We start from the raw sequence: 144,179 nt of genomic DNA, 5'->3' as shown, positions 1-144,179 counted from the left end.
TACTTCACCAGGAAGATATCATTGCTGTAAACGGACATATTCCTAACACTGGAGTAAACAAATATATAAAGCAAACATCAAGAGAGCTAAAGGGAGAGATAGACAGCAATATCGTGATAAGGAACTCCTCCACTCCATGTTCAACTATAGATAGGACAACCAGACCAAAAGTCAATGTGAAAACAAGGACTTGAAGCATAAGACAAACCCAGCAGACATATACAGAAGACACATTTTTTTTTCAAGTGCACAGAAAGCATTCTTTGACACAAACCAGTTGTTGACTCATAAAATAAGTCTCAACAAACTGAAAAAGATTGAAGATGTACATCCTCTCTGTCTATAATAGAATGAGACTAGAAATAAATAGAAGGGAAACAGAAAGTTCACAAACAGTAGAAATTAAACAATGTACTCATTAAACTATTAAAAAGTCAAAAAAGAAATCACAAGATAATTTAGAAAATATATGGGAATAAAGAAAAGCAAAAAAAAAAAAAAGCACCAAAACTTACAGGCTCAAGATAAAGTAATAATAGCACATTTAAATTTTTAAAAACGAAGATGTTGAATCAATAGTGTACATTAAGGAACTATGCAATGAACTAAATCTAAACTCGAGAGGAAATAATAAGACTTGAGTCCCTCTGCCTTATGTCATCTAAAGTGGAAAAAGTGAATGCTTGCTAAAATATATATATATATATATATATATATATATCAACTATATATATACAGTGAACGCACCACCTAAAGCTCCAGAGAAGAAAGATCAGCCAAAGGCCCAGGTAATCTAGCTGTGTAGCACGCTGGCTAAAGGAGAAGAAATAAAGAATGCCAGCAGCAGAGGTGCTGGCATAGGCAGCTGTTAATGATAATGTATCTCACTGTATCTGGGGCTTCACTGCCATCTGGTCACCAAGACCACTTCTTTTTTTTTTTTTTCCTTCAATAAACAGGATACTGAGTTTGGAGTTTAATTCTTGAAACATTTTTCTATAGGACCAAATTTATAATAACATCCCCACAAAGATACATTCCAGTTTATATTCAGACTGTTCCTGCCCAGGTTTTTTTTAATTAATTTATTTATTTATTAAAGATTTCTGCCTCCTCCCCGCCACCGCCTCCCATTTCCCTCCCCCTCCCCCATCAAGTCCCCCTCCCTCATCAGCTCGAAGAGCAATCAGGGTTCCCTGCCCTGTGGGAAGACCAAGGACCACCCACCTCCATCCAGGTCTAGTAAGGTGAGCATCCAAACTGCTTAGGCTCCCACAAAGCCAGTACGTGCAGTAGGATCAGAAACCCATTGCCATTGTTCTTGAGTTCTCAGTAGTCCTCATTGTTCGCTATGTTCAGCAAGTCCGGTTTTATCCCAGGCTTTTCCAGACCCAGGCCAGCTGGCCTTGGTGAGTTCCCGATAGAACATCCCCATTGTCTCAGTGTGTGGGTGCACCCCTCGCGGTCCTGAGTTCCTTGCTCGTGCTCTCTCTCCTTCTGCTCCTGATTTGGACCTTGAGATTTCAGTCCGGTGCTCCAATGTGGGTCTCTGTCTCCTTTCATCACCTGATGAAGGTTAATATTCAGGAGGATGCGTATATGTTTGACCAAGACCACTTCTGAGAGACCTGCCTTGTTTACAGCCAAAACAGTCCCACTGTTGGTTCTCTGCCCTGTACCTGGGACAGTCTAGACTAGCTCTGTTCTCAGTTGTCGCCGAGTGTAACATATGTACAAGAAATCATGTCATTTGCTGTCTCAGAGGAAAGTTTTTTTTTAAGTTCTTAAAGTCAATGAAAGCAAGAGTTGTGTTGTTTTGCTTTTTAAGAGCAACAAAATTAACAAATGCTTTTTATGATTTAAATGTGCAATGTCCCGCACAGGCTCATGTTTCAATGACTGTTCCTAAGCTAGTAGTATTATTTTGGGAGGGTCAGAACCTCGAGGAGGTAGGTACTAGCCTGCATAAACAGGTCAGTAAAGTAGGCCATTGAAGGTTACACTTACTGTTGGTACTAGCCTCAGCCCTTATGTGAATGACTCTGTCACACACTCTGTAATCTTCCCTGCTACAGGAGACTGAAATTCCTTGAAACCATGAACCAAAATAAGTCTCCTACTTGAAGTTGTTTGCCAGGTATTTAGGTCATAGCAATGTAAAAGTAACTAATTTAAAAAACTGGTAACAAAGAAGCAGTAATTGCTATGCCTAAATCTGAAGTTGGTTTAGTTCTTTGGAACTGGTTTATGGGAGCAAATTGCAAGAGGCTTGATATGTGAACAGAAAAATCCCAAAATGCTCTAAGCAGAGTTAATGGGCACTTCTAGTAGGAGTTGGAAACGATCAGAATAACAACAGACAGTGAAGCCTGAAACCAAGGTTTCAAGTGCCAACAAGGACTCTATTGGGAATAGGCTAGAAACCATTTCTGTACATTTGGCAATGAATTTCTGCATATTTTGCTGTACCCTGGAAATCGGAATGAGGATGAATTTAATATACTAATAATTTAGCAGAGGAAATTTAAAGAAAGCAGAAAAACTTGGGATGTGGCATAGTTATTGGCCAGGCTAGCAGAGCATGGGGGTGGGGGTTGTTTGGGCCAGAAAAAGAGCATTAGCGGAACGAGAGGCCATGACAGTCAAAAAGAGATCAGAACTGTTCCAATGAAGCTAAACAATTTACACACTAGGACAACAACAAAAGGACTTTAAACCATTTAAGAATTGTTGGCAAGGGTCTTGGATAGGTGGCTCAGAGGTTAAGATCACTGACTGCTCTTCCAGGGGTCCTGAGTTCAATTCCCAGCAACCACATGGTGACTCACAACCATCTATAATGAGATCTGGTGGCATACATGGAGGCTGAATGTTGTATACACAATAAATAAATCTTTAAAAAAAAAAAAGAATTGTTGGCAAAACTTCACCCACCATAGACTCCAGAATATAAAACTACAAAGTCATTTAAAAGACTTCCCTTAAAATAAAATAAAATAAAATAAAGGGTGCTCTGGCCACTCGGGCCATCTAAGAATTGTTTCTCAGGTACAGCTGTCCAGGGACTCAAAGGCCACTGAAGTTATGGTCCAAAAGGCACAGTTTATGTCTAAAATTATCACAAGAGCTTAGCATTAACAGAATGATTCTGGTTTTGCAGATATTCAGAACTCAGGAATTACAAAAATCACAAAATATTCCACAAAGAATTTGAGAAAAGCCTATGGGACCAGGCAGTGTCTGACAGGGTTGGATTCCCTGCAGGAGATAACCCATAGAGGACTATCAAAACTGTGACATTATTGTTTCACTTGAAATAGAGACCCCAAGAAAAACTACAGGTACTAAGTAACCCATGTGGGCTTCAAATGGCTAGGACATAAGGGTAGGTCCACTCAAGTCCACGGAGCTTACATCACGCAACTACAGGCCCGTGCTGCTATATGTGGGGCTCCAAGACTCAGCATTTGTCCTGTGGACCTGTGCTGATAGGTTTGGCCTTTTCTTAGTACTCCTTTGTTCTTCATTTTTGGAACAGTAATATCAACTGTGTGCTAACGTATATTGATGTTGGTAATATTTTTGTCTTATAAGGGGTCAAAAAGATTGACTTGTGTCTAAGTAGAGACTCAACTAGGCTTTTGATAAATGTTAGAAGATGGATTGAGTACACTTTGCTTTGTAAGATGGCCATGAATCTAAGAAAACCAGGGGTTTTGCCATGGTTTGAATGTGAAATGCCCCCCACAGGCTCAAGTTTGAATGCTTGGTAGTATTAGTTTGGAAAGCAATGGGACCTTTATGTGATGAAGTCTAGCTGGAGAAATCTGATCACTAAGGTTGTGTCTTTGAAAGATCCCTGGGCCCAGTTCCTACCTCACTCTGCTTCCTGCGCTACCACCACCATGTGAGCAGTCACCACTACAAGCTCTGTCACTGCACCTTCTCCACCGTAACACTGAAATCCTGGAACTATGAGCTAGTAGATCTGTCCTCTCGATTTTCATCAGGCATCCCAACACAGCAGCACAAAGGAACAAATATACTTTAGCTAAACTGAGTTGTTTCCAAAAGGGTGTGACTGAAACTAAAACAAGGAACATCACAATTTATGCCACAGGAAGGTCTTCTAAGGGACAGCTAAAATTATATGCCAACCATTAGATAACCTAGAATCAACTGCTGAATTTGGGGGAAAAACTTAAGTCATGCTTGATCATACAGAAAAAAAAAAAGAATCTAACAAGGGGGAGAGATACCTAAGCAGTTAAGAAAATGTGCTACAGAGAACATGGCCTACCAAATCAACTAAGCAGAGCTCACACAGGCTCAGAGACTGAAGCAGTAAGCACAGGGCCTGCATGGGTCCGCACCAGAACCCTCTGCATATGTTAGAGCTGTTAGATTGGTATTTTTGTGAGACTCCTAACAGTGGGAGTGGGGGTATCTTTCACTCTTTTGCTTACTTTGAGACTTTTTCCTATTGGGTTGCCTTGTCCAACCTCGATATGAGGATTTTTGCCTTATTTTATTGTATCACGTTTTGTCCTGTTTGGTTGCCATTTCTTGGAGACCTGCTCTTTTCTGGAGAGGAAACGGAAGGGGGGGGGTGAAGAAGAGAGGTGGGAGAGAGCTGGGAGGAGTAGAGGGAGGAAAAACTGTGGTCAAGATATATTGTATGAGAGAAGAAACTATTTTAAATGAATAAATAAATATGAGAAAGAAACAAAAAGAATATGCGCTACTCTTTAAAGGGACCCAAGTTGAGCTTCCATATCAGGTGCGTCATAACCACCTGAAACTCCAGCTTCAAGGGATCTTTTTTTTTTTTTTTTTTTTGGTTTTTCAGGACAGGGTTTCTCTGTGGTTTTGGAGCCTGTCCTGGAACTAGCTCTTGTAGACCAGGCTGGCCTTGAACTCACAGAGATCCGCCTACCTCGCCTCCTAAGTGCTGGGATTAAAGGCGTGCGCCACCACCGCCCGGCTTCAAGGGATCTGACACCATCGCCTAGCCTCTACAGCAGCAGTTCTCAACCTATGGGTCGGGACCCCCTTGGGGATCGAGCAACCCTTTCAATGGTATTGCATATCAAATATTTACAATTCATAACAGTAGGAGAATTAAAGTTATGAAGTAACAATGAAAATGATTTTATGGTTGGGGGTTCCCACAAAGTGAAAAAGCGTATTACAGGGTCATGATGTTAGGAAGATTAAGAACCACTTACTGCGTTACAGACGGCCGTATACTGTGTTACTCAGCACAGTCATATACATGTAAATAAAACAAAATCTTAAAATGAAACTTCTATCACTATGGACATCACATAAATTTAAGATAACTGAGCATTTTTAAGTTGCTTAATGGATTATCTAACTACACTATTAAGTTGAGCATGATGGTATACACCTGAATTCATAGCACTTAGGAGCCAGAAGCAGGAGGATTGCCACAAATTTAAGGCCAGCCTGGGATACAAAGCAAGTTCCAGGGTTAGATGGCAGAACTGGTTAAGAAGAATTACTGTTCTTACAAAGGACCTAGGTCCAGCTCTCAGCACCCATATCATAACCATCTGTAACTCTAGGGCCAGGGGTCTGAGAACCTCAGTCTCCTAGGCACTGCAACCACACGTATGCATAAAGGCACCGACACATTCACATAAAAACAACTATAATGTTTGTTGAGCAAAGTTACAAAAGAATAAGAGTCTATTTTGTCAGAAAAATCATACAAATACATACATGCATAACAGAGACTATGGACATATACCCAACAGAATGCCAAGAAAATTTATCTATAGAAAGTATAAATGTGGGTCATTTTATTTTTACTTTTGATATATTTTCTAATTCTCTCCAATTAATTCAGAAGTGTTAAAAGCTTATTAATTCATGCATGTGAAAATAAAATTAAACTAGAGGCACTGTTTATACTAGTTATCATGTCTGCAGCCGAAACTTTCTCGTTATGATGTGGATAAAAGTAAGTAAAAAATAAAAATACAAATAACACTGGCAGTCTTGGCAAAGGAGAAAGCAGAAAGTAACATTTCAGTCAACTTGCCTTTTATGTTCCCGTTTTCAGCAATGTATGAGCAGTACCCATTGATTCACAAGCCTCAACACTGGAGGTTCCCACCAAACATCTACAAGCTTTTCTAATAGGAATCTCCAAGAAAAGCCTCATTTAGTTCCTGGAGACTAGCAGAAACTTAACTCTTGAGATTACTGGTCAGGCCACTAAAAATCAAAATCTAGAGGCTTGGAGAAAGAAATAGCCCCTCAGTTAATTAATGGGATGATCCTATGCCCACAAGAAGATGTAAGTACAAATCCCCTTGGCTGAGCAGAGAGTAGCTACAGGAGAGATAAGGCTTTCTCCCCTGGTTATCAACACTACCTCTATCTCTAGAAGGAGATGTGCCCAGCAGCTTAACCAGTTTTAACACTGTTGCTGAAGACATGAAGAACAAGAAATTAGCTTCAACAAACACACATTTGCAAACTCCTATCTACACATTTCCTTCAGAAACACCCTCCCAAACCAAAGGGCAAACTAAGCTTTCACCATGATAAAAGGCAGGAAGACACTTATCACAGGGTTAGAGATGTATGTTCACTCATGTGTTGTGCACCAGCATGATGGGAGGTATCTGGGACATTCCAATACTTTCATAAAAGCTCCACCAAGTAGATGCTGCCGTTATGATTCCCAGCCCACAACTGCCTCTGTCACGTGCCTATCAGCTTCTGACCCATTCTCTATTCTTGTTTCCTTCTTGACAAACAAGAATAACAGCTTTTCTTTAAAATGGGGGTCTGTTTGTAGTCAGGTTTTAAAAAGATACACAAAAGGCTTGCTTTTAAAAATTACACTTAGTAGAATATAACTCTCAGCATCAACATTTAACAGACCTGAAACTACAGGAGACCAATCTTACTTCTCCTTACATTACAAGAAGGACTTCTAAATACTGTGAAGTTACCACTACTCGGGAATTGGATGAGGAACATTGCTACCTACAAGTTATGTATGAATGATAGATTCAGGAAGGTATCCTATGAATAGCCATTTCATCAACAATAACTGAAGGTAGATATGTATGCAGACCTTTGCTACACATGACAAAGGATATAAACAAGGTCTCTGAATTTAGAAGTGTATGTTATTGTTAAGATAAAATTATCATACATGAACATCCCCTAAAAACTTATGTTTTATGATAAAGTAACAAAAGTTCAACTTTTTAAGTATAAATTAAAACTATTTTAAAAAGCATGAACTGAAAAATAAGTTTGATGAGACTCTAAACTAGCCTTAAAGAGCAATTAAGATTTAGACTACCAGCCAGAGGATGGCAGTGGTGCACACCTTTCATCCCAGCACTAGATCTTGCAGAGGCAAGCGGATCTCTGTGAGTTCGAGGCCAGTCAGATCTATAGAGCTAGTTCTAAGAAAGCCAAGGCTACCAAAGCAACCCTGTCTTGAAAAAATAAAATAAAAAAATAAAAAGTAAAAGATTGAGACTGCTAGTGAAAAGGAAAACAGGCATTCCCGACGAGATGAAACGTCAATGTGTAAAGGGAACGGTAGAAAACTAACCTCAATGGATAGGACACACAGAATATGAACATAGACTTGCATTAATGACCCAGTAAAGTTCTTTTTTTTTTTTATTTATTATTATACAATATTCTGTCTGTGTGTATGCCTGAAGGCCAGAAGAGGGCACCAGACCTCTTTACAGATGGTTGTGAGCCACCATGTGGTTGCTGGGAATTGAACTCAGGACCTTTGGAAGAACAGGCAATGCTCTTAACCGCTGAGCCATCTCTCCAGCTCCCCCAGTAAAGTTCTTAAAGCAAAATTTTAAACTGTTTAAATCTAGTGATGTTTCTTTAATTAGCAATCCATAATATGGACCAGCAAGATAGTCAGTGGTTAAAAAGTTTGATCCCAGGATTCACATGGTAGAAGGAAAAAAACCAACTCCCAAAGGCTGTCCTCTGACTTCCACACAGGCGCTGTGGTATGTGTACCCATGCACATATATACACAATCAATTGATAAATACAATCTTTTAAAGAAATAGCCACAGACAGAAAACCACAACTGATCAAAATGCAGAGTTGTGGAGCTCAATCCCAACTGATTCATCTGCAACACAACTCCTGCATCTAAGGCTCAGGGATACTGAAGGACAGACAGCAGAAAGATTGTTAAGAGCCAAAGAAACAGGAAGCTTACTGTGATATGTCTCCTGGGACTCTCAGAAGCTATCTCAATGAAGTCTCACCAACAAGGCTGCCTAAACATGACCAGAACAAAGCTGACATGTACAGGCATGTTAACTAACATGAAAGGGGATAAACTCTGGAGGCCTCAACCCCAGACAACAAAACTACAGACAATGAAAGTATGCTGAGATGGTAGAAACAATCTTCCCAAAAGAACACATCAACTAGCTGGTTATCCAACACCAAACAGACCTGAAAACATACATACAAGAAACATTATATGGATTGAGCAGACTGTATTTATATATTCAGGAATATACACATATCCATACATACACACATATATATGTAACAATTAAAGAAAAAAAGGCTAGGAATTTGAAACCGAGCAAGGGGAGGTACATGTAAAAGCTTGGCAGGAGGAAAGGAAAAAAAGAAATGATGTAATTATAATCTTAAAAAGTGTACTTTTAAGACGGGCGGTGGTGGCGCACGCCTTTAATCCCAGCACTCGAGAGGCAGAGGCAGGCAGATCTCTGTGAGTTCGAGACCAGCCAGGTCTACAGAGCTAGTTCCAGGACAGGCTCCAAAGCCACAGAGAAACCCTGTCTCGAAAAAACAAAAACAAACAAAAAAAAGTGTATTTTTAAAAATAGCTACAGTAAAAATGTATGTGATATATGTCATCATCTTTTACTGCATCATAAGATAGGAATACCTCAGTCTCTGGTGTTTAGCGGTGGTCCTAAGTTTTAATTTCTTATTTACCTATTTATCAAAATCATATATTAACAAAGGCATTATAATAAAATGTCTTATAAGAATGGGGTTTTTTGATCATGCAAGGGAGAGCTGGAGGTTCCAATCAAACAGATATATTTTATATATTTTTAAAGAAACTATGTTGTAGCTATATTTAAAAAAAAACAAACAACTTTCACAGATAAACATAAAGTTTATAGATAAATTATTGTAGTTCTAGGATTTGTTATTTCAAAGTAATGAGGAGAAAGGTGGGTGACTCTGAGTTGAATTTTACTGAAGCCTGATGATACATGCATAGTATACTATTATATACAGAATATTATTCTATTCTGCTTACCACATTTTTATATATTTTGTCACTTTATCTATTATAACATTTTTATTTTATTTTTAATTAAAATAAAATTACATTCTTTCCTTTTTTCTTCCCTCCCCCCAAGCCCTTCCATGTTCCCTCATTATATTGTTCAATCTATCAAGCTAGAATATTCATTGAAAAGATATAGTAGTCATAAATTTATATTCTGGTATTTTCACAAGCATTTGCTATAACCTGATATAAAGATTATCAGAATGAAAGACTAGCATGCTCTATTAATCAAGTTTTGCAGCTAAAAGTTCAAGAAACTTGACTGATTGCTTTAGATTAAAAAATAAAATTAAAAAAAAACTTTCACGATCTGTCTATTTTAACTTCAAATAGTTATAACATTTTTTAAATTATTAAAATTTCAGCTAACTGTAAACCAAAATCAAATCAAATGAACTATTATAAGTAGAAATTAATGAGTGTTAAACGCCACTCTGTTGTGTTGTTTCTGACTCTGAAAGGCAATCTTTCATCACAAGACAGTTCACATCATGACACACTGTCCTAAGGCTACACAGCAACTCCTTGCTCAGCAGAATATAGTGGATTAACTCCATTTTTGTATTATTCACAAACAGGTGGCAACATAAGACTAGCTTCACTAAGGTGAGCACATGCCACTGCAATAAGCCTCCAAACTCCTATAATGGAAATTTAATTTTTCACCTAGCTAAAATATCTCATGTAAAGTCAACAGTAAACTATTATTCCTGAATGTGACTTTCTTAAACTGTGCCAGTAACAAACATTAATTCATCACTGTGAATTCTCAATGCACTGCTAAGGAAATGGAGATAGAAAGATTAAGTTCCCTGAAAGTCTCACCTACAATATGTATTGTAGACAGGCTCTGAACCTCTATCAAAGCCCTTATCAACTCACTGCATCCTCCCCCAGTGAAGAAAACCAGCCAGGCCCGGAGGGACACTGACTGTGTGATTTCAGCAGGCAGGAAGCTCAGGAAAGAGGATCACAAGTTCAAAGCCCTTCTAGGTAGGTGAGTGGGAATATATACTCTCCTCTCTCTTATACACACACAAGAAATTAAAGCAGCCTACAAGGTTTATTACAGACATAAAAGATGCTCACATTACAAACATAAAGCAAGCACCAAACCTGAAAGAGGACTTCTAATGTGATTGTCTTTTCAACTAATTCAACAAAAATATACTTTATAAGACCAAATTTGTATTTTACTGCAATCCCATAATCTATTTTATAGTAAATTTAACCAATAAGTCTATTTTAATTTCAAATAATTTTTTCTAATTTTGAATGAAACTACACAAGGTTTGTTCTACTTCTTATGAAAATTAAAGTTTTTCCATTGAGCATTAAGGAAAAAGTGTACCATTATTATAAAGCTAATAATAGCCAAATTAAAATATTGCTACCATAAGCAATAAAAACAAACAATCTAACTGTGGCGCAAAATGTTTGCCATAGTGACAGAATTTAACATTGGCTGCTCTCCCAGAGGACCTGGGTTCCAGAGGTCCAGGGTGGCTTACAACCATCTGTAGCTGCAGTCCCTGAATATTGATGCCCTCTTCTGGCTTCTCTAGGCACCAGGCATGCAAGTGGTGCACAGACATACAAGCAGGCAAAAAAACACCCATACACACAAAACAAAGTAAAAACACTTGTCACTGTGGAACCAAATCACAGACCAGCCCACTCAGATCTCAGTGCTTCCACTATTACGGGGGACATTAGCACATGATCACGCTTCGTGTTCATCTGTTTGGTTTTAGTAACAGAGGCAAGGGGGAGTCACTTCAATCTTTCTTCCTATGAACACATTCCCACTAAGTTATTAACTTTCCTTCTCCAGTCATACTCTCATGCCTCCTTATCTAGTAGTAATGCACATATTTCCAGAGTTTTGCAGATAAATTAATCTGCAAAAAAACCTTGGCCACAGTAATGCAAATAGTTAAGTGGTCCTGCTGCCCATTAGAACACCCTTTTTACAAGCAATACTCAACAGCAGGCAAGACGGCTACTCAAGGCTCATCTAAACCTCAGCCAAACAAAGAAAACAAGGAACAAAAATGCCAACCAATACTAAAGTTCCTTGGTGTATTCAAAAGGCGGGCAACTGGGATCTTCGGGAAGGAGTGTGTTAAAGTCTCTAAAATCTGTCAATTTTCTGTCCCGGCTACCCCCCCCCCCCAACTGGGCTAAGCGCGGCGTCTTGTTTGGGACATGACCCTAGTCTGAACTCAGTGCTGAGTAAGTGAAAGGCTGGAGTTATCGATCTGTCGTGGGAACCCTGCTCTAACTGTTCCTGCTGCACTTGCTGCTCCCCCTTCCCACCGGGAACCGAGCTCCTCCCGCAATCCTCCAAGTTCAGGCTCCAGCACCCCTTCGCCTCTTGGGGACATCCCTCGGCCCCCACACGTTGTACTCGCAAAGCTGACGTAAGTAAAGCTCTTCTTTTAGTAATCCCCACCGGCAGATGGACCAGCTGCGGTCTCTAACCTGCTGTCAAAGTCATCCCAAATACCCTCTCGGCTGTGGAATGAGGCTGTCCTCGGGGAGGCGCGCGCCGCGGTGACCATTGAAGTTCACGTCCCTCCGGGACAGGCCTCCGGAAGCGGCAGCATTTGGCACTCGCACAGGGCCCAGGTTCTGCACTATTTTCTGGTGCTGTGCTTATATGGAGGCCCGCGCGATCGGGGGGTCCCCCACGTCTCGGTGTGCACCCTGAAGTTTCAGGCGAGCCTTCTCCAACAGCCTGGGGCCCCCGGTGGAGACCAGAAGCAGAGAGAAAAAGGCAGGCAGGGCCCGCCAGGGCGCCCGCCGCGCTCTCAACCCCCGCCCCGCAGCTCCCGCGGCCCACGAACAATGCGCCCGCCTGCGCCCGCTGCACTCACCACCCAGGTCAGCGCCCCATCAGCACCCGCGAGGCTGGTCTTGGCCATGGCAGCACCTCCCGCGCAGGCCAGGGGCTGCTGCTCGCGCTCCGGGGCCACCCGGGCCCGCCGCTCGCACCGACCGCTGCGCGCCGCGCTCCGCGCTCCTAGCCGCGCCCCATGGCGGGCCGGAGCCGCTAAGGAGGCCGCGCCGTCCGCCGCCCTCAAACTCGAGCGCGGCGCCCGGGCCTAGAGCGCAGCCGACGGAGGGAGAAGAGGGGCTGGCGGGGCGGGGCGGCCTCCCGGTGTCCAGGCGGAGGGGATGGCGACCGAGGAGGAGGTGGCGAGGGTCTGCAGCGGCCGGCGCGGGCCGCCCGGGAGGCGCGAGCCGGAGGAGCCCCCGGACGCGACGGAGGCGCAGCTTCTCCTCACGCCAACCGAGGCCGCGGAGTCCTCGCTGCGCTCGCCGCCGCCACCGCCTCGGAGGCCGCCACCGCCTCGAAGGCCGTCCAAGCGGCGCCCGACCCCGGTCCTCTGGAGCGCAGGCCGAGAGGGACAATAAACAGAGCCGCCGGAGTCGCCTCCCTCTAGTCCGGCATAACACCGCACACACAGGCGCGCTCCGGGAGGGGGAGGGCGCGGCGGCCACCCGGCTGTCAGTCAGCCGGAGGCCGTCCAATCACGGCCTTGGAACGGCAGCCCGTCAGCCAATCCAAAAATCCCAGGCCCCCAGAGGGGCGGGACCCGAGGGGGAAACGTCATTGCGGGTAGCAACTGCGAGGCAGACTTGGGTTTTTTTGTTTGCGTGTGAGAGAGTGTGTGTGTGAAAAAGAGAAAGAGCGAATGGGGTTTCCGTCTGAAGGGAGAGCGGGCGGCTGTCAAGGGTCATTCCGGGCGGCCACCGGAGCCGGCAGTCCTGCGCCGAGGGCTGGGGAACCCTCCGGGCTGTGTCCTGCAGACCTGCCGGGAAGCCACCGAGGGTGGGGGCAGGGAGGCAGGAAGCCTTAGGCGTCCCTAGGGACTGCACCCCCCCCCCCCCCCCGTAAGCTTACAAACTGCAGATGGGACTGGCAACGCTCCTTGCAGCCGGACCAGGCCCCCAGGTCCCAGATTGCTGTTGTGCAAAGCATCACCCACCAGACAGCCCCCTCTGTCCTTCATCTGCCCGTCCACAAACACGACAGTCTGTCCTCAGAGCCGGCATTTAGAGAACTTGAGAGATAAGGGTGCCCGGTCCAGGGAAGGAACGCGAGCAGGTCAGGGTTCCCTTTCCGGGCTACTACTGACCTTCCTGTGAACAATGCAAACAGGTCCCTGTCACTTTCATCTGTCAAGAACTGCACCATCACCACCCCTAAGAGGGTACGCATATCCTTTAGAACTTCAGAGACATTTTCAGATACACCCTGGGGAATACATTGATTGGTGTGGAAGCTTTCTAAGAACAAAATGAGCTGCACCAAAGCCTTTGGCAGATGGAGGAGCGCTTGACTTCACCCAGCCTGTAGATGGAATCGCATTCAACAAGTTGTCCTTGGGTGCTCCGCTGTGCCAGGCGTGACAATGGGTTTAAAGTGACGACAGCCTCAGAGGTCAGTCTTCCAAGAATGACTACGAGAGACGCGGAGGATTTACAGCTTTGCGTGCTGGTGTTTCTGTGAGTCTCTCTGGGAGAACAAAAATGTCTGGGGTCGCACCTCTCAGACACATTCTCAAACCAAATGGGGTGAACTCTGCAACACGGGAATAATTTAAATTAAATATTAAATTAAATTATGTATGCTTTATATAGAAGCCAAGATATATAAAGCATACATAATATATAGTCTCTTTCTCTGATTTTTGAAAGAAAGTCTCTATGTAGCTTAGGTTGACCTTGAACGCTTGATCCTTTTGTCCGAGCCTCTCAAAAGCTGGGATTACATGTTACATGTATTATCACCATACCCAGTAGCTGTCTCTTTTTCAAAATACATCAGATTTTGAACTCAAAATCCAAATAGTTAATTAGTAAAAATTTATGTCCATCTTCCAGTTTCCCTGACCTGAGGCACTACTAAACCCATTAGCCTTCTAAGAGTAAATAAACTTCTTTAATGTTAGTTTATTCTTTAAAAACACTAACGTAGAGGCTGGAGAGATGGCTCAAAGGTTAAGAGCATATGCTCCTCCTGCAGAGGATCCTGAGTCAGTTCCCAGTATCCACATGATAGTTCAAGACAATCAGTAAGAGCCAATGCCCTCTTCTGGCCTTCTTGGGCACCAGGCATCCAAGTGGTACACAGATATACATGCACATAAACGGTCATATACATAAAAATTTTTAAAAATGAAAACGCTGACCAAAAAGAACTATGTTAGTTAATACACAGTGTTAAATGAGGACATGAGCATTTTAAAGCAGAGATTTGGAACAAATGGCTGAACCCCAAAGCTAAAAGACTGTGTGTCTAACAGACTTGCATTTATAATAAAATTGGTTGCTCACAACTCGACCACAGAGTTTCCTTGAAGAATTAATACCAAGTAATGTCAAGTAATGTATGGATAGGGATAGGAGTGTGGAGGCTTCCAATCCAGCAACAGCCTGTTTAAGGATGGTGATGATGATGGTGCTTCGTTCATGCTGAGTTAAATGGACCTGCCCCAGAGCTATAGTCCTCGCCTTTTTCCTTTTGTTTCATTGTTTTTACTTTTTACTCTGAGACAGTCTTCCTAAGTGTCCCAAGTTGATCTTGAACTTTCCATTCTCCTACGTCAGAGCCCCACATTAAGTGGGGTTACAGGCCTGTGCTACCACACCGGATTGATTTGTCCTTTTGTTTCACTACTATGTCGTTCTTGCATATGTACACACACTATGTTTAGAGACAACTTAAATTCAGTAGTGACCCATGTGTCATAGTGATAAACTTTAGAAGTCAAAGTTGTGTTCATAACTGTAAAAATAAAGAGCTTTATCGAATGACCTTTCTCAGCAACCATGGATTTGCAACTTTAAATGTTATTTGGGTTTATGTGGCTTTTGTTTTGGTACAGTGTCTCGCTCTGTAAGCTGATCTTACACTTAGGATCCTCCTGCCTCCGCTAGACTTCTAGGCATGCTCTGCTATGCCCAGCCTATTGAGTGCCTGCTCTGTTAAGTACTTGGGACATTGAAAGTTAAGCAATAAAGATAGTTCCCCCATTGGGTTTATATAATTTTATTATATATATTTTTGACTGGGTTTTATAATTTTGACCCAATAATTTTAGATCCAAAGGCAATTTTATACTTGCTTATTTGCTGATCTATCCCCATAAAGCCACACCTATCACTAAACCTTATACACAGTGGTTAATTTAATCAATCCATAAAATATAGAAAATAGTTTTTGAAAACTATAAGGGCCTATAGGACAGAGTTCTACTGAAACCATGTATTGCTCCAGTGTTGAGATTCCATGCAAGTCCTAATGTTTCAGGCAGCAAGTGTTTAGAGCTGCTACAGCTTCCCCAAACCCCATGCTGTCCCCATTGTGTTAATTGTTGGAATTGTTGGATACTGAGTATGTACAAAGTTGCTGGAGTTGATGCAAGAAGAAAAGTTACAATGTCTGGCATGCTGTATTCGGTTACAATGCAACCTTTAAATGTAACTAGTTTGGTGGACTTCCGTTTTCTTCAAAAGTGGGATGCAGAGAGGGAAGAAAGGTTCTCTAAATGTAGCCTTTTATTTTTGTAGTCTGTCCATAAGGAACTATTGTAGATTAACTCTGATTGTCAGACTATTTAACTTCTCCGTGTGTGTGTGTGTGTGTGTGTGTGTGTGTGTGTGTGTGTTGTGGACAACTGAAGACACATTTCTGAGTATCATCACCACTATAAAGTAAAAAAAAGAAAAACAAACAAAAAAATCTAAATGTCTTTAGGTTTCTACCTGTAATGAATACCAGATGTTTATTTTTGTTTTGAAGGAATTTGGCTTTATTGGTTTGAGTCCAGTAAACTGTTCTGATCCCCTGGTAAGGTTCTAATTACTTGTATAGACAGAAGGAACATCTTCATTTAATTTTCCTTGATATAAATCAATAATAATTAAGGGCTCTTAACTGCTCTCCTGAATTAAATAATGTAGAAAATGCAATTAGCTCATGCCTGACTTAAAGCTGTTCTGTTCTTTGCAATGGAGTCTAATAGACTGGACTTTCTCAGAACAACCACTTTGTCCTGAAAAGACCCGTTGAGAACACCGAGGTACCATCATCAGCCTGCATTTCACAGACTGATGCCCACCACTGGCATGCCTGCAGCTCGGCTACATTTGAAGTTCTACAACATCGGCCCCTCCCAGGTACTCTAAAAGTTATATCTGAATCAAACAAGGTAGCCACAACCTCCCCGCTTGTCTGTTCCCATTTCTGGAGTAAGAAATTCCATAGCTGGAGCTGCAATGTTGCTTTTATTCTGCAATATGTTACGATGGTGAAGCCCAGGATGGGTTAGAAACACCTATACTAGAAAATGTCCAGGTGGAAAGCCTCGAAGTCAGAGGACTTCTTAAATAAACCAGGGAGGAGAACTTGAAAGTCATTGGTGGTGTTAATTGATTATCAAAGCGCTGACGCACACCATCTTCCGGGGCATCAATTAGCAACAACAAAAGCAAGCTCTCCTTCTTTTCAAAACTGGTAGATTAGCCCTGATATTTCAGATATGAGTATTATGCTGTCTAGCAGCTTTCCTCTTTGCTTTGAGAAGCTTGTCAGAAAGCAAGATGATGCAGAAGTCTAAAGAAGAGTGGTTCTCTAAGGAACACATTCCTGTTTTAAGTGTTTGGGACAAACAGAAAAACAAAGCCAGCCTGCCTAGTAAATCCCCCTCTCGATGTTGCTGCATCACCAACCAAGCGTCTGGTACATTGTCAGTGTTCAGTAAGTGTGTGGTCAAGCTGCACAATGAAGCATTGGTTTCCTTCATGCCTATGCCTGTATTCACAGTCAACCATTTGACATTTGCTCTTCAGCATCTGAAGTCTTTGGTATTTGGGGAGCATTCTTTGTTGAATACTAGAGAGGGTAACAATTCCTTAAACTGTTGATTAACACACTACCAAGAATCCATTAAATGGGCCAGGCATGGTGGCACACACCTGCAATCCCAGCTCTCAGTAGGCAGAGAAGAAGATCACTGCAAGTTTGAGGACAGCCTGGTCAACATAGCAGGTTCCAGACAGCCCAGCCATGGTGGGGTTAGGGGGCAGCATTGGTTTCTTTTGGGGAATGAGAAATAGGATTTTGTGAGCAATGAAAGAAGAAGAAAGATCCCAGTACCAGGAAAGAGACTAGAGCATAGAAAGGGGAGACCCTGCCATGGCAACAACATAGTGCTCACCCTTCACTTTTGTGAGGTGCTCCTCAGCCCCCAGATGGTGCAGTATGGGCCAGCTTCTTTCATACGGATCAGCCAAAGATACAGATGGTATAATCAGTGTTACCGTAGTCAAGAAATGAGAGGTAGGAAGTCCCAGAACTGTTTAAGTAATGGGTATGAAAATTCAAACCTGAGTCTCTCCCACGCCAAGTCATACCCTTCTGCCACAAAGCCTGGTTGGCCAGCATACTTAGCAATAGAGAAAATTTGCCAGCATGCTGGGAACTTGGAATCCTAGGAAATCATCCTCAATCTTTACCATTGGCCCTCTGCAAAGCCCCTATGTTGCCTATTGATAAACTCTGGTGACAAGGAGGTACAGTTTGTTTCACTGACGGATCATCTTTGAAACCAACATGTATCTACTTTGTTTTGCCTTATAATAAAATATAATAATTGCCTTCTGAAGTCCAAAACGTGAAAGAGAACCTGAGGATCAAGGTTCAATGTTCTGTAACAGGTGATTATCATGCAAACCCTATATACTTATTCTAAAGATACAGGTTTCTTCAGAAGTTGCTTTCAAACACTGCAGGGAAAGGCAGTCGAATGATGGGACAGCACATATACGCACATTTCAGATGGCTCCCAATGAACAGAAGCTATTTAAAGCAGCATAAAATATTTCCAACGTGTTTAGTCACCCAGAGATGACTGGCTTATAAACTACTTTATCCCATCCATTTTTGCTTCTTCCTTTCCAGCATTTTGCAAATGATGTTTCAGTTCACTAGCTATCCAAGATGTATCCCTGTGCATTTTAAAATTTTTGCTGCAGAAACCTGCACACTGCTCCATAGTTCTCATGGGTAAGGATCCAGAAAGCCTGGTTGTGTTTTAAGTTTCTTAGGAATCCTGCAGGGTACAAGTTCTTCTTGAACACAGTGTTCAGTACTAACTGCACAAACTTCGCAGTGACGCTCGCTCCAGAAGTATCTACTAACATCCTGAAATATCTCTTAGAGAAAAGACTTGCGGAACCAGTGCTATTGTGTATTTTATCTGCTATCAGACCATGCTTGGTTTATACGTTTAGAACATGCACACATCCTGTAAACCAGAAGCTCCACTCTTATATGTATACAAAGAAAAATACCTCCTTACACGTACCAGAAGACACACTCTAGATCACACAAGCTGCAGAATTCTCAGGGGCCCCAACCTAGAAACCAACCCCAGTGGACACTGCTAACAAAATAGACTCATTGTCTGTGCATGCAGTAGAGTCTTGCCCCATGCTAGCAATGGCTGGTGGCTAAACACACTGTGAATCTCAAACAGCATCCTAAGGAAGAGAAACAGAAAGGGGCACACACTGTAAGATGCCACCTACACAAACTTTAAAGAATGCAAAATTAATGTACACTAATAGAAGTCAGCTACGGGCACCTGTGGATGTAGGCTTGACCGTGGCTGTACTGATACTTCATTTGTATTTTAATAAGTAAAGCTTGCCTGAAGATCAGAGAGTAAAACAGCTGGACTGGTCAACCTTACCAATAAGGCAGTGGTAGCACACACCTTTAATGCCAGTAGCTACACTAGCTTGCCGTAGAAAACAGGCAGTGAATGCCTTTAATCACAGCACTAGGGGGGGAATCTAAAACGGGAGGAGACAGCTTTAAGATAGTCTCATTCTGAGGATTCCTGGAGGCAGGATTGCCATTTTCGGACTGAGGTAGAGGTAAGAGCCAGTGGCTGGCTGCTTTGCTTTTCTGGTCTTCAGGTTGAATTCCAATGTCTGTCTCTGGGTTTTATTAATCGTGCTACATGTAGTCATTTTTATTTGCCAGACTGGGAGGTGACATGAGTGTGCATACCCTAAATCATCCCGATGAACACTCCTACATTCTATATTTCTGTATGTAACTGCTACTTTTTTTTAATATGCTGGCGCTGACTCGAGCCTCCCGCCTCCCCTCCTCCCCCTCAGTTAGCAATAGAGAAATGTTTTAGGGACTGGATAACTGGCTTAGCTATTTCTCCAGAGGACCTGGGTTTGATTCTCAGAACCCACATGGCAGCTCACAACTGTAAATCTAGTTTCAGGGGATCCAATGCCTTCTTCTGGCCTCCCCGGGCACCAGACACACATGTGGTGCACAGACATACATGCAGACAAAATATCCATTCACCTAAGACAAATAATATTCTTTAAAAAGAAAAGAAAATGTTTATTTTAAAAATGTTGTCTCAGAAATCAGTCATGATGACCTGCACCTACAATCTCAGCACTCTGGAGATAAAGGCAGGGGGATCAGAACTTCAAGGTCATCCTTGGTGGCTACCTAGCAAGTTTACGTTTGGGAAACAGGAGACCCTATCTTAAAAGAAACAAACACAAATCACTGGTTCACAACCACTTGCCAAGAGAGTGAGGAAAATGGAGCTTCCCAAGCTCCAATTAGAAGAGTCAAGCAGAATCAGGTGGCAGAAAGCTCTCTTTCAGTTGTTTTCCTTTTGATGAGTTCAGAATGATGCGAGCAGAGACCTTGAGTAAGCACAGCCTACAACTGTAGGACCCCTGAGAGCTCCCACATCCCTCCGTGGGAGAGCCATGATAGAGTTATCTGCTATGTTTAGCAACATACCTTTCCTTCCTAAATATCAAATATCAAAAGGAAAAATAGTGAAATATATGGAGTTTCAATGGTCAAAACTGTTATGATTTCTTGGCATGGTGTCAGCACCTTTCCTGCTGATGGACTTTAATCCCTACAGAGAGCGATTTGAACAGGACGCTGGCTGGGTTTGAGGTGATCTGTTAGAGGGTTGTTCAGCGGCAGCGGTAGTTATTGTGACATCATCTCTCTACGAGGCCCAAGCTGATCTGGGACTCACTACAGAGTGCAGACTGAGAGGGACCTGACAAAAGCCCCTCTTGTCTCAGCATGTTAGACATGTGCCGCTAAGGCCAGCTTGGATTAGGAATTTGTTTCTCAAAGTTCTCAAAATTGCATCATGACTTCTGGTTATAAAAACCTTCAAAAGAGGATTGTGTCAGGTAAGACCTACAAATGGTCCTTCACATGCATTTCCCCGCTGCTCTCCTGCCATAGGGCTTAAGTCTTTCCAGGGTATTACAAGTATGGAAGCATGCACGCACACACACATGTGCACACAGACACACACACACACACACACACACACAGCAGGAGCCAGTCATCAATAGAATCTTAACTTCTGCTCAGACAGTTCCTTTACTTGTTTTAGCCACAACCTCTGAGGTCTTGCCCAGTCAACACATCTGCCCTTGGCTTATTGGCAGTGACCATAGGGGCACGATAACCACTTGGCTCTGAGCCAGCTTCTCAGTCCAGGAGCAAGCAGACTCCCAGGCAGGAAGACAGCTAGGCTTGGAGATGGATGCTTCATTACACACGTGTGTGCATTTCGAGAAGCTATTGGCATGCTTGCTCTCTACCTGCCAGGAGTCAGTATCATAGCAACGGCTTCCACGGGCACGCTCCTCCTGTGCAAACAGTGACTTCAGGCATGCTGCCCCTTACAAGACAAAGCGTCTTCCCTCCCGTCACCAGAGAGAGTCACCGCTGTTTTCAACCCTGTAAAAGGATTCGATGAAGGCCTTGTCACTCTAATAATGGACTTCAGAGACAAGAAAACTGAGGCTGGAAGGGTGACCTGCCCAGTGTTCCAGCCAGGTGCACTGTAGTTTCAGCAGACATGTCTCTTTTTAATTTCCTTTTCATTTGTTTCCCAAGTTAATACAAAGAGGCATTAGCGACCACCTTAAGGAGATCATATGGGACAGTGAATGCCAATAGTTTTGCTAAGAATAAAAGTAAACAAACACTACAACCATTCTAACGTCCTTCAGTTGCTTCTAACAGAGTGAAGACAAAGAGTTAGTTCAGGTTTTCAAAGGGGCCACATCAGAAAAAGGCCTTTATGATAACCGCTTGGGCCAAACAGAAAATGCTAAGGAATTTTGAAACAACCCACAGATAACGTTAGCCTCATCAATGAATACACAGCTCTACTGAATGAAGGGGCTCACTGCTGGCCCCTCATGCTCTGTATTTAATGCCTAATGCAGGGTAGACATTCGGCCAGATACACAGATAAACACCAGAGGGAGCGAAGCACAATTATAGAACTGCTTCTATTATGTTCTGCATGTCAGGTATTTAACATACATAAATCCTTTGGCATCTGCTGTCACATGTAACTCATTCGACCAATATTTATTAAACACCTTCTGTGTCAGATGGGTTAGCAGGTGCTACAGAGAATTAACTACAGAGAGAGCACACCTCTTCAGAAGCACATGGAAGGGAAGAAAGGAAATAGCCAGCTGCTGAAATGTATAATTGCATCTGGGGAAAGCGGAGGAGGTGGCATTGGGAGAGGCATTAGTTCTGAGGATGGAATGCATCAACACACCAAAACTATGAGACAGCACACACGAGGCCGAGCCGGAGGGAACACAGAACTGAGGGACAGGACTGCCACGGCAAAAGAATCTCTGCCAGATCAAGCAGGGTTGGACGACCTTAAGGATTCTTTTCTTTGTCTATCAAAACCAAACAAGAACAAAAGAAAAATGGGGGAAACAACTGAAGAATTTGTAAGTACTGCCATGTCTCAGTTGCATCTGGAGTTCCCCATGGTATTTCTTATTAATATATGCTATATTATCTAATAGATATCATATATATGTATATATATATATATATAAATATAAACTAACACATAACATATACCATCTCCTGCCAATAAGATCAGGTACCAGTTCTTAGAAAGTAAGCCAGGCTGGCTACCATGTGTCTTTTATCATTGGAAAAATGAGACATCTGGTCAATTACTAGCTCCTTCTTATTAGCAGTAAATAAGTCTTTCACAAAACTGTACTTAAAAGTAGTTGCTCCTTATCATCTGATTAAAAAGTAATGTCTAGAATTTATTAAAAAAACACAAAAGAAAACAAAAATTAAACATAAAAAAAAAGAACTGGAGAAAGTGAGTTAGAGTTCATTTAGATCAGGGTTTCTCCGTTGTCCAGATCATCTATAGCTTGTTTTTTCTAAATAGCGTTTGTTCTGAGTGGAGTGAAAGGGCATTACAGTGTGGTTTTGTCATTTCTCGGAAGTCCAAGCTTCTTGTAATTTCAACATTCAAAAGCAGACCCTGTCTCAAAAAGGGGGGGGGGAGAATGAGTAGGAATACATGAAGGAGGACTACGTGTGGAGGAGGAACACGTGGAGGAGGAGGACTATGTAGAGGATGGCTATGTGGAGAAGAAAAGTTATGTCATTTGCAGGAAAATGGATGAGACTGGAGATTTGTGTTGAGTGAAATAAACTAGACCCAGAAAGGCAAACATTGCAGCTTGTCCTCACACACGAAATCTGCGCTGTGAAATTCTACATATGTGACATGAAATTAGAAGGAATTATGGGGAAAGAGAAAGACTAAAAGGGAGGGGAACAAGAGAACAAGAGAGGGTTGTGGTGAGGAGAAGAGACAGATAGTGCCTGTTTCCCCTCCATATGTAAAGTTTAAATTTTATGTATATGTACATACTCCTATACCCAGTGAGAGTCAAACGATCTGGGAGGAACAAGGAGACCAGCAGTAAGCGGAAGAAGTCAGACTCTGCAGTAACTGAGGCACGCCTTCCGCAGGCCTCGAGGGAGTGGCAAGAACTCAGATGCTGGGTTCCCTAGACGTGGCTTTCACTAGGGAATTCTTAGCACGGGGCTCTCAATTCTCAATGCAGCCACCTCCCATTTTATTTACTCATGTTGTATTTTCTCTCTCTCTCTCTATTTCTCTTTTTTTTTTTAAAAAAAAAAAAACAAAACAAAAAAACAAGGACTTACTACATAGCCACAGCTGGCGTGGAACTCACTATGTAGACCAGGCTAGCCTCAGATTCACAGAATTCTGCCTGTCTGTTTCCCAAGTACTGGCATTAAATGCTAATTTTCACAGATATTTTTAATTTCTCAGCCCCAACAAGTTTGAGAATTAATCCTTGCAACAGGTATAATTTCTCCAGGTCTCTAGTTCCTTCCTCTGGGTACAATTGATGTTTTGTTCCAGCCAAGTAGCTTAATGATGTCTTGACTTCCACCATTATTCGAAGGTAAGATTGACAATTTGAGAAATACGACTGGAATGAGTGACTTGCCTTTTCATAACCTATTCTGGGAATCTCTTCTATGATTTTACAACAAACATTTCATATTTTACCCACATTGCCAGCTTCTAAAGGCAGAGCCACCACCATGCTCTTTCAACAGAGGGAAAGAGAGCAGCCCAGCTATTGTTTACCAGAAAGGGAGGGAAGAGAAAAACGGAGGGTGGGGGAGAGGAAGGGAAAAAAGAGGAGGGGGTGGGGGAGAGAGGAAGGGAAGAAAAAGAGAAGGGAGGGTGGGGGAGAGAGGAAGAGAATGACTAGATCCCCCCCTTGTTTGCCTTTAGACATTTCAAAATTGCCTTTGGCTGCTTAAAAAGTCATTTTGGTATGAGAGGTCATAGAACAAAAGTCAAACTTAGGGAATCACTTTCCAGTGTGTCCCTCCCTTGGAGGGAGCCAGAGCTTAGCAACCCCTGTGCAGGAGGAGTCAGCTGGAGCACCCCCACACCCCCCACAGAGAGAGAGAAGGGGGGAGAGAAAAGAGGGGGAGGAGAGAGAGAGAGAGAGAGAGAGAGAGAGAGAGAGAGAGAGAGAGAGAGAGAGAGAGAGAGAGGCTGAGACTGTGGTGGATTTGTATCAAGTTGATTTGGTTTCTTTTCTGCCGCTCCCTGGTTCTACCCATTGGCTGGAATGAATATATATAATTTTCATGAGTTTAAAGCAGGTCATCAAATCATTAGCTAATACTCTCAAATCATGAGATAGTCAAGAATAAAAATAGCAATGCCACAACCCCTAATATAATATTTTCACATAAACAGTTACTGGAAAGTTACTCCAATCAGAAAGAAAGATTTCTGGAATTCAAATGATGAAGACAAACAGCCCTGCTGCCCGACCAGAATGTACTGTTGTTCTCCAGGTGTCCCTGTAAAAACTTTCTTTTCTTACCCCCTCCCCCAACTTCCTACCACCCCAGCAAAGGAAACACCAAAATAGACAAGTAGAAAAAATAACAAGACTGGTGCTGTGCCTGCTCAAAAGTGGCACTTTAGGATCCTGTGCAGGGAGTGAAATAGAGTTCAGGGGAAAGTCACCCGGAAAGTCACCGAGTGGCAACTGAATTCCACACCTTCTCCCTGGGTCGCCACAAAGTCCCAAACTTTCTGTAGCTACAAGCTCTTCTGTCTGTTCATGGGTATAATAAATACATTACACAGCGTTTTCTAAAATTCTTTAACCACAGAACATTCTTCTCTACATAGACTCTCAAGAAATATATTGGTAGAAATGCAGGCTCACAAGCCAGAGGTGGCACACACCTTGAACGCCAGCAATCAGGAGGCAGGGGCAGACGGAGTTCTGTGAGTTCGAGGCCAGCCTGGTCTACAGGGCAAGTTCCAGGACAGCTAGGGCTGTTACACAAAGAAACCCTATCTTGGCTGCATATCTTAGAAGCACAGAAAACCTGAAAATATCCTTACAGGTACTGTTGGACCAATGCTAGGTCTCAAACCCGGGACAAGTGGCTAGCTGATACGTCCATGAACATATCAAAGTGGACCTGGCTGCCAGGTTCTTTCTGCAGCCTTCAGTCCCTACTTGTTACAGAGTATGACGGGCCTACCCTGCCCCCTACTCTAAACTTTTCCAGTCCAGGCGCTAGGCTTCCCTCCCCCCAGTTCCTGTGACCCTATAGAACTGGACAGCTTTGACTGTGACAATCTTCTCCAGCCTTGACTCCTAGCGGCAGTCAAGTCCTTCCTTGCTTGCTTTTTCTCGTGTAATATACTACTTCCAGAAAGGTGGCTTTGCCAGCTGTTCCGTGTTTGAGACGGGAGCCAGGGTGAGCCCTGTGGAGCAGAGATGATACGGAGCACCAGCGGAAAGAAATTCCTTTGGTTGTTGGAGCTGGTTTGAGGGATAGCTCCGACTGGCATGACCATGTTCTCCAGCCCACTCCATACTGTGAGCTGACTTCAGAGTCCAAACACAGCTCTCAGGGACACAGGGAGACTATGAAACAAGGAGATGTAGGTGCTGTGTTCCTGTACTTACACCTGAGCTATGCACATACTACACTGTATAGTTTATAAAGTGACGATGCTATAAGGACCATTGGATGTTATGAGGACCACTGGATGCTATGAAGACTACCGGATGCTATAAGGACCATCGGATGCTATGAAGACTACCGGATGCTATGAGGACCATTGGATGTTATGAGGACCACTGGATGCTATGAGGACCATCGGATGCTATGAAGACTACCGGATGTTATGAGGACCATCGGATGCTATGAGGACTACCGGATGCTATGAGGACCATCGGATGCTATGAGGACCACCGGATGCTATGAGGACCACCGGATGCTATGAGGACCATCGGATGCTATGAGGACCACCGGATGCTATGAGGACCACCGGATGCTATGAGGACCACCGGATGCTATGAGGACCACCGGATGCTATGAGGACCACCGGATGCTATGAGGACCACCGGATGCTATGAGGACCACCGGATGCTATGAGGACTACCGGATGCTATGAGGACCATCGGATGCTATGAGGACCACCGGATGCTATGAGGACCATCGGATGCTATGAGGACTACCGGATGCTATGAGGACCACCGGATGCTATGAGGACTACCGGATGCTATGAGGACCATCGGATGCTATGAGGACCACCGGATGCTATGAGGACCACCGGATGCTATGAGGACCACCGGATGCTATGAGGACCACCGGATGCTATGAGGACCACCGGATGCTATGAGGACCACCGGATGCTATGAGGACCACCGGATGCTATGAGGACCACCGGATGCTATGAGGACCACTGGATGCTATGAGGACCACTGGATGCTATGAGGACCACTGGATGCTATGAAGACTACCGGATGCTATGAGGACCACTGGATGCTATGAGGACCACTGGATGCTATGAGGACCACTGGATGCTATGAGGACTACCGAATGCTATGAGGACTACCGGATTCTATGAGGACCACTGGATGCTATGAAGACTACCGGATGTTATGAGGACCATCGGATGCTATGAGGACTACAGGATGCTATGAGGACCATTGGATGCTATGAGGACTACGGGATGCTATGAGGACCACCGGATTCTATGAAGACTACAGGATGCTATGAAGACTACCGGATGTTATGAGGACTACCGGATGTTATGAGGACCACTGGATGTTATGAGGACCACTGGATGCTATGAGGACTACCGGATGTTATGAGGACCATCGGATGCTATGAGGACCACCGGATGCTATGAGGACTACCGGATGCTATGAGGACTACCGGATGCTATGAGGACCATCGGATGCTATGAGGACCACTGGATGCTATGAGGACCACCGGATGCTATGAGGACCACTGGATGCTATGAGGACTACCGGATGCTATGAGGACCACCGGATGCTATGAGGACCACTGGATGCTATGAGGACCACTGGATGCTATGAGGACCACCGGATGCTATGAGGACCACTGGATGCTATGAGGACCACTGGATGCTATGAGGACTACCGGATGCTATGAGGACCACTGGATGCTATGAGGACCACTGGATGCTATGAGGACCACTGGATGCTATGAGGACCACTGGATGCTATGAGGACCATTGGATGCTATGAGGACCACTGGATGCTATGAGGACCACTGGATGCTATGAGGACCATTGGATGCTATGAGGACCACTGGATGCTATGAGGACTACCGAATGCTATGAGGACCACTGGATGCTATGAGGACCACTGGATGCTATGAGGACCATTGGATGCTATGAGGACCATCGGATGCTATGAGGACTACCGGATTCTATGAGGACCACTGGATGCTATGAGGACCACTGGATGCTATGAAGACTACCGGATGCTATGAGGACCATTGGATGCTATGAGGACCACTGGATGCTATGAGGACTACCGGATGCTATGAGGACCACCGGATGCTATGAGGACTACCGGATGCTATGAGGACCACTGGATGCTATGAGGACCACTGGATGCTATGAGGACCACTGGATGCTATGAAGGCCATTGGATGCTATGAGGACCACCGGATGCTATGAGGACTACCGGATGCTATGAGGACCACTGGATGCTATGAGGACTACCGGATGCTATGAGGACCATTGGATGCTATGAGGACCACTGGATGCTATGAGGACTACCGGATGCTATGAGGACCACCGGATGCTATGAGGACAACCAGATACTGTGAAGACCATCGGACGCTGTAAAGATCATCGGATGCATCTCCTCTTACTCAGGTAAGAGCCATTTTTAATAGAGGTGTGACTACTTTCATTGGTGATGTTCCTTTCTTTAACCTTAAGTTTACTGTGCACTTTGTCTTCTAATGGATCCCCCCAAACCCATTTCCTTTACTTCTAAATATTTGACTTCTACTATTATAGAATATTGTTAAAATATTTAGTTAGGAAAATCCCATTTAAGACACTTGACTTTTTATTGAAAAACTTCTATAAAAAGTAGTGTTTTACTGGTTCAACTTGAATGTTATAAAATAAAATTTTACTGGTATTTAGTGCATATTTAATGACAGATATTATGACCAGCCATAAACATCTACTCCAGGAAGAACGTGATGAGACCTCGGCCTCATAAACTGTGTATCTCGTCATATCTTAAGAAGGATCTTATGCTCATCTGCATTCAGGACTAAGCATTCTGAAACACTTGGAGGCCTGGATTTTACCTGGATTTCAACCTCCAAAGTCCTGCCTGCCTTCTAAGCTCTTCTGTCTGTTCATGGGTATAATAAATATATTACATAGCGTTTTCTAAAATTCTTTAACCACAGAACATTCTTCTCTACATAGACTCTCAAGAAATATATTGGTAGAAATGCAGGCTCACAAGGCAGAGGTGGCACACACCTCGAACGCCAGCACTCAGGAGGCAGGGGCAGACGGAGTTCTGTGAGTTCGAGGCCAGCCTGGTCTACAGGGCAAGTTCCAGGACAGCTAGGGCTGTTACACAAAGAAACCCTATCTTGGAAACCAAACCAAAACAAAGCAAACAAACAAACAAAGCAGCCCTGGAGCCCCCAAGGTGAAGTAGAAAACTGGAGCAAGAAATATAAAGCAAGATGTGCGTGGTTTCTGCATGTAATGCTTGGGGGAAAATGACTCTGGAACCCACAGGAAGGAGACTCTTAAAATTGAGGCCAGGAATATTACTAGGGTTGGAGACGTGATAACACGTCCCCCTGTTACAGCAGAGAGTCTGAGTTCTCAGCACCAACACTAAGTGGCTTACAACTCTGGTTCCAGGCAATCTGTTGCCATCTTCTGGCCTCCAAGGGCACCTGCATCCATGTGCACATACCCACACATGAGACACTATACACGGTATTTAAAATAAAATAAATCTAAATAAAAGAAAGAGAAACTAGGATTGGCTATTTTACAATAAAAATATGACTCATTCTAACTGGAAAATCTGAACTTTAAGCAATCTTCTTCCCATCTTTAATTCAAACACTGAACATGGGAACTATATAATAAAATTTGTTGAGGTCTGATGAAAGGCCACATCCAAAATTACTTTAGCTTCTCAGAAGGGTATCAAGATCATGCTAGAAGGTAACCCCCACTAGGCTAAATATAAAACCAGAGTAAGTGGAGCCAAGGGCCAGGGGTCAAGCTTAAAGAGAAGGATGGAGAGACTTGGCCGAGAGAGACAAAAAAGATCGACCAGTCTACTAGTATTCACTGACACAAGTCACGTAACCATATTCGTAGTGGCACCCTGGGAAAGAAGTCAGACTTAATGCTTTGTCCTTGACTCCAAGGACATTTTTAAAATGTATTTAAAAATAAATGAGAATCATTTATTCATTCAACAAACATTGACTGAGCACCCGCTAGGCTGAAGTCTGGTGAATATGAAGGAATTGTTCTAGATTGATTGTATTATCTATCCTGCATGCCTTTCATGTTCAAAATACTTTCAAAAAAATTATTTTAAGCAGTAACTAAACTGTTCAGTTTCAGTGTTGGTTGGTAGTAAATGTTAATACTATTGATTTTAGCAGTTTTCTACATAGATTTGGGTTTTTAAATTGATTTTTATTGAGCTCTACATTTTTCTCTGCTCCCCTCCCTGCCTCTCCCCTCCCCTTCAACCCTCTCCCAAGGGTCCCCATGCTCCCAATTTACTCAGGAGATCTTGTCTTTTTCTACTTCCTGATTTTTTTTTAAACATTTATCTATTGTGTGTGCACTTGTGCCAAGCGTGTGTGGTCATCAGAGGCCAACTTTGTGGAGTTGATTCTCCCTTTCCATCATGTGGTTTCTGGGGCTTGAATTCAGGTTCTCGGGCTTCAAGTGCCCTTACCCGCTGAATCATCTCATCTACACCAGGTTTTAATAAGTAAATAAATATGTATACATACATACTTACATATATATGTTCTCAAGGCAGAACTAGAATTAACATTAAGTGAAAATTAAATTTCCAATTGATCCTAAATTTTAAAACTCTGAAAACAAAGGTTTGGAGGGGGGGGTGGAGTGAAAAGGCATTTGGTTACTTTTGTACCGCTCTTTCAAAGCGCCTGGAGTTTGAACCCTAGCTCATGCAGGAAGTAGTCAGTGAGCACACTGCTGCTGAGTGGTCTAAAAGACTTAGCATGCCACAGGACTGAGCCGTGGGCAAAGTTCTTAACCCGTATGCATGGGGCCCCGGTATTGAAAACAGAAGGTGAGTTTTTGCTCTCATTGTTCTCTAAACAGAGTCCCAGTCACATCTGCTCTGCACCCAGTCACCCGGAGCTACTTTTAGGAAGTTGTAAATAGCGACCCACCGAGAAGCAGGGTGAGGTGTTATTAGATGCTGCATACTCTGAGTTCCTCCTACACTGGGCCACTTCTAAAGTGGGGGATGCCCAGTTCCAAAGGAAAACATCCGAGAGATGATGGATGGGCTTCCTATGGGCTTCCTTTGCTGCGCAGAGGGCTACAGCGGCAGCCTTTCTGGATAACGCCCGTGGTTATGTCGCTCAGCCATGCAGTCGGGGCTGTCCAAATCCCAATACAAACTATCTGGTTAAAGTCAAGAAGAAAGGAGAGGGAGGAGTTTGGATGCTCCTCTTTCCCGTGTTTCTCATCAAGGAGCTCTGACCACCCCGACCTAGCTAGGCCCTAGACTCCATCCTGCTAAGACTGAGAGCCTTGCCTCCGCTGTTCCTCTAAGCATTCTCTCTTTTTTTCAAATTTAAGTTGAACATCTGTCCAAATTCCAGATCTGACTCCATCCCAGGCCTTTGGGGAAAAAAAAAAAACGGCAAAGACTCCCCAGCTTCAGCTTCGCAGTGTGCCCCAGAGAGGAAACAACTGACAGGCAGAGGAACTGTCAGCTCAGGCCTGGAGTCAGAAGCTGCCCTTAACCAGTTTTGCAGGTGATTCCCCTGCAGGTTGAAACCAGTTGACACTAGCAGCAAACACACAGGAACAGGGTCTCCAGGTGCAGCCAAGAGGCACCTGTTAGCACTCACTGGAGGCAGACCCCTAGGCATTACATAACTTCATATGACTTGCTTCTTAGAATGCCCTGGTCACCTACTGCTCCTTGTGCATCCCCTCTCCCCTGCCTCTCTGTACTAGAAAACAAATTAATGTAAAATCATTAAAGACTTCCAGCAAGGGGTGTCACGACAGTTTCTTCTACCCATGCCCACTTTGCCCCGGATTCTCAGCAACAGCAAAGATGATTGCTCTGATGCTCATGGTCCATCCATCTTGGTCCCCCTCAGCTTTAGTTCTATCAGGAAATGCATATTTTCCTTTTCATTTGAATATACCTCTGCTATGGCCTCAGCTAATTCTGCCCCCTAGACAGCCTCTCTCTCTCTCTCTCTCTCTCTCTCTCTCTCTCTCTCTCTCTTTCTCTCTCTCTCTCATCTTTAGTCAGCCTCCTAGGTTTTTCGTTCTCTATTCCAGGGCCTCTGTCACATTTGACCAACACTGGCTGCCACTCTCTCCGTCAGTCTTCTCTGTCATTCACCTCAAGATGCTTTCCTAGTCTCTTGCTGTTCCTCAAGATGCTTTCCTAGTCTCTTGCTGTTCCTCAGGATGCTTTCCTAGTCTCTTGCTGTTCCTCAGGATGCTTTCCTAGTCTCTTGCTGTTCCTTCCATGTCTCCATCACAAGACCATTTCTTCTTTCTGAGTGTCTCGAGGCTACCTTGCCTCCTGGTTCACCCCTCACTCCCTGACCTCCTCTGTTCTGCTGCAGATCAAGAGGATTCCCAGATCCTGCCTAGCTTCTTGGATGCACCCACATGACCAAGGAGCTTGCATGCGGCTCCTCTCACTACCAGGTGTCCCAGACTGACGTCTGGATTTCTTCGTTTACCAGCAAGCACCTGATGGGTGCTTGTTCTAGGTGCTGGAGATGCAGGAGTAATTGACTTCCGGGGGGGGGGGGGCGGGGAGGACACAATAACTAACAAATTGTATCTGGTGGTTGTAAGAAAGTAGTGGAATCTAGAAAGCGAGGAGGTGTACTCTTTTATGGGGGGGGGGGAGAGAAGCCCCCATTTTGAAAGCTGCCACTTGGGTAGAGACCTGGAGGAGAAGGAGGCACAGTGTGGGGGTGGGGAGGCAGGGGTTCCAGGTTGAGGAAAGATCAAGCAAGGCCAACGCAGGGGGCTGCAGGGATGGCCCCAGAAATGTGAGGAGCAGCCAGAGATGATGGAGGGCAAGGCCTAGGAGGCAGGAGATGCCAGGTGCAAAGGCTCCAGTATTCTCTGAGGAACTGGTTCTACAGCTCCTGGTGCCTGAGTTTTGAGCAAGGGGCAAGCTCTGACCTGGTGCTCCTGGGTAAGCTCCGACATAACCCAAAGGCCAAAGATTGGAAAATCTGTGACCCTGGAAACTCTTGTTATCTTTTTTTTTTAAAATAGTATCTAAATATAGCTTAATGACAAAATTGATTTTCTATTGGGATTTTTATATTTTGTGCTTGTTGTTTTGTTTTGAGAGAAGCTCTCACTTTGTGGCCCAGGCTGGCCTTGAACTTGAGTCCTACTTTACCCTGCACTGTTGGGTCCAGAGTTGTACAATGATGGGGGACAGACCACCAAAGTCTATTAAACCAAGCCAGGCGGTGGTGGCACACGCCTTTAATCCCAGCACTCGGGAGGCAGAGACAGGCAGATCTCTGTGAGTTCGAGACCAGACTGGTCTACAAGAGCTAGTTCCAGGACAGGCTCCAAAACCACAGAGAAACCCTGTCTCGAAAAACCAAAAAAAAAAAAAAAAAACAGAAGCAAGCTTTATTCCAGAAAAAGGAAAAAAAATCCCCATGGGGCACACAAAGCTTATCAGCTATAGCTGTAGCCACAGCCAGAGATCAGGCTTCTATGGTAGTGGGAACTGGGGCTGGGCCTCCTCTTATGGTAAAATCAAGCACCAGGTGTGAGTCAAAGAGCTTTTACATCCTTGAGGTCAGGCTTAAAGTCACATTACATCTTAAGGTTTACAGCTTTTGGTCATAGGACGTTAGATTGTTAGTCTAGGGTGTTTACGAAAGCCTAGGGTGTTCGCGAAAGCCTAGGGCTGTCACTGTCCCTGGAAGAATGCAAGGCAGAGAGAGGAGAATCACATAGGGGGACAGTTAAAAATGAAGGGAATACAAACAGAGGGTCCCACAGAGGCAAGAGTTAGAAGCTAGTCTTTGTCTGCAGTACCTGCCTAGCTGGGAAGCTGGGAGGTGGGAGACAATGGTTAAAAGTTTACCTCTGTACACAGCGGCCTCCAGAATGTCTGCTCTTAAGGCAGAAAGTGTTCGCAAAAGGTTAACAGTGGTTTCCAGCTTTATTTTTTCTCCCAAAATGTGTTTGAGTTTACAGCTTTTTATTTCTATATTTCTGGGCTGGACCATTTATTTATTTATTTTGGTTTTTCAAGACAGGATTTCTCTGTAGCTTTATGGAACCTGTCCTAGAACTAGCTCTTGTATACCACGCTGGCCTTGAACTCACAGAGATCTGCCTGCCTCTGCCTCCTGAGTGCTGGGATTAAAGGTATGCACCACCACCACCCGGCTGAACACTTTATTTCTATATTGTATTCCTAGACTCTTCAGCATCACCGTGCTGGCCCAATACCATTATTCTTAAAGTCCTAGTTAGCAATCACTGACTATCTATAGTGCTATAATTGTAAAATAAAATTTCCAAATACAGAAAATAATGCAATATTTAAAATTTGATTAGAATCCAAGTCACTAAGGTCTTAAGGTAAAATTGGCAATAGCTGTGGGCCAGGAGTCTTCTAGTTCCAAGGCTGCGGCAGGTGTGCCTATGGTTTCTGAAGATGTCCCCGAGGACAAAAACCACACCACCACTGTCACTTTATAGAGGGAGTGGCAAGACTTGCAAGTTGACCAGGACTGGGCCCTGTGTGCTCCAAAGCCCTGTGACGTGTATAAGGGCAAGTCCCAGAGAGGACAGAGCTAGTTCCCCAGCTCGAAGGCCCTTCTGCTGCCTGCCTCACCACATAACCCTGAGAAGTGCACAGTTGTGTTCCTACACAAACACAACTTCAACACAACGTGTTCCTGTTTGAACACATTTCTTTTGTATCAATTGGAAAAGAAATCAATTTCTTAGAGATTCCTTTCCAAAGGTATACATCCTGATAATTAATGCCTTAACTAATAGCTAGAACTGTTCACCTGCTGTGGGGGGGGGGGTGAGGTGGAAAGTTTGGGAAGTTTAGGCCTGCCAATCCTCCAGGAAAACTGGTTATTCCTCAGACTTCACAAATACCCCAGTGCATATAAAGGAAAGAGCACACCCAGGCATTATCTATCTAAAGAACTGTTTATCCGCGGCCCAGGGCTGGAATGTTAATGTTGCCTAATAACCAAAGAACGTGTTCCATCCTGAAACCTTTCTTTGTACATCCAGCTGGGAAGTGCAAGAAGTTCCTGGCCGCCAAAGCACAAGGCACAGGGACACGGCCTGGAACCCTTGTGGCTCTGGCTCTGGCAAACCCGGATGCTAGGAAGAGACAAAAACAAGCAAACAAACAAGCAAAAAACAAACAAAAAAAACAAACCTGTCTGGTCTCCGTTTTTGAGTTCCTGCCACAAGGATCCTGGGTTCTTGACTGTGTGAGGAAACAGGGACTTGAGAAAGACCTAGACAAATTCCACCCTGGGGCATATGATTGCGGGACTACTTTTAATGGCAGGAGATGGATATGGAATTCAGGGCGGCAAGGACTGTTGTGGAGGTGGGGAGAGGGCTGCTTGCAACGCCGGCTGGGGCTTCTAGCTAACACACAGGAAAGCAGACCTCCAGGAGAGAGGGACCCTGGGAGATTTGCGAGTCCAGGCCGAGAAGTCGGGCTGTGACTGAACCGAGAGACCTGCAGAGAAGGAAGAAGATGCGGTACAGTTGCAGGTCCCAGTAGTGTCCCCTCCATGTTATCTGAAATCCCATTCAAAGGGTACATCCTAGGGAAACCCTGCCTGGGTCTCCCGCTTCTGCCTTTTGAGACGACAACGGAAACTGCCGGGTAGGTGTGTTAACAACGATGGAAAAATACATCCTACACCTAAGCTGAAACTCAAGCGGGGTGGGAGCTGGGGGCTAGGCCTCTGGGAACCAACGGCGAGGAAAGAAATGAAAGGTATTCCAAGAAAGGGGTTGTCTTTGTAACTCCCTCTAAACAAAATAAGGTCCCTCCACAAGTCCAGCTTCGATGGACTCTCTTGAGAACCACCTAGCGACACATTGCACCTAAGCCTATACAGACCCCTACCTAGTGTGGGGCACAGGCTTCGGACACCCTCAGCTAGCAGGCAAAGCCCCTCCTCCCACAAGCCACATTCCTTTTCCAGCTGCGCGCCAGAACGGCCAGAGCCAAGCTGGAGCACTCCCTAGGGACCAGCAGGAATGCAAAACAGAGCGGAACTGAGCTCCGGGAAGATTCCTATCCAAGCGAGTTTTTATGAGGCTCACAAAGGACGTCAGAACAACCAAGACCCACTGGAACACGGCCCCGTCTGGAAATCGCTGAGGGTGAATGAAACGCTCCAGTTAATTAGAATTTCTCTTTGGAGGGAAGAGAACACTGTTCAACACAGCTATTAGCTGTTTGAATATTGGGAGAGAAACCCAGTAATTTATTAACTTTTGAGGAAAAGTAATAAGATTCATTTATGAGCTGAGCTCTTAAAACCTCAACTTCATTTTTATGCATTCGGGGCCTCTGTTCTTTGGTTCCTCCTCTTCCTCTCTCCCTTCTCTCTCTTCCCTCTTCCCCCCTTCCTTCACCTCCCTCATTTTCCCCCTCCTCCATTGAATAAAATCTCATATTGGGGCCCAGGTCAGTCTTGAACTTGTACCAATCCTCCTGCCTCAGCCTCCAGAGTGTGGGGATTTCATGTGTTGCATCACCATGTCCAGCTCAAGGCTCCGTTCTTCACAACACGGTGAATGCTGTAAAATAAAAAGAAAGAAAAATGAGCGCAGATGAAGCTGTGCTTCCTGATCCTAAACCCTAAGCACCGGTTCATGCTGTCAATGAAAGGCACAGTTCTTGGAGGGGGGCAGGTGAGAGAGGGTTCAATCTGGAGCCTGATAGGAGTAACCATGGCCCAGGAACACAGATTGCAGCTCACCCCAAACATGTTCCAATGGAGAAACAGTTACGTAAGCTTTTACTGTTACAGGCTCTTTCCAAGAAGATGTATGGGAATATCAGGTCAGGGCTGCCACAGCACAGAGGGTTGTTTCGGATGTTCTCTGATGACACCCTAAGCTTTGGATGGGTGAAAATCAGTGGCCTAAGCTAACACCATAGGACAGTCACAAGGGTAGATCAGACCAGAAGGGAAGAATGGTGAACTGCTAGTTTAGATTCCCCCTGGACCTGCAATGATCCAGCCCTCCATGTGATATCACCATGCTCTCAATGCCTTGCTTGCACGTTGCTTCAGTTGTGCTAGCTTGAGCCTTTCAGACCTAGGCTGCCAAGCTTGTTTGCTGGACCTTCAAGACCATAATCATGCAGGAGAGCAGTCACCACGACTGTCACTGAACCCTGGCAAGATACTTTAGCTTCTGTCATACCGAGGCTACCAGGGTGACAGTATCTGTGTCAGCATTCAACTGAGATTCTAAGATGGCTGTGTGAGGAAATCCAACTTTCTGGGGGAATCTCAGAGGCCCTTCTTTGGTATCAAAGAGAATCCTCCTGGATCTAGAAACTTCTAGGAGGTCCTGGTGGGCAGGAAGAGAACCCATAGCCCTACACAAGCAGCCTCTTGCTGAATGGCGGAGAGTAACTGAACATGTGTTCACAGGCAGATACAGCAGGGCAACACTCAGCTCTGGGTTGCCAAGGAGCCCGGTCCCCATTGGCACAGCAGAGAGGATATCTTAAATCCTTGCACAGAGGCGTTTTCTATGTGTGGCGTTGGCAGGTGGGGGTGGTGGCCTGGTGCTTAGCTTCAAACCCCAGGATTGGTATGGACTCAGCAGATGCTTCCATAAACTAAATGAACTAATTTCAGTTCCCATCCTGCTGAGAGCTTATGTAACACTAGGCCCGTGGTTCGGCTTTTCCTTCTGTTTGGTAGGTAGGGGCCCCAAGAGAAAGCCCATAAAAAAGGTTCTGAAGAATTTAGAGTTGCCTCTGCGTTGTTTGATCTAAATTATGGGCAGATGTCAAACCGTCATTGTGACAATTGCACCATTCTCTTCACCGTCTTTCTTCTGACCAGAGGCTTCTCTAGCTTGACACCATGGCTCACACCTACAATCCTAGCACTCCCAGAGGCTGAGGCAGGAGGACTGCCGGGAATTCAATGCCAACGCCAGCCTGAGCTACAGAGCGAGACCCTGTCTTAATTTCTCTTCCTGATGCCATGATAGACTACCAGGATAAAAGCAACTCAAGGGAGAAAGGAAACATTTACCTTAGCTCACAGTTCAAGGCTATAGCTCCTGGTGACCGGGAGGTCCAGACTACAGTCAGTCATGTGGTGTCCGCAGTCTGGAAGCTGAGAGCAAGCAAAGCTACTGCACAACCCCTCCTCTGCTTAACCAGTGAAGGATCGGCAACATTGGAGCTTCAGCCAGGGAACGGTGGCACTCAAGACACTCATGGTGCAGGGTTTCCCACATTAAAGTAATCAAGAGAGTCCCGCACAGGCGTGTCTCCCAGGTGGCTACAGATTTTATCAAGCACACAATTAACATTAACTGCCACAGACTCAGAAAAACTCCAAGCCAACCGTTTCTCCAGCTTGCGAAAACCTTTTCTTCCTAAGTCAAAGCTACTTTCATTGTGATATTTGACATTTTGGAACTCGATTGGGCTGATTTCCAAGAACTGAACATTAAAAATGTTTGTTCTCTGTTTTAAATAAGACGGCTTTCCTATGCTACTCCACAGCAATTCATTTCAGTTGCTAACACAGTAACCCTTTCTCTGGTTTTAAATTTAGATTCTGCTAGCAACTACAGCTTTACCCATGACTGCCTGAAAGCTTTTGCACACTAAAGCCCTGTGATTTTATCTTATATTTCTATTTAATCTTCCTAACAACTCAATAGGTACTACATTATTCCTTTTCTATGTCTTTACAAACAGACATTAACCCAACGAGGACGTGACAGAACCAATCTTTGACCAAATCTGCACTTCCCAACCCTCCCCTTTTAATTCTGTCAATGATCTGACTATAAAATAGACTTAAGAGACCAGCCGAATGGGCAAAGGCATTCGCCACACAAGCCTGATTACTTAACTTTGATCCCTGGAACCAGAGAAAGATGGACAAAGAGAACCAGTTCCACACAGTTATTCTCTAACCTCAGTGCATTCACGATGGCCAGTGTGTCCCTCTCGATCAAATAAAATAATAAAAATAATTTTAAAAGAAAACTTTTTTAGATTAATTTTTTTTTACCCATGTGTGTATGGATGCCTGAGGAAGTCAGAAGAGGGCTTGGAATCTCCTGGAGCTGGGCTTACAAGTGGTTGGGATCACCAAAGGTCTTGGTGTGGCGCCTGCACCATGGACCAGTTCGCAAGTTGGGCAAGGGGCTGGAGAGAGGGGGGAAGGGGGGAGGGAGGGAGAGAAAGGGAGGGGGAGGGAGAAAGAGGGGAGGAAGGGGAAGAGAGGGGAGAGAGAGAGAGAGAGAGAGAGAGAGAGAGAGAGAGAGAGAGAGATCATCATTGAAACAAGAATGCCCATTTTATTGTGTTCCAGGGCAGTTTATATAGAGCTCTCCCTGACTAATGGCCACACCCTAGCTCTCAGGATTTTTCAGCTGCAAGCTCACCAGAAACCTCCCCTGCCATCAGGAACTCATGAGGGTCTCGTGCTCAGTGCAGCTGCAAACATAGGAAAACAAGTTGCTTACTCTGGCAGGCAAGGGGTCATAGAAAGTCAGGGTCTGAGGGTCTGCAGTCCCCAACATTTTGGGAACTTGGGTCTTCTGAAAGAACAGCAAGTGCTCTTAACCACTGAGACATCTCTCTTGCCCCGCAGCAGAATTATGAAGCAAGAATCATCAACAAACTCGAGTGTATGAATGTCAGAGCTACTCATTTTTCTTTTTAAAAAGTTTTTAAAATTTATATATACACGTGCATTTTTCCTACCTGAATGCCAGTGATCCACATGTACGCATGCAGTGCCCTTGGAGGCCAGAGCAAGTATTGGAGCTCTTAGAACTGGAGTTATGGACGCCTGTGAGCCCCACTGTGGACACTGGGAACACAACAGAGCCTCTACAGGAATAGTCAATGACTGAACCATTTTCCCCCAAACCTTTTGAGACACTGTCTTAGCGTGTGTGTGTGTGTGTGTGTGTGTGTGTGTGTGTGTGTGTGTATGCAGACAGGCAGGTAAACAGACTTATGAAGCAAGAATCATCAACAAACTAGGGTGTGTATTTGTGAACGTCAGAATACTCATTGTTTTCCTTTTTTAAAATTTTAAAAATTTTTATGTATATGCAATTGCCTGCCTGCCTGTGGGGCAAGAGAGATGGCTCAGCATATAATATCTAAAACCTTGGCCAGACTTGTAGCAATCTTCTGGCCTCTTCTGAGTGCTGGAATTATAGGCATGTAATCACCATGCAAGGTTCTAATTAGCTTAGAATAAGAACCCCCAAAATGATTGTCAATCCTCCAAAAGCCACTGCTGCCTCTACCTCAGATGACCCCATTTAATGTTCTTCACTATTTGGGACAAACTGAATCAGATGAACATAGACACACAAGTTTCTGACATTCTCTAAGCCAAATAGCAGCCGCTAATAAGACTGAAATAAAGCAGAAAAGAATATTGCATGACAGTGCTTGTCATGTAAAGATAATTCTTAAAATATTTTAAATATTAGCCAAGCATGATAACATACATATACCTCTAACCCCTGCACTTGCAAGGCTGAGGCCAGTCTGGGCTACCCAGGGAGTGTGAAACCAAACTGGGCTGCATTTAAGATGTCTTTTAAAGATAATTCCCACTGTCGGGCATCAAAAGTCCCTGCATCAGCTCTCTTGCCTCACCCGATCTGCTGATTGCACTGGGGCATGAAAAACTTGTTCTGTGGCTACTGTGGGCCCTGGCAGGCTCCACCACAGGTATTGTCTTGTACCTGAGAGTGAGAACTGTTTAGTATCATCACGCTGGCTGGAGGCAAAACTCTTGAGAAACCAGTCGGCTTTGGCTGGCAACCATCTACACATATAATTAGTCTCCAGTGTTCCAACAGCAGAAGGGGAGTTTATCCAGTAGCAGCGCCACTCTAGAACGGTGAGAGAAATATTACACTTAGCTTGTAGGCCCAAATCGCCGGCCATTGCTCAAAAGAATTAAGAGTGTTTTAAATAACTTTGAAGCAGAAGCTGACTTCCCACATCTCCCTCAGTACTTGGCATATGGGCAGTTTGACACTCACCCTACAATTAGGAAAGACAGCGTATGAAATCAGAAAAGCGGAGAGATTTCTGAGCTAGGGGTCAAAGGAATATGCATATAGAGCCAGTTACCTAGAGCCATCTAATACTAGCCAGAATCACTGAATCAACTTCATTTCCCGTGTTTTCAGTGACTGGTCAGTGTCATCCGGGAGGACATAAAAACAGAGCTGTGTTGTCAGCTGACAGTTAGGGTTCTGATCCCTACCCTGTCGACATCTTAGCAGAGTGATCCGGATATCAGCCAGGGTTGTGAGCGGACTCTATACATGGGATCCGCAGGGGCCGTTTCAATCAATTCACAGATTTTACACAACTTGCAAGCTTTCGTGATGTGTACCATTTTTATCTGGATCAAATGATTATTCTAAGATTCTTTGATGCTTTGCTTAAGGTTAAATTGTCTCAGCTTTGAAAACCACTAAAGGGCCCGTGGAAGGCAGCCCCCAACCCCAGTGCAAACTTCAATGCTGGATCTAGATTTCTTTTTAGGCAAAAGTGGTTATGATGTGTCTTGAGTTACTTTTATACTGTTATGATAAGACACCATGACTAAGGCCACTTACAGAAGAAAGGTTTATTTGGCGCTTATGATTTCAGAGGATCAGAGTCCGTGAGCATTATGACGGGAGCATGATGTCTGGAAGGCAGCCATGGCCCTGGAGCAGTAGCTGAGAGCTCATTTACCTACCCACAAAATCAGGCAGAGAGTGTTTGCTAACTGTATGGGCTTTTGAAGCTCCAAAGTCCGCCTCCGATGACATACCTCCTTCCACAAAGTCACAGCCCCAAATCCTTTCCAAATGGTCTCACCCACTGAGGACCAAATATTCAAACATTTGAGCCTATGGAAGCTATTCTCAGTAAGGCCACCATACGACAGCTAATTTTCATTGCCATTTATCCTCTGCGCATGTCTGTAAGAGAACCTGAATGTGGGAGGTGCTACTTTATAGGTTATGATCCACATTGAGTAAAAAGGAAAATATCCAAAGGCCACCTGAGCATGGGCATTCATACCCATCATTCAAATTGTGTACACAATGTCACCAGCCACCTCATGCTCCTGTCCCCAGATCTTCCCTGTCATGAAAAACTGAGTCCCCAGATAGTCAGCCCAAAGGAACCCTTTCCCTTCTTCAATTATTGTTGTCAGGTATTTTTGGCACATCAGCAGTAACTATTACAATGGCTGAAATCCACATGCTCACATACTCAGCTGATTTGCAAACATCCATCCAGTAATCCCAAGCCCAATATTATAATCCTTTATGTGTGACAGAAGACAGGCACATTGGATGAACCTAAACAATAAATCAGTAAGGCAGGTTGAGTTTGCACAGAGAAGTAGAAAATATGGCTTTCAAGTGAGGATTGTTGAAATTCGCACCTCCACTTGAACCATACTGGTGCAGTGATCAAGGCTTCAATGAGGTCCAAGTGGTGATTCCAAATTCTTCACTAGAGAGAAATGTAGCTTCAGTGTTAATTTCTTTAGCTATTTCATTGTCAACACCATATAGGCCCTGGTCCTTTAAATGATCGTCAGTTTCCATGACTAAGAGTTTACCATTAGGAATCACCGGTACAACCTGAAATGAACTGGAAAGTTGTCTGAGCTGGTCCATCCAACATTCACTGGTTGGTAACAACTATGTGCCAAGAATGGAATTAGGACTTGAGCTGTGAAGAGCAGTGGATGTACTTGAGCGGAGGACTTAGATATGATTCAGCAGACTCTTGAAAAGATGAAGCACTTTGCAGTGCTCTGGAGAATGTTCTGGAAGCTACAGAAGCCAATGTCTTTGCTGTGGGATTGGAAAGGAAAGGGTGAAGACACTGATGTTTTGAGAATGAACAGGAGGGAATGGAGAAGGTTTCAGGGCCAACGTGAATGAAGGCAAGGAAGGTGGAAAGGGACTCACTGCAGCTTAGCCTTGGCATTGGCGTGGGATGCCTTCCTGACGGTCACTCATCTGCTGTGTGATTTTCCCCCTCACAGTGTCTACTAATCATTAGATAAGGCTTGCTGGAAACAGGCAATCTCTTAATCGACACAGTTACCTTCTGCTAATTATGAATAGCAAGGTATATTGTCTATGACAGAAAGCTGGGGTTTAGCCATGTCTTTAATACCTAGGCAATGCCATCTATATCTGTACAGTTGATACAGGTAAATGCTGCCTCCATTGCCAAGTGACAGGAGATAGGGGCCCACCCATGCCTTGCACGGGGCTGAGTTAATCATCATCTGCCACAGTCTCTGGTGGCTCTCTGAGCTCTGGGGACTGAAGTCTCTATAGCTACATTTTTGTGCATCAGCCGGCAGCGCTGGGGCACCGCTGCACTTAGCCATGAGACGTACAGTCCCACGTCCCTGAAAACTCACAGCCACCCTGCAATGCCGAACATGTCTGTCATGGACAATGGAAGGCCTTTCCAATCAAGGTATTTCATTCATCCATGGAATAAGCAAACAATGCTAGGAGGAGAGCCAGATGTCATTCATTGGATGTTTAGATGAGATGTAAAGGGCATCCCTGCATCCCTGCATCCTCTGCACTAGACTTGAAATTCTAATGCAAAGGGCATCCCTGCATCCCCTGCGCATGGATCACAAGCCCCAGCGGCTTTCACTTCAAACTGTAAAACTCAGTTAAGCAGCCCAGACCTTCTGTTTACACAGTTCCCACCCCGTCTATCTTAGCGCTGCCCTGAGAGGGAGCGGCCCTTACAGTGTAGGGTCCTACACAGGACATGTAGGAGGTGTCCAGGCCTGACAGGAGAGAGGAAGGCTTTCAGCACCCTGCTGACAGTAAAACATGGTGGTGACATCTCCAGGTGTCACTAGTGCAGGAAACTGGGCTGTAAGCAACATCGTCTGGGGATTGTTTTGGGTAGTCTCAATTTCTCAGAAAGTATTTTCTTCTCTTGCCATTTGTTCTGTCGCAGAAAATCTGGCACAAACAAAGCAGCAAACTGGCCACATAATCACATTATCGAGGTGGCTAGCCGACATGGGACTGTGTCTTGGCCAGGTACGATAGCTTCAAGCTTCTGCACAATAGCTTCAGAGTGAATGCACAAATCGGACAAACAAAAGAGAAGTGGGCCGTGATTCAAGAACAGCCCTTATTTTCCCCATATTCTCTGTAAGCTTGGTCCTAGAGAAGAAACTAGAGAAAGCTGAAATCACTCCTTTTTCATTAGAACCAACATACAAGCAAAGGCCTCCATAATATCATGGGGAATTCTAAGGGCAAAACACATTGGTAAAATAAGAAATGTAATCACCGTAACCATTGTAATATCCCAAATATTAGCTCTGAGTCTAGAAATGGCTAGCTTGTTTATGGCCTGGCTTCTTCCTTAAAAAAAAGGAGAGCACTAGAGTCAGAGCATCGTAGCTCACATCTGGAACCCCAGCACTTGAAGGCCAACGCAGGAGAATGGGCACATGCAGAGCTCCAGGGTAGCCTGGGCTACAGAATGAGAGCCTGCCAGGAAAAAAAGTAACAAGAGGCTAGAAGATGCTAAGTGTGAGAACCTGAGTGTGAATATCCAGAGCACACTTAAAACTGTGTGCAAAACCACATGTGCAAAACCAGTATTTCTGTGGCAAGATGGGAGGAGGAGACAGAGCTTCTGGAAGCTTGCAGGTCACGTAGCCTGGTGTATGCAGTGCCTCACAGAGGAGATCCTATTTCAGGAAAGGTGGAAGAAGTCTACGAATTTTGACGTAAAATCACCTGTGTGGCCCAGAGGTCTACCATGGAGTGCCTCCTTCTTCTGGTGAGATGCAATCCTCATTCTATGGCGAGAGCAGTCCTGGCCCTATGGTGGGATGCAGTCCTCATCCTAAATCTGATATGCTGAAAGCTCCCAGGCTCTAAGCTTCAGGAAAAAGAAATGCTAAGTAGCAGAGATATCAAACGCACATTTTGTAATTTCTTTCCTTCCTGATTCTATTTAGGAACTCTTATTGTAAAACATTCACCAACAGTTCACGGAAGGAATTATTTCATAAATAGAAGTATAATTTAATCTTTATGCAACTCATTCTGCAATGGGTGGAACAAAAATTATGCTTTTATCAGAAAACAAGGCTTAAACCCAACTCTGCATTCAATCTGAGAAAAAATTAACTTACACTCATAAAGCAAAAATGAAGTTTCCATAAATAATAAACTTTTTAAACCTCATGATTTATCATATGAAGAGTTTGAGAAATCAGATGTTTCCAGTTATAAGAATCATGCTTCCTTTGTATGACCCTGTGAGCACAGCACCGCAGGATTCTCTGGAACATGGAGGGAGAGAGGGTAAAGGGTGCGGCTCACCTAACTGGGGGCTCAGTTGCTCCAACCTATCTGGAGAGCAGAAGCCTGGTTGGAAGTCTGATGCAGGAGAATTGTGAGTGTCAGGTGGACAAGGCTACAGAGCAAGATGCCCACAACCTGCCCCTAAAGGAGGGCAGACTTTAGGCTCTCAACGTGTCTTAGGGCAGCTCGTCTGCGACTTGGTATATCCAGAAAACAATATTTTATTAAGGAAATGCTGGAGCCACGGACCACAGCTCCAGTCAGTACGAACGCCTCTGGTGCCGTGAGATGGTCTGGATCCAAGGGAAAGTGTGGCTTCATTTCCTCAGCCGTAAAGCTCTGGAGTTCAGCTACCTCGCCATTCATGTTCCAAAGCCCTGCCATCATTCTGCTTCAGCATTTAATATTTCAAATCTGAGTTTACAAGACTTGTAAGCTCTTTGCTGGCTGTGTTTACTAAAGGAGGATCAAAGCCCCTTTTGCTTTTTGAGTCTTTTACATCTGCAAGCGACACTATAACATTTCAGACGACAGTGTCTCTCCACTCAAGCATTCAGTATGAGAAAAATGCCTTCCTTTCCAAACATTTACTTCCCCGAAGCCTAAACATTTCCCAAACTGTAAGATCTCTGCAGTCACACGCATTGCCCTCTCTTGGTCATCTTCAAGATCAGCCTTCAGCACACTGTTCTTCATGTCTCCCCAGCGACTTTGCTTTCTTCCTGCTAAGGCCCTCTCCGGTAGGCATGACTTTAGCAATTAGAAAGTAGTATAAGATGGTCATCTTCCTGAACACACCTTACAGAGAGGATGGCTTCCAGTGTGTGGTGTTTTCTGATGAACACATCAGGGTGCCAAGGAAGAAACAAGGCGGGTACCCTTACATGATAGGATGATGCGTGATGATGAGGGACAAACTGTGTCCAGAACTCACCAATGACTGGGACAGCGGCTTTGCAGAGCACCATGTGTGATGCTTCCTGCCATTTACACAGACTTGCAGATGTTCACATCTGTAGTGTGTTAGCAGTTGCGGTGCACAGCAAGAGACTGCAGAGTAAACAAACTAAATTTCTGAAGGCAGGTGCTTTTGGAGAAGGGAGAACCGAGCTACCTGGGTACCAAAGAGACACTGAGAAGCACCTCTGGAGAAGGGAAGATGGGAACAAGAGGGTCCAAAGAGGCTTTGGTACTGTTGTTTTTAATTAGATGATAAGGAGATGAATGACAGGGTTTATGTTACTTAATGATTTATTATTTATTTATGTGGGGGGTGGATATTGCTTTGCCTGCACGGACTCATGGAAGACAGAAGAGGGTGTCAGGTGCCTTGGAGCTGGAGTGACGAGTATTTGCGAGCTCAGCATGTTAATATGGTTGCCAGGAGCTAAAGCCAGGTTCTGTAAAAGAACAGGATGAGCTCTTAACCATAGAGTTGTCTCTCCAGCTCCAAGGTCCATCCACTCTTGAGAAGAGAGTACATTGTTTCACACTTTGCTGTCCTTAGTTTTATTACTTGTACTTTCTTGTGTTGGTTCTTAATAGTAGGCTACTAAATAATAGCAGGGGTATCTAAGATTAACATCTAAGGATAATAACGAGTTCCTTTTAAAAATAGGGTCTTTCTATGGAGCTAGACTAGCCTGATGCCTCGGTCCTGTTACAGTCTCCCGCGTTCCTGGGTACTGGAATTACAAGTATGTGTCACCATGGCCAGCTTCTAATGATGATTTGGATGGCCAACTCTGCAGAGAGCCTTTCCCAAAATGCACTGGGGATATTACTTACAAAACATGCTGAGAGCCACTCCCAGTATGAATTTGGAGACGGCAAAAAGAACGGAGTCCATTTGTTTCATGGGCGATTGCGAGGAGTTGAGGAAAGGTGTGTGCTATGGAGACAGTTATTCCCACACAGCCTACACTCCGGGCTTGGTAAGAATAATGATTACCAGAAGCTAAAGCAACCTATTCACGGATCCTAACCACATGTAATGAGCTTGCTGCCTCTTCATAGGTTACTCAGCATGTCAAATCATCTTGCTTTAAGCAACTCATAATATAGGGCAGTTATATTAAATGTCTAAAATATAAACACATCCATATACAGGGAACATTCCTGTACGTCACTCCTAGGCAAGTAACTTTTATATAGGACTTTACACACACACACACACACACACACACACACAAATCAATGAATTAATGATCAAAAAATGTGAAATGTATTTTTGATTTAGCTTTGATTTTTTCACTTGATCTACACAGAATCAGAATATTTAAAAACATGGGTTCTTAAAACATGTTAGTGAGGAGTGATTGGCAGGAGACTTCACTGCAATGGGGGATGTATGGGAACTGGGGCCTCCAGACACCCCGCTCTAGAGAGGCTTTGCTGGCTGCACCTGCACAGGAAGTATGAGTCTGTACAGACACAGTGGGCACCCCACCTCATTTCTCAATATACACCCCAAATCCAGATTTCCTGTTAAAGTCTCTGTTGAAAAAGACTGGAGACAAAGCCCCGCTGTGAACCACTGTCCACCACTGTAGAAAACAGGAAGAAGCTCTTCAAGAGTAAGTTGGGGGGAAATATGAATGGAGGAGATGTCGAACAGATGTACAGAAAGTAAACTCCTGCAACTTTGGGAGATTAGGCAGAAGGGGTCAGAGTTCAAGGCTAGCTAGGGCTACCACTGAGACCCAGTCTTAAACCCCAACAAAGCAAAACAGAAAGGCAAGGTAAGACCCTTACAGTATTTTATAATAGCTGTAGTGAATCAAGGAGAGGTGGGTTTTGCTTACATTTTCAAAGGAGAGAAGAAAAAGAAAAAAGACATTCAAAGGAATACATATGGTTACCCATGGTGAGAAGGCAAATTCTGGACATTCCTCTGGACATTTTTGGAATTATGTAAATATTTTATGTAAGAAAGGACTCCAGGGGAAGAAAGAAAATCCTTGTGACAAAGGAACGTTCACGCAGGTGAGTGAGGTAAAGTCTTCCAAGTGGTCTCTGCCCACGGAAAGCAGCTGCAGCCTGTGGGCAAAGCTCAAGCTGAATGCCATGCCCTCCCCTGCTTACACTGTCCTGCAGCCCACCATCCCCAGGGAAGCGGTGCTAAGGAAAGCTGCAAAGGTGTTCTGAAGCCCAGGCTGGCTGCTGACAGGATCAGCTTGCTCCCTAACCGTAAATACAGCAAACATTTAAAGAAAAGTCACGAACATGGGAGAGAATTGAGACGAATAAGGCACCAGGATGCAGAAACAAGAGGTTGCTCTCTCTGCAGAGAGAGCACAAGAAAGCTCCAGTATTTTCAAGGGCAAAGCGGGCATTGCCATCACCAGGTTGTCCACAAGAGGACAAGCAGGAAGGGAACTGTGAGGAGCCCCGATGTTAAACACAAAATATCTGAATAATGAACTCATGCACCAGAACAGGTGACGATGTTAGTGTGTGCACCTGAGTCCACATGTTATTAAAAACACCAGCGTACTCTTTTTATTGTTGTTGTTTTGTTTTGTTTTTGTTTTTTTTTTTTTTTTTTTTGGTTTTTCGAGACAGGGTTTCTCTGTGGCTTTGGAGCCTGTCCTGGAACTAGCTCTGTAGACCAGGCTGGTCTCGAACTCACAGAGATCCGCCTACCTCTGCCTCCCGAGTGCTGGGATTAAAGGCGTGCGCCACCATCACCCGGCTTGTTTTGTTTTTTTGAGCAAGGTTTCTCTGTGCAGCTTTGGAGCCCATCCTGGGAAGTCTCTCTGTAGATCAGGTTGGCTCAAATGCACAGAGATCTGCCTACTTCTGCCTCTCAAGTGCTGGGATTAAAGGTGTGCACCACCACTGCCTGACTTCACTGTATTCTTAATATTGGCATGAAATTTTATTAAGAAACATAAGTAAACAGAAAGTTAAGCAGTAAGCAAAAATAGCTAAGCAAAGTGGTATCTGAAAAACAAACTTCATAGTAAACGTAGAAATGGAAATTAAAACTAGATATTTTTCCATCCTTCAAAAACGTAAAAATAGCACTGCTATTTTCGCTATATATTTCTGCAAAACAAAATCACTCCATGTGCCTTAAGGTCACTGATGCTTGAGGCACACACCAGGAATGTAGCAGTCCTGGTCCTGAGTGAGCCGGCTCTGATTTGGGCAGCATGCTCTCAGGAGGCTGCAGTCTCCGAGCCACTCTGAAATGGCTAGTTCGTCCTGGCTGTCGGAGTGAGGCTTCACCTTTTTCTGAGCTGGCTAGATTATTCCAGTGTCACAGAGACTGGCTTCTCCAGAGTCAGCAATCCAAGAGTCAAGGCCTTTCGTGAGAGGCCTCAGAAGACCACGTGATTGCTTTCAGCAGCTGATGGGACAGCAGAGCCAGCTCTAATTTTGTGCGGAAGGGGGAACAAGAGCACGGGATTGAGGAGGCGGGCTATACTGGCTGGCTGCCACCGCTGTAATTTAGCTTCGCAAAAAAGGGAGGCCAGAGCTGCCCTCTAACTCCACTGCTAAGTGTGTAGTCACCAACATTTTGAATGCACATATCTTTGCATACGTTCTATGTGAAACATGTAGAATGTTCTACATAGTAATGCTAGCAATAATAAAAATAGGAAAATGGAACTCTGCAAATAAAGGGCCATGCATAAATTTCAAAATACTGCGCTGTCAAATGAGACTGGAAATGGACATATTTCTAAAACAGCACTAAGAGGGTGCGCATCCATTTTAGATAGAGAAAACCTCACACATGAAGACTGATCTGTGTGCACACAGGTGAAGGCCCGCAGGAAATCCTGGGATAACACATCAGGAATCTTCTCAGTCACTTCAAGTAATGGGGTAGAGTTGGGGGTGGACGCATCATTTTTGAGATCTAGGACTACCTTGTTTGAATTAAGTTAAAATAACTTTAATAATTTAAGCATTTGGAAACTGGTAAGCTAGCGTGAGAGCAATCCCGTGTGTTTCTGTGCCATGCCCTGCCAGGCCTTACAGTAGCGATGTAGCTTTCTGCAACTCCTTCTGGCTTACTTATGAATTGCCTGTTAGTTAGAAACTGCAGATTGCTAAACAAGTCTTTAGACAACCAAAAGGCCGGGTTTGGTGGTTTATCTCTGTAATCCTAGCACTCGAGAGTCTGAAGCAGGAGGATTGCACTGAGTTTGAGACTGGCATGGGCTACAGAGACCCCGTCTCAAAACCAAGAAGGCTCGGGAGGGGAGAACAAATTAAGAAAGACAGTGAGCTCTCACTTGTTGCAGTTAGCGCCCACTTAGCCTTTCAGTTTGAGGTCTCTACACTGGGGATACGACACACCTGCTATCTAGTGTTGATGAGGCCGTTTTGGCAAATCTAGAGGAAACAACTATGTGCAATAAATCAGCTGAAACTTGCATTGGCTTAGTCCCCATTTCCCTCCAAAGTATTTAAGGAAGGCATGCCTGAATCTATTAGCTTATGAGATTTCCTCAGAATCTAAGGAAAACCAAAACACTTCTATCATTACAGACCTTAGAATTTAGAATAACTTATAGAGAAGTCAGGGGTTCTAAGAATAAGTGTGCCTTTCCCAGTCACCATTGCTGTTAAAGCATCCCGGAAACATCCAGAAAATGGTACCCATAAACTCCTGAGTCTGTAGCTTTACATTCAGGGAAGAAGGGATTGGGACAGAATCTTGTCTGTATTGCCATTTACTGAATTCTTTGGACAAGTCATTTAACTTCTTTGGTCTTGAGTTTTTTTTGTTTTTGTCTTGTGTTTTTTTTTTTGTTGTGAGAAAATGACAAGTCCAAGCTAAACCATCTCTAATCTTGTGAATCTCAAAATTCCATGGCAAGGTGAACGTTTCTCTAGGCAGAGGCACTTCTGTCCTTGTAAACTGATCTACTTGCTTTGAGGACACAATATTTAACAAAACACCAATAGTAAACAACACTGCAGAGAAAACAGTCAGTGCAACTGGTTGTGGGGAGATGTGGGATTTACAGTCTTATGAGCAATGGCCACCAGAGCAAATGGCCAAACTATCAGAGGCAGGATCTTGGCCTGGCCTGGTGTCATTCCTGGTCCCCTCTCATGCATTTTGCAGCTAGCTATACAGGAGAGGGTTACTATGCAAGAGCATAACTACTGTGAAGTGTGCCCTCTGTGAGCGCCTGGACTATGAGCGAGGCTGGACTGTGTGACTCTGTGAAGTGTGCCCTCTGTGAGCGCCTGGATTATGAGCGAGGCTGGACTGTGTGACTCTGTGAAGTGTGCCCTCTGTGAGCGCTGGACTATGAGCGAGGCTGGACTGTGTGACTCTGTGAAGTGTGCCCTCTGTGAGCGCTGGACTATGAGCGAGGCTGGACTGTGTGACTCTGTGAAGTGTGCCCTCTGTGAGCGCCTGGACTATGAGCGAGGCTGGACTGTGTGACTCTGTGAAGTGTGCCCTCTGTGAGCGCCTGAACTATTAGCATAGGCTGGACTGTGTGACTCTGTGAAGTGTGCCCTCTGTGAGCGCTGGACTATGAGCGAGGCTGGACTGTGTGACTCTGTGAAGTGTGCCCTCTGTGAGCGCTGGACTATGAGCGAGGCTGGACTGTGTGACTCTGTGAAGTGTGCCCTCTGTGAGCGCCTGGACTATGAGCGAGGCTGGACTGTGTGACTCTGTGAAGTGTGCCCTCTGTGAGCGCCTGGATTATGAGCGAGGCTGGATTGTCAGCCCGCTTGCCTAGCTCACCAGCTCCCTTACTGCTGTACTTCTTCACAAACTAATGAGAATTTTCTCAGATTGCCATACCATCCCTCAACAATTAAAAACTGTATTAGCGTCTATTGGTCTCTCTGCACTGAAACTCTCACGGGAGACATTTCAGTGTGGAAACTCGGGGCAGCTCAGAGCTAAAGCACTTCCCTAGCATATGCAAGGCCCTGAGATCAATCTCCAAACGTCCAACTGCCCTTGCTCCTCACTCTGCCACATAAGGACTCAGTAAAAGCTGGGATGTATTCATTGGGGAGGCGAAGTGGAGCAGTTCTTTCCACAAGTCTAGCACCGTCGCACTGACAGACAGCTGCAGACCTGGAGGTTTCCGGATCTCAGGGTGGACCGCTGAAGCTCAGCGGAGCTCATGCCCTCACCAAGACACAGCTGCTGTCCAGTCTCTCCAGCTGCAGGTGCCTGGCCATTTTGGCTGCTATGAATAATTCCAAGTCTGAGAGTTCCATAAGATTAATATTCAAGATATATCAACAAGTTCAGATACATAAGCTATTTAAAAAACTAAACAAGGGAGATGATTTTAAAGACAGGGCCTCATGTAGCCAAGTATAGCCTTGTATTCTTTCTTCATCCTCCTTTATTCAGTTTATCTGATTGCTTTACACAGGGTCATGCTAGAACATGTTTATGAGAAAAAGAGAAATGTAACTTTTTAGCAAGGGAGTAATTCTCAAAAGTTGGCCTATAATTTAAAAGTTGGTAAATAGCTAAATATGCTGATTTAAATAGGAGAGATGAAGTTTAATGACAATTGCTACTCTTTCCATGATTCTAATATTTTTATTGAATTGGCATTAAAACCTATAACTAGAAACAGATTCATAGAACTTAAACTATGATGAGCTACTGCATAGTATACCAAGACATGTCTCACATGTGGTCCGCTTTCTGTCTAGTGGCCAGATCTCATTCACATGACCTACCTTTCTCATACAATGCAGTTTCAAAGACAAGAATATTTTATTCAATGAGGTAGTTTTTAATGTTCATCATGCCCAGAAAAGCCTGTTTTTAGTAAACATAAGCACTGAAAGGTATAAGACAAAATAATTTGCTTTATTTTTTAACTGTCCATACATTTACAATCATAAAAACCTTCATGCATATAACTTAAGAGATACTTGACTTTCATATTTATTCAAAATCAAGAGTGTTGGGAAAATCTAATCAGAAAACATTAAGTGGCTAGCAGCCCCAGATTTTATAAGTCATGAGCAGATTTAATCACGAATCCCATTATTTTCTCTTACAAGTCTACCAACAATGTTTAGATTACAATTTCATACAGTTACTCTATGGCAAATATCTTACACCAAAGTTTAGTCACAGCTAGAAGTGAGTTTTTAATTGAAGATTTCTTATGGTCCACACTATGAAGATACATTTTAATGAGGATTACATGATATATACCCAGCAAAAGAAACCTGTTGGACAGGGCAGTGAACTGCCAACTAGATGCGCATTGAGCTAACACGCAACTGGAGGCCATGGCCGGTCCCTGACTGTGGCCAGTTTTTCCCTGAAGTTCAGGTTTTCAGAGGTCACTTAATTCTATAATTATCTCCAGGCCATTTTCTGCAGGGTCACTTAAGCTTTGCCTAAACAGCTGGGTATGTTGCCAAGCAACGCCTCCATCTCCTCTGCTTAATTCTGCTTCCAATGTGACTTCTGTGGCACCAGAAAAATCATTATAGGAACGAATATTTTTATCTGTTGGAGGGAAAAAAGAATTTGCATTTGAGTTTCGGTAATCTGAAAAGCATTGAGAGGTTTGAAACACAGTTCTTATAGGACTGACACAGTTAAACCCTTTAAAGGCAGACATTTTTTTTTTTTTTACAGAAGAAATTTATCCTTTGGAACAAAGAAATTACTTTTTTTCTTCCTGCATTTGTTTCACCACACAAACATACACACAATGCACTCAAACACACACACACACACACACACACACACACACAATCACCCATCAACCTGTCTAACACAAAATGAGATGAAATATTTTACCATAGCAATGGGAGCAACTCTTGGCACACCTCAGCCAAATGCACGCAGCCCACAGGTGTTGAGCACCCTGGCACCCACCTCCCAGCAGGTTGACTTGAGCTGCGTCAGACCGCAGTTTCCACCTCACGGATCCACTCTCAAAGCTCTGGCTACTCGTTCTGACGGAAACGTTATCTATTTTCAGGCCAACTGACCCACACTCAAACTTCCAGGAAATATATGCAAAAGATGATCCTTCTTTTCGGGCCAAATACACCTAAAAGTCAGGGCAAGTGGGAGGGATTTTTGGAAGAAATCAAACAGTGTAGAAAACTAAAGTCTCATCACTTCATGAACACATAATCATTAAAAATGAAATTTTCCTGACTAAAAAGACTGTCATCACCTTTTCTGTCACTGTCAGCAATATTTCCTGTGGCATCTTTTGGTATGCAGACAGTTATCACAGTACATGTGTCCCTCAACCTCGGTCTCTCTAGAAGTTCATTATCTAAAGGAAGCATCAAGAGGAGCCAAGAGCATGAATTCTCCTTACAAATGACTGATGAGCTCGGGCTCAACTCCTCAGTCAGGATTTTCAGGCCTACTTTCCTACAGTGAGGCCACAGCCTCTCCGTAGACATGACATCTGCTCAGCCACCACTAAGAGCTGCCAAGGTGACACACAGGTCTGCCTTTCTAGTGCACTCCCTGTTCGTTCACAAGCAGCGCTCCTTCCCACCTTAAAGAGTCACAGTTTAAGGAGGCCAGGTCTACTGGCTGTTTCTAGTCTGTCCTGCCATAGGAGCCCTCTATGTGTGTCACGAGACTCACATCTATACCCCGGCCTCTGTAGGCTGACCCGCACTCCTTCCCTCTATTACTAGCCAGACAGAACAACACTTGTATCCAGGCCTGCCTCCACTGCTCCGTCCTAGCCTCTCTCATCAAGTCTCCCTTCCTCCATGACATCTGCCTAGTCTAGCATGTATCTCAGGTCCCAGGCTCTTGCCTTAAATCTAAACTTTTAGCATTCAAACCCTTCACAATCTCATCACGCCTGGACTTGCCAGCCTTTCCTCACTCCAGTGTAGTAGTTTCCTGGGCTTCTGTCTGATGTAACCACATCAAAAGTGCTCGGGGGTACAGGCGCTGGACTCATGGGGAGAGGCTTCTAATAAACATGAAGTAGTTATCAAGCATTAATATGTAATTATATAATACACACAGATGGGCATATATTCAAATTTGACTGGTTCATTTAGAAACACATAACTGATACTTTGTAAATATAAGGCAAATGCTGATAGGACCATATGAATCACACCTACTGTGGCAGCGTCTTACTATATATATGTACTATTTTGTATTCTAGTCTCTATAATTGGGTGAAATCAACCACTATTATTCTACTTACTCTATTTTTCTCCAGGTTAAATACACTTGTGTGGGTTGATATCTACTTGTGGGTAGATATATTTGGGAAGAGGGAATCTTAATTGAGAAAATTACCCTTCCTGATTATTCCAAAAGGCAGAAGAAAGTAGAATATAAAGAAAAACATGTGGATCTATAGCTCTTAGTTCATATTCAACAATATAAGTATGGTTCACATTAATGTGCAAAGGGCCAAAAACAATAACTTACCAGAAGCTAATGCTGCCTAGTATAAATTGAGATAGTGTTTCTAAACTGTGTGTTTGTAGGAAAAAATTCAAGAACACAAATCTGAAAACATACTACAGAAGTTGTGGCTAGTGATGAAAACTTTATTCTGCAACAAAGTATCTGGAAAGTGAAGCTGTACTTGGGGTACATTATAGATGAGGAATGACCTGGGTAAGGTGAATACAAAACTCAGAATCAGTCTTAGTGCCAGATACTCCAGGCTACTAGTGATTAGAACATGGCAGAATAGAAAACAGCATATATAAATACAGCACCAGTCAGTTTTTTTAAAAATAAATACTAGAAAAATCAAGTATTGAGAAACACATCTCACCTGAAAATAAGAAAAGCAGTTCACTTTTTATTTTTAGTAATTTAAGTTTATTCTAATGAAAAAATATGAATACTAAATAAATTCATTTGCTTAAAGAGGGGCACATTTAGTTAACATTACAAAATAAACTGGTTACATATATATGCATGAAGGCAAGTCTAAGGAGTATAGTGTTGATTAGATGATGTGGGAGGGCCCTTGCCTGGTGGTCTTTACTATATAAGAGAGCAAACTGAACTAGTCATGAGAAAGAAGCTAGCAAGCAGCCCCCCCCCCCCGCAACTGCCCCCATGACCTTTGCCTGACTTCCCTCAGGACTACAAAGGTGTAAGATAGAACCCCCTTTCCTCCTCAAGCTGCTTTTGGTAATGTTTTATCATACCAATAGAAACTCTAGCGAGGACAATACTCATTAATGTGAAATGTTATCAGAATTAGTAAATTAGAGATATATCTATTGAACAATCTTGCTCTAAGAAGATGGTCTTGGGGACTGGAGAGACGACTCAGCTGTTAAGAGAATGTCTTGTTCTTAGAGAGGACCTGAATTCCATTCCTAGCACTGACATTAGGTGGCTCACAACTTCTTGTATCTCTATCTAAAGATCTGATTTCCCCTTCTGGGCTCACGCACCTGCGCAGCACAGGCAGGCAGATCTCTGCATTTCAGGCCAGCCACAGCCAGACAGCACGATCCTGCTGCAACCCCGCCCCAGGATATGTATAGTCAACCATTGTTTGCTGTTCATAAGCTCAGAAGTGTGGAACTGTCAAATTCATGTAAGTTCAGGACTACCTCACTTTAGCACCCTCTGGTGTTCACAATTTCCCAGTCTGTTTTTCATGTAGCTATTTGTAAAAAGAACCTGGGACCCTGGGACCCTGGGACGGTACTATGTTCCCTGGGAGTCACTGGTCTCAACCATTTTAAACTACTGGGTCTCCATCTAAGGATCAGTCACAGTCTGAATGCCCCTGTAAGGGAGTGGCTACTAAAGATTGCTATTTAGGAAAGAGAAGCCAAACAAAGGGGCTACCAGAAGAAAGATGACTGGAAAGAACTAAGTCTAGGAGAAAGCAGTAAAGACAAAAATGGACATTTCTAGCTCAATAAACATTTCTAAGTCCATGTTTCCCCTAGTGGACGAGCCTCAAATACAGTCATCGACAGTCAAGTTAATCTCAAGCCACTAGCTCACTCTAAGAACCACCTTGATTGAATTGTGTGGGTCTGGGTCACAACTATAGCTCTGGCTGTAACTTAGGGATTATAAAAGCTGTGAACATGCCTGAAAGAACTGCTTGGTTATAAATTTAATTTTAGTCTTAAAGGTAGTAGCTTCTAAGAACACAAAAACTTAAAAATCATTAGGGTTTATATTTTTAATTCATCAATGCTTTAAAAAAATCCAAACACACTGTGAGCAAATAAAATGGTATTTATGCTAAAGTGATATATTATGGAAACAAACTAAACCCTATTTATATCAATTCTTATTTCTTTTTCATACACTATATTCTGTCCATGGTATTTTTACCCAATTAAATGATGAAATGATACTTTTGGATGTGGTAGGAATATTTAGTTTGGTAACCTGAAGTACACTATAATAGGATTTATAGAAAGGCCTTTGATTATGGTCATGTCTATGAATAATGAACACCAGCAAGACAAGTAACTAACTTATCTAGGAGAAAAAAAAATCTCTAAACTCCCAAATAGTGTGTGTGTGTGTGTGTGTGTGTGTGTGTGTGTGTCTGTGTGTGGTAAGTGCATGTGATAGTGGAGGTCAGAAGAGGGATTCCAATCCCCTGGGGCTGGATTATAGACGGTTGTGAGCCACTTGACGTGACAGGAATTGAACCTGCATCCTCTACAGGAGCAATGGCCCTGTAGGTTGTCGTCAACGTCCTGCCTCACAGAGCAGTTTCTGCCTATATTTGCAGGCTTCATTTCCAGTGGGCATGTTTATATGTACTCTCTGTACTGAAGAGGTACATGCTACTCTCTGACCTTACCAGGAACTCCAATAAAACTGGAAACCAAGGAGCTTTTCCTCTAGGCACCCATCCCAGCCTTTCCGGCATCTGAAAGTACACCAAGGCACGTACAGCCTGTGGGTGAAGTGCATGACACCAACTACACCAATGGGTGAAATTTCAGAACTGAGAACGTTTGCTGAGACTTTCTGACTTTTAGTGAAGGTTGAAGAACTTCAGCTTGGACTGTTGAGGTTCACTCTAAGCGCTCCACTCATTCCACAGGCACCCTGTGGGCACCCTTCCCACAGATGCCCTGCAGAGCGGTTAGACTTCAAGGGACTTTAATTCACTACTGACACACTGGTATTGCTCATGAATCCTAATTTTGGTTATTCTATTTTACCAATGAAATGAAAATGAATCCACTTTCAGTTGCTCTGTATTTAAATCCTTCTGTGCTATTTCATTCTACCCCTAGCTTCTGGAGTTACTTCTTTGGGGTACTAGTACAATCATTGTATCACCTGCCTGAGCACCCCATACTTCCTGATTTAATAACTGCAAGGTAATTAGAGCTCTGCTCCTCCAATTTCATTCCCCACTGCTCTGCATATTCCTCTCCATACTCTGTTCCCTGAGCACACCGTGTTTCCACCTCTGTACGTCCCTAGTCACTATTTCCATGATCCTAAACTCTGCTTCATATCGTGCCTGAAGCTGAGAAACTCGCCATTTGTTTTCTTACAAAAGCCTACCCACATCTTATTTATGAATCAGGAAGTTAGTGACTTCTTAAAAAAAATCTCTTTTTCAACAGCTGAGATTCGTATCCTTCTAGAAATTATGCTATCAATCAAATTGCTAGTCCACATATCCTTCTTATACTACTAGGTCATGGTGTTAGAAGTTACTATTGCTGTGATGAAACACCACAACCAAAAGACCTCGGGGAGGAAAGGCTTTATTTTGTTCATAGGCCTATATAACAGTTCATCATCAAAAGCAGCGAGGGCAGGAACTCACCGGGGTCAGGAACCTGGAGGCAGGAGCTTATGCAGAGGACACGGAGTGGAGCTGCTTGCTGGTTTGGTCCCCATGGCTTTTCTCAGTCTGCTTTCTTATAGAACCCAAGACCACCGGCCAAGGGATAGCCACACCACAATGGGCTGTGCCCTCCCTCATCAATCATGAATTAAGAAATGCCCCATGGCTTGTGTACAGTTTGATCTTATGGAGGCATTGTCTTAATTGAGGTTTCTTCCTCCTGGAGGACATTAGCTTATGTCAAGTTGAAATAAACTAGCCAGCACAGTCACAGGCCCCTTGAGGCCTGTTTCTTTGTTCATTTTGCCCTGAATGCTAACCACTTTTTTCAACCTGCATGTGTGCTAAGTGACTAAATGAAAAATTCTTGACACAAGTGAGTATAGTGACAGGAAAAATGTTTACAAGTCGAGCTTGAGGTATAAAGCGATGGAAAGATTGTGAGCATGTGCACACCGAGCACTACAGGGATAAAGAGAAAGGATAGCAGGTGCACTCAAGGCTGCAGATTCAGCCCACATATTCAATCACTCTTTCTGACACTCACCAGGCTGCAGTAAACACTGACTATGTATTAGGCACCAGATACTTGAGTATGGCAAGAAATGGGAAATGAAGATCTTGAAGATGCTACTGCTCTAAGAGAGAAAAGTCTATTCTTACACACAGCTGCTGAATAGTGTGAAGACAAGATGACAGCACGTAGTGAAATGACTACAAATGGTGAAGGTCCCAGTTAGCTCTGAGGACAAGCAGTCAGTCACAAAGGTAAGGAAGCTCTGAGGAGACAGCAAAGGGCAGGATAGTTGAGGTTCTGAGGGGGAGGAAAGGCAGGGTAATTGAAGTTCTGAGGAGAAGGTGGAAGGATAGGGTAGTTGAGGTTCTGAGGGGGAGGAAAGGCAGGTAATTGAAGTTCTGAGGAGGAGGAGGAAGGGCAGGGTGGCTGAGGTTCTGAGGAGAAGTCAGAAAAATAGAGTAGTTGCACAGCAGAGCACCGAGCAAGAGGAGGCTGGAGAAACAGCCAGGGTGACTTCTGCAAGAATACTCAATTCAGGAACTACTGAATTTTGGAAAACATTTCTCCAGCAGAGAAAACAGCACATACTTGAAAGGACCATGGCAGATATAGAGATGAACTAGGCAGCCATAACCTTGCTTTTAAAGATGAAGGACTGACTCACATGCCTCTCAAAGAGTACACTCATCTTGTATTGATTATGTTCCTTTCAATTTAGATATTATTGAACAACGTATTTGGAGGCTAGAAAATCTCGCACAAGCACGTGGCCTTGGGAGGTAAGAAACAGGTTGCTGTTACTCGCTGTGTGGGAGGTCACTGAATAAAGGAGAGCTGGGAGCTGCTTACCATTCAACAGAGCTGGGAAACAACTAAAGATGGCTGATGGCTCGAAATGGGAGGGACAGGGTTTAATGACAATTGCTATTCTGAGTCTCTCTCTCTCTCTCTCTCTCTCTCGCTTCCTTCCTTCTCTCCACAATTCTAGTACTTATTGATTTAACACATTTTTATAGGATTTAAATTCTGTAGCCAGAAACGCATTCACTCAACATAAAGTGTTTTCTACTCTACACTAATCAAAGCGTGTCTCAAATAGACATGTCTGCTTTTTGTTTAATGACCTTTGCATCCCATTCACATCTCTTAACTCCACATACAATGTACCCTTTCTGACTATAGTGTTATCTTTTGATCCACGTATCAAAACAGGCTATATGTGCCTGCTGTTTGGATGGACACCTACTCAGCTTTCAGTGTCCAGCTCAAATACTGCCTGTTCTGTGGAGATCTGCCCAACTCCCACAGCCATAGCTAATTACCTCAGCGTTTCCATAGCGATGCACTGACATCCTTATTATAGCACGCTGCATGGTAGTTAAGATGGATGTTTATGGTTTCCCTGTTAGATGGTCAAAGAAGGGACTCATGCTCATTCATCTAGCTGAGAGCAGGCCTGGTCTATATAACAGGCACTCGGCAAATGTCCGCAGATGAACACACAAGTGTGGAAGACAAAAGAGAAGTGTGTCAGAGCTGCCCTGCTTCTCAGCACACCACACCTTCTGCCACGTACTATCGTTTTCTCTACTATTATTTTCCCTAGCAACACTGCTGGCTAGGGAGAAACATGAGCCTTCTTCAGTTCAGCAAGTACAAACTAGTTCCTGAGTAATGAAAACTTCAATTCCATTCTGCTTTCTGCTTAGGAGATTTAGGATAAAGACAATTTTCCAGAAGATGTCCATCTTCTACCAACTACATAATCATTATGGTCATGCACACCTTGAAATTCTAAGCTTTATTGTTTGGTTTTATGCTATTTCTTTAGCTAAGTAAAAATATTTGTGAAATTACAAGTTTAACAATCCCAAGCCCATTCTTGGTTCAGTAAGAAGGATCCCTGATAGAAGTGCAAGAATCTCTAATGCATTTTTAATGAAATGTTGGGAACAGGATTTTATTTTCCCACTTAAAGAATTACCAAAAGCAATTATACCAGCTTTCATATTATATATAACTGGAAAATTAAGGCAATCTATATCTGTTTAAATAATAACACATATTTTAAACAGTTTCATGCATTAAATTACCATGTTCCAGTCTGTTTCAACTTTTCTGAATATGGATTCCATTTTCCACACACCATTCTCCCATCCGGAGATGTATTCATTGTTGTTGGAGACTCGGATGTACCGGTCCTTGACAACATCATAGCGGAGGTGAAATTGCTTAGAGATCTTCTCGTTTTCAGAAGGGATGAACAGGGTTTCCTTTCTCTTGAAAAAATAGAAATGCAATATTCAACACTATGGAGACATGAAAACAAAAAGAAGAGATGCTATATAAAAGGCACACTCAAGTTGAAAAGGACAAGTGTATTACACCAGAGAAATCTCAGGAAAGATTTTACAGCTTACATATAATGAGTACAATACTGATGCAGCACAAGGCATTGCAGAAAAAAGTGTGAGTTGGGATTGAATTTTCATTATCTATGGTGGTGGGCTTGAATGAGAATGGCTCCCATAGACTCACGTGTTTGAAAACTTGGTCTCCTGTGGTGAAACTATTTGGGAGGGATTAGCCTTATTAGAGGAGGTGTGTCAAGGGGGTGGCTTGAGTCTTCAAAAGCCTCCTGCCATCCTAGTGACCTCTCAGCTGCTGCTTGAGTGCCATGCACACCTGCCTGCCTGCTGCCATGTGTATGCTACCTTGGTCATGATGGTTCTCCCTAGCAATGAAAACTAATACATCTACCTAAGCTCATTTATTTTTCTCATCTCCACTCCTTCACCTCCGTCTGTGACTCTGATACCAAATCTTACCACCATCTTTACACTTTCACCTTTTCTATCTGTGCTCTACACAGATGACCTAAAAGCATGAAGTAGGATGCATATCTCTCTCTCTCTCTCTCTCTCTCTCTCTTAAACCAATACTCTTTCTCTTCCTTTTTAAAATTGTATTTTGAGACCAGGTCTTATACTATGTGCCCAAGGCTGGTCTTGAACTCACCATACTCTTGCCTACTCATCCCAAATACTAAGACAGGATTGTGCCCTATGCCCAACTGGGATACTTCACTTCACTGACTCCACAGTGTTTGGGTGGAAGCATCACTCCAGTCCCTGGCATCCATGTACCCAAAGAGTCTGGAATGTTTGGGTGAAGGCTTCACCTCAGCCCTGGGTGTCTATATATCCAAAGAACATGGATTGTTCGGATGGAAGCTTTACCTCAGTCCCTGGCATTCATATATTCAAAGAGTCTGGAATGTTTGGATGGAAGTCACACCCCAGCCCCTGGCATCCATATATCCAAAGAGTCTGGAATGTTCAGGTGGAGGTTCTACCCCAAGACCCCTCCTCTCTGGGGACCCGGAAAGTCATTCATAAGTTTAAGTGTTGGTATCCGTTAAACCTGGGCTTTTCTAATGCGGTATGATTTGATCTGGTTCGGATTACTATGTCTGCAGAGAGGTTTATGGGACACAGGAACTTTTCACACAGTACTTCAAACTCTTCTCCAAGGCTTGCAGACTGTAGGTGCCAATGAGGTCTCAGGGTTGCTCTATCCTTGCCTGTATCTCACCACATTGCTCTCCTTCTCAGTTCCTTAGAAGGATGGTGGATTCTTGCCTTAGGACCCTGACCCATGCCACCCTGTCTAGAATCTCCACATTTATGACTCTTTCTCATCCTTTAGGCCTCAAGCTTAAGCCATTTCACTAAAATGTACTTTATTGATACAATAAGTTAGGAATTTGTCTAAGAGGTATTTTTCTCATGTAAAAATTACCATAAAAGTCTGTTTTAGCTTAAAATTCCAGACAAATTTGATGTTCTCATCCAAAAGAAACCAAGGTTTGATTTAAAAATAAAATAGTCCTTTCTACTCCTAATCAGTAGATACTTCAAACATCTGAAAGAGCAGATATGTTTCTTCTGTGTCTGTATTTATCTTGATGTGTGGCTTGTCCTGTACTCTTGGTACAGTGATTTTTGTAATGGGCACTGTCCTGGGGAGCATGCCTTCTCCAAAGTGCTACATCGTAACTGCCTCCAGATATTGCCAAGGGCTACCAGAAGGCAAAAGTACCTACTGTAGAGAACCAGCAATCTGTGTTAGTATCTTGATATATTATTCATTACTCCTACAGATACTGAGTGTAACTTTGTGTTAAACTTTAGGTTCTTGATATTAAAAAGTAAAAATAGGTACAAGAAACAATAAACACTGTAAAAATATCTATTACAAGTATGTGTATTATCACTGTTAATGTAAAATAGTAGCACTAAGTGGGGGTGTAGTGGTGCAAACATAATCACATTACTTGGAAAAACTGAGGCAGGAGAAGAGCAAATTTGAGCCAACCTGATCTACACTGTAAGACCTTTATCTCAAATAAAATAGCAGAAATTATTATCAATTAATATATGAAAGAGAATGTAATTCTCTAGCAGAGCCTGCATATTGTGTTTCAAAAGGTAAATAAAATTATTTTTTAAAATTTGATTTTAATAAGTTCTATTTCAACATTCTCAATTCTCTTCCTAATTTCTCCCCCCCCCCTCTTCCTTCTTCCTTCCCGCCTTTTTGGTATTGGGGACTCAGCACTTTGAGACTATGAGACATGCAATTTTACAAAGCCACATTCTCTTCTCTGCTTTCTCAAAGGTATTTTAGAATGCTAACACAATCTAAAGCTTTCTCTTATAAAGGATAAGTAATGTCAAAGTGAAAAGAAAATATATACATATACATTACTGAATGTATCATGTATGCAAAGAAGCAAAGCAACATGTAGTAAGATTAATATTTCATAAAAAATTGAGATCAGGCTGGTCTCAAATTTGTGATCCTCCTGTCTTGGCCTCCCTAGGGCTGGAACTACAGGCATGTGCCATCACTCCTAGCCTGCATAAAACTCCGCTAAGATAAAACTTTCCTTTTGGAAAACAATACAGTAATATTTTCCTCTTGCTCCAAATGACTGTGAGATTAAACTCCAAATATTTTGAGGATTAATACCCCTTTCTGCTCACTTTTAGAACACTCATTTGAAAATTGGAGCCAGTGGTTTCTTTTTAAATCTACAACAGTAAGATGGTCTCCAGCAACCGAGAAATTCTCATCAAAGTTTTCAAAAGGGGAAAATGATCCTGTTCTGACCCAGTTCATATTTTTAAAGTTTAATCAGCATACACCCACGTAAGGAAGCACACTCACCACAAAGATGAAAAGGAAATGAAGACCTAAATAATGTCCACGCTTTCAGCTGAACACAGCTGTGAGTTAAATGTGCTCTTTAATGGCTTCATCTAGATCAGGCTCCTAACTTGTACTGTGTCAGCAGTGATCGGAACTATTTGTTGAGCTTAGCTGTTGTAATTCTACAGCTAAACCAACATTACTAATAGCCTATAGCAGATGATGAGATAAACTAATTCAAACACAAAATTTATTGGGGATAATTCACTCTTTTAGGACATAGGAAAAATGGGTTACAACAATGGCATATTTACATAAAGAAAACATAAAGCTTTAATTTGTTTGGGATTGCTGAGTTGTCTGGTAACAATATGAGAGGGATCATTTTCCTCTCCAGCGCGTTTCACTCTGCAGCTTCCTGGATCACGTATGTGCTGGAGGATCCAGCAGTGCTACTTGCAGCTCCCTAGGGAAGGGGTGATCCACACACTGTTTCTGTGGTTGCTACAGACCACGGTGCACAGACTTTCACCTGGGTCCTAACTTGAGAGTTAAGGTATATAAATCAGTCCCTGTGTTATTCCTTTCATTTCCAGAGAGGAAGCACGTGATAACCCTCGCTGCGGCACTGAGGGCTAAACTAGTGCCTCACACATGCTTGGCAAATGCTGACTGCTGAGCTGCACTCTAGCCCTTCTTTCCCCCTGTCATGTTGTTGAGTCTCACTGCATGGCCACGCTGAACTGCAGCTCTCCTGCTTCAGCCTGCCTAGTGTCCAGGGTCACAGGTCAGGGCTAATAGGAACAGCTACCTACAAATTCTTACAGGCTATAGAAGGAAGATGCTGAAAGCCTTAGCCACTAAAGCAATGGACTATAAGAAATGTCTGGTTTTACTTTTAAATGGAAGAGAAAATGAGATTTGTTTGTGTTTTTTCTTTCTTTCTTTTTTTTTTTTGTTGTTGTTTTTTTCCCGAGACAGGGTTTCTCTGTAGTTTTAGAGCCTATCCTGGAGCTAGCTCTTGTAGAGCAGGCTGGCCTCGAACTTACAAAGATCCGCCTGCGTTTGCCTCCCTAGTGCTGGGATTAAAGGCGTGCGCCACCACCACCTGGCAAGAAAATGAGATTTAAATCTTGTTTCATATTGTAAACCTACCCCTATTTCCCACTCATAAAACCTCCCAGAAAGAAAATTATTCTGCTCTCTTGACAAGTTGGTTTTCTGAAAGCCACGAGTGCAGTACAGCAAAAAGGTGTGTCAGCTTATCTGACTGGAGCACGTACCTCTAGACCCGCTTCACCTCGGGCCACTCTCCAAGCCAATGACCCAGACACCCTTCCACCAAGTTCTCCAGGTTGGGGGGTTTTGGGAGATATAAATTCAACAAGCTCCACAATTATCCTCTGAAGAAGTTCTTTTCTTCTGTTTTCTGACAATGATAGCTGCCTCTGTAATTAGTGTTTAAAATCAGAGTTTAGGGGAATACAGAAGTCCACCTCTAAACAAAATAAAATCACTGATATTTTCAGAGGTCTTGAAAGATGTAATCAATTGTGCTTCCAAACTACTTAGAAAATTCAGAAATAAGGAAAACCTCATTTTATGTATTTTATTTTGTGAAATGATTTAGCACCTATTTTCAACAGTTCATGACCTGGATTACTGTGGCTTTAAAATGGGAGGTAGCATTTTGTGTTCTGGTTGTGATGGACTAGTGTGTGCTATTGCAATGGCCTTGCCAAGAAAGTTATGGAGACATGAGCTCCTGGCCACCCACATGTGCACACAGAGACGTGAGGGGAGAGGGATTCGCTGTATAAAATAGAAAGCTACCAAGGAGACAGGATGAGAGAAGATTCAGGGGGACAATTAGACGGACCATACTGTACCCCTCTCCCCACCCAGGAACTTGCCCGTTATTAAGCAGAATGAAAAGAGGCTGAGAAATCAGGCATAAAATGTGGGCTGAGGCTCTGAGATGCAAGACAGAATTCCTAGCAGAGTCGAAGGTGGGGAAATCAAACCTAATGCAAAAAGTCAGGTTCTTAGATTTCCAGGTCAGGGTCTCTAAAAACTCCTCATAAGACAGAAAGGTGAGTCTGAATCAGACTGAGGCCTTGCCACACATGCCAATCAAGAGTCAGATGAAAGTGTATGGCTTCATTTCCTTGTCAGGCAAAGCAAAATCAGTTGTTTTTAAGGTATGACAAAGCTGCATACACACACCTACCAAAGGGTTATAAATGACTCTGCAATCTCAGACCCCTAGTTCTTCCCTTCCTCAGTAATCACTATAACCATTCCATACCTTACTTCAGAAATTTTCATACACGAACATGTGGTACATTTATATATAAATTTCTACACAAATACAGGAGCATCATTATATTCAAGATACAGTTTGATAACTAAACAAGACATTTTTTTTGTTTCTTCAAATAGGGTAACACTATGTAGTTCAGGTTAGCCTGGAATTTACTATCCTCCTGCCTCAGCCTCCCAATAGCTAGGGTTGCTAGATTACAAGCATTTACCAACAGACCCAGCAATGACATACTGTGTGTAATGCACATGCATATGCATGTGTGCTCACATGTGTGTACACATGTGGTGTGGAAATACGTGTAGTGTGTGTGTCTGTGTGTGGTGTATGCGTATATATATGTGTGCCTATTGTGTGTGCATGTGTAGAAGCCAGAGGTTAACATCAGCTATCGTCCTCTATCTTTTTCCATCTTACTTTTGAGACAGGACTCCTAATGAACCTGAATCTCACCATCATAACTAGACTAGCTAGCCAGAAAGTCCCTGGGACCTACCTGTGGGTAACTGCTAAATGCCGGGGTAACAGGTACAAGCTACCATGTTGTAGTTTACATGGGTTCTGGGGATCTCAACTTAGAGCACTTTACGCACTGAGCTATCTCATAGCCCACAGCCACATCCTTTTCATGCAAATACACAAATGCTGAAATTCTGTGTTATTGAATTCTGAGAAGGAATGTGACATTTAACATAAAACACCCATAATACTTAAATGAACTTTCCAAATTTCCATGAATAGACATACTGGTCTACTAAGGTAGTCTTACTGAAGATGTTAGTCTCTAGGAATTTCAGTGGGGGCTGGAGACAGCTCAGGTGGTAAACTGTTTGCCTTGGGTTCCATCCTCTGCATATAGAAACCTAGTCAACATGCAGAGACTACAGAATTCTCAGCACTCAGTGGGAGGGATATCTATAGCACACCCCTCCCCTCAAGCCTTGGGGATCAGCTGTGGATGAGTGACTGTAGGTAGAGACACAGCAGGGCATATTTAGAACTCACAGTAGTTGTGGCCGGATGCCCAAGACCCGCCGTGAAAGCTCATATCTGATAAAACCCCAGGATGGAGGCAGGGAAGTGGGTGTGCCCACTACTTGTTAAGGGGCTCCTGGGAAAGGAAAGTCGGTTTTCTTAAGGGTGTGACTCCTGGTAGGCAGATCAAGCTCCAGGCAGGTCATGCAAGAGTATTTGGGCAGCACAAACTACACAAAAAATAAAAAAGAGGATATGAAGTTGTGTGGGTAGGTATGGAGGTAGCATGGATCTGGGAACAGTGGTGGAATGGTGAACATGATCAAAATAAACTGCATGAAATTATCAAAGAATAAAGAAAATTCTAAAAACTAGGCATTGGTGTTGCTCAGATTAGCCTAGCACTTGAGGTCAAAGTTACATGAGACCTTGTCTCAATAAATAAATAAAGAGTTAAAACTGGCTATTTCTGATTATTCAAATGTCATCTGTAAAATGATAGCCACCACGTACCTGCTTATTAAGCCTATTAATGGTTTCTCGAAGTAACTCTTCTTTAACCTTGGTCCTCCTGGATATTACCTCATCATGTTTACAAGAGTATCGCCAGGTGACGTCAACTACCTGGAACCAATCACAGAACACAGTATTTAACAAAATCACACCAATCCTTTATTTTTTTAAAAAAATAGCTGCAATGCAAAGAATTCTTCCATGCAACTCAAAAAAACCTCCCCTTTGTTAGAATTTTAGAACCAGAGCTGAACTGCTCAATTAAAAATAAAAAAATAAAGCTGAGTATGGAGGGTCACAATTACAATCCAGCACTTAGGAGGTTGAGGCAGAAACACAAGTTCAAGGTCAACCTCAGCTGTCATAGTGAAACAATGAAAATGAAAGGCATTGCAGAGAATACGCTGTAATGTTTTCAGCCAAACACAATGGGATAAAGCTTTCAGAATGCTAGGGTTCCATTTAAAGCTGATGCCATTTCAGAATTAAACAAAGCAAGCTTCACCCTCCAGATTCTATTATTACATGGTAAGGACAACTGAAGGAAAATGTCCAATCTTCTAGCACTCTGAGCAAGAACAATTCATTATCTAGATGCTCAAAATAAATCTCAACAGAATTAACTCCAACTGGATCAGAGTTTTACATTAAGATGTAAAACTAAAAATACAAAAGCTCTAAAAAGCAAACAGGAGAAAATTATTGTCATGAGGTAGGCAAAACTTTCTTAGATACAACATGAAAAGCAAACTCTGTAAGAAAACATGCTAAACTTGACTTATGATCTTTTCTCTTCAAATCATTTAGAACACACCAGCAAATCTTTGCAACGCATACTTCTAAAAAAACCCCAATTTACATAAGAACATAAAAATAAATTTTAAAACTCATAGGAGAACAAATACGCAATGGAAAAATCAGCAAAGGATACATAGGTTTGAAAAATGAACCCTCGCACATGCTCCAACACACTGTGCCATTAGCTCTCACTGACAGGGCTAAATTTAAAAGTAAAGCCACACTAGACTTTGGCAAAGGTGTGGAGAAACTGGGAAGTCTCATGTACTGCTGATAAGAAAATAAAATAGTGCCACTCCTTTGCAAAATAATTTGACAATGATCCAGCCATTGCATTCCTAGGCAGTAAGCAAAAAAAAAAAAGTATATACCTGACTGTTTATAGCAGCTTAAATTAAAATCCATGCAATGTCCATCTGTAGGTACAAGGATACAAACATTCCTTAGTACCACCCACAGCAGAAGACACTGATTACCATAAGTTTATGGTGTATACAAATGACACATATTCAACAGCACACAGCAAATGTATGTGACCTGTCGAACACACTTTAAAATAATTTTATATTTTGGAATTCTTTCTCTTATATCCTACCTCATCTTTAGAGAATGCTATGATATAGGAAAGCTTTTTGCCCCATCCTATTTCATAAAGGAGAGGTTTGTCACAGACGTCTTCACACGCGTCACAGTGCAGCCACCGCTGCTGAGCAGGAGAATAGACTTCTGTCCAAACATGGTCTATTCATGTGGGGCAAGAGGAAGAAAAGGGAAATAGAAGTTAAGTTGATAAAACAAGAATGACTTCTGATAACTGTATGTAATTCTCTAGGAATCACATAACAAGCTAATTTATACTATTTAAACTTTAATTAGCGAGAACATTTTGTGATACATACATTTGTAGGATATTTTTATCTGAAATTCTTTAAAATGTTCTCAGTTTAAGTCTTAACTAGAAATAATGGGTGCTGTAGCTCTAAAGCAGGCAACGCTCTGAGCAAAGCATCAAAACTACCAGACTGTGAGGGATGAATATGACTTCTGATACTACAGGCTCTCTCTGGACCCAGAAGGAGACCTAACAGGAGAGCTGATTATTTATGCTTTATATTTGGTATTGAAATGGCATCTCGCCAGGCGATGGTGGCGCACGCCTTTAATCCCAGCACTCGGGAGGCAGAGGCAGGCGGATCTCTGTGAGTTTGAGACCAGCCTGGTCTACAGAGCTAGTTTCAGGACAGGCTCCAAAGCCATAGTGAAACCCTGTCTCGAAAAGCCAAAAAAAAAAAAAAAAAAAAAAAAAAGAAATGGCGAAATGGCATCTCATCAATAGGCAAGTGGATACCCAGGTTGGCTTCAATCCTCCTACCACAGCCTCTGTCAAATGCCAGGACTACAGGAATGTGCAACCATACCCTGCTTGAAGCTCTACATTTGATTCTGAGAGAAGACTATTAGCTGAAAGTTTCATGGATTCTAAAACAACAGTGGAAACAAGAAAAACCCTGAAACAGAGAAAGCAACCAGACATAATAGTCACTTCTAATGAAGACCAAGTCAAATACTAAGTCTTTCCTCGGAGTGTTTGTGTAGACTGCAATATAGGCCATGTAACCTGCAGCAACCCCTTTAAAGATGAACTCTACAGCACATTATAACACACATTCCATCCACGCAGAACAGGGCTAACATGAATGTCATGCTAAGAGATTAGAGGGATAGAGTCTAGCTCCCAGGAAAGAGGTATCTGTGTTACAAACATCTTATGGAGCCTTGAGAATGCTTTTAAGGTTGGTATTGCTCTTACTTTACGGAAGATGTGGTGGTTTGAATAGGAATGGCTCCCATAGACTCGTGTATTTGAATGCTTAGCCCCCAGGGAGTGCTACTACGAGTAGGTGAGGCCTTGATGGAGGAGGGGTTGAGGTCTTACATGCTCAAGCTACACCCAGTGTGGCTCACAGTCTCCTTTGGCTGCCTATGGGTCAAGATGTAGAACTCTCCGCTCCTTCTTCAGCACCATGTGTGCCTGCATGCCACCACGCTTCTCCCCATGAGGATAATGGACCAAACCTCTGAAACTGTAAACCAGCCCCAGCTAAATGCTTTCTTTATTACAGTTGTTGTGGTCATGGTGTCTCTTCACAGCAATAGACACCCTAAATAGGACAGGCTGATGTAAGAAAGAGAAAATAAGGAGCATAGGCCATTAATCTGAATTCCAAGTCTATAGACCCTTCTCCTATCTTGTCTCTTCCTCTCTCCTACCACATGCTGTACCTGTGTAATCCCACACATAGCGAGCTTCAAACCCTAATGCACGGCAACACAGCGTAAAACAATTGGCCCACTCGCCACAGCGTCCACATCTTGTTTCCAAAAGTTTCTCAGGGTTGTTATATCTGGTTTAAAAAACAACAACAAAGACAATAGTTGTGATTCATGATTAAAATCCAGTTTTAAAAGAATTTATATCACTGTATACTAAATATCAATTATGACTCTTAGTTTCTTGTTTTAAAATATTGATGAAAGCACCTAGCCTGTATGAGGCACTGTGCTAGTCTTTGTGAACCACGCTAAACAATGGAACTGTCTTCAGTGAGCAGAGTTCTGAGCAAGGGATAAACACAAATAATTTCACTATATGCAGTCAGTTTAAGTCTTAATTAAAAATGGGTGCTACTTTTTCAAAAAAGGTAAGAACACTGATTAGCAATATCCACACCACCATGTTCAGGATCAGTAAGTAATACAAGCCAAAGCCATGTAACAGCTAAGACATAGGTGGAAGGGTGGAGAGGGCAGTTTTCACCTCAATGATTTTGAAAAATAAGATTTAGATGAACAGGTTTTCTAAGAAATGTAATGAAGACATTCCATAGTTCTCTTGCAAGAAAGTTAGCTTATTGTAATTAAATTTAAATGCTACTCAACAGATTTTAGCTTGGGGCAGGGCCAGGGAGTTAGCTCAATTGGTAGATGGCATGGTATTGTAAAATTGCAATCCCAGCTTTTGGGAGGAAGGAGGAGGAGGATTAGAAATTCAAAGTCATTCTTGGCTGCATACAGAGTTCAAGGCCAGCCTGTGCTTCACGAGACCCTGTTTCTAAAAACCAAACCCAAAAGTAGGGCTGTGAGGATTAGGGTTTGGAGAGATGGCTCAGTGGCTAAGAACACTTCTTGCATGAGCATAAGGACTAGAGTCTGGATCCAGCACTCATGTATAAAACTAGGTGTGACCATGCATACTTGTGACCCAACGCTATGGGTGATGGAGACAGGAGGACTTCTGAGGCTTGCTGGACACTAGCCTAGTTCCAGCTTCAGTGAGAGACCCTGTCTTAAGGGAATAAGGCGGATAATGAATGAACAGGACTTCTGACATTCTCCTCTGGCTTTCACTGTGCACCTGTGAACACAGCTGTGCATATACACACCTGGACTCCTCACCCACACACAAAGATTTTAGCTTAATATAAATTCCAGCCTTCTTTTTACTAAAGATTTTGATTGATTCTTTGGATACACTTAAAGATGCATGCTAATTTACAAGAAAGATGTCTGCAACATTCCCCCAAAAGTTATTCTAATTATAAAATTATCCTAAGAATGGACGGCACGGAGATTTCTCACTCTGCACTGAGAAAGGCCAGTCCCAGGCCTGGGAGGAAGAGGAAGTAGTGCCGTGAATGAAATAACTGGCTCTGCAATGACACATTAGTTGAGCATATGCTTTGCTTAAGCTAAGTTAAATGGATTTAGGATTCTGTAACTGAAAAGAGATGTAAGTTTACATTAAAGTATAATGAAGAATTCAAGGATTCTGGTCTTGGGGCAAGTCAAATGGATTAGGTCAAGAGTTAGATGAATGGGAAAGCATTGCACCAGCAACACCAAGGCCCTGAGTTCTAGTTCTGGTACAATATAAACAAAACAAAACACAACACCCCCAAAACATGTTTAATATTTCAACCTTGCATAAATAACATCTACAAGCAAAACAGTAAAATGGTTAGAAAATAAACTTCGCATAAATATGCTAGCCAGTACCACTCCATACTAAAAAAACAAAACAACAAAAAAAACCTGAGAGGGATTTAACTATGTATGGTCCTGTAAAGGGGCTGTGGAGAGAGAGGGAGAGGGAGAGGGAGAGGGAGAGGGAGAGAGAGAGAGAGAGAGAGAGAGAGAGAGAGAGAGAGAGAGAGATTGATTTAAACAAACAAACAAACAAACTGGTTTAATGTAGGGGTGGGTTCCAAATTGGACAAAACTGAGTCCTACATTCCCAAAAGAACAGGCTTTCTAGTGGGCAACAGAACTAAATTTCCTAAGTTTTGCCTATTAAGAACATCTAACAAGCAGGGTGGTGGTGGCACATGCCTTTAATCCCAGCACTTGGGAGGCAGATCTCCACAAGTTCAAGGCCAGTCTTGTCAACAAAGCTAGTTCCAGGACAGCCAGAGCTATATAGAAAGACCCTGTCTCAAATGCCCACCCTGCCCCCAAGAAAGAAAATCTAATAAAAGGCTTATAAGTCAAAAAGTGAATTGAAAATTTTAATTTCCCAATTTTAAAACAGACATGATTGGTCAGGCTTAGTGGTGCACACATGTATTCTTGGCATGTAAGAGGATCATGTTTGAGCTACACAGCAAGACTCAGTCTTAGAAAATCAAACCAATTAACCAAACAAGAAAAACAAAACAAAACAAAAATGCAGAGATTGAGCCAAATATGAAAGACTGGGACAGGGAAAGTCCTAATCAAAACAAATTTCTGCCTTTATAAGTTACTTTTTACCCCCCCCCCCTTTTCTGATGATTAAATAAAGACAATTCTGTATTATCATAATGATCAATGGTATCACTGTTATTATTATTGTCACTGTATATCACTATCAATAACACTTTCAGAATTTAAAAAGCTATAAATACATTTAGAAATTTAAAAGGAGATAGTAAGGGCTGGAGATCAGCTCAGCTGGCAAAGTATCTGACTAGCATACACAAAGCATGGATAAACCAGGTATAGTGATACATGTCTGCAATCCCACGACTCAACAGGTAGAGGCAGGAAAACCAGAAGTTTCAGTTCAGCTTGGACTACACAAGAAACAGTCACACATACATGACAGACAGAGAAGACAGAGGAAAGGAGACGGAATATTCTGGTGGGTCTTACTAGACAATGTAGATATGGTTGAGTCTAGTCTGCCTGACTTCAAGGGACACTAGCCCACTCAAACATGTGGCTCTGGCAGGCTTTGCCCTACTTCCAATTCCCTTTGCCTTGCTAAAAACCATGAGATTACATTAGTCACCAAGATTCCCTTTTCTAGTCACTGCTCCTCCTAAGGCAGACTACCACAGTCCAGCAATCAAAAAAGCCCGCTTTGGCTCACCTAATTGACATGCCAATTAAAATTAAACACCTTATCCTAACACGGGGTTTCCCCTTGTACCTTTATAAACTGCTGTTTTCCTATGTGCCACATCTGTCTCCTCTCCATCCAGAGGCAGTCCTTTGTTGTTCCCCACCCTCTCTGTCCCTTCCCCTTTTTTCCCTTCCCTTTCCCCCTTGTCCTTAATCTCCTGAGTTTGACTCTTATTCCCTGCCCCCTGTCCCTCTGGGGCAAATACATCTCCTTTGTGCTGAAAACTTGGCCTTGGGTGCCCTGAGCCCATACTTTTCCTTTCAAGTCTAGTCTGTAGACCTCTGTCCAAAAGAAATATCAAGTCCAGTTAAAATGGAGATCAAAAGCTAATTTAATAATAAATTCCTGCCAACCATCCCACTGAGAGACCCTCTAACATCACTTCACAGGTACCCACCTTGGGAACCGGTTGCTCAACTGGCATGCATCACAGTAATGATCCTCTACGTTGTTTGCACCCCACTTCAGCTCATCATCATTGGGCAGCAATGCTTCATCTCTAGATCTAGTCTCTCCACCGCATTTGCTGCACACAATGTTATTCACCCAGCGGAAAAACTCCTCTTTAAACCAGTGTAGGAGCTCCAGTAGAAGGAAGTCCTCATCACTTACATTAGTACCTTGGAAGTTAGGAGAGAATCAGTTAATGTCTAACGCTGACAGAACGTTAAAACTACTATAGATTTATGCTTGAATTGGGATCAGAAATAAATGATAGAGTAAGATGATAAAAGCTTTCACAAGGAACAATGTCAGCTGCTGTGAACAGGTTTAACACACAGTAACCTGTGTGATTTGACAGGAACAGCAGAGGATGTGACCACTGCTGTCTCTGTGCTACCTATGCAGGTGAGCAGAACATTATGGTGTCTCAAGGAACTAGGGTCAATTTAGAATAGACCCATACAACACAAGGGAATAGAATGAAAAACATTTAAAAAATGGCTACATTAGGCTGGAGATAAGCTCTGTGATGGAGCATCTGACTGATATGAGGAGGTCCAGGTTTTTATCACTAGCACCAAACAAAATATTAATACTGGCTGTATTAAATTAGTTAGGAATATACATAGGTAAACATTTAACAGTAAAAACAAAGCCACAGGTAGAATTCAAAATATCAGATACTTTAAACATCATGGTACCAACTTTTTAATAAATTATTTATGTGTATGGGTGTTTTACCTACATATATGTCTGCATATCCAGGCATGCCTGGTGCCCTTGGGAAAGGCATCAGATCCCAGAGGTCTGGACTTACAGAAGGTTGTGAGCTTCCCTGTGGGTACCAGTAATCAAGTTCAGGTTCTCTGAAAAAGCAGAGAGTCTCTCCAGTAACTACTTTTATTGTTTTTAATCAGTGTTTCACTGTGAAACAGAATTTACCCATGGACACACATCCCAGAAGACATAAACACAACAATATCTACAACATACAAAAGAGCCCCAGCAAGTGAGCACGACACTAAATATCCTGCCCAATTTATCAATAAAGTACTACCTCCTATCATACTTATTTTTAAAAATTACATTTATTCAGCTGGGCAGTGGTGGCACACACTTTTAAACTTAGGACTTGGGAGGCAGAGGCAGACAGATATCTGAGTTCAAGGCCAGCTTGGTCAACACAGTGAGCTCCAGAAAAGCTGGACTATACAGGCAAACCCTGCCTCAAAAAAAAAAACAAATTATATTAATTATATTTACTGAAGTGTGTGAGCAGTGTGCCACAGTGCACTTGTGTGAAGGTCAGAGTGGACACCGGCAAGGGTGAGTTTGTCCAAGGACCAGGAGGCATGTTTTATGAGTACTTCAGTGAGCTGTATTCAGCACAAAGAAAAGCAGACAGCAATCCCAGTGCCCACCCACAGGGAACTGTGGAGATGAAATAAATGTGTATTACAGCATTTTGCAGAGACCTAACAAGATGCCAGTGATATATAAGTGAAAACTAAATATATGTGAGATAAATTTATAAGCCACACACAAATTTAAACTATTTTTCCACAGAACTATTTGGAAGAACAAATTTTGAAGAGCCATACCATATGGAGGGGCAAGGACTGACTGGGTAAAAATCCTAACTTTTCCTGAACAATGTGGAAGTTCTCCAGTAGAACATTCATGACACAGTCCCAGTCAAAATAAACTGAGACGTACAAGAACTGTCAGCATCTTCCTGAGCCTCGTCTCTACCTGTAATAGTGTTCTCCCTGGGAAAAAGCCCGAGCTAAGATGCAGTGTAGTCAATCTGTCTAGCTTGCTGGAGGCCCTGGGTTCTACCCTTAGTCCTGGGGGATACTATGGAGATGGGCGTGTACATCACGTTACTCAAAACTCTTCAATAGGTGTCTCATCTTTCAGAATAGGAAAAAAGAAAGTGATGCAGGTCAGAAACTTAGTTTTACATCAAGAAATGAAGAGCATCAAGGAAAGGGCAGACTCAGATTGAAGAAATTATTTTTCCTATTCTTTTTCTAAAAAACAAATTAGCAGCAACATGTTGAGTAATCACATTCCATAGAGGAGTGGAATGAATGATGACACGCTCACTCTGGACAGAAGGAATGAGACCACTTCAGAAGGTGCCTGCAGTGTATGCAGACGGGTGGCATTTAAGCTAGAGCACTAAAACTGTTTATTAGAAAGCAGGGTAACCACTTTCCCCCAAACTATAAAGTGCCCTAAAAAACATAGTATTGCGCAATAAGATAATTGGATAAAAAGCAATTACATAAAAAAATCAAAAACCCTATAGTTGCAAAAAAATTAACAACTAAAATCCTGACACCATTAATGCTAACAAATGATTATAAAGGTCAAAACCATTTTCTGGGCTGTTTAAATGTACTCAGTTCTTTATTCTTTCAAGTATTCTTTTTTTTTTTCTAGACAGGGTTTCTCCATAGCTTTTGGTTCCTGTCCTGGCACTAGCTCTTGTAGACCAGGCTGGCCCCGAACTCACAGAGATCCGCCTGCCTCTGCCTCCCGAGTGCTGGGATTAAAGGCGTGCAACCATCACCACCCGGCACTTTCAAGTATTCTTATTTCCAAATGAAGAAATTGAGGTAGAGAGGTTGCTCAGTGTAAGCAGCAACCTGAGCTTATACAAAGACAACTGTTATAAAATTATTCTGTATCAATAAATATTATATAATAACAAAAATGAACCTGTGTCTACCTTTAGGGATCAATTCTGCTAGACTCACTAAAGCCAGACATAGTGGAGCACGCCAGTAATCCCAGCACTTGGGAAGCAGAGGCAGTAAGAGCATAAAGTCAATGTCAGTCTGAGCTATACACTGAGACAATATTTTAAAAATTAAATCAGTGGGGTAGTTCCAGGGTGGACCACTTGTCTAACATATGCAAGACACTGGGTTCAATCTGTAGCATAGTAAAAAAAAACAATACAAAACATAAAAGTATTATTTAATACTTGCTATATAATTCATAAAGTTCTACCTTACCCACAAACATTTATATACCAATATTAAAATGAAAATGCATATTTAAGTTAAAAAATATTTTTTAGAGAAATGTTAAATAACATTTGTTTGAGGTAGATGTACAAATACCCATTAAAAAATTGGAAAGGCACACTAAAACTAAAATGAGCTCCCACTTTACCTCTATTTACCTCTATATAATTACATATAAATATAAATATTTAGTTGAGTAGTTGCTAGCGAAGACAAACTGAAATCCCGTACACTACTGATGGGAAGGAAAAATGGTACAGCCACTAAGGAAAAGTTTGGCAAATCCTCAAAACAATTAGAATTAGAATATTAGCACTTTTGGGTTAAAACATCAAATAATTAAAACCAGGTCTCAAAGAGATATCTGTTCACACATGTTCACAGCGGCACAAGAGTTAAACATGAAACAACGCAAGTGTCTACTAACAGATGACTACACAGGCAAGACACAGATGCTCACACATGGCTCATCATCTATCTCACAACAGAAGACGATTATGCAGTATGTTCAAATGAACGAGTCCTAGGGAAATCACACTAAACCAAGTAAGCCATCCATAACTTACACGCAACAGAGCAGTCAGAACCATAGAGCAGAATAGTGATTGCTGACAGCTGGGGGTAGGGAAGGGTAGAGTATAACCATTTAATGGGTAGACTTTCCATTTTATATGACAAAAAGAAGGGTAGTGGTAAAGGTTAACATACTAAAGAGCAAGAGCCGCATGCTTAAAAAGGTAGGATGGGATATTTTCTACATTACTGTAACGACAATATATTTTTTTTTAAAAAAAGCAAAGATATGTCCATTATTGTTATACTTCTTAAAAATCTATATATGTATCATTGTCTATTCCTAGTGTGCACATATAGCTAAAGGTACTATTATTCAATAATAATGCATAATTAGCAATAAATCATTATGGAAGCCACTACCTTTATCTAGCTTTCGAGCTTTGAATAACTTTTCTTGAGATTTTCTCTTTAGTTCATTGACTGGGATACACGTCAATGCTTTCTCCTGAAGGACAGGATTTTCATAGATCTGCACATGCTGAATGTTGGACTGCAGAACTTTTAAGATGGTTGAATCACCAACAACCTAAGAAGAAAAAACACTAAAATTAGCTTTTCTACAATGCTATAAAAGTAATAGAAAAAAGCCACTGTGGTTCAATGATACCATATGGAGTCAACGAAAAAAAAAGCCAATTAGATGGATGCCTTTATAATATTAATATTAAGAGACAGCTACATTTGTATCTGTCTGTTTTCCACTGTCTACACAGAGTCCTACGAATTCGCTGTTGAATTTGTAAACCAGACGTTTTGATGAACATATGATTCAAGACAGGGCTCTGAGCAACACATCTGAGAATCCTTTCAGCTAGAAACCCGTGTAACATACACCATTACATTCTTGATTTTGTGAGATCAAGAATGTCAACACATATCCAAAGAGGAAAGGCATATGTATGGGCTACAAGAAAAACACCGAACAGTATGTCCACCTGCCTAAGTGTTGACAGAAATGTGTAGTAATAGGAGCGGCGGGGCTGCGTTCCCAGCACCCCGGCCGCCTGCTCGGCTAGCTTATGCCCCGAAATAATTACATGGACACTGTATTCTTTTAATCACTGCTTGGCCCATTTCTATCTAGCCTCGTCTCGGCTAACTCTCACACCTGGACTAGCCCATTTCTAATATTCTATGTAGCACAGCTAGGTGCGCTTACCGGGAAGATTCTAGCCTAAGTCCATCCTGGGTCGGAGCTTCATGCGTGCATCTTCCCTGGAGCAGGGAGCATGGTGTCTCTCTGAGGTGTCTGTGTTAAACTCTCTTTCCCTTATTTTTAAGCCTTCTCAGGTTTTTTAAGTGGGTTTAGTCCATCACGCTGGGCGCGATTTGTAGTAATATGGAGCGGCGGGCTGCGTCCCCAGCACCCGGCCGCCCCCACAGCTAGCTTTACCCGAAATAATTACACGGACACTGTATTCTTTTAATCACTGCTTGGCCCTTTAGCTCTAGCCCTTATTGGCTAATTCTGATATCCCGATCAACACATCTCTAATAATCTGTGAGCACCGGTCTTACCGGGAAGATTCTAGCCTAAGTCCATCCTGGGTCGGAGCTGGGGCATGGCGTCTCTCTGAGGCGTCTGCTCCGGAGAGGAGAGCTGTGGAGTCTGAGCTCACTTCCTCTTCCTCCCAGCGTTCTGTTCTGTTTACTCCTCCCACTTATCTTCTAACCAATGAGGACCAAGCAGTTTCTTTTTATTTAACCAATGACCTTCCTCCATCAGAAATGTGAAAAAGTTTCCAAAACAACTGTACTGTGTGAGGAGCCAAAGCACTACACAGCAGGAAAGGATGTGGGTGGGCAGGGTCTGCAGGAAGAACAGTATTTCTCCTTCCTTGTCATCTCATCACCAAGGAAGCCTGCCTCTTGGCAGTGACACTGCATGCTTAGAGTCCCAACAGAAAGGTTAGTCATCAAGTCCACACCAGGTGCCTACATATATCCCAAAAGTAGCATGTCTTGCCCTCATTACAGATGCTGGAAACAAAGGCAGCTGGCAGGCTCCTAGGCTCTGCCAGGTGTGGCGGGGTCTATAAAACTGGCATGAACCACAAGGGGGAGAAGTGTGTTAGAATTAGTATCAGGCCAGGCAGTGGTGGCGCACACCCTTAATCTCAGCACTCAGGAGGCAGAGACAGTAGGATCTCTGTGAGTTCAAGGCCCGCCTGGTCTACAGAGTGAGTTCTAGGACAGGCCCCAAAACTGCGGAGAGACCCTGTCTCAAAAAAGTAAAACGAAAACAAAAAGAATTAGTATCAGAAAGCAAATCCTACAGTAACAATAGAAAACACATCAGAGTCTGAAAAGAAGTATGTCTCCCAAGACTAGAGCACATATCATATAGACATTCCTCCAATGGAGTGAGAGCCTGGAAAATCTATCACAGGCTAGCAATATCTTGAGTGAAAAAGCATTTAGACCCCCTCTGGGACCACAGCTTGGTAACACAGTACTCTGTGGGCCTCAGGATGCCGAGGCTGGTCAAGTTGCAGCTCACTGCCCTTGTCCATTGTTACTAGGGAGTGTCTGCTATGTATCTCCAGCACAGGAAAACACTGAGCTCACTTACACTCCAGGGTGGTTTCCACTAGACTTGTACTGCACATCTCTCGTACCACTAGAAAGAAGAAAACTCAATCTGAACACTGTAAGGTGGGAGCCATCTGTATTCAAAAGGCTCTAGTACAGATTTTCGGAATAAAAATTTAAACACTGAGAAAAGGTGGTACTGGTATAATCAAACAATACATAAATGTATCAATTAGAAGACTGACTAAGAGCCTGGAGGTGATGGCGCACACCTTTAATCCTAGCACTTGGGAGGCAGAGGCGGATCTCTGTGAGTTCAAGACCAGCCTGGTCTACAAGAGCTAGTTTCAGGACAGGCTCCCACCACAGAGAAACCCTGTCTTGAAAAACCAAAAAAAAAAAAAGAAGAAGAAGAAGAAGACGACAATGACGACTGACTAAGGCATTTTCTAAGAGTAAGGCATAAAAGAATCAGATACAAACCAAGAAGTTTCCAAACCTCAAAGAAATTTTAGAAAAGAATACAAGCAATGGAAAAAAAAAAACATCTCAAAGAAATAAAAGAAGCAAATTTTACACATCTGAAGATCGAGAATGAATAAAAACAAACTAAACAAGACTACAACACTGCTTATCAGTAGGTTAAAAAAAAAAACCCAAAATCCTAATGGCCCTTTAAGCAGTAAGGAAAACTAAATGTGTATGGAGTGAAGGTGGGAGAGTCTGGTAGCAGACATTTTATTGAAAGCACATGAAGTACATGTTTGAAAATTCTCATGGAAAAATGAGTAGGTACATGGAATTCATACCCAACCAAACCAAATCATGTAGAAGGGTCAAATTAATATACTTTATAAAATGTCACAACACAGAAACCATTAATTAGGAGGTAAGTGTTTCATAACAAGATCCTACCTCCAACATAAAAGGGGAAAAAGACAAAAGTTCCGAGAGCAATCATAGTAAACGTGACTAGATTAGCAAACCATACCAAATACAGTACGCCAGGCACTGTATTAAGCACTAGGATATAAGCACAAGAAACTGTAATCAAGCTCAATGGCAGAGGCCTGAATCCCAGCCACTGTGGAGGCTCAGGTCAGAGAACCGTTAGGTTCAAGGCCAGCCTGGATGACTAATTGAGACTCTAACAGGTAAGAGAGAGTTGGGGACGTAGAGCAGTGGTATGGCACTTGCCTAGCATGCATGAGGCCTCAGTATCACAAAACGGGGGGGGGGGGGATGAGAAAGAAGAAGATAAATGGAAGAAAGGAAAAAAAACTGAAGAAAAGAAAAAAAATCATGTATTAACAGATCAACCAGTGAATCAACAAATATCTGCCTGTGAATGAATTAGACACTGGAAAATGATTAAGATTAAAGCAAACAAGACCACTGTCCTCGAAGACTGTGTGCTTGCAGTATCTTACTGATGGTACATAACCAAAGATGGAGATGTAAGACAAGTGCATGAGAAATGGAGACAGTGGTGAGGATGGGAAAGCAGTAGCGAGAAATCCAGTCCATGCACGACTCAAGGGAGATTGTGTGCTGACTCGTTTTAAAACAGTTTAGAAGAAAGTTCTGATAATGGTATGTTAAAGATGGGATTCTGTTCAGGGATGTGTTTGTGAGGCCAGTGTAACATAGGAGAGAGTGGCCTAGAGAAAGGTATAGAGGACATCAGGAAGCCTTCCTGAGAAAAGAGATCAAGAAGGAAGCAGACACAGGTGAGCTCTAAGACATGAGGTGTTAGAACATCAACATGTAGTATGCTACTGACATAAACAGAAATTGTTACAAAGAAAAACTGATGGAAAAACAAAACTATCCATTTTTATTAGAAAGAATTCTTATTAAAATGATGCACTTAAAGTGGTGTATTTCTCTTGAATGCAGTTTTCATTTAGTGAGAGAGTTAAGAACTCATTTAGAGTATTTTTATTTTCAATTTATTCCTTTTCTATATGGAAATTACCTCATTCATTGTAGTTTTAACGGCATTCAAATAATCTTGAACAATAAAGTTTATTTTTTTTGCCTTATTTCGTTACATATTCATTGGTCCAAGGAGGGGGGGCTTAAGCCATAAAAATAGAAGGCTGTTGATTGCAGGGCAATTATGGCAGCTGGGTAACCACGTACTAATGCTACACAAGGCAGCAGTTAATTGCCTGACAGAGAAAAAGTTATTTGGAGTGCAAATGGAAATTTAAAATATGAAATCTGTTTGAGACCAAAAAGGCTTTTCCCCACTATTCATACTTCCAATTATTTTAGGTTCTGATATGAGCTATTTAAGACTCTTTATAGGAAAGTACAAAGCTCCCGATCCTGTCAAATCCACGATGCTGGATAAGCAAGCTCACTCCTCTAGCAAAGAATCAATGATCCCCAAGCCCAGCAGCTCTTTTCCACTTTTTATACCATCCTTTATATTTGTGACCTCTAGATGTGGAGCCTATTTTTAAGAATGAACATTCTATTTAACAATAAATTTTAAGTGATGTTTTAAATTCATTTTGGAATTCAATAAACATTTCTAACAAAAAATAAGTATAAACTACACACTGTCCCCCAAAAGATCACGAACTACTAATAGGTGTAAAAAAATTTATCACCCACAATCTTACCACTTACAGAAAATTAGGTATGTACAGTTTTCCAGACTTTAAAATTACATATTTTTAATATGAAAAATTGAGTTCATAATTTTCAACATGAAAAATTTAAATATTATACACATATAATTTATAATGTTTAGTTTTACCAGTCTCAGTTTACCTTTCTTCTCTATATAATAATGGTCTTGATATCAAAACAATCCCAACTGATGGTCTGACAGTTACATTTCTGAGAACCATCATAAGCTCTGGCTGGGATTACTACTATAAACCAATTAAATGTGTGAAGCTATGAAAAGGGAAACAACTACTTTGCCTTCCAGATTTGTAAATCAAAGGAGACATAAATGAGTATGGATAGAGGAGTTAAAGCTTTCCTGAAAAAAGTTAGGGAACTACTCAATACAGGTTACAAGAAAGGACAGATTACATCTGTGTCTTAGCTGGCCAGAACCTACCAATTGCACTCTTTATTTTCAAAGGAGCAGTGTGGGGCCTTCCAGGTGAGTCAGAAAAGACTCTCAATTGTCTGACTACCAAGGAAAAAGGAGCTTAAAGTGTCCAGAATTAGCCAATATGAGAAGATGATGGGTGGATTTAAGAATTGATTACGTAAATTTCTACTGTATGGAGAAAAATGACAAGGTAGTCCACTAACATTATAATATGTGGATATGAGTTTAAACTAGTTACTCATAAAATAACTGTAGAATATCACAAAGAATTCTGACAGTGAAAATTTGAATATCTAATAACCTTTATCAAAAGGAATTTTTGCAAACCAAGTATTCCCTATTGTTAATATTGTCCTCCAGGTATGACGTCCACTGTCATCTCAAAGTCAAAGCAGCTAGGATGACCAGCACTCTGGAGACCTTTATGAGACTGAGCTAGTCCTTCATAGAAGGAAAGTGTGGGAAGGGAACCTGTGGTGGTCTCAATGAGATGTCATCACCTATAAGTCTTAAGCATTTGAATATTTGGTCCCCAGTTGTTGGCACTGCTTGAGGGCTTAGGAGGTATGGCCTTGCTGGAGGAAGTGTGTCATTGGAGGCAAGCTCTGGGGTGTCAAAAGCTACATACTATTTCCAGATAGCGCTCTCTCTATTTCCTGTTTATAGCTCAAGATGTGCCATCAGCTGCTGCTCTAGCCTCCATGTCTCCACCTGCTGCAATGCTGTCCCTTGTCACTATGGACCCTAACACTCTTTAACCATAAACTCTGAATAAACCCCTTTTCTATAAAGTTGCCTTGGACATGGTGTTTTATCAAAGCAATAGGGAAGTCACTAACACAAACCCTTACTTGAGATTCTAGCTTCTCCCTTGTTCTTATGTCCCAACCCAGCTGCATGTGCCACCAGGAATGACCAGAGCACATTAAGTAGTGAAAACAAACTTGAGATTCTAGCTTCTCCCTTGTTCTTATGTCCCAACCCAGCTGCATGTGCCACCAGGAATGACCAGAGTACATTAAGTAGTGAAAACAACTGAAGAGATTCCACCCATGCAGCTTCTGGGAGGAGCTCACCCATGATGACCCATGTTAGGGTGCAACTTTTTAATGATGCAGCTGTTTAGGCATCATTTATGAGCCTATAAATAAGTTCAAGAGATTAACTAGTTCACCAAGCTGGACTGGGATGGATTCATTCCCTTGGTCTGCTGCTAGGGCCCTCTCTAAAGTGCATATCCATTTCTTTATGTCTCCTCAGGAAAAGACACACAACAGCTATTAAATGGGGTCATTTAAATTTGCCAATAGTGCCTGCTAAGACATAAAAAAATACTGACTTCAATTCTTCATGTTAATAACCAAATTTCACTGATTTTAAGTATATACAACCAGTTTATGAATAGATTATTGTTGTGGGATATTTGTATACCCTGTGAAATGTATTGCTGTGATTAGTGTAATAAAAGCTCAATGGCCAATAGCTAGGAAGAGGTTAGGCAGAACTTCAGGGGACAGAGAGGACTCTGGGAAGAAGAAGGATGGAGTCACCAGCCAGATGGAGACGAAACAGAAGGTGCAAGATGAAAGAGAGATAACACCACGAGATAGAACATAGATTAATATAAATGGCTTAATTTGTCAGAGTTAGTTGAGACAAACCTAAGCTAAAGGCTAGGCTTTCATAATTAATAATAAGTCTCCATGCCACTATTCAGAAGCTGGCTGGCGGGACAGAAAAAGATTTGTTATAAATTATCATTTAAATTTAAAGAAGCCAATTTTTCATTTAAGATGTTGATAATGGTTGGACCAAGAGAATAAATAATCCCCATCGAGACTGCAGCAGGTAAAATTTATATTACCAGTGTAAACACAATAGAGACAATCAACTAATCTAATGGTCATAATATACACCGGGTCAGCAAGTTTATTTGTTTGAGGTTAAAGACATGCTCATTTGTGTAGCTGATATAAGTACCAAGAAAGCAGGTATACTTGTAAATAATAAACAAAACTTGTTTCAGAAGTATGCAGCTGGGCAGGGTTATACACAACTACAATCCTAGCACTCAAGAGGCTGAAGTGGGAGAATCATTGGTTGAAGCTCAGCCTGGGCTACAACAGCAAGGAACTGAAGGAAGAGGAAAATATGTGGTAGTCATTTTCCCCACATCTGCTATAACTTTGACGATTTTCAAAAGGCTTAACAAATTTGAGGAAATTAGAGCTCTAAAGCCAAGAATATTTGAGAAATAACTTCAGAAATAATTCTTTTTTGTTATCAACACTGACAGGAAGTAAAGGAATGCTGGGTCACAATACTACCGTTGGAGCAGGAGGTAGGCTTGGCAGCTGCCCTGGTTGATTTCCTGAGTGCTGTGTTGATCCAGTGGGATTCTCTGACTGTTCTGAAGGCTGCTGAGACAATTCCACCTTCTTGTTTGGCCCATCCAATCTGCTGCTTCTCTCTAAGGCAATCAGGTCACGGATTTTCTGCAGCTGCTCCACTGAGGCTTTCTTAGGAAAGATAAGATGTGTTTCTCCCTGGAATTTACAGAATTGAGAAAAATCTTAACTTCTGCTTTAAACTGACAGTCATTCTTATACACAGTAAAGCCAATACTATTGAATGTATTATATATATATTTAAAGTATTCTTTAAATTTTTATATGTATGAGTATTTTGACTGCACATATGTGTCTTGTGCATTCTGTATGTGCCTAGTCCCCAAGGAACCCAAAAGAGAGTATTGGCTCCACGGGAATTGGAGTGACAGATGTTTTTGAGCTGCCATGGGGTGTCGGTTCCTCTTGAAGAGTATACAGTGCTCTTAACCATGGCACCATCTCTGCAGTCTTGAATGTATCATCAAATCTCAACAAAGACAATAGTTTTTAAATAAGATTAAGAAAATGTATTTACTTGGTAGTATATAAAGCTTAGCATTATTGAATGTAGTTCAAGGGACCTTTATTTTACTTTATTTTTTTGTGACAGGTCTCCTATATTCCAAGTCAGCCTTGAATTTACTTTCTAGCCAAGGGTGACCTTGAACTTCCCAATCTTCCTCCTACCACTTCCTAAGTGCTGGGATTACAGATATGTACCTCCAAGCCCAGCCAATGCCATGCTGGGGCTTGAACCTATGGCTTCATGCCTGCGTAGCAAGCAGTACTCTACCAAATGAACGAACTACAGCCCTAGCCTTAGGAGAGCTTTTGAAAAACAACACTTTAGAATATGGTAAGAGTGCAAATGCATAGCCCTAAATTCTCTGCAATAAAATGAAATACTGTAAGTTTCTATTAAATTCTATACAAAGTAATGACAGTAGAAAAACTACCATACAAAGGAATCAGGAGGCTAAGGCCTGTAATCCCAGCTACTCAGGACACTGAGAAGCAGAATCCCAAGATCAATGAAGACCTGGGCAAGCTAGTGAGATGGTCTCATAATATAGTTTAAAAAAAATTTGGAGATACAGGTCAGTGAAATACATTGGTTTCTAGCATTTATGAGGAACAAGGTTTAGTTCCCAGTATACATGTGTTATACACAACAGAAAGATCAGGAAGGTATCACACAAAATGACTGAGAAGCTATATAACATATAGTAAGATAAATATGGTTGACAACAATAAATGGGCTATCTCAAAACAGTGAATAGCATTTTCAATGTTCCCAAAGAAATACCATCTGAGGGGATAGATATGTCATTTACCTTGACCTCATTTAGTAAACTGTATACAATAATAATAACAATAACTATACAATTATTACTAAAACTTTTTTAATAAAAATTACATGACAATTTCTAAACCCAGGTTTTAGAAAATAGTTACATAAGAAGTGTGTTTTGGTCCACTATTTTCCAAGAACAGTTGAAAGTATACACTGACAGTTAATTTGAAAATGTGGATGTAATTTTTTTGTAATGCTAGGGGTCTTACACACACTAGGCAAGTTCTCTACCCACAAGTGACATTTTTGGCCTCAAACTATAGATTTATTCATTCATTCATTCCTTTCTTTTTTTTTTTAAATTTAGGGTCTCACTGTGTAGCCGTGGCTACTCTAGAACTCATTATGTAGCTTGGGTGGGCCTCGAATTCATGAAGATTTGTCTGCCTCTGACTTTTTTTTTTTTGGTTTTTTGAGACAGGGTTTCTCTGTAGCTTTGGTGCCTGTCCCAGAACTAGCTCTTGTAGACCAGGCTGGCCTCGAACTCCCAGAGATCTGCCTGCCTCTGCCTCCCTAGTGCTGGGATTAAAGGTGTGCGCCACCACCGCCCGGCCCTGCCTCTGACTCTTGACTGAATGAACGTACCATCACGCCTGGCATTAGAGGTTTTTTTTTTCTTTAAAGATGTACTTAATTTTTAAGTATATATGTATCTGTGTGTGGGTATGTGCATGTACACACAAAGACCCAAAGATGTCATTGAATCTCATAGGACTAGAGCTAGAGGCCTTTGTGAGCTTCTGTATGTAGGCAATGAGAATCAAACTCAGGTCCTCTGTAAGAGCAGCAAGCGCTCTTAACAGGTAAGCCATCTTTCCAGCATCCCCCAACTACCACAAATAAACAAATAAATAAACAAACAAACCTACAGATTATTAACAGGAATAGAAAAGTTCTCTGAACAAAAACAGAAGAAAATAAGTAGTATTTGTTGACATTAATTAAGTGCTTATTCATAGCACAGATTGCTTTAATATATACTTACACAAGACTCCTAATTCAAAATAGTAAATTGTAAACCAAGAAAAAAGGTGAAATGAAAATATATCTAACTAAGTTTCAAGGTGCTGAGAAGTAACAGTGGCAAACAGTAATTCTACCAACTGTAATGTGATTAAAGGTTGTCACCACACACAGTAGCCAAAGCTTAGGCTAGATAGTTTTATGTCAACTTGACAAAAGCTAGAGTCATCTGAGTGTGGGAACCCCGATATAGAAAACACCTCCATAAGCTCGCCTTAGGCAAGCCTGAAAAGCACTCTATCAATTAGTGACTGATGGGGGAGGGCCCAGTTCATTGTTGGTGGGGATGCCCCAGGGCTTATGGTCTTGAATTCTAAGCTGGTTTAGCAGCTACTCCTCCATGCCTTAGCACCAGCTCCTGCCTTTAGGTTCCTGTCCTGTTTAAGTTCTAGCCCCAACAATCATGAATTGTGATATGGAAGTGTTAGCAAAATAAACCCTTTCTTCAAATTGCTTTTGGTAACAGTGTTTGGTCACCACAACGACAGTAACCTTAAGACACCTGCAGATCACACATTAAAATAACTGAAAACAACTACTTCCCTGGTAATGGGAAGCTGCTGGAATTAATAAGAACAGAAAACTTCATTGCACAGAATCCATTTTCAAAATGTCCATGATGCTTCAGGTACTAAACATATTACCTGTGAAAATTAATTTCTACCACTCATGGTGTTGATCCCATCTAGGTACTATGCAAGAATTTCATGTACATTCTCTCCAATAGAACCATCTGAAAGGCTCTAATTTTACCATTAACATACATTTTATATGAAAATACAAAGGCTCAAAAAAGTTGAATAACCTAACTTGTGCTACCCAATAATTGCTCAATCATGGATTCAAACTGCAATGACCTCAATTGTTTTGTTAGGACTGACCCCATCCCAGTCGGACAGAAACCAAAACCTACAAGCTTCTGCCAATAGTTGGAAAAGGACAAGCAAACAGAACATCTACAACAGAGATGGCTCACCCTTTTCAACTTTAGAAAGGCAGTGAAGAACAGTAAATACTAGAGACGGGGAGAGGGACAGGTATGAGAAGTTGGGCACAGTACTACAGCTGGAGAACGTTCTGGTATGTTTTGGGTATAGCAGAGTGCATGTAGTGACAACTATGCAGTTTTATCTCCAAGCAGGATTTTAAATGTACTCACCATGATGGACATCCCAATTACTTTGATTTGATCCTTACCTCATGTATATACATATATCAAGATATCACATAGGATCTCTCAGACATGTACAAAATAGTACATGTCAATAAAAAACAAAAATCCATCTGTAACCCCAGTATTGGGGAAGCCAAAGCAGCAAAATCACAAGTTTGAGGCCAGCCTGGATGCCACACTGAGTTTCAGGACAGGCTGTTAAAGAAAACAAACAAAAAATTCAAATAACAAAAGTTTTTAAAAAGGGGGAAATGCTTCACATCTATAAATACCATCTGGTTCCCACAAATGAAACCTTCTGGTGACTTGGTATTCGTGAGGCAGTACTGGAAATGCAGATGGTAGTCTGTGGAGGAATGGAACTGAAACTGAACTCTGTGGCCAACAGGGAACTGATGGATATTTGGCTATGCATGGAGTACCCAGGTAACTGATCTACATCTCAGTCCACACCTCAGAGTCCCAAGAGGACAGAAGTGTGGTTCTACCCAATCCTAAAAATGATACCTATGGCCAATATGTCCCAGCCTGGTCTACAGAGCTAGTTCCAGGACAGGCTCCAAAGCCACAGAGAAACCCTGTCTCGAAAAAACAAAAAAAAAAAAAATCTTTAATCTATAGCACATTTTCACAAAAGGTCAAAATGACAGGCTATATGTAAAGATCCAAGAATATTTTAAGAAATGAAGAATTCTAAGATTGAACAAACCTGCTTATTGAAATATTTTTCCCAAGACAATTCTCACTGCAGGATTGTTTAGCAAATCTAGCCTAGGACAATTAAAGACCAGAACTGTGTTTTAGAAAACTGAACAAATCTGCCAGATTTACTATGCTTCATCCCTACCAAGATGGGAAAGAGAATGCAGATAGAGGACAGATCTGACTTCCAGCTAAGAATGGCCCTACTACACTAAACTACAGGGTCAAAAAGATGTTTGGATCCCAGTCTTCCTCAACCTCACTCATAATTTTCAGGATTTTAATATACATTTGCAAATTTCAGGGTAAACATCAGATGTACCTTTCAACTTAAAAGCCTATCAAAACTCCTAATGTGTTCAGCTATATTGGCCCATCTTACAACTCAGTCACAATGATGAAACAGTTACTTCAGATCTGTCCTGAAGTGTGAAGTCTAAAGACTGGCAGAAAGCAACTATAATTTCACTTTAATAGGACAGTGTGACTCCATTTACATCAAATACTATTCCAAGTTTCAGAGTAGTTTGTTATCTGGCATGGAGGAGACCCAACCACAATGAATGCCTGACAACTGATGCATTTCTTTGGGTGTGGGACATTTAGGGACAAAACTAATACAGTCCTTGGTCAGAGGGTTACCCTACCTAGCACACAAATATTTGCTAAGTGAAAGACAAATATGATTCCCTTGAACCTGTGACACTTCAACAATGAGAAACTAATACAGCTTCTACATGTCAATTACTAAGTTTTTTTAATTGCCTGCCTAATTTTGAGTCTTCATTTCCTTGTACAAAATCAGCAGTGATCTCCTTTTTCTCCCTTTATTGCTGGAAATTCTCTACATTCAGATTTTTTTTTTTAAATCTGTAATCAGATGATACCATGCTTTAGAATCCTGGCCTGATCTCTTTTGAGTTGTGGACTTACCTTATTCAACTTACTAATATTTCTACTTAGACAGTATTTAATAGCAAAGTAGTCAAACCAAAAGTCGAGCAGTGCTTTCTCCCTTAAAAGCTGCCACTTTCCAAGTTTTTCCCATCTCATTTAGTGGTACTATTATCGACTTAGTATCTGAAATCTAAACCATGATAGCCCCAATTTCTTCCTTTTCCCTTGTACAGACTTCTAATTCATTAAGACCTATTGGTTCCTCTACACAGGTATACACACGTAATTCCTGAATGCATCTAGCTCTCACCTCTCTACCACCAGCAACATTCAACAAATGTTTCTAGCCTACTATCTGCACTGCAATAGCAATCCTCTGGAGCTAGGAACACCAGAGACAGAGCAGATAAAGGTTCTTCCACTATTCACATAACCACTGCCAGGCATTCTTAAACTGGTTTAGCAAGCTCAACTGCTTTTCCTGTACCATCCCTTGCCTGCATTCCAGATTATCCAGAATATTCTCTTTGCAATAACTAACATATTTGAAAATATTCTTCCCTACTTAAAATATGGCCTCAATATTAGTTCCATTTCTCATCTCTGTGACAGAATATCTGACAAACAATTTAAAGGAGTACGGACTTATTTTGGCTTAGGTTCAGCGGGTTCAGTCCCTGTCACTTGGCAACATGTTTCCGGGCCTACGGCTAGACAGAATATCAAGGTAGTAGGACCACGTGGTGGGAGAGGCCTCTCTAGAAAGACAGAGTATACCAAAGCAGCGATAGGGAAGAGGCCGGGGTAAGAGATAGCATCCACAGCAGTGTTCCAAGAGGTCTACTTCCTTCACTGAGGCCCCACCTCTGTAGTTCCACCCTTTTTAATTAATCCCTCCAGGGAGGGATTCAACCATTCATTTAGGAAAAAAGTCCTGAATTGTCCCTGGAAATACTCCCATTGATAAGAGATAGATGTGTTTTACTAAACTCCCCAGGTGTTTATCAATCTAATCAAATTGATAATCAAGATTAACCTCGAGGCTTCCTCTCTCACTCAAGTCTTTCCCTGGTCTGTTGATCCCTAAAGCTATTTTCTGTCTCACAGCTACCACAGCTAGAAGCCCTTAGCACAAGCCAGTCCTCTGTGTGAACTGAGTTTCAGGCACTGAGTGGTTTCTTGTCGCTCACCTTCGCCTCCTCTGAGGCCTTCCCTGGTCATTGACTGCTCCAGTGACTGCAACTCTAACTGCAGTGAGCACAGCACCGTCTTTTCTCCTTCGCACTTGCAGTGACTGCAACTCTAACTGCAGTGAGCACAGCACCGTCTTTTCTCCTTCGCACTTGTAGCCGCTTTCATGCTCTCTAACTATTAGAACACACGCTCTCGGTGAGGTGGGGCTATATTAACTTGCTTCACTGCTGCATCCTCGTGGTGTGCAATAGAACTCGGTTAGGAAGGGCAGACAATGTCTATGATGCTGCCTCAGAATGCCACCGGCCCTGCAGTCCTGCTCAACTTCCAAAATCCTACATATCACATAGGGGAACATAGAAGATTCTGAATCCTCTGTCTTTTGGAGACAGAGTCTGAGTATGTAATCCAGGCTGCCCTGAGCTCACAATCTTCCAGTCTGTTTCCCCCCAAGTAGGTAAGACTACTGGATATGCCAGCATGCCTGGCTAACATTCACAATTCTGATAACTATGTGTATTGTGTTATCTCTGCCACAAGGTTTGAGGGGATGGAAACACCAAACTCTTCTTGTGAAATAAAATGGTAAAAGACTTTGAGATTCCTGTCAGAGAAGAAAATCATTCTGTGGGGCAAGTAAACTCGTCTTTTCTGGATTTGTTTCACATTTTCTACCTCCTACTGTAGACTACGATGATCCCTAGGATCCACTGTGCACTCACAGAGCCAGTGCTTGCGACAAGACAGAAGGGGCACATTATTCGACCCTCTTTATTCTAAATCATTGAGACTTGTAAGAATTCCTAACTCAGGAAACTTGTTACATTTATATCCTGACTTCATTATATTTTTAAAATGTCTAACAGGTAAAAAGAAGTTCTACACGTTTTCAAAATGATCAATTAATTAAAAATAATACTTCATTCAAACAACTATTCATCGGCACTGCTGACTGCTTTGCACATGCAGAAGGGGAAGAAAGCCTTACACACTTACCTCTTCAAAGCCCATTTCAAACAAACACTCAACAGCTCCTCTGACCGGTAAGAGTCTAGTAGAAAAGGCTGTGTTTCCAATACGGATGGATCTGTATTTTTCATCATTGGGGTTTCTGATAAAAAATAAAGAAAATATAATAGATAATATGAGGCAACTTATCTTTTTAAGAGTTTATATATGTTTCTTTCCACATTTCGGATCAGCTGCGCTCATACATGGCAGTAAAGGTTCCAACTTTAAAGAGCGAGCAGTCCAGACAAGCAGTTCAATTCTATGATTTTTACCTCTGTACCACTTCTATTGGCCAACTTAATGGATGACAGTATTAATGCTGCCATAGGAAATTGAGTGACATTTTAATTCTGTGCTGTTACAATTAAATACCTTTTGAGTCTTTTAAGTTTCTAAAAGAAAATAATTGACAGTAGCTCCAGGCAGAAAGTAGAGACCTTTGCTTCTTCGGAGGGATCCCATCACTACAATGGTTCCTGGCACAAAAACAGTGATTAAGAAATCTTTGTGAACTGAAACTGGGCTAAAGAAGCTTTGCTTACAGCAGGAACCTTAATGGTCACTTAGCTTCCTTTTCTCCCTAAAGCAAGACTGTTTTTACTATTAGTTTCTACCTCAGTTCAAAATGTATTTTTAGTGTAGGAAGTAAGGTAATAAAAGGAAAACACGAATATTTAAGGACAAAGCTGAAGCAGTACTGCTTAACTATTGTGCATTAGTGTGGTCTACAAACTCTCGTCCATGCAAGACCGAATGGTCAAGGACTTATTTATAAGAGTTTGACAATACCATGAGATTTCCACTATATTCTACAAAAGTTGTAGGTTCACAAAGGACTGAAAGTTTTAAAAAATCCACATATGATTTCAGAAGCATGCATAGACTGATCAAAGCTAAGGGCAGTTTATCTTCTCTACATTTATTCTATGTATTAGGCCAGGGTTTCTCAATCTTGACACCACAACATTCAGACCACAGCTGAGGGGAGATTCCTTATATACCACAGAATGCTCAGCAACCCTGCGATCTATGTCATACCATTTAAACAAACAAAAACTAAATTATAAAATGACCCCAACATTTATCAATGCTCACTGCAGATAACTGAGACTTTTCATGATATATGCCACAAGGTGACAGACATTATCAGTGCTACCACAATTGTATATCCTACTTTTAAAACACAGCAATTTTAACCTTCCCAATATTATCTAGAGATCTATATGATCATCATGTATTTTAATGGTTTTTATTGCAGTATAAAAAGAGTCTAGCAATGATGGTCATATCTAGTTCCCAGACTATTTTCTTTTTGCTTTGCTTCACCCAGGCGGTCCTCAAACTCAAAATTCTCCTTGTCTCAGCCTTCTAGCTGCTTGCCCAACCCACATGCTTCTTTTAAAAAATTAAAAATGCTAAGCAAACCCTCATGAGTTTAAGCATAGACCAAGCCCAAGAGTTGGTCCTTCCACGTCAATTGCACTGTGGGCACTGACCTTAATTTTTGCTTGATTCTTCAACAACTTAATTTTCTCTGCAGATTTTTCTGTGTTTGTTGTCACACTTTGATGGTTCCCACCCCTCAACACCTCTGTTATCTATTAAATATTTTTGCAAGCTGTAACATTTACTTCACTTGTTAGCAATTATCTTGTATCTTTTCTTGGACCATTTTCTGAATGGCTGGTTTCTGATGACTTTAAAAGAATGGAATCTTGAGAAGGCAGCAGAATTTCTTGTACTTGCTCAACTGTCACTTGGAAAACATTTTGTCTTCCTAGTTGTTTTACTCTCGTGGTTGTCTACCAAGTTATTTAATTTTCAAAAAAATAACATTTGCTTTTGTATTTGAATCAGGTAAGAAAAGTCATAATCCCCCTCCCCCTGGTTTTTTGGAAGCAGGGTCTGGGCCTTAAAGGATACAGGAACTATCACTGTCCCACCTCTACCATCCACTGTTCTTACAACCAAACACTGCACACTTATCAAAGTACAGTGGTGTATGCCTGTAACCTCAACATGCTACCTCTGGCCACACAATGAAACTCTCTCAAAAATACAACAAAAACAACTCTCAAAAACCAACCGACCAACCAACTGAAAACCCACCAGTGAGACACAAGAAAAAACAAACAAAAATCCATGAATGTGGGGAAAGGACTTGTACAACAGAGGGGGTGATGACAGGGAAGGGAAGGAAGAGTAAACGGTGCACTACAAACATGCATGAAATTCCATGAAATTCCAAAGATCAAATCCAATCAAAAAGCCCACCAAAGTGGTAAACCAATTAACAGAAATAATAATAATTATAATAACCTCAGTAGTAGCTATGTGTGTGCCATGTCCTTTATTTCTATTTTATGATACAATCCTAGAATAGAATATTTTTCTTCCCTTTTATAAGTAAGGAAACTCAAACTTGGAAATTATATTTAAATTGCCTATGGTTACACTTTAAAAAAGTGGACGAGAATTAAAACTTACTGTTGTGGTATAAAGTCTAAACAAACTCCACCACACAAGCTGCCAACAAACTCACCAGCCCTCAAGACTCACATTCAATTTCTCTATGTGTCAATGGCAAATACATTAAAAATTAGAAGTCAGCTTTATTATCTGTCTTCTATTGCTTCTTACGTTGTCACTGAAAATTGGGAACTGCTGACAATGTCTGTCTCCATTCCATCGGCATTTAGGGCGATGATTACAAAATGACTTCACAACCACAATTAATGCCCATTTCTTCTAATGCTATTCCTCAAGAAACTGTACTCTAGGAACCCTAAGTTCCCTTTGCCCATCACCTCACATAAATGTTCTCTGCTACTCCATCAATTGGTCCTACCTGACCAAACCTCTCCCCAGTATCTCCTAATATCCAAGTATAACTACAGAAACATAAACGCTATCTTGGAACTGGTCTTTCTCCCAAATATATTAGTATTCTTTGAACAAAGAAACTACTTTTGAGTCTTGGTTCTTCCAGCATAGTCAATAATAACTGTCTCTGCTTTGTAAACAAAGTTAGTGGACTATCAAATATGTATATTAAAGAATGAACGAATGAATGAATGAATGAATGAATGAATGAAGGGTTGGGAATACACTCCGGTGGTAGAGTGCTCGCCTAGCACTCAGGAGGCTGTGGTTTCGGTCTCTAGCAGCTCATCACACCAAGTGTGACAGCTCATGCCTGTAATCTAGAGGTATAGGTGGGAGGGTAAGTAGCTTAAGATCATTCTCAGATAACATGTCAAATTCCAGGCCAAAGTTGGGCACATGAATCAAATTAGCAAACAGCCCACCTGTGACATCAGTGAAACTGATACAGAGCTGTTCTGTTTTGCTTTTGAGAAAGTAGATAGCAAGCTCACCTTATCTGAAACTGGGGGGGGGGGCATCTTTTGCATACAAATTAGCTCACGTTTCTTCCTGTAGTTTAATTAGATGTAATACTGCTGGGGAGATAGTACATATCACTCTAGCAGAAATTTTAAAGGATTGTGTCACTGGAGATTACAGCAACAAGTATCAGTTTAAAAATGTGCTAATGAAATTTTTATTTGCAATTCCATTCTATAAACCATCCTGAGACTCTGAGGTCAGGGGAGATGGTGGGACAATATGTTTTCAAAAGTGCTTTCACCTTGCTGCTAGTGGATTAAAAAAAAAAGCCATGGAAACGGAAACCTGATTTTTCTCTGGTCAAATGAAAGAAGTATGGCCAGGGCCCAGGAAGAGTTAGGAAGTCACTGGATGTGGAGAATGGGACACCGTGCCCAGCCGAGCCAGACTTTGAATTCTGAGAACACAAGGTCACTATTGTTGACAACAAACTAAGAGAGCAATTTCTCATATCAGTCTGAAGCATTTGAGTTAGCAACTCCTAATTTCCTTTTTAGATAAAAGCTCAGGATCAGAACTACAAGCCACAGCCAAGGCTGAAGGCTGTAAGATGAAGCCCAGTTTCTTTTAGAAGTTTAGTAAACATTCATGATGAGGGCTCAGATCGCAATCATTGTCTCCACACAGCAAGCCTTCAAGCACTCTCTGACGGCAGCACCTTTGGTTTGAGGGTACTGAAAGCAGAACCTTCTTCGCTAATCCACCCCTCTTTTCCGTACAGGGGGTGGGGTCGGGGACTTAAGAATTCAGGAGGCGATCTCAGCCATAGGTCCCAGAGAATCATGTCACCCTATGCGTTCCTTCAGAGTCTATGGGCATCTTGTACTCTGAGGTGTTGGGAGATGGCAGGGTAGACGAGTTTAAGCTGAGGTGTCACAGCGGAAGAGTTTAAGCTGAGGTGTCACAGAAGAGGGTGGTGATGGTCATGCAGGTCACAGTTACGTAGCTGTGAGCAGGCTTAATGCTGCATGACATACGGCACATAATCACCTACGTTCTCTCTCCGATTGACTTTCAAATCACTAATGTTACCTAGGGCGGCTCACACCTGTCATCTGTGCACTCGGAAAGTCAAGAAGGGGACTGGCATGAGTTCCGGGCCACAGAGCAAGTCTCATGCCAGCCTGGGCTATATAGGGCAGCACCCTGTCTCAGACCACCCTTTCCAAGTCATCCTCTGAAACTGGGCCACAGGACACGTCCAGCCGTGAAGCTGAGAATTCCTAGGGACTTCGCGACCATGAACTTGGGAGAGCCGGCGCCCGGGGGCGTGACGTCAGTCAACACCTTAACCTCCTTAACCACCACCGTCCGCCCCCTCCCGTAGGCCTTTCCCAAAAGAGCTGCAGCAGGGGGCTGACTCCAACTTCCAGCGCCGACCCCGTGCGGAGCAGCCGCGGAGAGTGCTGCCCTCTGAACGGGACGCGACTTCTCCGGTGTGGTGGCCTTCAAAACTCTTACGGAATTGGGTGGAAGTAAAGCCCAGAAATCCATCTGAAGTTCGTAACTTTAAACTACAAAGGTTTCAACCACCAAACGCGGCGTGAACGTTTAGCCCGCACTCGGGCTGGGTCACAGAGCCGGAGATCCTGCAGTGACAACCTCGGCGAGCTCACATCGCCCTGCCCGCCCCGCCTCAGGCCCGAGTGCCGGCGGCCCCGCCCGCCTGCGGCCCTCCGGGCTCGAGGGCCCCGGCTGCACCTCAGGATGTTGTCGGCGTAGGTGAGCAGCAGCTTGGAGGCCTCCAGAAAGGTCTCCGGGGTGTTCTGGCAGAGCTCGGCCACGGCCGGGGACGCCGGGCTCGACGAGCTGCCCAGTGCGGCCGACGCCATGGCTGAGCCGCAGCCTCCGCCACCTCTCGCGCCGCGGCCCGCACTGAGCAAGCGCTGAGAGCCTAGGCCGCCGCGGAGGCCTTAGGCCAGGGGGCGGGGAGGGGCGGGGCGTATCCTTGGACAGGGACGTTCTGGGCGGGGCTAGAGGCGTTCTAGGCGGGCCCAGGGGAGGGGCTAGGTACCGAGAGGCGGTTCTGATCGTTGGCACAGGGGAGGGAGCCACTGAAGGAGAAGGCTGTGGCTTGTGGGCCTGCGGGGCATGGGCCCATAGATATTTTTACAGCCTTCTCTTCACGTCAGATGAATATTGTTTATGGAAGAAAAGACTCCAGAAGCAAGAACAAGTTTTTGCTTTCTGGGTGGGGGGCGTGGGTTTGGTTTGTGGCCTAGGGTGGCCTCAAACCTTTGAATTGGCGGCAGTTCCTCCTCAACCTGTCGTTAGGCAGGTGGCTTCAAGGACAAAAGCAGAGTCTGAACTCTGCCGGGTTTCCGATTTGTGTATTTTTTTCCGAATTAGATTGATGAACGTCACCTCAAGCCCTCACTCACAAGGTATGATTCTGCTTCAAGGAGCATTTTTAAACAGTTGGGGATTCAGTTTATCATGTGACCCACATAAAAACGCATACAGAGTAATAGAATAAAATGAGAAATGAAGAGAATAAAATTAATAAACATGCTGCATCTTTTGACGCATACAGGCATATCATCTATCAATATTCTTTATCTCAGAAAATGAATTCCGGGGCTGCAGAGATGGCTCAGTGATTTATGCACTGACTGCTCTTCCAGAGGACCGGGGTTCAATTTCCAGCTCTCACATGGCAGCTCACAAACGGTCTAAACTCTAGTTCAAGGAGTGGCAAAATATCAATGCACATTTGAAGAGAAAAGAACCTTCCAAACTAACAAAAGTGTTTGGCCCTTGTCACTGTGATTGAACCATGGGGGCTTCCCACATGCTACGCAGGGGCTTCAGCACTGAGTTACACACTCAGTTACACTAGGCAGGGGCTTCAGCACTGAGTTACACACTCAGTTACACTAGGCAGGGGCTTCAGCACTGAGTTACACACTCAGTTACACTAGGCAGGGGCTTCAGTACCGAGTTACACACTCAGTTACACTAGGCAGGGGCTTCAGCACCGAGTTACACACTCAGTTACACTAGGCAGGGGCTTCAGCACCGAGTTACACACTCAGTTACACTAGGCAGGGGCTTCAGCACCGAGTTACACACTCAGTTACACTAGGCAGGGGCTTCAGCACCGAGTTACACACTCAGTTACACTAGGCAGGGGCTTCAGCACCGAGTTACACACTCAGTTACACTAGGCAGGGGCTTCAGCACTGAGTTACACACTCAGCCTTTAATATAATCAGTATAATGTTTTTTTCTGGAACTCACTCTGCTGGCTTTTGTCAAACTCGGACATCTACCTGCCTCTGCCTCCCAGGTGCTAGGATTTAAGGTTTGGACCACTACTATCTGACTATTACTTTTTAAGATTGAGATGTCACTAAGGGTGGACTTGACGTCAATTCATAGTCAAATAAGACCTGGAACTTTCTGTACTCTACTCTCCCTGAATAGCTGGAGTTACATTCATGAAGCACAAGGCTTGGCTAGCAAGTATTTCTTGGACTTGTGTTTTAAAGATATTTACTCACCTAACTTCTTGACACTTATTATCTGTTGCTTTTTAATGTTTTTTTAAAAAAAGTATTTCTGGGCAATTTCTTCTAAGAATTCTTCTAGAACTTCTGAATATTCATTTGTCAAATAAACCTCAAGTTTTAGCAATTAGGTTTGTGGGCCAACTTCAAGAATGTGGGTTCAACTGGGCATGTTGGCAAATCCCAGAACCTGAAAGTAGAGGCAGAAGAATCAAAAGCTGAACGTTAACCTTGGTTTCATAGTAAACTTGGCACCAGCCTGGGCTACACCAGATCTTGCCAACATACATAACACGTACACACCACCACCACTACCACCACCACCACCAACAGTAACAAAAGACATGAAAGTAGGGGGCAGTAGAAGGCAGAAAAAGAGAGCTAAAGGGGATATGAGAGAAGATAATGGACCGAGTATAGTCAAAGAACATTATATATCTATTATGTTCAACAAAGAATATGTTATTCGCTGTTTAAAATTTTCAGTGGGGAGGGGCTGGAGAGATGGCTCAGAGGTTAAGAGCATTGCCTGTTCTTCCAAAGGTCCTGAGTTCAATTCCCAGCAACCACATGGTGGCTCACAACCATCTGTATGGGGTCTGGTGCCCTCTTCTGGCCTGCAGGCATACACACAGACAGAATATTGTATACATAATAAATAAATATTAAAAAAAATTTCAGTGGGGAACCACAAGTGATTTTTTTTTCTGGCTCATAACAAAGTAATAATCAGGCTTGTGGCCCAACTGCAAGAGTCCTATGTTCCTGACTGATACTTGGAATCCCAGTGTGTTAAAGGTACAGTCAGGCCAGGCGGTGGTGGCAAATGCCATTAATCTCTGCACTCAGGAGGCAGAGAGGCAAGTGGAGCACTGAGTTCCAGACCAGCTTGGTCTGCAGAGCGATTTCCAGGACAGTCAGGGATGCACAGAGAAACCCTGTCTCTACCACTACCCCACTATGAAATAGGTACAGGCAGAAGGATATGGAATTTAGGGACTTCTGGATTGCCCATTGCTTAGGTCCTAAGGTCAACTGAAGGTCTGATAGTGACTATTCTGGCTTTATTTTTAAAAAAAAAAGAAGAAGAAGGTAGGGAAGAACCAAAGTTCCTCTATTTTGTCCTCTGCCTCCATCTTGTGTCTTGTGTAAGTTATTTCCTGTAAAACATTCCAGTCCTCAGAAATGGCTAGGGGCAAAAGTAACAGGGTAGCCATCTGGAAAGCTCACACAACCTTAGAATATCCTCACCCAAAGTTCAGTTGATAAGAAAAATTAACAAACAACAAGCAAGGTTTGAAAATGAAATTTGTGAAAAGTCCCTAGACACGAGCCAATCAGGATTGAACCCATCACCCCACACTCTGCTAATGTAACTTTTCTGGGTTTTGCCTTTAAATAACGCCCTCTAATAGGGCGGGGTACTTTTCTCACCGCTGTGCTGACAAGGTCCTTGCTGGCTTGAACATTTATACACGTAGACCTTGCTTTTGCATTTCAGTGAGTTGGTCTCTCTGGTGGTCTTTTGGGGTCTCCACAGACTGGACATAACATCTGGGGGCTCGTCCGGGATCCCCTGAGACCCCCATCAGGACCCCCAAACCCGAAGGTTTATTCTGATCAACCGCAATAAGTCTATCTGTGTTTAAAGTCTTGTCTGTCTATCTTCTGTTTTTGTCAGCGTTAATCTCTGAATCTGAATCTGAATAGGTCAATTTGCCCTGATGGACATCCCTAGGGCAAACCTGAGGGATGTCCCCTTTTCTCGTCTGGATGGGGGTGTCTCATCTGAGACCATCCCATCAGGGACCCAGTGGGGCCCGTCTGTAACTCTAAACCTGAAGTCTCTGGGGATCAGGTCGCCTTACTGAATGGTTCCTGTCCCATTGGTATGGTGTTTGATCTTGTTGAGGCTGAATCTCTGGGCTCTCCACAAACCATACCATCTGGTACCTATGGGAGTCTGTTTTGGACCCTCTGTCTAACTGTTCTGTTTGTCGGTCTTGTGTATTCTATCTTTGTATCTCTGTTGATAACTGACTTGAATGGACAGACCATGGGTCATTTTCTGTTCTTCCAAATGGTCCTCTTTCAACGTGGGCTGGCCCCTGGGATCTTTACACCTGAATTTGACTTTTCCTAAGGTTGAGAACATTGTTTTCCCACCTCGCACAGGAAACCTGGACCAGATTCATTACATTGTGACTTTCCAGGGTCTCATTGACCGAGTCGATGACCCCCCTCTCCCATGGGTTAAGCCTTTCCTTATGCCTAATCTGACTGCACCCACTTCGCCTTTGCAGGTTTTCTCCTTAAACCCCCCATGCTGCATGCCACCCTGCCCCATCCCATGCCGGTGGATGGGTTTCCTCAGTGGTGGATGGGTTTCCTCAGCCTGCCCTTGGGGCTGTGGGTCTCGATTTCTGGCCAAACCTGGCCAAGGTTTGGCTCTGCGGGCAAAAAGTAATGAGTCACAGTCACTGGCTATAGGTATTAAGCTGCAGTGACCTGTTGTGACACTATAGTCAGACTTCCCTCCACCAGAGCTGCTTTGGTCATTCAGATCTGATGGGTTATAAATATATGTCACCATTTAGAGGGGCTGGTAACAAATTACTATTGGTTAGAGTATGAAAAAAAATCTACTCCTAGTCTCAGATGTTTCACGCTGGTACAGGATTTTGATGTAAATTTAAAGTTATTTTTGTTATAGTATATGCATGTTTCTGTTATTTAAAATATTGTAACCATACAATATATTATATACTACTGAAGGAAAACATAAAAAAGACTTTGGTAAGAGTTTTTTTATATTGTCTGAGAAGCAAGAAAGACTTTGGTATGTTGTTTGGAAAGTGAGGGAGAAAACAGGAGACTGAAAGAATGAAGAGAGAAAACATGGATTAAAGGGCTGGGTGGTGGTGGCACATGCCTTTAATCCCCGCATTTGGGAGGCAGAGGCAGGCAGATCTCTGTGAGTTTGAGGCCAGCCTGGTCTACAGAGCGAGTTCTAGGATAGGCTCCAAAGCTACAACAAAACCCTATCTTGAAAAAACAAAAAACAAACAAACAAAAAAAGTTATAGATGGTCAGAAGGGGATGTGAGCTGTGGTTTCTCATACCCGAAAATACTGAATATGCTTGTTTTGTTGAAAAGTTTGTGTAAGTTTTCTTGCAAGCATGGAGCTGAGACAGAAATGGCTTGGGTGTTTTTGCTGTCTCTGCCACCCGTTATTGCTGTGGCCACATTACAGGCCTAACTTCAGAATTTATCTCTAAGCTCTGGTTAGATTTAAGATTTGGGTTAACAAAAATTCAGATGACTTTTTGGTCTGTTCTTTATTGAAAAGCTGGCTCTAGAGCTGGATTATGACCCTTCCTTCTCTAGACCCATGCTTATTTAAAAGTTTCCTCTGTCACCCTGTCCGTCTGAGCCCCCGACACAATGACTAGGAGAAGAAAACAAAACAGAACAGTCAAAAAATTTGAACTTGGTTCATGAGAACCTTCTGTAGCTTCAGACTTATAGGTTTATTTTGTTAGATATGATAAAAAAAATCTGTTAAAATTAAATAAAACTAGTTAAAAGTTAATAACACTAGGAACTGATAACTTAAAATCTATGCATGGGTAATTTTAAAGAAATCATAAGGCATAATTGCATTTTGGATTTTAGATCGCCATTTTGCTAGAAAACAAATGGATGCCAGATGATTTCTGCGCCATCTTGAGTAAAGGTGACCACGTGGAGGGGGCCTAACTAGGAGGCAGCAACAGATCTATCTCTAAGACAGTTTGGACTGGGGTAGATTTTTGCATGATGACTCATGTCCCGCTCTGAAAACAAGATTTAAAATTTATATATATATATATACATATATATATGTATATATATATATATATATATATATATATGATTTAAAGTCTTAAAGCTGCACCTCAATGTTTTTATACTCAAAAATTACCTTGTTCTGCCAGCTAGACTTTGTTAAGTGTCACCCAGGTGATAATGGTCATACAGACATAAAGGGATCATGGGAAACAGCTGAGGTTTACAAATGTATGGCAGGACTAGAGTCCCAAAGAATGTGCAGTTACAAGAATAAACCTTAATAGTTTTCAAAATGCCAGTGCTCAGTTATAGTCACCCAAAGCACCAGCTACAGTGAAATGGAGCAGGCAGAGATCTAAAAGACAGGCTATGTATGTACTGTCGAGGGTGGGGCCAAAGAGGTACTTTATTTTTGATATTGCAGGAAGACATTTAAGAGATTTTATTTTTTTTTAGATTTATTTATTATTTATACAATGTTCTGCCTGCATGTGTCCCTGCAGGCCAGAAGTTGGCACCAGGTCTTATTATAGGTGGGTGTGAGCCACCAGGTGGTTGCTGGGAATTGAACTCAGGACCTCTGAAAGAACAATCAGTGCTCTTAACAGCTAAGCCATCTCTCCAGCCCCGAGATTTTAATTTTTTAAAAAAGTTTTAAAAATACTTAAATTTATAAGACTGTGGGACGTCTGTACTTATAAAATGTTTTATTGTTAATATTTGAACTTAAAAGGCTAAAAATTAGGGTCACAGCCGTAAGCACCAAAAACTAACCAGAAATGGAAATGTTCATTTCTTGTGATGTGGAAGACATGACCTAGACAGTTTGACAGAGGGTTTGGAACAGCATCCAAGCCTATGAATCTCAATCTTTTGTGGGTTGTACAGGGGTAGTCTGGGACCACTTGTATGTCAGATGTTTGAATTGAGATTCACAACATAGGCAAAACTGCAACTGTAAAATAACAATGGGAAAAATTTTGTAATGGGAGGATAACAATGTAAAAAACTATATTGAAAGGTCAAAGCATTAAAAATATTAACTAATGTTTTTTTAAAAACGTACTTCCTTGTTCAAGGTCTATTCAGGCTCAAAAACTGCATGTTTAACCTCCTTGTCTTCCCAAACTTTGTTGGGTTTAAGCTATTTGAATATACTGAGTCATAATTTTTTTTTATTGATACTAAGGGAAACTTCAATTGAAAAATTGTTTTCTAAGGCTCATTCTTAACAGAGATAAAACTACAAAGTCCTTTTCCCCAGGCCAGGCATTCAGACAAAGCTCCCATTCCCTCAGGTTGCTCAGAGAAAGTTCTTACTGCCTAAAAAGGGTGTTGCCCTCCTTATCTCTGGCAAAAAGGAACTTGTGGCTGCAGTGCCTTAGAACTCATCAAGGGCAATGACTGCTCCTAGGCTCCCTCTGGTTCCCATTTCACCTTGTGACCATTCTTTGCCTTCCCAGGAGACAGCATTAACACCTGGATACAAACTTGTTCTGTTTTTACCCTCAGAATGACCAATTCAGTTTCTTTATTAGCTTCATTTCCAAACAATTATAGAATGTAAAGTTCTAGTCTTATGAAAGTTGCTAACTTAATATAGACTGTGAGGAAACACAATAGAAATTGGTACTGAGAGTAGGCTATTGCTGTGATAAACTTGGCCACGTTGGTGTGCAATGGTTGGGTGGGGTGTTGTGGAAAGAGTTTGGAGATTTGGGCCAGAAAACAAGACGAACCATACAGTTTGTGGAGAAAGGAGCGCTAGGAAGCGTAATGCTGCAGCCAAGGCATTTGCTGGAGAGTGGAAGATTAGCGTGGTTGAGGAGAAGCTTGTCCTGCCCCGAAACAGAGGAAAAAGGTGACCTGTGTAAGACCCCCACCTAGCCAAGCCTCCCACGTGTAAAAGACTACCTAAGGCATCTTTGTTATGGTAAAAATAAAACAGCGCCTTTCCCCAAGTGGCTGCAGCAGAACCCACGGAGGCCACGAGAAGCTGCAGTAGTAAAATGCTGTAGTTCCCAGTTCCCCGAATAGCCCACAGGGTTGTGAGGGTCAGCGGATCCCAGGCAGGGAGCCACATGGTGGGTGAGAGACAGCGATAGGCATGCCATGCAGAGAAAGTGGGCATTTATTTAGTGAATTATGGAAGGGAAAAAAGGTAAGGAGAGAAGGGGAAGAGCGGGGGAAGGGGGTGGTTGTGCCACTGCCCACTGCCACCACTCTTCAGTGTTTTATTTTTACCATAACAATCTTCTGATCCTAGAAAGCAGCTAAATCAAAAAGCACTGATGTTCATGTGATTCAAGGCCCCACCCTAAGCTTGTAGCCTTACTTGGCTGTGTTGTCCTATGGAGCTGGCTTTAGATATGAAGGAGACAAGAGTGAGGGAATCATATATCCTCCCTCTGTGGCTTCAGAGAGCCTCTGAGACCAGGCAGCACGTGCCAGAGAGTCCCTGCATGAAGGTCCCGTGTGTGGAGATGTGACAGGGAAGCTTACTTGCAGTGGACACAAGATTTTGGAGATGTCAACACGTGAGAAATCTGCCAAGGAGAGCTGCATCTAAGGGGCAGGACCAGCCCAGGAGAGAGATGTTTGCTATGGACAGGAACGCTGGAGGGGTGGAGCTATCTAAGCACTTGATAGAAGATGCAGAGCATCTTTGTCCTGCTATTCTGTTCATGCTTTGGTCAAGGACTTTCTTACTATGTTCCACTCCCACCCTTTTGGGACGGTAATGGAAATTCTGTGTCATATGTTGGAAATAAGTGATTTACCTTTTGATTTTCCAGAGAGTTACATTCTGGGATGCTTTGCATTGTAGAAGAGACTGTAGGCTTTCAAACAGTATTGAGACCGAGAGACTCCAGGGACTACTGAAGTTGCACCAAATGCACTTTGCATCACATGGCCACGAGCCTTTGAAGACCAGGGAGTGAGACATAGTGGACTGAATGAGAAATGCTCCCCATAGGCTCCAGTATTTGAAGCATCAGTAGCAGTGTGCGGACATGAGGAGGGACAGTCTTCCGGGAAGAACTCACCAGGGTTGGGCTTTGTTGTTATATATATCCGTGTCCTACTTTCTGTGTGCTTTCTTGGCTTCGTGCTCACGGTGAAGGATGTGAGCTCTCAGCTTCTCGTTCCAGCCACGATGCTTGCTGCCTGCTGCCGTGCTGCCCCCACAATTATAACCATTAGCCCTCTTGAACTATAAGCCCTTTGCCTCGGCATCATTTCTCCAGCTCAAGTTTTTATTTTAAAATGCTTTAAAATTATTTTCGTGCGTGTGTGTGTGTGTGTGTGTGTGTGAAGTACAACATATACATGTCCTACCCATGGCATTTGGAGATCAGAGGAAAAGTTCTGGGAATTGGCTCTTTCTTTCCACTATAAGAGTATGGAAATGGTTGTGAGACTAACTGAAATGGTTTAGATAAAACAGCACAGTTCCTCAAGGGGTGGCAGCGGGCTATGAGGGGCAGCCAGGTCCCACCACCAATGCCTCTGTGGGTCCCAGGTGGGTGGGAGGCAGTGAGTGAGAGACGTTGGCCAGTCAGCAAGTCAGCTGGTCCCACGAGGAGCCATGGTGGATGACCCGAGACAGATAGGCACGCCATGCAGAGAGAGGGTTTGGGTATAGTTTATTCAGTGGGTTATGGAAGGAAAGGGAAGGAGGAGAGAAAGAGAGAGAGAGAGAGAGAGAGAGAGAGAGAGAGAGAGAGAGAGAGAAGGAGAACAGAGAGTGGTGAGTTGGGGGTAGGAATGGAGGGTGCAGCTACCTCTTTCAAAGAGAGACTGGACAGAGAGAGAGCCTGTAGGTTGGAAGGGGAAGGATGATCCTCTTGCCTTGGTAGAAGAATGGGGGAGTGGTCAGGGCTTGTCTCTTAAAGGGACAGGACAGACCATTATATTCCCATACCACAAACACTGGACAGGAGCAAAGAGACCAGATACTCTAGGATGTGACCAGCATCCAGTTTTCTCAGGTTCTGCCCCCCAAGACAACACCCTCAAGGAAGCAGTCTTGAGAATCCACCATCCCAATTCCTTTAACTTGTTGTGCCTAATCTTCTGCCTTTTTATTATAAAAAAGAGATGGGAATGTAATAGTCTATCCTGTCCCTTTAAGATACATTGTCCCTTTAAGAGAGGTTAACCCTAACCCTAACCTCTCTTTGGAAGAGGTCTGTCTTCAGAAGAGGTGGCTGTGGCTTCCTCTCCTCCTGCCCCTTTTCCTTTCCTTCCATAACCCACTGAATAAACTATACTCTCTCTCTGCATGGCATGCCTATCTGTCTCAGGTCACCTGCCATGGTTTCTCTTAGGACCAGCTGCTTCCTGATCTGCTGAGGTCTCTCTCACTTGTTGCCTTGCCTCCCTCCTGCTTGGGACCCACAGAGGCCTCGGGTGGTAGGACCTGGCTGCCCCTCGTGGCCTGCCGCTGCCCCTCAGGGAACCACAGCATTTTATCTAAACCATAACACCAACCTTTATGAGCCCTGGTGACATACCCCTTAATCCCAATACTTGGGAGGCAGGTGGACCTCTGTGAGTTCAAGACTAGCTTGGTCTACAGGATGGGTTCCAGGACAGCCAGGGTTACACAGTGAAACCCTGTCTCTAAAAACCAAAACATACAAAACACACACACACACACACACACACACACACACACACACACACACACACATATATATATATATATATATATATATATATATATATATATATATAGAGAGAGAGAGAGAGAGAGAGAGTGAGTTCTGGAAATGGAATTCAGGTCCTATAGCTCTAGTGAGCCTAACTTTTCAAATTTGACACTGGCCGTATGGACCTGGTGTCTTGTGCCTACTGAATACATATTTCCACCCAGGTACTAGCCATGCATTTGTTTAGTTCGTAGCTTGAAATCAAGGCCCACTTGTTGGAAGCATTTCCTGAGTTTATGAGGTAGCACTGACCACCTTGTCTCCTTTGTGTTCCAATAATATTACAAGCAGTGGGAAGTCCGACTTGTTGGACAGAAAGTTTATTTACTTGGGAACTATATTTGGAAATGAAGCTTTGAACAAGAGAACTTTTAAAGGAGGCTACGATAAGCAATTTGTTTTTTTTTTTTTAAATATTTATTTATTTATTATGTATACAATATTCTGTCTGGGTGTATCCCTGCAGGCCAGAAGAGGGCACCAGACCCCATTACAGATGGTTGTGAGCCACCATGTGGTTGCTGGGAATTGAACTCAGGACCTTTGGAAGAGCAGGCAATGCTCTTAACCACTGAGCCATCTCTCCAGCCCCTACGATAAGCAATTTGAATACCAATTTGAAGATTGGTGTTCGCTGCACCTTGATATTTTAGCAAGAAATACAGTACTAACTCACATACAACTATTGAGATTTTATAAACTTTTTACCTCTTTCCAGATGAAATAAAATGATCAGAGAGAGAAACACAAGTTGAGATCATAGTCTTGTTATATCACTTATGTCTGTATGCATTGCTTGGAGAATTGTTGAAGATATAAACAAATACAGGGCAGGAGCAATAAATCAAAGCAGGAATCCCAAAGTCCACCTTGGAATACCTATAAGTTTATTTGGCTACTTACAGAGTGTGGTTGAGGAGCTGCTTACAGGAGTGTGGGAGGCTCCAAAGCGTCTGCACCACCAGCAAGTTTCACCGCAGCAGGGATGAAGGCATAACTTCTCCAGGGCTGCATAGCCAGAGTTCCACAGTCTACATACCCCAGCACCTTCTGAGACCCGAGGCTGCCTGCAATTGCCAGTATTACATCCAGATTACCAAAAGGGACAGGAGGGAGTAACATTATTTTCACTGCAGGGAGATCTTACTAAGCAAGTGGAGATTCCTGAGATCAAGGACAAACTTGGATTCCTTAAACATTATTATAGACAAAGTAGATTTTCAAACAAATCATACCCAGGAGTAATGAGGAAAAAGATAAAACTTGACCCAAATCCGTTTCTACGGTTTGAGTATACTTGGCCACAATGGCCTCAAGAGGTATCACCCACAAGGACACCACAGCATGAGTAAAAGATTCAAGTGCAGATGGCACGGTCAATCCGTCATCCGAAGAAGAAAAACCAAAGCTCACACCTGGGACAGATTTCAGCAGCTGGTTAAAAAGCACCACCTTGCTGTGTTGCTGCGTGTCATACTTTCCCATTACAGATTCACAGTCCGCTCTGAACGAGTAAGTTAAAATTTCGTAAGTTCAGAAATAAACGTGTTTTTCTTGTTTCCACGTCAGATATTGGGCATATTCCAGTCACTTCCCTCCATAAGTCAGCAATAAAAAGTTTTATTTTTACCGAAGCATCATGTTTACTATGTACATAATAGCAAGGAAAAAATGGAGCCCGAACACCACAACCACTGCCCATCACAAACAGACTTCAGGTTTTGATTTAAAGACAGGGTCGTCAGGGAGGTAGCCCAGGCTGGCTTTGAACTGGATACAGATGACGATTGAGTTCCTGATCCTCTACCTCCCAAGCGGTGAAATCGCAGGCGTGTACCATCATGCCCAGTTTCTTTGCAGACCTTTAAATCTGAAAGCGCTATATTCTGTTTTACAACTGACGCCTGCTAACAAATGCTCAGCGTCTTTGCACATTACGAAACTGTCACCCGCAGCATTGTTTTCAGTGGCTGCGTGGCATTTGGATGATCTGTTCAAACGACCTCGGTTTCATGTGTGGCATTCTCGAGAGTTCTATAATAGAACTTTCCTCCCAGATACCAGGGAGCCTGACTGAGGCTACCGCTTTTTGTCCTCCCCGGAATGTCCCGAGGAAATGACTCCATCCCATCTCTGGCAACACCGACACATCAATGCGTCACTGCTGTGTCTCAACTAGAGGAGGCTGAGAGGCGAACTCAGCCCCGGAGCCCGGCGGAAGTCCTGCCCCGCTTGTCCGACCTCTGACACCAGGCGCCAGTCTCCGGGCGGAAATCCATCTGTGGGCCAGTGTGCGCATGCGCCTAAAGTGGGCGCCGGCGTTCTTGTTTCAGGTAGCGGCCGCGGTCGGACCTGGTGGCGGAGTGCACCCGGGTTTCAGGGTGGGGGTGAAGGGCGTGGCGTGATCGTGGAGCCCTGAGAGCTCCTAATGCTGACCCCGGGAAGTGCGGGCGCCTGCCTGCCACGGCTGCGAGGGCTGTGGCGGGGCCTCCGGAAGTAGGTAGAGGGCGCCTCCCAGAATAGGCCCGCGACGGCCGTGGGAGTGCCACGTAGACCCAGCCCACACCGTACAGTAGTCCTCGATGAGCCCAAAGAAGGATGCCCGCTGTAATCTGATCAGAGTGGGCTGGCCTCGAGGCTTTCCTTGTCCAGTTTTCCTGAAAACTAGTGAGCTGGCTATCAGTTGGCTGCCTGAGGTCCCTCGTAGCTTAAACATGAAAGTTGCGTCCAAACGAGGGTGGCATTTCTCTGAGGCAGTTCGCACATGACGGCAAGCACATCTAGGGTAATCGTTAGACCCTTCCATTGTTTAAACGACCCTTTCTGTCTCTTGTGGTCTGTTCCAGGAATAAACGTGTTTCTGGTCTTGTGAATTTCAACCATGTTGTCCAACGGCTTACAAAAATTTCTAAAAGCCGCAGGCTCTCCTCCACATCCAGCGTCATGCTGTTGGTTAATAAGCAAACGCCAGTCTTCTGGAGCTCTGCCAGCAGCCACGTCCCGTAGGCGAGTTGTCATCACAGGCATCGGGCTGGTGACCCCACTTGGTGTTGGCACTCAGCTAGTTTGGGAGCGGCTTCTCCGAGGAGAGAGTGGGATTGTTTCTGTCGTTGGTGACGAATACAGGAGTATTCCTTGCAGTGTGGCTGCTTATGTGCCAAGAGGTACTGAGGAAGGTCAGTTCAATGAACAAAACTTTGTGTCCAAATCAGACACCAAGTCCATGTCATCTCCCACCATCATGGCCATTGGGGCAGCAGAGTTGGCCCTGAAAGACTCCGGCTGGCATCCGAAGTTAGAAGCAGATCAGGTGGCGACTGGTGTTGCCATTGGCATGGGCATGGTTCCTCTTGAAGTTGTTTCCGAAACGGCTTTGATGTTTCAGACCAAAGGTTATAATAAAGTCAGCCCTTTCTTTGTCCCTAAGATTCTGATCAATATGGCTGCGGGACAGGTCAGCATTCGCTATAAACTCAAAGGCCCCAATCATGCGGTGTCCACAGCCTGCACAACAGGAGCACATGCGGTGGGAGACTCCTTCAGATTTATAGCCCACGGCGATGCAGATGTGATGGTGGCTGGGGGCACAGATGCTTGCATTAGTCCATTATCTCTTGCTGGGTTTTCTAGAGCCCGGGCTCTGAGCACAAACCCAGATCCCAAGCTGGCCTGCCGACCGTTTCATCCAGAGAGAGATGGTTTTGTCATGGGCGAGGGTGCTGCTGTGCTGGTGCTAGAAGAACGTGCGCATGCTCTTCAGAGAGGTGCCCGGATCTATGCAGAAGTTCTGGGCTATGGACTCTCAGGGGATGCTGGTCACATAACAGCTCCTGATTCTGAAGGAGAAGGTGCCTTCAGGTAAAAACTGGTTCTGTTTAGAGTTTTGTTTTTTTTTTTTCCCTGTAAGACACTACTAGAATTCAAATTTTAAAAAAAGTTATCTGGTTGTGGTGTATAGTATGTATATATTTCTATCTTAGACTGAATGTATTTTTTAAAAATTCTTTGCTTGAAATGTTTGAAAACATTCAAACATCTTTAAACAAAAATTGAATGGACTTTAGTCAAATCCAGTAGAGCTGTGTCTTTGCTGACTCCCTGTTTGGCAATCATTTTGCTCCCTTCCTCAGTCTCCCCTGGAACCCTTAGCAGACCTGGAGAATACAGACGAAGCCTGCTAGGTGTGTCTGGTGGGTTCTGTTCCTTACAGAGCGGCATTTCTCAGCTGCATCACCCTGAGGTCTTGCTAGAGTGCTGCTTGTGAATTCTGGCTGTGCATCTGGGTTGACACTCAGAAGTCTACATCTTTAGCTAGCTCCAGACTAAAGACCATATTTTGAAAACAGTCCAAGATAATATGTTACTTTCTTAGCTTAGACCATGGTATGTTTTATCAAGTTAAACCTGCCAGGAGTTCACGGGATTTCCTGTAAAGGCAAATACTAGCTATTTTTGGCTTTGTGGATCATGGAGTCTCTGCTATGACACTCAGGATGGAGCTTACCTGGTGTACTTGGAAACCTTTATTTCTTTACACAAGCTCCTCAGGTGAACAATCTCCTGTTAAAATTAAACTTCATTTGATAATTTTCTTTTCTTCCTAGATGCATGGCTGCTGCTGTAAAAGATGCAGGTGTGTTGCCTGAACAGATATCCTATGTCAATGCACATGCCACCTCCACACCACTGGGTGATGCTGCTGAAAACAGAGCCATCAAGAGGCTCTTTAGAGATCACGCCGGGGCCCTTGCTATATCCTCCACAAAGGGAGCCACCGGGCATCTGCTGGGGGCTGCAGGGGCTGCTGAGGCAGCTTTTACCGCACTGGCTTGTTACCATCAAAAACTCCCACCGACTTTAAACCTGGATTGTACGGAGCCAGAATTTGATCTCAATTACGTTCCTCTGGAGGCGCAGGAATGGAAACCCGAGGGTCGGCGAATTGGACTCACCAATTCCTTTGGGTTTGGTGGTACTAACGCAACACTTTGTATCGCTAGCATGTAAACATTGGCTTTTAATTGTATCAAATTAAATGTATTTAAATGTGTAAATAATACACACATATTTAATATCAATGATCAGATGTCTTTAACACAATTGGTGTTTGTAGTAGGGTAGTTTTTGCTAGGAAAGGAGCTGCCTAGTGCCTTGTGGGTACTTGTAGCAACTTGACATCTCCTGTGAGATTTCTGTGGCAACTAGTGACAGCCATATTTGTCTCTAGGCATTGTCTTATGTTTTCTGGGGGACAAAATAGCCTGTATACATGAACTGTTGATTTATATTTTCCTAATGCTCTGAATCAAATAACTTTTGGTGCTATTTCCTCCACTCCTGTCCTTTTCGGGGATTTCTTTAGAGCAACTCCTCCAAGCAAGGCTGTGTGGCTGCATGTTGTAACTCCAGGGACACCATTTTTCTACAGGATATAGGAAGTATATGATAGGTGTAGGATGGTGTGTCATCAGTCAGCATCCTCCGAGGACAGCTGTCGACCAGTGATGACCTGTTCACCGATCTAGGTGTTGATAATGGAATTCTCCAAACTCTCAAGTGTTCGTTTCTCAGAAGGAGGAAGTGAAACTGGTTTGACATTTCTTATTCTGGGTGTATTTGTACTGTGAAGAATAGACAAAGATCTTTTAAAAAGAAACTCTCTGTAAATGAGGTCCCCTTTCCCTTCAGTCTATCTTTGTGCTGTGGCCATGTTCTACTAGCTTCCCGCTCTAAGAGCCAGTGGGCCCTCTACTTCCTGCCTTGGGAAGTTCTCTCAAGCCAGAGGAACAAGTTCCCCAGCGGTGACACCCAACCGGGGAAGTAGAAGCATTTGGCAGGCATCTTCTACTGGAGAGTGAGGGCTTCGCTTCCATGCAGACCCTCAGGTTCGCAGTGACATGGAGCTTAATGCCCCAGCTCAGACACCTTTAACCACTACTCTGACCCCAGGCAGCTTTTATGGTTTTTATTCCTATCCCGTAAGTCATCCCCAAAAAACTGCCTTTTCTTGGGCTCTGCTTTCCCAGTGGCTCACACACTGAGATGGAGTCAAGAGGATCTGCCTATCTGCAGAAATGAGCGGCTTTCCCACATGCTACTTAAAACTTTGTCCTTGTTTTAATGCTTTTTAGAGTTTTAAAACAACGTGTATTAATGTTTCCCCTGCATATATGTATGCCACCATGTGTGAGCCTGGTGCACCGGGAGTCCAAAACAAGGCATCAGATCCCCCGGCACCTCTGTTGAGGATGGTTGTGAGTCACCACAGGGGTGCCTAGAGCCAAATCCTCTACCAGAGCAGTTGTCTCTTCCCTGCTGAACCATCTCCCCAGCCCCTTGTCCTTGGTTACCAAAATCTGTGTGGAGGTAGTGGGTCATGTCTTTGGGTGCGTGTGCCACAGCAGTGGTCAGAGGTCAACTTTGTGGAGTTGGTTTTCTCCTCCCTCTTTCATAGGAGTTCCAGGGCTCAAACTCAGGTCTTCAGACTTACCTGCAAGCACCTTTACCTGCTGAGCCACCTTGAGGGTCTCAGTTTGTAGCACAAGCTGGCTCCAAATTTTCTGTAGCTCAGGCTGGCTCCAAACTTGTGAAGAACAAGCAGGCTGTGGGTTCCCAAGTGGCACCACACCTGGGTTAGTTTTATCAGGCTAAAACGACATTGACTCCGACTGTGGTTCTCCATCTCTAGTGCTCAAACACTGTAATTGGTATTCATGTCCATTGGCATCTATTTGCTTAGCTGACAACTTACTGGGTGCTCTGTCAGCCATAAGACAGTATGCATTAGAGAGGACCCGAAGCAGGCTGAATACATAAGTGTCAGCAAATCTCAGGATAAGTGGGAAGATGAGAAAGAAAGGCTGTTCCAGTATGTAGAAGTTAGCACATTTGTACTAAACAAATCTAATAGCCTCAGAGGTGGAAGATTGGGAGATAATGTCAGAAGATCTGGTAGATGTTGGGTTACAGAGAACCCAGCAAGTTTCAAGGAAGTGAGGGTAATAAGCCATTTGAAATGGTAGACTGGCTGTGTCCATTTGGCTGGGCTGAACTTTTTGCTTAGGGTTAGTTGTAAGAGATTTCTTATGAATGATATGAAAGATGTATTGGATCTTTTTTTAAAAAAAAATATTTATTTAATATATATACAGTGTTCTGTCTGTATGCTTGCTGGCCAGAAGAGGGCACCAGAAGTGAGCCAACATGTGGTTGCCGGGAATTGAACTCAGGACCTCTGGAAGAGCAGTCAGTGCTCTTAACTTCTGAGCCATCTCTCCAGCCCCAATGTATTGGATATTAATGTTTGTCAGTGGGTAAGCCTGCAACTGCTTTTCCTTCCTGTGAATCCTGAATCTGCAAAGGTATATCTTTGGCTCCATGACACCGGATGACCCTAGCTAGCTCGGGGCCCTTCCCATGAAAATGGAAAAACAAGAACTTGTCATGGTTTCAGTTCCTCCTTGTGTCTGTGGGTTCTGGTTAGCTTCTGGAACTTTCCAGTTGTCTTCCGTTCCCTGCACCTGTGTTGCAAACTCCTGCACCAGCAGGCAGCTGGTCACAAGCAGTATTTCAGAAGACGCTGAAGCTGTTATCACAGTTGGGAAGCGCCAGATCCGTAGAGGAAGCCCCCACCTCAGTGGCTTTGCTTCTCAGACTGTACCTTGACCAATATAAGAGGAAACGATGCGATAGGAGTGCCGTTACCACGGCTGATTTCAGAAATCTCACTGGCAGTTGAGAGAGGTGCCTGCCCCAAGAAAGCTTGAGTCCTTGAAGGGAATCGAGCCAGAAGGGTGTTGGGAAGGTAAACAGGATACCGTGACTCATTTGCGTTCCAAAGTACATCAACTGTGCTTGGTGAAACCAGCTCTAAGGCGTGGGCAAATCTGTTCTCATTGTGGTGAGAGGAGTTTTGATAAATGCACTTGCATATCTATAAATAGTGCTTCAGTCAAAACTGGCATTTACATCACATCTAGAACTGCTTTGTGACCTGTTACAGGAAGGCATTCCAGGGTTCTTCTGTTATGCCATGCCCACTCTCCCAGACAGAAAAGTACCTTCTTTGTTCAAGCGGACCTATGCTAAGTTAGAAAAGGAAGTCATCTCCAGTCCCATAAAATCTCTAGCTCTTGAGAGGCTACACTTTCAGATTCCCAGATCCACCCCTTGCTTTGCAAAGGGCCCTTTCTGTGTGCTTGCTGTTGTCTGCAAGCATTTCCTCACCCCTAACGAAAGCCCTTCTTCAGCTGATTTTGTCTGCTGCGTTTAAGAATTTTCCCTTCTGCTGTATGTCATGCTCAAAAATTGCCCTTTTAATTCTTTTCTTTTCCTCTTTTTCTACTTGTTTCTGCCTTCCCATTCCTGGGGTTGTAGGTGCCTGCCCCCTCATCCAGTTTTTTTTTTTTGTCAGAGCATCTGAGGTCTCTATTTTTTAATTGATTTTTGTTGAGCTCTACATTTTTCTCTGCTCCCCTCCCTGCCTCTCCCCTCTCCCCTTCAACCCTCCCCCAAGGTCCCCATGCTCCCAATTTACTCAGGATAGCTTGTCTTTTTCTACTTCCCATGTAGATTAGATCTATGTCAGTCTCTCTTAGTGTCGTCATTGTTGTCCAAGTTCCCTGGGATTGTGGTTTGTAGGCTGGTTTTCTTTGCTTTATGTTTAAAAACCACCTATGAGTGAGTACATGTGATAACTGTCTTTTTGTGTCTGGGTTACCTCACTCAAAATAATGTTTTCCAGCTCCATCCATTTTCCTGCAAAATTCAAGATGTCGTTATTTTTTTCTGCTGTGTAGTACTCTATTGTGTAAATGTACCACATTTTCCTTATCCGTTCTTCAGTCAAGGGACATCTAGGTTGTTTCCAGGTTCTGGCTATGGCAAACAAAGCTTCTATGAACATAGTTGAGTACATGGCCTTGTGGCACAATTTGAGCATCCTTTGACTTTTTTTTTTTTTTTTTTTGGTTTTTCGAGACAGGGTTTCTCTGTGGCTTTGGAGCCTGTCCTGGAACTAGCTCTTGTAGACCAGGCTGGCCTTGAACTCACAGAGATCCGCCTGCCTCTGCCTCCCGATTGCTGGGATTAAAGGCGTGCGCCACCACCGCCCGGCCTTGAGCATCCTTTGGATATATACCTAAAAGTGGTATTACTGGGTATAAGGAAGGTTGTTTCCTAATTTTTTGAGAAATTGCCACACTGACATCCAAAGGGACTGTACCAGCTTGCACTCCCACCAGCAATGCATGTTGGACCCTGAAGTCCAACTACCAGGAGGAGTTGCCCCAAGAGACCATCTCTCACACCACAGTGGATGTAAAAGCATGCAGATTTTATTAATTCTATCATGACAGGGTCTTTCTGCATTCGAGAAGCCAGCAAGACCCCGAATGGCTGGTACAGGTTACTTTTAAAAAAAAGCCACAGAAACAAGGGGGGAGTCTGGGAGTTGTTCTCTAACTATTATGATTGGCTTATTCAAAGGGCTATTACCAATAACTGGCTGGAGAGCGGTTGTCAGATCAGATGACAGAGGTAAGGGGAAACATCTGAGGGTCACTTTGCCCCTCTCCCAGGGGCTGAGTCAAAACATCTGTGGACATCTGTGGGTTATCTTGTCCCAATTTCAGGAACAGAGCTCTATTTGGAGAATACTCACAAGAATTCAGGGAGATGGAAAGTTCCCAACCTTTCAGTACGTGCATGTATAAGTTGTTAGGTCCTTGGTTCCCAGGGGAGGAGGGAGCACTACTGCTCAGAAGAGTTTTCAGAAATGCTTTAGAGTTATCCTAGAGTTTTACATGCAGGAGTGTTCCCTTTCCCCCACAACCTCTCCAGCATAAGTTGTCATCAGGGTTTTTGATCTTGGTCATTCTTACAGGTGTAAGAAGGAATCTCAGAGTTGTTTTGATTTGCATTTCTCTGATGACTAAAGAATGTTGAACATTTCCTTAAGTGTCTTTCAGTCATTTTAGATTCTTCTGTTGAGAGTTCTCTGTTTAGGTCTGTACTCCATTTTTTTTTTATTGGGTTATGTGTTCTTTTGTTGACCAATTTCTTGAGTTCTTTGCACATTTTGGAGATCAGACCTCTGTCTGACGTGGGGTTAGTGAAGATCTTTTCCCATTCTGTAGGCTGCCATGTTGTGTTCTTTGCTTTGCAGAAGCTTTTCAGTTTCAGGAGGTCCCATTTATTAATTGTTTCTCTCAGTGTCTGCACTGCTGGGATTATATTTAGGAAGTGGTCTCCTGTGCCAATGCCCCTTTTAATTCTTAACTGGTGGAGAAAACCCAATTAAAACCCCTCAATGGTAACATCAGCCACCCCCAGCCATCATCTTGGTGGGCCACGGTGGCCGCTTTGGTGCTGTAACCCAGATTGTTTTTTTTTTTTTTTTTCAAGTCTGCAGATGGGAACTTTTTTACTTGGAAATAAATTCAGGCTTACAGAAAAGCACAAAGTACTCCTCACAGAAAAATGCCAAAAGTACAAAGAATTCCTGAATATTCATCAGCCCATTTGCTTATCATTTCCTTCTCTGTTTCCTTTTTCCCCTACTGAACCACTTTTGAGAAGGATGCAGACAAGATTAGCCCTTATCCCTAAGCACGAGAGTGTGTATTTCCTCAAATCATGACCATTCTTTTTCACCACCCCATAATATCCTCTAACTCTTGAAATTAATATTGACCTAATAGTGTTATGTGAGCTAGATGCCATTTTAAAATTTCACCAGTTTTTCCTGATAACACTCTTTATAGCTAAAGAAGAGGGGAGAAAATTGATCCAGAATCAATCTCAGATCACATGTCGCCATGGCCTCTGGGTCTCTTCAGCTCCTCTCATGTCGCTGGCATCCTGGAGGGATGAAAGTCACTTATGTAACCCAGATTGTTATTCCTAAATAACATGACTCATTGGTGTTTGTCCTCTATCTTTTTCATGCACAAGTGGGAAGACCAGAATTTAGATTCCCAGCATCCACACAGATGCCAGGAGAGTGGCCTGCCAGTAATTCTAATGTGGTTCAGACCCTGCTCACTCAGTTCTAAGTGTTTATTGGTCAAAGGTATGGGATCCGTGTGACAGTTATGAGGGTCTCTGTCTTGAGTATGTGTCACAGATATGAGGGCATAACACAAGCTATGCAAGTAGGCCTCTTGGATATTGTTGGGTCCATTTCCACCACTTTTGTTAGCCGGATGCATTTTGTGAGTAAGGCCGGTTAATGCGAATTGGCAGTCATTGCCTCTACTGTGCAGGTGCTTTTGGCGAGTGTAAAAGTGACTCAGAAGCCCTCTCTCTTAAAAGGTCCACTCACATGGCCCTAATCAAAATACTCTCCCATTCCAGCCCATACTTCCTAGACCTTTAATTAAAAGCCAGGACTTCTTTATACATTTTTAGTTTGGGGGCTATTCCTGTTACCAAAGTGTGGTGGTTTGAAATAGAAATGTAGCCTGTAGGCCATGCATTTGGACACCTGATCTCTCGTTGGTGATGGTGTTTGGGCTAGGGAGCCATTAGGAGGGATAGTCTTGGTCTTGCTGGAGGCAGGTCACTGGAGGTGGGCTTTGAGAGTCTGTAGCCTTGTCCCTCTTCCGCTTTGCTCTCTGTTCTCTGTGAATGGTGAAGCGGTGACCTCTCAGCTTTCTGCACCAGCTGACGAAGTGGAAGGAAGGGATCAGGGCTACAGGTCAGCTGCCCAGGGGTCCCTGTTCTTCTCAGAGTCCAACAAGGAACTGAACGCTCAGGACTGACATCCCTAAAGATTCAGAAAGGGTGAAAGTGGGTGTTTACTGAAGCGGAAAAGCACCATGCTGGGAAAGGTAGTCTCAGCTGTAGACCATCAAGTGGACTCTGGGCTGGTCTTTTATAGCACCCTGGCTCTCCCCTTTTCTGATCCACATTTTTTTTTTAACTTCCTTTGGTCATTACTTCACCTCCTCAGCCTAGATGACCTTTGGTGCAGGGAGATAACAAAGGTCAAGGAGGAAGCATTCCAGCTGCAGGGTTGGGATATTATCTCTGGATAGACAGTTCAGCTGCTTATGCGGGGATTTTATCTCTTTCGCTCGAACCTCTTCCCTGATTGCCTCTTCCTGGTTCAAACCTCAAACATCCACTGGCTGTCATGGCTCCCCTGTCACCATGGACCCCCCCCCTTTGGAACAATAAGCTAAAATAAACCCTACTTAAGTTGCTGCTGGCCATGGTGTTTTTATTAGAACAAGGAAAAGTAAGGAACACACGAAGTAATCCCCAGTGCAGCTTTGCCTGTCGAGTATCTTCCCTGTTGGTCCCTTGCCAGCCCACCCAGCATGACGTCAGCAGTGCTGCCATCCATTTTCAGCTTGACTTCCTGCAAGAACTATTCCAAATGTAAAATTAGGATTCAACAATTTATTGCTTTCACTTTCTGCTCCAAATTTCCTGGGTTTTTTTTTTTTTGTTTGTTTATTTGATTTTGATTTTTGTTTTCTTCCATCCTTGAATTGGGTCAGCCCGTGAAGATGTTTCTGGGGCATATCTTGGTTACTGGATTGAGGTGGGACGATATGCTTACTGCTGAGGATGACAGGGATCTGTGCCTCTTGGGCCTGCTCTCCCAAATGCCGGCGGGCTTCATTTAGACCACAAAGTAGTTATGTCCTTTATGTGACGATGTGGTCTCCATTGGATGGATAAAGATTCTGAAGTCCCTTTACATTTTTGTATTTTGAGACAGGGTCCGTGCTATATGGTCCAGGCTGATCATAACCTCCAAGTGCCAGGCTTACAGATGTGCGCTTCAGAGACCAGTTTAGGAATCTGGAAGGTCAGTGACAGATCAGTGACAGATCAGGAGCTCAACGGGGCCTTATGGAGGTCGAGGAGCAAACTCTTGATCCCGGGAACACATCACCCTCCTGAAGAGCAAGACTGAGCCTCCTCACCAAGAGTGGTCTTAGGCTTAGAGGGAAGAGCAGAGCTCTTCAGAACCCTGTTCTGAGTTGTATGAAGGAACGGAAGAACTTCACTGAGTGTCCCTGTGTTCACTTAGTAAGAGCACAATATGGCTATTTTGTTTTTGTAGATACTAAGGAGGAAACTAGAATTTGTCAGCTGTCTTAGCCAAATCTCAGTCTCCCTGCCCCCATTAAAGGGATCTGTAGATAGAGGTATTTGATTTCTCCAGGCTTTATGTATATCTTCATTTATAATGTTAAAAATCAGGGCTGTAGAAATGGCTTAGTGGTTAAGAGCACTGCCTGCTCTTCCGAAGGTCCTGAGTCCAATTCCCAGCAACCACATGATGGCTCACAACCATCTGTAATGAGATCTGGTGCCCTCTTCTGGCCTGCAGGCATACATGCAGGCAGAGTACTGAGAATACTATATACAAAATAAATAAATAAATCTTAAAAAAAATCACCCTAAAACCTTACAGGAAAGATCAGTTACCATTTGCAGATAAAAATATAGGCTTTTATACATAAATGTATGCATATTTGAATACATACAAAAAATAAACCTTACAGAAAGGAGTTGGAGTGGCGCAGCGGTGGAGTCATCTCAGCTCTAACTGTCCCCGCCCCCACCTGTGGGGTCCACAGGTGGGGCTGAACTACTCACGCTTTGTTCAGGCCATTCTAGTCTTTTCTCTCAAGATTTTTTAAAACGTCTTTTAGGTCCCCCGCAAGAGAGAAAAGTTTGGCTAGAAATGGATCCAGATAGCGAAGGAGTTGGAGATTTCTCGTTACTGAGCTCAGCACATTGCTGAAGCCATTTTGTCTGATTAGCATTGGCTGACCAGGCAGTGAGTGTTGCCTTTGACTCTACAACGCTTGGTTTTATGCAGCCATCCTCTGTTAAAGATAGACGTGGAGACTACCTGACCGCAAGTAGTCTTGCTGTTCAGAGTGGCATCCGGAGAACAGCGGAAGGCTAGGACTCGGTAGATTTGGATCTATGATGTGGGGGTCCTTCTGTCTATGTGCTGCTTTTATTGGTTAGTGAATAAAGAAACTGCTTTGGACTTATAGCAAGGCAGAACTTAGGTAGTCAGGGAAAGCTAAGCTGAATGCTGGGAGGAAGAAGGGTGGAGTCAGAGAGATGCCATAGAGGTGCTGCCAGAGCCAGATATGCCAAAACTTTGCCAGTAAGCCTCTGCAACATGGAGATACACAGATTAATAGAGATGGGTTAAATTAATATAAGAGTTAGCCAATAAGAAGCTAGAGCTAATGGCCAAGCAGTGATTTAATTAATGCAGTTTCTATGTGATTATTTCAGGTCTAAGCTAGCCAGGCAGCCGGGAACCAACAAGCAGGCCTTCCTCCGACAGATCTAAGTTACTATTCTCAGCTCTGAAATGAGTTTAATGGGTCTTGTCCAACCAGCTGAACACAGTGGCACCTTCCTGTAATTCCAGTAATGCAGAGACTGAGGGAGGAGGCATGGTGTGAACTTGAAATTACCATGAGCGACATTCAGAGTTCCAGGCTATCCTGGGCTACAGAGTGAGATCCTCTCAAAACACTTAAAATAAAATAATAGTAAATGATAATAATACCTAACAATGGTCTCGAGGCTCTGGTAAGTACTTGTTAGTGCAACACACATAATCCTCCTCACAGACATTTTTATCTCTGGGAAATTGGCTATTAAGTCCATAAAATGTTTTTATGTTATTTTTGCATATGTATATAACTTTTTTGTTATTATTATTAATTATTATCCTGTTGTCTTTGGGATTCATTGTGGGTCGGGTTATAGCCCTACAAGGAGAATGGTTTGCTAAAGTAAAAAGTGCCTATCTAGTCTTTAAAAAAAAATTGGCCCAAAATAATCAATATGAGGCATTGAACAAAATAACACAGGAACTTGGGGAATCCTTCCCGAAGGGACAAAAGGCAAGAAAGCCCCACTTCTAGCAGGGCAGTGGTGAGGTGATCTCTGGGTTCGTTCTAGCTGATGTTTTGTTTTTAAATGTCTATGTAAAGACACTGCTTTAGGCTGCCAGTATGGGGAACCCTTTGCACATAGGATGGTGAAATCACGACCCAGGTGTGTGCCTGTTTCATTTGCCTGGCGCACTTGAGATGAACAGACTTGAATGCTCATGGTTTACATAGGCCAGTATTGCACCGCATCTTTTTTTCTCCTTACAGAGATTTCTTTAGAAATTGTCCGTTGGTTGAAAGCAAGAGAGAGGAGTTTGATTAAAAATGCATTCAGAGAAGGCATACAAGTGTTTAATGATTAAGTGCTGTTCTTAGATTGTCATTCTTGGGATGGATACACAATGATGCAGAGGGCACAGGCCCAGGAAGTACCCCCCCCCCCCCGCCGCCCCAAGACAAAGAGACTTTCAAAGCGGCATGCAAGCACAGCTTTTGCTACAAAACCGTGACTCACCGGGACTCACTAGGTGACTAAAGTCAGGAAGAAGTCTGACACCTCTGTCAGGCATGTTAACTGCTCAAGGAGCATCTACCTTACCTATCCTATCCTGCTTCAAGGACGGAGGGACAGTGTCAGTCATGGTCCTGAACCTTGAACTTCAAGGGGCTTGGAGTCTCATAGGAAGATTACCCCCAGACGAGGGGTAGTGACATAGGAGGGTGAGGCTGTACCCCAAAGCAGAAGCAGCACCCTGAGTGATCACTAAGGACTTCTTTGGACCACCTTGCAGAATTAGAGCTCAGACAATGACCACACCTTGACCAGAGCTGTTTAACAAGGCTCACCCCATGTTGCTTGTCTTAATTATTTTTCTGTTGACTAGATAGAATCTTAAGAGAGATAATGCAGGGTTAGTGTGAGCGGGTGCTGACTGTCTCCAGGGCAAATATAGAAGTCAGCGTCTGTTTTAGGGAACAGAAAACTTTTGGGGGTCATTGAAAAAGTATTCATATAGAATCAGTCTTTTTTTTTTTGCCCAAATTGTCAAGACATTTTATCTGATTTATCCAGATAAATGATACCTTCTGATTTTTTTCTTCTAAATTGTTTCCATTTAGAATCATCTTTACTGTGTGATTGAGGGAACCAAGGAGAAGAAAGATAATTAGAATGTTTAATGAGGGTTATTATGAGCTGCTCCTTGCATGACAAAACAGGGATGCTGCACAGTCTCCTCTCGGTAACTATTTAGTGTTTAGATACTGCTTTGTAGTTCTTAAATGCTCTCAATTAGTTTTTCCATTACTCTTTGAATAAAAATATCACAGTCCACAAACAAAATGAAACACTAATTTTTTTTCTGGCATATTAATCTTCATTTCACTGATGGGGGCTATGAACCTCTTTCTGAACAAACACCAACGCATCCTGTTACACCGACAGCAGTGGAGTGTGAAGGTCTCTTCCCGTGAGTGACCATACCAGCATCCACCATCAAACAAGAAACACCCAGAGCTAGAGCACGACTGAGGAGAGAAATTCTGGGACCCAAACTCGGCCTGCTCAGAGGGGCAAGAGACTGCTTCCTTCTAGAAGATTCATGTGTGGAACGAATTCCAGTGAAAGACGTGATTGGTTCCTAACTGCTGGATTCCTGGGCTCTTGTTCCTTTCGTTTACTCCTTCGCTTTAGGCTGACATTTCTGGGCAATGAATACACAACCTGGGTTACATACCAGAGACATCGGTTTCTGACTCACAGGTTCATTGGCTGACCAGGCTGCTTCTGCTTCAGCTTCAGCCTGAGGACACAGTATTGACATAGTTTTTAGAGGTCTGTCTTTCTCAGACTTCAACGCAAAAATGTAGACTCAACACGCAAGTTTAGTCCTTTCCTGGTGGGTTACCCATGACCAAAGCAACATCCATTGAGAGTCAAGGGGCAGGGAAGTTTGACTGCTTGAGGCCACCCTTTAAGGCTATACCGAAGACTTTGAACATATGATGGATGGAGGCCGGGGGACAATAAAGTCCTGCAAACATAGACAGTATCTTCCTCATATTCTTTTGCCACATCCTTTACCTCATTTGCCATTAAGAATAGGGCTATAGTAGGCGAAACCTCAGCAAGAACACGGGCCCCAGCCGAACACAGTCGTAAAGTTCTGTGGATCTCTGGCTCTGAGGAGACTGAAGTAAGAGTACTGGGGGGGTTGAAGTCAACCTGGGCTACACAGGGAGATCCTGTGTCTAAAACAAAAGCTAAACAACAAGAACAAAGAACATGATCTCCACGTATGTGCCAAGTAGACCAATGGCATCCAACGGCAACCAGGCCTTTTCCTTTGTTGTGAGATCTATTGCTGTAATAATACGTTAGTTTCCTGCCTCTGTATTTAAGAACTTCAAAATATAATATAAAACATCTCTTATGAAGCAACGAGTCCCTTTTCCTGCCTCTCGAGTCTAGGATGACTCGTGACATTGGTTAGTGGCACGCAATGCCTGTGGCGGACATCATTTCCAATCCTCAGCATGAAGTGGCCTTGTGTGCATTTGTCCTCTTTGACATTGCAGTAGGAACAGCCATGTCTGCTTTCGGAGAGGTAAGAAAGCAATATGGGACAGAGCTGAGACCTTGGAGTTGTCCCTGCTAACCCACTGCCAGCCAGTCAATCTTTAGGGAACCTACAAGGTGACTGGGAGTGAGCTCAGACAGATACCCTGATTAGGGTCCGGTGGAGGCATGAGACGCAACACATGTTGCCTGTTCCAAGCCTGGAAGTCTCCCTGTGGCAGGGTGGGACTTGTCAGAAATACTAATTAAATGCCTGGGACTTCTCTCTTTGTCTGCCTGGGCCTGCATCACCTCCCCAGAGCCTGAATATTCTATCCCTGGATGTCTCCTCTCAGCATTCAGCCCACACAGTTCCGTCCGCGTCCCCTGATGTTTCTACACCGTGCATATTCAGTGGGCTGTCAGTTTTTAGAAGGTTATATTATCGTAATTGATTTTGAAGAATATGATTACTGGTGCAGTAACAAGGCAAGAACGCACACTGTGCTTTCTGTTAAAGCTGCCTGATGCATTTCGATTTCTGCAATAATTGTATTTAATTTCAGCTGGCTGGAAAATCCATTTTCTTTGTGGAGTCAGGAAACAACAGAGAAATTTGTCAGCAACCATTGTTTGGAATTTTAGTCTTCACGTGGGAGGCACGATAATTTCTCTCTGACAGCTAATATACGGGGAAACCACCTCGAGATAGAGAAAGACATTTGGCACTGTCGTGGATTTCTGGAAGTATGTTATAATGGGATCAAAATCTAACAGAGAGGTAAAAAGCCCGATATCAGGGCTCTAATTTCCTTCTCTGCTTTCTTTTGTCAGCACTGACATATAACATAAAATAGGAATACAGAGAGCTAAGAGTGGTGATCCCCGTTGCAAAATTTTGTTCAGCAGAGTTAAATGTGAGACCTTGGTGGGTTTGGGGAAAACATACTTTATGTATCAGGGGGATGGGCCCCTTTCCTTAATTTCACAATTCCACTATAATATTCCTGAGGTTTCATGTTCTACTATCAATATTTTTCTAATCACAACTAAATTCCAGTGGTCTGTTTTCACACCTCTGGGGGGGTGTGTGGCGCCCCATCATGATGCTGGTTTAAGTCCATCAGTAATCTCTGTATAAAATAGGGTACAAGAGGATACCTCACGCTCTTTCCGTGTGTGCCTATCTACTTACCCATCTGTTTGGAAAGCCCTCTCAGTTGGCTGATGTAGGCAGAAGTTCTTGTCCTACCAGCAGCTCCCAAATAAACACACTGAGGCTTATATTAACTATAAATGCTCAGCTGGTTACTAGCTAACTTATATTTCAATTAACCTGTATCTCTTTTTTTATTGATTTTTATTGAGCTATACATTTTTCTCTGCTCCCCTCCATTCCTCTGCCCTCCCCTTCTACCTTCTTTCATGGTCCCCATACTCCCAATTTACTCAGGAGATCTTGTCTTTTTGTACTTCTCATGTAGATTAGATCTATGTATGTCTCTCTTAGGGTCCTCAATGTTATCTAGGTTCTCTGGGATTATAAATTATAGGCTAGTTTTCTTTGCTTTATGTATAAAAGCCACTTATGAGTGAGTACATATGATATTTGTCTTCCTGGGTCTGGGTTGCCTCACTCAATATGATGTTTTCTAGCTCCATCTAATTTTAAGATGTCATTATTTTTTTCTGCTGTGTAGTACTCCATTGTGTAAATGTGCCACATTTTCCTTATCCATTCTTTGGTTGAGGGTCATCTAGGTTGTTTCCAGTTTCTAGCTATGACAAACAATGCTGCTGTGATCATAGCTGAGCACATGTCCTTGTGGTATGATTGAACATCTGTTGGGTATATTTTTTGTCGTATTGCTGCATCTTGAGGTAGATTTTTTCCTAATTTTCTGAGAAATTGCCATACTGCTATCCAAAGTGGCTGTACCAGATTGCACTCCCACCAGCAATGCAGGAGTGTTCCCTTTATCCCACATCCTCTCAAGCATAAGTTGTCATCAGTGTTTTGGCCTTTCTTACAGGTTTAAGATGGAATCTCAGAATTGTTTTGATTTGCATTTTTCTGATGGCTAAGGATGTTGAACATTTCCTTAAGTGTCTTTCATCCATTTTAGGTTCCTCGGTTGAGAGTTCTCTGTTTAGATCTGTACTCCACTTTTTAAAATTAGATTATTTTTTCTTTTGATGACCAATTTCTTGAGTTTTTTGTATATTTTGGAGATCTGCCCTCTATCCAATGTGGGGTTGGTGAAGATCTCCTTCCATTTTGTAGGCTGTCATTTTTCTCTTTGACCATGTTCTTTGCTTTACAGAAGCTTTTCAGCTTCGGGAGTTCCACATTTATTAATTGTTTCTCTCAATGTTTGTGCTACTGTGATGTGGGAAGTCCTTCTGTATATGTGTTACTTTTATTGGTTAATGAAAAAAGAAACTGCTTTGAGCCTATAGCAGGGCAGAACAGAACAAGGTGGGGAAGACTAAACTGAATGCTGGGAGAAAGGAGGAGGAGTCAGGGAGATGCTATGGAGCCTCCAGAGGAGAAAGATGCAAGCCACCAGCTGGAACCTTGCCAGTAGGCCACGAGCCTTGTGGTAAAATATAAAATAGTAGAAATAGATTGATTCTAAATGTAAGAGCTAGCTAGCAATATGCTTAAGCTATTGGCAAATAATATTGTTTTCGTGTAATTATTTTGGGTCAGGGTGGCAAGGAAACGAACAAGTGGCTTCCTACAACACTACTGGGTTATATTTAGAAAGTGGTCTCCTGTGCCAATGTGTTCAAGTATACATCCCACTTTCTCTTCTTTGAGGTCCAGTGTGGCTGGCTTTATGTTGAGGTTTTTGATCCATTTGGACTTGAGTTTTGTGCATGATGATAGATATGGATCTATTTTCATTCTTCTACATGTTGATATCCAGTTATGCCAGCACCATTTATTGAACATGTTTTCTTTTTTTTCATTTTATATTTTTTGATTCTTTGTCAAAAATCAGGTGTCCATAGGTGTGTGGATTAATAGCTGGGTCTTCAATTGGTTCCATTGGTCCTCCTGTCTTTTTTTATGCCAATATCAGGCTGTTTTCAGTACTGTAGCTCTGAAGTAGAATTTGAAGTCAGGGATTGTGATGCCTCCAGAAGTTCCTTTATTGTACGGGATTAACCTGTATTTCTTAGCTATGCTTTATCACATGACTTGGTACCTTTTCTCTACAGCAAGCCCATCTTGCTTCCCTCTGTCTGTGCTGGGAAGTCCAGACTCTGCTCTTCTTTCTCCCAGCATTCTCAGTTTGATTCTCCCACTTAACCTTATCCTGTTCAGCTATTAGCCAGTCAGCTTCTTTATTATTAAACCAATCACAATGACGTATATTCATGCAGCATAAAGGAATGTTCCCCAGGCTTATTCCTTGCTTCATGTTTCTTTTAGAGGGCAGAAATGTTCTTGGCTGTCACCTCATTACCATGTAAGCACTGAACAGGTGAATTAGTCATTTGGGCCTGACCAGGGGGTAGACTTCCAGGAAAGCTCTTCAATAGGGCAAAGGGAGAATAATGCATTCTTTCCTGAATGACGCTGGCTTGTAAATTTCCCCAATGTAAGGCTGCTTTGGGATAAAGGACTAGTCATTGAATTTAGAAAGTATATGGGTGTGGATGAGATGGCTCAGTGGCATAGGAAGGGTGCTTGTGGCTAAAGCAGATGACCTCTGTTTGACCCCAGGATCCACTTATTAGAAGGAGAGCATCAATTTCCACAAGATGTCCTCTGACCTTCTCGTGTGCCACAACACAAGTCTGTACTCCTCTCCTCATAAATAAATGTAGTAAGTTTTTTTTAATGAGCTACAGCTGGATAATAAGCATATCAAAACATGTTCAGCATCCTTAGTCATCAGAGAAATGCAAATTTAAACACCGAGATTCCGTTTCGTTGCAGTCAGAAAGGCAATCATCAAGAAAGCAAATAAGAAACAGCGGTGAGGATGGGGCAGGAAGCAAACACTCCTGGTGGGAAGGCAAATTAGTCCAGTCATGCAGATGAGAGCCCTCAAAAAACTGAAAAACAACTTTCCGGTAATTCAGCTCTGTCCCGCTGGTTTATTTCTGAAGGTTGCTAACTCAGCACGCTATAGTGGTGCCCAGACACCCATGTTTATTCTGTATATTCATAATGGCCACACTGTGGGAGCAGCCTGAGTGTCCATAAGCAAATGAATGGATAAAAAGTTGGGGTCAGCACATTGGGGAGAGCAATGAAAGAGATACCTTGGTAGAGGAGACCATTTGGGGGTTAGGGAGAAACCTGGTACTGAGGAAACTCCTAGGAATCCACAAGTATGACCCTAGTTAAGACTCCTAGCATAGCGGAGAGGGTGCCTGAACTGGCCTTCTCCTATAGTCAGGTTGCCGACTATCCTAATTGTCATCAGAGAGCCAGCATCCACTAACTGATGAAAGCAAATGCAGAAATCCACAGCCAAGAACTCTGGGAGTCCAGTTGAAGAGAGGGAGGAGGATTGTATGAGCGGTGGGTGTGGGGAGGTCAAGATCATGATGGGGGAACCCACAGAGCTATTAGGAGCTCATGGACTCTGGACCAACAACTAGGGAGACTGCATGGGATCGGTGTAGGCTCTCTGTATGTGGGTGACAGTTGTGTAGCTTGGACTGTTTGTAGGGCTCCTAGCAGTGGGATCTGGACCTGTCCCTGGCACATGGGCTGGCTTTTGGGAACTTGTTTTCCATGCTGGGATGCCTTGCCCAGCTTTGGTGCAGGGGAGGAGCTTGGTGCTGCTTCAGCTTGATATGCCATGCTTCGTTGACTCCCATGGGAGGCCTGCCCCTTTCTAAATGAAGAGGGATGGATAGGGAGGGGTGCAGTAGATGGGAGGTGGGGAGAGGAAACTGGAAGAGAGGAAGGAGGGGAAACAGTGGTTGGTATGTAAAATAATGAAAAAATTTAACTACGAAAATAAGAAGTTTTGTTCAGCCATAAAGAAGAATGTGATCATGTCATTCCTAGATCCTCATATGAAGTGAAATGAGTCAGAAAACCAGATGTTTTTCTTTGTGAATCAGAGAGAGAAAGAGAGAGAAAGAGAAAGAGAGAGAGAGAGAGAGAAAGAGAGAGAGAGAAAGAGAGAGAGAGAAAGAAAGAGAGAGAGAGAAAGAGAGAGAGAGAAAGAAAGAGAGAGAGAGAAAGAATGAAAGTAGAAACAAATATCTCTGGGGAATTGAATGGAACAGAAGGGAAGAAAAAAATGAATGGAATGGGTAGGGATAAATACGATCACACATGCACATACCTGCACATAGACACACACATTCACAGAAGCAGAAACAAAATAAATCTTAAAAAAGATACACAAAAAAGTTCAGAATATAACATAAAACTTTTATGTTTTATATAGTTCAGTAAAAATTAAGTTTAGGATTAATTTTAACTTTGTCTTTTATATATAAAAATACACTTCTAGTATTCTTTCTTGATGTTTTTACTGGGGATTGAACTTGAGACTTCAAACATGCTAGGCAGCTGCCCCTGTCACTGAGCTGGCCCAAGCCCTTCTTTTGCTTTTACCTTGTACTGTGGAGGCATGGTCTTAATACAAAATTTCCCCCAGCAGGTCTTGAAGGTGCAGTCACCTGTCTCAACTTCTCATGTAGCTGGGATTACAGTATTGTACCACTAGACCCAGCTCAGTCTCAGGATCTTTTTTCCCCTCCCTTTTAAAGTTATTATTATTATTATTTAAAAATATTTTTAAAAGGTTTGTCCATGATCAGCATGGTGGGGAAGAGACAGGCAATGACACTAGAGTAGTTGAGAGCTTTGTAATCCTCATTTGCAGGCAGTTGCACACACACACACACACACACACACACACACACACACACACACGCACACACACACACGGGGGAGGGGAAGAGAGAGAGAGAGAGAGAGAGAGAGAGAGAGAGAGAGAGAGAGAAAGAGAATGAATGAATATGGGGCTTTGGCTTGGCTTGGACTTTTCAAACCTCAAAGTTTATCTGCAGTGGTAAACCTCTTCCAACAAGGCCACACCTCCCAATCCTTCCTAAACAGTTCCACAAACTGGGCAACACATATTCAAGCAGATGAGCCTATGTGGGCCATACTCATTCAAAACACCACAGTGTTTCTTTGCTTTATTAAATATCTTTACTTAATCTCAGATCTTGACAACAAGTCAGGAGAGAGGAGGTGTTTACTGATCCTTTTTTAAATGCACATTTAAAAAGATCAGATAATGACAAGGGACACATATTTGAAACTCAAAAATACATAGTGAGCTTCAGTTTAGCCCAAGCTACACAGTGAGATCCTGTGGGAGGAAAAAGAAAAAGGAAAGATGGATTGGGATGTTGGAGATGTAGATCAGGTAGAGTATTTGCCTAGCAGGCCTTGGGTTTAGTCCTCAGCATGACATAGACCAGACACATCAATAAAAGCTTGCAATTCCAGCACTTGAAACACAGAGACAGAAAGAATAGAAATTCAAGGCCATCCCGAGCTATAGTAAACTTAAGGCTAACCTGAGATACATGAAACCCTGTCTCCAAAGTTTATGAATTTCCCTAGGTTCTAAGTTTTTCATATGGTACTCATCATATATATCTTGTTGAAATATTTCTTTGGGTGGATTCTCCAAAGAGGATATAATGGTTGCCCTACAGGCTGTGGGGATGCTCTCCCACTATGGGTTGGCTGCTGTGTCCACACTGGTCTCAGCTATTTTGCTTGGGCCAATGGGATGGCAGAAATCAATGGGATGTCAGGGTGAGTTCTAACTAGTGGTTTTCCTTTGGGCAAGCTGCTAGCACCATAAGAAGCACAGTCCCACCAAGGAGCAGGGACAGGACTGCTTCAGCTAAGCTGATTGGACCAGATCAGGGTCTGCTGTAGCACCCACAGACACTGGAGGGGACATGGCAAGGTGTGGATGCTTAGTCATGTTCCTACACTAGTATGGCCTGTTACTATTCTTCAAAAGTCATGAGGACAATGTGTACGGCGGAATAGGGCTTAACTGTTTTTTAAATTAGTGCAAAGTATTGACTTGTCTTCTTTTTCTTTCTTCAGTTTTTTATACAGGACGTCAAGTAGTCCAGGCTGGTCTTGAACTCACTACTTCACTGAGAATGACCTTGAACTTCTGACCCTCCTTATCTCCACCTCCCAAGTGCTGGGATTATAAGTATATGCTTGGTTTATGCAGTGCTATGGCTTGAAACCTAGACTTCAGGTATTTTAGGCAAGTACTGTGCCAACTGAGCCCTATTTCTAGCCCCTATTTATCCATTTTCGGGTTTAAATTTTTGTGTGTATTCTCAAGGGAACACGTGCGACTGCACCGAGGTGACACAATGCATCATTATAATTAGGTGACAGGCGGAGGGTAAGATAAACAAGCACCACTTCCTAGATAATTTCTGGATCTGATTCCTGACTTGATCATTTGCATTTATCTTGGCTTTGATTTTATGTCTGAAAACTGCTTCAGTAATGAAAAGCAAGACGAGTAATTAGTTTTTCACTTTACAGACATCAAATAGAAACTCTGAGTTACTTAGAATAGGGAAAAACCTCTTCCATTTGTTTTCATTATGTTTATCTTTCTGCGTGTGAGTTGCTTGAGGGATGGTTGGTTTGCTTGTGTTTCCAGCAGCCTCTTCAATCCTTCCAAGTACTAGGTGAGGCACTTTCTGTAGTCAGGCCTACAGTCGTGGGTCCATAGTAACGTTTATGTAAAACCAATGGAAGTTTGTTCACTTAGACTTCAAGGTCATTTTAGATTTTAAAACGAGGTGATTAATTCCCATAAATTAAACAGACCTGAATGTCATTTCATATTCAATACAATTTTTCTTGAAATTTATAGCTAACCCCAGACCTCACTGATTTGTTAGTATGCATGCTTTGTATCCTCATGTCCCTTTAGAGAGCCACAAAGGAAGGGATGGTGACTGTAAACTCTGTCCTCCCTCCTTGTCCTTCTCAACCCACTACTTTCTTTTTTCCTTGACCCTTCCAGACATTTGGCCTAGTCTCCTGCTTCTGCATCCACTGGGTCCTATGATCCTATTACTTTGACCATGTCCAGCTTTCCCAGGGGTCTCACTGAGGGGCTCAGCTGCCACCATCCTTGGCTCAGCTCCTCTCTGTACGAGGATCCCCGGCAGATGTCACAGTGCCCGTCATACAGCAGGTACCCTCAACCTTTGTCACCAGTCCTTATGATTGCAGACTTTCTTATCCTCCATCCTAGCTGTCATCCATCCTTGCTCCTCTCCTCCTCCTCCTCGAGATAGGGATGACACTCAGGGACTCGCACATGCCAGGCAGGTGTCCTGCCACCGAGCCACCTGCAATCCACTGATAAAAACCAGTCACCAAATCTCTCCTGTCTGTTGTGCCAGACACACACCCATATGTTTATAACCTCGTACCCAGCTGTTTTCCAGCCTCACTTTCTGTCTCTCAGTAAGGAAGACATGGAAAGGACTGGAAATTCTAAGTAACTGCAAAGCAGCCAGTATAGACCATGCTGTCAACCAAAACAGGTGACAAGGACAAATTGTAGCCCCTGTGCACTCCCCATGGTTCATGGGTCTTTAATTGACAGACATATAAGTGTGGCTTGAAAGTGTACAAAGATGTCTTAGGGCCCTCGTAATAAACAGAGCAAGAGACAGAGCTTGTCTGAAGTTAGTCATTTGGAAAGAGGTTGTATAGGTGACAGGGTATAGGGTAAGGAAGGACCAAGGAAAGAGGGGTGGTAGTTATGAGGTAAGCATAAGTTACGAGCTGGACCAGTGTTAGAGGAGGCTAGGTTGGACCTCTTGGGGCATTGTGAGGAACTGCTTGCCAGGAGGATGAACTGTGAAGGTTTTGCTTATCAGTTCAAGGTCAAGGGTCTCTCTGGCTGTTAACGCCTCTGAGCATCCACACCGAGAAGAGATCGATCCCACGGGATGTGAAGACATGTTGGGTCAGCTTCCTGGGGATCCCTGGGTGGCAGCAAGAGGAGTTACAGTGCATTTCGGGGCACACACAATCCAGTTGTCCCTGCGCAAAAGAGGTCAAAGCTGCTTAGACTTTGTAACTATAGCATTTGTTTAAGGGTGGTCAAGGAGATTTTGAAACACAGGTGCCTAGAAAGCACCTCATTTGGGAGGTGACGTGCACCCCGGAATCTTGAGGGAAATCCTCTGGCGACAGGACTCAAGCAGGACACAGTCAAGGCTTCTGCTCAAAACCTGTGACAATCCCAGTGTCTGTCATTCTAATAATTGAAGTCATTCCTTTTGTCTGATGTGACTTCTGTATTTTTTCCATTTTTTTTTTTGTCTCATTCCCTGTTCCTCTTCTGTCACCTCTGTCCCCGGTGAGCTGATCCTCAAGATGCTGCTCCTGTATGTCCTTGCCTTTGGCCAGGCCACAGGTGCTGCTTGCTGCAGCTGAGTGCTCAGTACTGGAGGTAATTCCAGCTTCCATGACGTCATCATTCACATTGCTCTCTGGAAGGCAGCTCCTGACCATGCGTTAAACTCTGAACCCTACTGCCCTTTTCAATGTTTCTTCCTCTTCTCTGTTTTTTCCATGCCACATTTGACCCTGTACCATAATATGACGCTTGCTTCCTTCTGATATTTGCTCCTTATTCACTTGTTACCCGCTGCAGAGGCAAGCTCCAAAAGGGCCGGCATCCTTGGTCAGTTTTGTTCCTGAAAGTATCCTAAATGCCTGTATTAGCGATAGTAACAGGCACATAGTAGGTGTTCAAAAATCTTAATTTATGTCTAAGCAAACTAAGCAGCGACACCTTGTGGCAGAATCTCCAAATGAGCTCTGGGGAGGGAAAAGACCCCAGGTTCTGAAGCAGCTTCCCCCGGCCAGTGCAACCCCTCTGCCCACTTCTAGCTGGAGTCCAATCAGAGAGCTACGAACACAGGAACACAGTGAGCTTCACTCTTCTTACACGGAGAGTCAAGGAAGAGCAGTGGTGGACACCCAGCGATTCATGATCCGACGAGCTCACACAGCCAGGAGTTCGTGAGGAAAGTGGAAGGGGCTTTCCCTGCAGAAAAGGTCAGGACTCCAGACTGTGACACTCTCTGTTGTTTCTATGGTGCTGTGACTTCCTGGGTACTCTCCAAGCTGTGTCTCAACTACCACCAGTAGGTAGAGGTGGTGATTCCTCCATCTTACAAGCACATGCGCGCGCACACACACACACAAACACCACATACATGTACCACACACACCCACACCCACACCATATACCACACACATAAACATATACCACATACACACACATACACACATACATATACCACATACACATACATATACCACATTCACACACATACACACACTCATTCACACTTCACATGACATCAACCTAACTAATAACTTAAAGCATGAAAGTCAGTAGCATTTGGTCTATCCAAATTTCCTGAAGATTTTTAACATCACCCTATAGGGAAGTTTCATATGCATGAACCCGTTTGCCACTGTCCCGCAAACTCTCTGGAAATCACTCGTTTATTTTCTGTTCCTCTAGGCTTTTAAAAATATTTATTTATTTATAAACCTGCCTTCTACAAAGAAACCTGACACCGAGCAACTGTGTTTGGTTTGGCTCCTGCTTACAAGGTTCACCCCCGTTGTACCTGAGTCCATACTTCAGCCTCCATGTGACTGAGCCGTACTCTATAGTGAGATAGACCATACTGTCATCTTCCATCTGTCTGTCATTTGAGGGACATTTGGTTTATTTCCACTTTCAGCTGGTATGAATCATGATGAGATAAACATCTGAATATAAATATTGGCTTGAGTAGCCCTTTTGAGTGGCAGTTCACTTAGTTATTCACTCATTGCTTGTTGGCCTTTTAATTTTTTGTGGTGGAGTCTCACTCTGTAGCCTAGGCAACTCAGAACTTGAGGCCTTCCTGCCTCAGGCTCTCAGCGATGGTGCATGTGCCACCTTGCCCAGCTGCGTTCATTTTCTCATCCTGTCAATTCTAGGAGCACACTTCTGGCAACGCATACACAGTTATTGAGCCTGTGTGTTAAGTTGGCTGTCATGTAATGCTAGGAAAGGAGAAACAGACGTGGCTGGGTACGTGGTGCACAACTTTAATTTCTGCACTCAAGAGACAGAATGGCTGGATTTCTGTGAGTTTGAGATTAACCTGCTCGACAAAGCAAGTTCCAGGTCAGACAGGACTACGTAGTGAGAACTGGTCTCAAAACCAAACCAAACAAAAATAAAACCAACAAACAACAACAAGACCAGAAAAAAAAATCCAAATGAAAATACACGAGCCTGGATTCCATGTTGCCTCCGCTGAGAGCCAAAGTTTAACCCCCAGGAACCTGCAGACCGATGTCAGTGGCTTTCTCAATTACAAACGAAGCCTGGAAGCAGCATATTTGCACAATTCTGATCTTAGAAGAGATGTTTGACAAGAGAAAAATGAAGAACTTACGTCGTGAAAAAAAATAGTTGAACAGAAGGAATTACTTGGTATGTTGTAGCAAAAGGTCCCCTTCCATAATATATAAATAGTATCAATAAATCATTAAAAATATAATAATCTGGGCTTGGTGGTACACACCTATAATCCCAGAACTCCAGAGACTGAGACAGGAGGATTATGAGTCCTAAACCAGCTTGGGCTACAGAGTGAGACCTTGTCTAAAAACCAAATCAAACAAAATGTAAAACAAATAAAAAAAAATCAAACAACTGCTCCACTTCCAGAAAGCCTCAAAGGAAAAAGAAAACAAAATGCAATGGAATACACGTTACCAAAGAGCAATCAGATCTATCTATCCATCTATCTATCCATCTATCTATCCATCCATCCATCCATCCATCCATCCATCCATCCATCCATCCATCCATCTATCTATCTATCTATCTATCTATCTATCTATCTATCTATCTATCTACTTATTTTAGGATTCTGAGATAGAAGAAGATTTAAAATGCATGCAGCATCCAGCACTGGTGGAACAGAGAAGAGAGCTGAAGAGCGCAGATGGTGAAGAGTGCCCAGAGGGAGGGCAGCCGCTGGCCGCTGTTGAGGTCCTCGGAGCATGCTGGAGGTGAATGAAGACACACAGGCTGATGGTGTAGGAAAGGGAGGGTGACAGGGAGCCAGAAACAAGTGCCACTAAGAAAGAAAGGCGAATCCGGCGCACAGGCTAGAAGGATTTAGAGTACAGCTGCGAAGGAATGAGCCTGGGCACAAGCGCCCTTCGCAGAAACGAGCTTGAGAGGAAACCACAGCTGGAGCAGATACCTGCATCCTAAAACCTCAGCGAGAGAGAATCAGGGAATTGAGGATGATGGCAGATGTTTTAATCAGCACAACCCAATGTACAGTCTGTTCAGACTCACTTCGAGGCTAGCAGTCACTCACCAGCAAACCTGTATGTATGTATGTGAGTGTCTGCGTGTCTACATGTGTGCATGCATGTATATATTCATGTGTACACATGCACACACGTGGATATATGTATGTGTGGATATGTCACATTATTGGCTGTAAGAGGACACAGCATATTAATATAGACTTAAACGTAGAACACCAGTGTATAGCCAGGCAGGGAATATGCTTTTAACCTGGAATTGGGAGGAAAAGGCAGGCACTGGTCTACATAGCAAGTTCTTAACCACCTGGCACTACATCGTAAGACATTCTCTTTAAAAATAAAAGGAAGGAAGGAAAGAAGAAAGGGAGGGAAGAGGGAAAAGAAAAAGAAAAAGCAAACAAGCAGGAAAGAAACCCGGTGTACAGACACAGTTGGAAGATAAATACTCTTAGTTGATTTTGTGCTGTTTTAAGGAAACATCTGAGACTGTAATTTTAATGGAACAAGTTTATTTTAGGTGTGGTCCAGGAGGTTGGCTCTTCCAAGGCCAGGGACCCCCTGTAGCCAGGCTTGCATGATGCTTTGTGATGATGGAGAAGCCAACAGGTGAGAGTTGGGGAAAGTACCAAGCCGTCTAGCAGCAACTTCCCCTTCTCATAGGTCTCCATGAGTTCATTCATGGAGGCTCCCTCTGATGACCCACACGACCTTCCGCTGGCCCAGCTCCTAACAGGGTCGCAGTGATAGCAAGGCTGAGTGTATGGCTCAGTAGCAAAGCACATGCTTGGCATATGAGAGGTTCCGAGTTCAATCCTGGAAGCCCCCAACAGTTTTCCACCGTGAGTTTCAGAGGGGGCAAGTCATATTCACATTTTCGCAGGTGAACAATAACCGCTCAAGAGACTTGAAAGCAGACATGCTAAGGACAAAATAATCAGTGCACCCAGATTGGCTAGGCTAATTAAATAATTGAATCTGACTACCTATAATTTTCTCAATTGTGTATTTATTCTTTTTACATCAGTCGTGGCAGAGCAGCTATTAAAGATATTCACTTAGTCCCCGGGTCACGGTGTACTTTCTATACAACCCCAGCAGCTGCCACACTTTACAGTAAAGAAAGCTCTGGTCACTGTGATTGCTTTGAGCCTGACAGCTCCGTCTGCCGAAAGACATGCTCTGAATAGAAAGCTTTTGCTTGGAAACAATGAAGGTTAGCCTCGTCAGTTAATCAAGAAGGGTGAAGCCAGGAGCTGGGAGTTCATCACGTGGAGAATGCCTGGCGCTGGATCGCACCTGCTTGGAAAACGCAGTCTCTTCTATTAAAACTGTTCCGCGTGCCACCAGCTGGGATCTAGGCAAGCACTCCTGGATGTGTGCCAGGAGAGGGGGCGGGGTTCCAGCTGCCAGGGCTGCCCAGCACAGGACTGAAAGGACCAAGCTGGAAGCACAGCTTCCTGATAGCAAACCTCCCTTCAGTCAGTTCTTGAAGCAGGACTTGGCCTGTGCTGTTTCAGATGAAGACAAGGCCCATTCTGGGCCTAGACTATTTCAACTCTTGAGGCTTCCTATCGGTTCCTGGTTTATTTTCTTAACTTTTAGAGAAATGCTCTTCAAGCACTGTAAATACAGAGAGCAAGACCTTTCTTTGTTAGACAAATAACCCTCACGAAGACACAGAATCGGCAGAAACAGCAGGATTTTTAATCTCATGCTGTGGCATGTTTCTAAGCTCAGCAGGTAAGGGTTCTCAAGAGCTGGTTCAATAGATTATTTTTTTTAAACAAAGAAATGCCACGTACAATATTTTGTCTTTTAATTCCATAGAGCCGAACTGAACCGGAAGATATGATGGGTATGTGCATCCCAGGAGACTGCGAGAAGACACCTCTGGTATTTGTGATAGTAAATTGCCCGGAAGCCTTTCATGGCAGAAGAGGAAACAGGTTGTGGAGAAGGGCAGCAACCATGAACGAAACAGCCCTGAGTTCAGTTGTCAGGGACTAAAGGAGGAGGAACGCGGGTGGCTGGAGGGGACTGAGGGTGTGGATCGGGAAGATAAGGGTTCTGGGGAGAGGCCCCTCCACCTGGATGCTGCAGCTGCTCTACCAGGCAACAGTCAGAAAGCACCTGGTGGGGTCCAGCACGCTTGTCAATGCTTCTGTCTCCAGAAAAGAAAAACTCTTGAAAAGCTGCAGCGGGCGGGAGGGAGAGACGGCTCAGAGGCTGAGAGTGCGTTCATCTCGCAGAAGACCTGAGTTTTGTTCCCAGCGCACACGCCAGACAGCTCAGCAAACCTTTCTTCTGCAGTGAAATGAACTGGCTCACTTCAAAGATTCCCTAGAAGACATAGTCTATGTATGTTCCTAAAGTGGCTTCTGTTCATAATAGTCTGTAAAGCATGAAAGGAGCCAGGAAACAGAACACAATAGTTTCAGTTTTGGCTTTCTGATATATTAATCATCACTACCATAGAGTTCCATGGGGAGTTTGTTATTCCCTAGAAACAAGTTTATTTATTTTTCATTAAAAGTAAGTGATCAAATCTAACTCTTTATCTGTAAACTCTGGTTTCTTTTCTTTTTTCTGGTAATTTTGAGACAGGATCTCTCTATGTAGCCCTGGCTGTCCTGGAAATCACTACATAGACCAAGCTGGCCTTGAATTCATAGAGCTCCTCCTGCCTCTCCTTCCCAAGTGCTGGGATTAGAGGCATGTGCCACCACATCCAGCTCTGGTTTCTTGTATTACCCTTTCAGAAAAAATTCTACATTATATTGCCAGTAGGTTTTTACTTAAATGTATTAATATCTAAGCTTAAAAAATTAAACATGACCATAAGAAGTTACTAGTATATATATATATATATATATATATATATATATATATGTATATATATATAATATTAAAAAAACCAGATTTTAGGAATGTGGTATATGGAGTGAGTAAAAATGATAAAAATTTTGGATGCTATTGAAATTACAATTGTCATAAAATAGGTTATAATAACTATAAAATATTTCATACAAACCTCTTGATAAGTATGAAGAGAAAATCTATGTAATACAAAGAGGCATGGATAAAAGTAAAACGTAATAAAGAGCAATATGAGAGAAAGCCAGGTGTAGTGACTTATATTAGTAATAGAAACACTTGGAAAACTAACATAGGAAAATGTAGGTGGAATTTTTTTTGTAGGAACTGCCAGCTCCCAAATAACCACACACAGACTTATTTTTTTTATTGTAAATGCTTGGCTGATAGCTTAGACTTATTTTTTAGTAACTCTTACTACTTAAATGAAACAATTTTTATTTATATACTTGCTGTCACATGGCTAATGGCTCCTTACCTCATTTTGCACGAGTCCTGCTTTTTCTGCATCTGGCTGGTGACTCTCTGACTCTGTCCCTTTTTTAAAATTGTTTTTATTGAGCTATATTTTTTTCTACGCTTCCCTCCCTTCCTTCTCCCCCCTTCTGCTTCCCCCCCCCCCGGTCCCCATGCTCCCAATTTACTCTGGAGATCTTGTCTTTTTCTACTTCCCATGTAGATTCGATCCATGTATGTCTCTCTTAGGGTCCTCTTTGTTGTCTAGGTTCTTTGGGATTGTGAACTGTAGGCTGATTTTCTTTGCTTTGTGTCTAAAAGTCACTTATGAGTGAGTACATATGATAACTGTCTTTGTGAATGTGGGTTACCTCACTCAATATGATGCTTTCTAGCTCCATCCATTTGCCTGCAAATTTCAAGATGTCATTATTTTTTTCTGCTGTGTAGTACTCCATTGTGTAAATGTGTCACATCTTCTTTATCCATTCTTCGGTCAAAGGGCATTTATGTTGTTTCCAGGTTCTGGCTATGACAAATAATGATACTATGAACATAGTTGACCACATGTCCTTGTGGTATGATTGAGCATGTTTATATCTAGTTATGCCAGCAACATTTTTTTTAATATGCTTTCTTTTTTCCATTTAATATTTTTTGGTCCTTTGTCAAAAATCAGGTATTTGTAGGTGTGTGGACTGATATCTAGTTTTTTTAATCAAACCAATCACAGCTGTATATAGTCACACAGTGTAAAGAATATTCCACAGGAACACTACCATGAGTTGGAGGCCAGAGGACAACAGTGAGTAGCAGGCCAGCCTGAATGGACTACAGAGTAGGGCCCTGTCTCAGCCAAGTAGAAGGAAGAGAAAGGAGCAAAGCAACTACAAGGTATCCAGAACATAATTATCAATATGACGATGGTAATTTCTTAAGGTGTCTTGAATGAAAAATATCCCCCATAGGCTTATGACCTTTAACACTTAGTGCCCAGTTGGTGGGACTTTATGGGAGGGTTATGGAACCTTCAGAAAGAGGACTCTTGCTAGAAGGTACCATACCGCCTGCTGGGAGAGAAAAACAACAATTACCTCACCTGGCTGTAACTGGTCAGGTAAGGTATGCCTTCTTGTGTAATAGTGGTACTGTGGTTAAGGTGATAACTGTGGTCTTTGGGATGAAGACACATTCCACAAGGGAATACATATTTGGTGCTGGTCAAAAGCATATAACTAAAGAAATCATAGGCCTAGGGGAATTCATTGCTATTTCTTAGATGAATTTACCTAGAGTTAAACTGTCTTCTAAATATTTGTATATACATAAATTTTACATTTATAGGCAGGTCCTACTCACAGCTTTAGCCAGGGAGCTTCTCTTCCCCGTGAAGGGTTGTGAATTCAGACTCATGGTTGTACAAAGTGTTGAAAATAAGAGATGTCCACCCGTAATTAAGACATCTGTAG

General features: G+C 43.0%; 3 protein-coding genes and 1 long non-coding RNA gene across 8 annotated transcripts in view; 1 reads left to right on the top strand and 3 right to left on the bottom strand.

Moving 5' to 3' along the window:
* Top2b (DNA topoisomerase II beta) overlaps positions 1-12,478 on the bottom strand; it is a 63,480-nt gene extending 51,002 nt beyond the window's left edge. The window contains exon 1 of the mRNA XM_075988631.1: positions 12,256-12,478. Coding sequence (XP_075844746.1) covers positions 12,256-12,303 — 48 coding nt within the window. The 5' untranslated portion in view covers positions 12,304-12,478. The remainder of the gene's footprint in view (positions 1-12,255) is intronic.
* A 23,612-nt stretch (positions 12,479-36,090) lies between these two features.
* Positions 36,091-44,553, bottom strand: LOC142858311 (uncharacterized). 2 transcript variants are annotated; one of them, XR_012912002.1, is made up of 4 exons: positions 44,497-44,553; positions 40,426-40,575; positions 38,724-38,860; positions 36,091-36,246 (listed from the first exon to the last, which is right to left on the bottom strand). It is a non-coding gene; the product is annotated as an uncharacterized LOC142858311 (long non-coding RNA). The 2 variants fall into 2 exon arrangements; XR_012912003.1 differs by lacking the exon at positions 38,724-38,860.
* An 8,314-nt stretch (positions 44,554-52,867) lies between these two features.
* Ngly1 (N-glycanase 1) lies at positions 52,868-99,361 on the bottom strand. 2 transcript variants are annotated; one of them, XM_075988629.1, is made up of 12 exons: positions 99,154-99,359; positions 94,030-94,144; positions 86,627-86,845; positions 79,049-79,214; positions 75,028-75,250; positions 71,471-71,592; positions 69,783-69,928; positions 68,390-68,500; positions 65,862-66,026; positions 61,458-61,643; positions 53,918-54,095; positions 52,868-53,542 (listed from the first exon to the last, which is right to left on the bottom strand). In XM_075988629.1, the coding sequence occupies exons 1-12, from the start codon at positions 99,282-99,284 to the stop codon at positions 53,367-53,369; spliced, it is 1,938 nt and encodes a 645-aa protein (XP_075844744.1). In that variant the 5' UTR covers positions 99,285-99,359; the 3' UTR covers positions 52,868-53,366. The 2 variants fall into 2 exon arrangements, with proteins under 2 accessions (XP_075844744.1, XP_075844745.1); XM_075988630.1 differs by lacking the exon at positions 53,918-54,095 and having other exon boundaries at positions 53,342-53,542; positions 99,154-99,361.
* A 12,324-nt stretch (positions 99,362-111,685) lies between these two features.
* Positions 111,686-114,565, top strand: Oxsm (3-oxoacyl-ACP synthase, mitochondrial). 3 transcript variants are annotated; one of them, XM_075988626.1, is made up of 3 exons: positions 111,686-111,816; positions 112,355-113,366; positions 114,113-114,565. In XM_075988626.1, exons 2-3 carry the CDS (start codon positions 112,390-112,392, stop codon positions 114,513-114,515), a joined length of 1,380 nt encoding a protein of 459 aa, XP_075844741.1. In that variant the 5' UTR covers positions 111,686-111,816; positions 112,355-112,389; the 3' UTR covers positions 114,516-114,565. The 3 variants fall into 3 exon arrangements, with proteins under 3 accessions (XP_075844741.1, XP_075844740.1, XP_075844743.1); XM_075988625.1 differs by having other exon boundaries at positions 111,777-111,841; XM_075988628.1 differs by lacking the exon at positions 111,686-111,816 and adding an exon at positions 111,878-112,004.
* The last annotated feature ends 29,614 nt before the right edge of the window (positions 114,566-144,179 follow it).

This window comes from Microtus pennsylvanicus, chromosome 10 (genome assembly GCF_037038515.1).
Source record: "Microtus pennsylvanicus isolate mMicPen1 chromosome 10, mMicPen1.hap1, whole genome shotgun sequence".
NCBI lineage: Eukaryota > Metazoa > Chordata > Mammalia > Rodentia > Cricetidae > Microtus > Microtus pennsylvanicus.
The sequence above is the reverse complement of the archived record's forward strand: the minus strand, read 5'-3'. Positions and strand labels throughout refer to the sequence as shown.

Excerpts from the sequence above, each read along its gene's own strand:
- Ngly1 (XM_075988629.1), bottom strand. The coding sequence starts at position 99,284 with ATGGCGTCGGCCGCACTGGGCAGCTCGTCGAGCCCGGCGTCCCCGGCC. Across the intron at positions 61,644-65,861 it reads GAGGTGAAGCGGGTCTAGAG|AGAAAGGAAACCCTGTTCAT; the intron begins GTACGTGCTCCA and ends TATTTTTTCAAG. Across the intron at positions 53,543-53,917 it reads TCAAGTCAACCTGCTGGGAG|ATAAAAATATTCGTTCCTAT; the intron begins GTGGGTGCCAGG and ends TCCCTCCAACAG.
- Oxsm (XM_075988626.1), top strand. The coding sequence starts at position 112,390 with ATGTTGTCCAACGGCTTACAAAAATTTCTAAAAGCCGCAGGCTCTCCT. Across the intron at positions 113,367-114,112 it reads GAAGGAGAAGGTGCCTTCAG|ATGCATGGCTGCTGCTGTAA; the intron begins GTAAAAACTGGT and ends TTTTCTTCCTAG.